At 42.3% G+C, this 144,179-nt stretch overlaps 6 protein-coding genes across 17 annotated transcripts in view; 5 read left to right on the forward strand and 1 right to left on the reverse strand.

The window, feature by feature from the left end:
* LOC115160098 (ubiquitin carboxyl-terminal hydrolase 31) overlaps window positions 1-8,191 on the forward strand; it is a 30,466-nt gene extending 22,275 nt beyond the window's left edge. For both annotated transcript variants that reach the window (XM_029710417.1, XM_029710424.1), the window contains 3 exons: window positions 176-334; window positions 4,427-4,579; window positions 4,904-8,191. In XM_029710417.1, coding sequence (XP_029566277.1) covers window positions 176-334; window positions 4,427-4,579; window positions 4,904-6,486 — 1,895 coding nt within the window. In that variant the 3' untranslated portion in view covers window positions 6,487-8,191. The remainder of the gene's footprint in view (window positions 1-175; window positions 335-4,426; window positions 4,580-4,903) is intronic.
* A 27,845-nt stretch (window positions 8,192-36,036) lies between these two features.
* On the reverse strand, window positions 36,037-78,643 carry LOC115160113 (heparan sulfate glucosamine 3-O-sulfotransferase 2-like). 7 transcript variants are annotated; one of them, XM_029710460.1, is made up of 4 exons: window positions 78,521-78,643; window positions 76,478-76,586; window positions 76,172-76,343; window positions 36,037-36,917 (listed from the first exon to the last, which is right to left on the reverse strand). In XM_029710460.1, exons 3-4 carry the CDS (start codon window positions 76,183-76,185, stop codon window positions 36,299-36,301), a joined length of 633 nt encoding a protein of 210 aa, XP_029566320.1. In that variant the 5' UTR covers window positions 76,186-76,343; window positions 76,478-76,586; window positions 78,521-78,643; the 3' UTR covers window positions 36,037-36,298. The 7 variants fall into 7 exon arrangements, 4 of the variants coding, with proteins under 4 accessions (XP_029566320.1, XP_029566329.1, XP_029566335.1 ...); XM_029710469.1 differs by lacking the exon at window positions 78,521-78,643 and adding an exon at window positions 76,713-76,983; XR_003869009.1 differs by lacking the exon at window positions 36,037-36,917 and adding an exon at window positions 62,833-63,327.
* Window positions 51,202-55,673, forward strand: LOC115160155 (uncharacterized). Of its 2 annotated transcripts, none has more exons than XM_029710535.1 (7): window positions 51,202-51,347; window positions 51,566-51,592; window positions 51,893-52,102; window positions 52,192-52,394; window positions 54,564-54,576; window positions 54,665-54,874; window positions 54,964-55,673. In XM_029710535.1, the coding sequence occupies exons 2-7, from the start codon at window positions 51,571-51,573 to the stop codon at window positions 55,170-55,172; spliced, it is 867 nt and encodes a 288-aa protein (XP_029566395.1). In that variant the 5' UTR covers window positions 51,202-51,347; window positions 51,566-51,570; the 3' UTR covers window positions 55,173-55,673. The 2 variants fall into 2 exon arrangements, with proteins under 2 accessions (XP_029566395.1, XP_029566389.1); XM_029710529.1 differs by having other exon boundaries at window positions 51,203-51,347; window positions 54,561-54,576.
* Window positions 77,036-85,683, forward strand: LOC115160140 (uncharacterized). Of its 3 annotated transcripts, none has more exons than XM_029710498.1 (7): window positions 77,036-77,090; window positions 82,000-82,026; window positions 82,246-82,455; window positions 82,609-82,808; window positions 83,053-83,257; window positions 83,435-83,503; window positions 85,012-85,683. In XM_029710498.1, exons 1-7 carry the CDS (start codon window positions 77,051-77,053, stop codon window positions 85,041-85,043), a joined length of 783 nt encoding a protein of 260 aa, XP_029566358.1. In that variant the 5' UTR covers window positions 77,036-77,050; the 3' UTR covers window positions 85,044-85,683. The 3 variants fall into 3 exon arrangements, with proteins under 3 accessions (XP_029566358.1, XP_029566367.1, XP_029566376.1); XM_029710507.1 differs by lacking the exon at window positions 77,036-77,090 and adding an exon at window positions 77,981-78,309; XM_029710516.1 differs by lacking the exons at window positions 77,036-77,090; window positions 82,000-82,026 and adding an exon at window positions 77,981-78,309.
* A 2,015-nt stretch (window positions 85,684-87,698) lies between these two features.
* Window positions 87,699-115,672, forward strand: lrrc4bb (leucine rich repeat containing 4Bb). Of its 2 annotated transcripts, none has more exons than XM_029710556.1 (3): window positions 87,699-87,833; window positions 109,595-110,198; window positions 110,327-115,672. In XM_029710556.1, the coding sequence occupies exons 2-3, from the start codon at window positions 109,956-109,958 to the stop codon at window positions 112,340-112,342; spliced, it is 2,259 nt and encodes a 752-aa protein (XP_029566416.1). In that variant the 5' UTR covers window positions 87,699-87,833; window positions 109,595-109,955; the 3' UTR covers window positions 112,343-115,672. The 2 variants fall into 2 exon arrangements, with proteins under 2 accessions (XP_029566416.1, XP_029566408.1); XM_029710548.1 differs by lacking the exon at window positions 87,699-87,833 and adding an exon at window positions 100,500-101,047.
* A 14,863-nt stretch (window positions 115,673-130,535) lies between these two features.
* Window positions 130,536-144,179, forward strand: part of LOC115160180 (testicular acid phosphatase homolog) — a 14,671-nt gene continuing 1,027 nt past the window's right edge. Inside the window, exons 1-9 of the mRNA XM_029710566.1 lie at window positions 130,536-130,577; window positions 130,889-131,044; window positions 132,038-132,124; window positions 133,007-133,162; window positions 136,839-136,937; window positions 141,243-141,341; window positions 143,004-143,136; window positions 143,428-143,510; window positions 143,731-143,837. Of these exons, the coding sequence (XP_029566426.1) occupies window positions 130,955-131,044; window positions 132,038-132,124; window positions 133,007-133,162; window positions 136,839-136,937; window positions 141,243-141,341; window positions 143,004-143,136; window positions 143,428-143,510; window positions 143,731-143,837 (854 nt within the window). The 5' untranslated portion in view covers window positions 130,536-130,577; window positions 130,889-130,954. The remainder of the gene's footprint in view (window positions 130,578-130,888; window positions 131,045-132,037; window positions 132,125-133,006; window positions 133,163-136,838; window positions 136,938-141,242; window positions 141,342-143,003; window positions 143,137-143,427; window positions 143,511-143,730; window positions 143,838-144,179) is intronic.

Here is a 144,179-nt window from a genome sequence, read left to right on the forward strand (position 1 = left end):
TTTAATGAGTAGGTGTGTCCAAACTTTTGACTGGTACTGTATGTCTATCAAAATGTGATTGGCATCCATATCCCTGCTCTTTTTTTAGAAACTCGAATAATTCAAATCCACTGAATTATCCAGGTAACATGATAATTGACTCTTTATCCCATCCTTATTATGTCCTCTTCTGCAGCTCACTGTAAAAACTCCATCGATGGCATGTGGTACTGCTTTGACGACAGCGATGTCCAAGCCATATCTGACGATGAAGTCTGCAAGCAGAACGCCTACATACTGTTTTATCAAAGACGGGCCACCATCCCATCATGGTCTGCTAACAGCTCCGTTGCAGGTAAGAATATATGCATTTGTTATGAAAAAAACGATTTAATTCATCATTCAAATAAAAGAAAGTTGTATTTGTCACGATTACAACAAGTGTAGACCTTACAGTGAAATTCTTACTTACAAGTACAGAGTCAACAATGCAGTTTAAAAATAAATTACCCCAAAAAATCACCTAAGAAAAAAAGATATAAAAGTAACATATAATTAAAGAGCAACAGTAAAATAACAATAGCGAGGCTATACACAGGGGGTACCGGTACAGAGTCAATGTGCGGGGGCACCATTCCATAATTCTATGGGATGCAACGTTTTTCAAACAACAACATGCAACAATGTCATAGATAGTCTGGAGCCCTGTACTAACTTTTTCACTAACTTTTTCACTTGTTGGCAATAACCTTTGATTTGGTCGCATGAAAAACAATTAATGGCGTCACGCAATAGAAAAATGAGTAATCATCATGTTCATTGATAGTGCTTTATTAAGAAGTGTATTAAACTACTGAATTTTTTTTTTACTCCCACAGCCAAGTCAAAGGGACGCTAAATGCGACTAAACGGCTGTAGTCTGGAGCCATGTAGTAGAATACCTGGGTCTTATTTGGTTTTTGCCTCACATCAAATCAAATTTATTTGTCACATACACATGGTTAGCAGGTGTTAATGCAAGTGTAGCGAAATGCTTGTGCTTCTAGTTCCGACCATGCAGTAATATCTAACAAGTAATCTACCAATTCCACAACTACCATGTACACACAAGTGTAAAGGAATGAATACGAATATGTACATAAAAATATATAAATGAGTGATGGCCGAACAGCAGAGGCAAGATGCAGTAGATGGTATAGAGTACAGTATATACATATGAGATGAGTATTGTAGGGTTATGAAAACATATAAAGCAGCATTGTTTAAGGTGGCTAGTGATACATTACATCAGGATGGCAAGATGCAGTAGATGGTATAGAGTACAGTATATACATATGAGATGAGTAATGTAGGTTATGAAAACATTATATAAAGTGGCATTGTTTAAAGTGGCTAGTGATACATCTAATTACATCAAGATGGCAAGATGCAGTACATGGTATGGCGTACAGTATATACATATGAGATGAATAATGTAGGTTATGTAAACATGATCTAATATAAATAATATAAAGTGGCAAGTGATAAATTGATTACATCAATGTTCCCATTATTAAAGTGGGTGGAGTTGAGTCAGTATGTTGGCAGCAGCCACTCAATGTTAGTGATGGCTGTTTAACAGTCTGATGGCCTTGAGATAGAAGCTGTTTTTCAGTCTCTCAGTCCCAGCTTTGATGCACCTGTACTGACCTCGCCTTCTGAATGATAGCGGGGTGAACAGGCAGTGGCTCGGGTGGTTGTTTTCCTTGATATCTTTTTGGCCTTCCTGTGACATCGGGTGGTGTAGGTGTCCTGGAGGACAGGTAGTTTGCACCCGGTGATGTGGTGTGCAGACCTCACTACCCTCTGGAGAGCCTTCCGGTTATGGGCGGAGCAACTGCCGTACCAGGCGGTTATACAGCCCGACAGGATGCTCTCGATTGTGCATCTGTAAAAGTTTGTGAGTGTTTTTGGTGACAAGCCAAATTTCTTCAGCCTCCTGAGGTTGAAGAGGCGCTGCTGCGCCTTCTTCACCACGCTGTCTGTGTGGGTGGACCATTTCAGTTTGTCCGTGATGTGTACGCCGAGGAACTTAAAACTCTCCACCCTCTCCACTACTGTCCCGTCAATGTAGATAGGGGGCTGCTCCCTCTGCTGTTTCCTGAAGTCCACAATCATCTCTTTTGCTTTGTTGACATTGAGTGAGAGGTTATTTTCCTGACACCACACTCCGAGGGCCCTCACCTCCTCCCTGTAGGCTGTCTCGTCATTGTTGGTAATCAAGCCTACCACTGTAGTGTCGTCTGCAAACTTGATGATTGAGTTGGAGGCGTGCATGGCCACGCAGTCGTGGGTGAACAGGGAGTACAGAAGAGGGCTGAGAACGCACCCTTGTGGGGACCCAGTGTTGAGGATCAGCGGGGTGGAGATGTTGTTACCTACCCTCACCACCTGGGGGCGGCCCGTCAGGAAGTCCAGGACCCAGTTGCACAGGGCGGGGTCGAGACCCAGGGTCTCGAGCTTAATGACGAGTTTGGAGGGTACTATGGTGTTAAATGCTGAGCTGTAGTCGATGAACAGCATTCTTACATAGCTATTCCTCTTGTCCAGATGGGTTAGGGCAGTGTGCAGTGTGACGGCGATTGCGTCGTCTGTGGACCTATTGGGTTGGTAAGCAAATTGGAGTAGATGTCATGTCCTCCCCGACTGAGACACGTGATTTAAAATCATGGACATATACATATGTGCACATATAAATGTTTCTATACTGTATGTCTAATATATACATTTATGATGTATATAGTATATATACAGTTGAAGTCGGAAGTTTACATACACTTAGGTTGGAGTCATTAAAACCTGTTTTTCAAACACTTCACAAATGTCTTGTTAACACACTATAGTCGGTTAGGACATCTACTTTGTGCATGACACAAGTAATTTTTACAACAGTTGTTTACAGACAGATTATTTCACTTATAATTCACTGTGTCACAATTCCAGTAGCTCAGAAGTTTACATACACTAAGTTGACTGTGCCTTTAAACAGCTTGGAAAATTCCTGAAAATTATGTCATGGCTTTAGAAGCTTCTGAAAGGCTAATTGACATTATTTGTGTCAATTGGAGGTGTACCTGTGGATGTATGTCAAGGTCTACCTTCAAACTCAGTGCCTCTTTGCTTGACATCATGGGAAAATCAAAAGAAATCAGCCAAGACCTCAGAAAAAAATTGTAGACCTCCAAAAGTCTGGTTCATCCTTGGGCGCAATTTCCAAATGCCTGAAGGTACCACGTTCATCTGTACAAACAATAGTACGCAAGTACTATGGGACCACGCAGCCGTCATACCACTCAGGAAGGAGACACGTTCTGTCTCCTAGAGAGATGAACGTACTTTGGTGCGAAAAGTGCAAATCAATCCCAGAACAACAGCAAAGGACCTTGTGAAGATGCTGGAGGAAACCAGTACAAAAGTATCTATATCCACAGTAAAACGAGTCCTATATTGACATAACCTGAAAGTCCGCTCAGCAAGGAAGAAGCCACTGCTCCAAAACCGCCATAAAAAAGACAGACTACGGTTTGCAACTGCACATGGGGACAAAGATTGTACTTTTTGGAGAAATGTCCTCTGGTCTGATGAAACAAAAGTAGAACTGTTTGGCCATAATGACCATCGTTATGTTTGGTGGAAAAAGGGGGACGCTTGCAAGCCGAAGAACACCATCCCATCCGTGAAGCACGGGGGTGGCAGCATCATGTTGTGGGAGTGCTTTGCTGCAGGAGGGACTGATGCGCTTCACAAAATAGATGGCGTCATGAAACAGGAGAATTATGTGGATATATTGAAGCAACATCTCAAGACATCAGTCAGGAAGTTAAAGCTTGGTCGCAAATGGGTCTTCCAAATGGACAATGACCCCAAGCATACTTCCAAAGTTGTGGCAAAATGGCTTAAGGACAACAAAGTCAAGCTATTGGAGTGGCTAGCACAAAGCCCAGACCTCAATCATATAGAAAATTTGTGGGCAGAACTGAAAAATCATGTGCGAGCAAGGAGGCCTACAAACCTGACTCAGTTACACCAGCTCTGTCAGGAGGAATGGGCCAACATTCACCCAACTTATTGTGGGAAGCTTGTGGAAGGCTACCCGAAACGTTTGACCCAAATGTAACAATTTAAAGGCAATGCTACCAAATACTAATTGAGTGTATGCCAACTTCTGACCCACTGGGAATGAAAGAAATAAAAGCTGAAATAAATCATTCTCTCTACTATTATTCTGACATTTCACCTTCTTAAAATAAAGTGGTGATCCTAACTGACCTAAGACAGGGAATTTTTACTAGGATTAAATGTCAGGAATTGTGAAAAACTAAGTTTAAATGTATTTGGCTAAGGTGTATGTAAACTTGTGACTTCAACTGTATACATACAGTATATGTTCTTTGTTTACTCGTCCCAGGTTCGACCAGCTCGTCTCTGTGTGAACACTGGATCAGCAGGTTGATAGGGAGTCGTCCTCCTAGCCAGGCCTCATCTGGCTCCTCCAGACGCACTTCGCTGGCCTCCCTCTCGGAGTCGGCCGAGTTCACTGGGGAACGCAGCGAAGACGATGGTGAGAAACAGTCTCTCATGCATATTTGTCAAGATGTTGTATTTCTTCTATATCAAATATGTTTGCACAATGATAGTACTTGGAACAAAAAATGATACAAAATATATTGTTACGATGACACTGCAGGCCTTATTTATACATTAGCCTACTTTCAGTTGTTTTTGCAAATCTGAACAATCTGTATCATTCTGTAATATAATTATATAATATCAGACTTTATTAGCTTGAAACCCACTGATAAAAGAGGTGATGAACATGCACTCAGTCTATTCCACTCCACACCAACGCTTTAGTTGTACATCTCTGTCCCCTTCTGTTGAGAAGGCTTCTCTACCCGCCCGGCGGTGCGGAGTATCCAGAGACAGACCTTCTCCTCGCGCTCCAACATGGCCAGCCCTCTGGCCCTCAGCGAGAACGGCTCGAAGCCCTCCTGGTCCCTCTCCACCAAGCTCCATCTGCGCTCCAACTCTCCCTCGCGCTTCTCCCTGGAGTCCCACTCCTCCTCGCCCACCCTTGAGAGGATAGGCGAGGCGGTTGATGACAAGGTCTCCACCTCCTGCTTTAGCGGCTCGGCGAAACCCGAGGTAAGGGCTGGAGGTAAGACACCCCTGGTGCTGGATGGTAATGCAGGGGCTAAAAGGCTCTTGGAGCAGGTGCACTCCAAGGCCGTTCCCCAGGCTGAGCTGAGGAGCTCCAGCCCGGCAGGGGGTAACAGTAACGTGGCCACGGTCATGGAGCCAGGCAGCCCGGGTCAAGGAGCAATCGCTAAGGAGCCTAAACAACGAGGAGCAGGGGGAGAGGAGGGTGCCGGGGCCAGGAGAAACTCGGCAAAGACTGTTGAGACCGAGAAGAGCCCCAAGAAGCGCCCGACCACCCCCTCCCCGTCCCCCTCCCACACCTCCTCTGTGACCCACGCATCGTCACCTTCTCGAACCCAAGCCAAGAGCGTGGCGGCCACAGTGTCCAACCCCAAAGAAAAAAGTGAGGGTGCAGTCAAAAAAAATAGCAAGACCTCCTTAGCCAAAACAGCCACCCCCACGAAAAAGGAGCCGTTGCAGACCCCAGAAACACTTCACCCTGAAACAGCAAAGCAAAGGAAGGGAGGCTCCCCCAGGTCCCAGAATTCCTCGGCACACCCACCGAGGAAGACGTCGCCCAGAGGTACGGTGGAGAGGAGCTCCGCATCAGCGAGAACCAGAGCAGCCGAGAGGAGCGCCAGTCGGGAGACGTCGCGGACCACCTCAGTGTCAGAGAGGGGGGTGAACCACGGTGGTCCCTCCTCCAGGGCCAGTGGTGTGTACCGGGGAGGAGAAGTGTGTGCCGCTGGCCGGGGCGAAGGTAGGGCGGGGCGAGGGGCGGAGAGCAGGGCTGGGGGGAGGAGCACCAGCAGCAGCTCCTCCATGACCAGCCTGCGATCGTCCAGTGTGAGCGTGGCAGCGGCCTCAGCAGCGTCACCCAGGGGACCTGGTAGGAATAGCAAGACGGAGGAAAAGGGACTCAACTTCTTCAAGAGTGCCCTGAGGCAGAAAGAGACACGCAGGTCCACGGACGGGGGAAAGCCAACCACGACGGCCAAAGCAGGGACAGGCGAGGCTAAAGGCAACTCAGAAGAGGGGGCTGGGGAGGAGACTGGAGAAGGGGCGGGAAATGGAGCAGCCAAGAGGGCCCAGCAGGGGAACCCAGAGGCCCAGATGAACACACCCTCGGCCAAAGACAAGGAATCCTCCAAGACATCCAACCCAGCCAAGCACTCTATACTGTCCTCCGCCAAGTCCAAGTCTTCCGGAGCAGAGACAGGTGGAGTGGAGAAAGCCTCTGCTAACGGGAAAAAACCTCCTGAAAAGAGGTTGCCGCCATCCCGAAAGATCCCCATCAATTCTTCACGAACCACCCAGAAGTCCAAGTGAAATATCTTTGGGGACCCAAAACAATCGTTGAAGTGAAGCTCTAAGGTGTCTCAAAGATTGAACTACATCTCCTCTTTGGGAGCGACTTTTGAAAAGCACCTCTAGCTTTTCATTGGCCCCAGATGATTGCAAGCTGCCATACATGACAGTCTGCCCCTGTCCACTTTATTATATAGTAATGGATTGTAACAAAGCACTTTGTATGGATTGCGTTGTTAATTCTTTTTTTGAAAAATGATTTTAATCAAATGGATTATTATATGAACTGCACATGTAATGACATTTTTACCTGGTTCTTTAGCATACTTTGACAAGGTTCGTCTTGGGCAGACGTCGAAAGGAACTTGTGTAGCGAGCAAGTACGTTTGTTAAGCAGTGTAAGGATGAGAATCCCTGTAAGTCACACAATAGATCACACGTGGAACACTACTCAGTCACCAGATGTCGTTAACGAGCTGTGTTTTACATCTCGGACTTCTTTGTACTTTTAAAACCTCTGGGTCCACTTTCAAATCGTTCCAAACATTCCACACCAGGCAGAGCATCTAAATATATGGAGCCATGAAACAAACACCAATACCTATCATTATCCCAGTTAATAGCTAATTAGATACAGTATAGGTCAGTGGTAATGCATGTCTAATCTCATATTAAGAACTATCAATGCAGGTGCATTTGTAATCCCAAATTCACTGGTATTAGTTGACCAGTACTGATAATCCCAGTTTGAGCAACTCCAATTCCAGATTTACGTAATGAATAATCCCAGTTTAACAACTCTTGGTTTTCATTTTACTTAAACTCCCAGTATGATAACATAATCCCAATTTAACATTAGTGATTGTGCAACAACATTTTGCTAGCCTATGTAGGACATTATATGTATCCAGGACTAGAGGTGTGTGTATACCTGCCAATAGCATTAAAGGGACCCATTAGAAATATACAAGGAAGGTGACATCGCTCAATGATTTTGGAAGGTTGGGACTGTGGTTCTTCACTCTCCCTCTGGTTGTACTGATTTTGGAATAGTAGTGACATCATAGTGTGACATAATAGCCCCCCAGAGTGCCCTAACAACTCCACTCACCTCTGCCCCCGACTGGTGACCACTGTCACTGCGGGTGGTTAAGGCCTTACAGGGGACCACATTCAGACTGCCAGACATCTCGAAACATTCCTTAAGACGAACACAGGGTCGATGTGAAAAAAAGATACACTCAAGGCCATCAAAGACATTGCTAAAGACAATACATGGGGACGTCTTTATAAGATCACCATATATGGTGCGTTTGGATCCGCCCTACCTTTTCTGTTATTCTCTGTCATCACAGCTTGTGCCTGTGCACATTTTTGGCTTATGCGCTACCAAGCAGATTTCCCCGCGTAGAATGCACTGACTTAGATTCAGAAAAGTGATCGCCATGATGAAATGTATGACAGCAATCTTTGCATGAAATTGCTTATGCATGCATTAAACTATGCAAGCAACACTTGCTAATGTCCACACAAGTAATACTGCTACTTTTGGATGTGTATATATTTCTAACTGTATATTTTTCCAAATGCCTGCATCAGAGAGCATGTTTAGGCATCATTCAATGCTTTATTTGCACATTTTCTTCAGAGTATAATACATTTTTTTTTAATGAATTGTAGGTATTGCTCCTTCACCTTAAAGTAAATCAACTCACTTGCGAATTAATGATTTCTGTATTGTATTCATTTGACTCATGTTTGATTCCAAACAATTTAAGGGACACGCTACCCCATAGACCTCTGCAACCAAACATCTCATAACTAAATGTAAGAAATACATTTGGAAACAACTGGTATGATTGTGAAATGTCACTTTGTCATGGTTTGAGAGTAGGTACTTTTCAGATGGTTTTAGTGACTGAATCCCCAACTAGTTTATATAATTCATTCATTCAAATAGCCTAAGACAATATACAAGATTATTTTCAGTGGAATACTTTATGAACCTGTTATCTAAATACTGGCTGTAGCTATAATTTCCCAGATGTTTTTCAAAGTGAGATGATACAGTAAAGGGTGATACGATACACGGGTGACCTTTATCAGCATTACCTCTGCAACCACACTGCCTTCTGTTGCCTTGTTCAAAATCGCCCAATCGCCCTTTTTCTACCATAAAATCGCCCTTAAAATATCACATATACACTGAGTGTACAAAACATTAGGAACACCTTCCTAATATTGAGTTGCACCTCCCTTTGCCCACAGAACAGCCTCAATTCGTCAGGGCGTGGACTACAAGGTGTCGAAAGCATTCCACAGGGATGCTGGCCCATGTTGACTTCAATGCTTCCCACGGTTGTGTCAAGTTGGCTGGATATCCTTTGGGCGGTGGACCATTCTTGATACACACAGGAAACTGTTGAGAGTGAAAACCCCAGCAACGTTGCAGTTCTTGACACACTCAAACTGTTGTGCCTGGCACCTACTACCATACCCCGTTCAAAGGCACTTAAATCTTTTGTCTTGCCCATTCACCCTCTGAATGGCACACATACACAATCCATGTCTCTATTGTCTCAACACTTAAAAATCCTTCTTTAACCTGTCGCCTCCCCTTCATCTACGCCGATTGAAGTGGATTTAACAGGTGACATCAATCAGGGATCACAGCTTTCACCTGATCAGTCTATATCACTGAAAGAGCAGGTGTTCCTAATGTTTTGATTTATTTGATAGATTGTATTCAATTGAATATCTGCAGATTTCAACTATTGCAAGACGTATATTTTTTCAACCTCTCAATTAGCTGTTGAAATGATGATATCTTCCCCTTCCCACCCTTGCACCAAGTTCAAATGAAGAGTAGAATGGTAATGGGGATTTTACGTAGGGAGGCTGCTCTGGAGCACTAGCCTTGGTGGTCTACATACAGTACAACATAAAACAACAGAAAAGCTTCAAATCATATCATGATTGTGTTCAAGTGGAATGGGACTTCAATAGAGTAAAAGGTAAAATGCAAGTCATTATTTATTTGGGGCAAGCGCATGAGTGTCAATAAAAATAAAACGTTTTTTAGTATGCACTTTTAATGACTTAATAATGGGAGAAAAAAATCTTATTTTTTAAGGATTCATTACTTCAAAGGGAGAACGCAATGTTTGTATATGCCATTGGTTTAGCAATGCAGCAACAAAAATATGTCATATAATAAAAATAATTGTTAATTTTATATTGCTTTGAATGGATTTAGTTTTTAGTTTTGTTTGTTTGTTTATCATTACAGTTCTGGTTTCATCCACTTGGTGGAGCAAACCTTTTCCATTACTCCAAATTCTACTGCATGCCAGTTCATGACTTGGAAATAAAGTAACCACAAAACCGAATTTGCCCTTAAAATCTAACTTTGAGTGAATCTCCCTTTATCAAGACATATCATTCTGTCCAATCTAATGTTGTCACTGAAGGGAATGACAGATGGTGTATTAAACTACAGAGGCATCATTTATTTATAGCTGATTGAATTATGGATATATTAGTTTTGCCCAAGGCTGGGGGGTTATTAAGAGTTAATACACCCTCTTTGTCTCTTTTCCCCTGTAATTTTCATCTATTTCAGGACTCTTTTTGTGCTCTCTGTTTCCACTTATTCCTCTCTCCGAGGGAGAAAAGTGATGAAATCCAACCTTCAGATGAAATTGCTTATTGGGGCTACAACTAGGTCTATTTTTTTCCCCCACAGTCTCGCTGCCTAGGAAACATCAAATATCATTATACTCTATCAATATCATTGCTGATCTACCAAATTGGAATAGCGAAACAAATAACTAAATAAGAAGAAGAAAAAAAAAAATAATATATATATATATATATATATATTATATATATATATGGGAAAAATATCCAAATAAATAAGATGAATAAATAAAAATGGATGAGTAGTATACATATAACAACGCCTCTGTTATCTCTCTACACAGATAATATTCTTTCATGGGGCGGTGACAGTAAAACCAGCAAGCTTAAAAAGCAAACCAGAGGTTTTCTTTGAAATCAGAAATATGAGCCACAGCAGCCAAGTTCTTCTCATGCCAAATCAGTAATCTGTTGCCAATTGTGTGAGATCTAAGGGAACCCTATTAGCGATACCTAAGAAGAAGAGTTGTCGACTTTTTATCTTGATGTAACACCTGAACAATGACAATATCTCGTTTGTCTTCTGAACATAATGCGTTTTGTGTGTTGATTAAGGTCTAGGAATGCTTTTCCTGGGTTATTGGCCCGCAAATTCTAGACAGGCAATCTCATTTTATTGATCAGTCTTCTCCGGGTGTCTCCTGGGGCCGACTTTAATCCTTGACACTGCTGTTGAGAGACTCCATTTTAAGACACTCTCGATGGATATAACTCCTGAAACGTTATTAGGGTGGGGAATAAAAACGGCTAGAGGTGGAACAGCCTCTTGATTAGCGCCTACGCACTTGTACCAAGATGCATTTCACTCTCTTGTGAGAAAGGCATGAGTTTGTAAGGAGGCTGCGTGGATGCTGGTGAATTTGTAAAAGGTTTATTTGGTCCTACATGTATGTATGTATGTGTGTGTGTGTGTATGTATGTATGCAGGAAGCCTTCTCTCTTTATATTTATCCTTATGCCTCTCTCTCTAGGTCATTGATCAAGCGTACATCTACTGGCAACAGGATATTGTGCATACCGTTGTAACAGTCGGCCTATATCAGGGATGGGCAACTCGGGTTCTCAACTTACTGTTGATGGTTAGAATAATAGAATACACAAGGTGCAATATCGAAATTTGATTGTGCATCAGCAGTCACTCAATTAGTCCATGTCAGCTAATTTGTTTTAGATTGGTCAATTAGTCTAGGGGCCAGCTATCTAAACTTGTACACGGAACAAAAATATAACCGCAACATGTAAAGTGTTGGACCCCTGTTTCATGAGCAGAAATAAAAGACCACAGACATTTTCCAGACGCACAAAAGCTTATTTCTCTTTAATTTTGTGCACACATTTGTTTACATCCCTAGTGAGCATTTCTCCTTTGCCAAGATAATCCATCCACCTGACAGGTGTGGCATATCAAGAAGATGATTAAACAGCATGATCGTTGTGCTGGGGACAATAAAAGGCCACTCTAAAATGTGCAGTTTTGTCACTCAACACAATGCCACAGATGTCTCAAGTTGAGGGAGCATGCAATTGGCATTCTGACTGCAGGAATGTCCACTAGAGCTGTTACCGGAAAATGTAATACCATAAGCCACCTCTTAAGTCATTTTAGAGAATTTGGTAGTGCGTCCAACTGGCCTCAATTCCGCAGACCACGTGTATGGCGTCATGGGGGCAAGCGGTTTTCTGACGTCAATGTTGTGAACAGAGTTCCCCATGGTGGCGGTGGGGTTATGGTATGGGCAGGCATAAGCTACGGACAACGAACACAATTGCATTTTATTGATGGCAATTTGAATGCACAAAAATATCGTGACGAGATCCTGAGGCCCATTGTGAGGCCCATTTTGTTTTTACGGCGGCCCCTCATGATGAGTTCTGTTTTTTTGTGGCCTCCACACCCATCAAAATTGCCCATCCCTAGCCTATATAATACAGCACACACACATACTATATTATCAAATGTGACACAACAGTGGTAGGCCTTATCACCGACAACGTCTAAACAGCCTATAGGGAGGAGATCAGAGACCTGACCGTGTGGTGCAAGGACAACAACCTCTCCCTCAACGTGATCAAGACAAAGGAGATGATTGTGGACAACAGGAAAAGGAGGACCGAGCACGCCCCCATTCTCATCGATGGAGCTGTAGGGGAGCAGGTTGAGAACTTCAAGTTCCTTGGCGTCCACATCACCAACAAACTAACATGGTCCAAGCACACCAAGTCAGTCGTGAAGAGGGCACGACAAAACCTATTCCCCCTCAGGAGACTAAAAAGATTTGGCATGGATCCTCAAAAGGTTCTACAGATGCACAATCGATAGCATCCTGACCGGTTGCATCACTGCCTGGTATGGCAACTGCCCGGCCTCCAACCACAAGGCACTACAGAGCGCGTACGGCCCAGTAAATCACCGGGGCCAAGCATCCTACCATCCAGGACCTCTATACCAGGCGGTGTCAGAGGAAGCCCCTAAAGATTGTCAAAGACTCCAGCCACCCTAGTCATAGACTGTTCTCTCTGCTACCGCACGGCAAGCAGTACCGGAGCGCCAAGTCTAGGTTCAAGAGGCTTCTAAACAGCTTCTACCCCCAAGCCATAAGACTCCTGAACTTCTAATCAAATGGCTACCCAGACTATTTGCATTGCCACCCCCGTCTTCTACGCTGCTGCTACTCTCTGTTATTATCTATGCATAGTTACTTTAATAACTTTACCTACATGTACATATTACCTCAATTACCTCGACTAACCAGTGCCCCCGCACATTGACTCTGTACCGGTACCCCCTGTATATAGCCTCGCTATTGTTATTTTACTGCTGCTCTTTAATTATTTGTTACTTTTATTTGTAACTTTTTTTTTGTATTTTCTTAAAACTGCGTTGTTGGTTCAGGGCTTGTAAGTAAGCATTTCACTGTAAGGTCTACACCTGTTGTATTCGGCGCATGTGACAAATACCATTTGATTTGATTTGAGAGAGGGAAACTCTAAAATCAATGTACTTTGTGCAATCATAACTACATGTTGTGTTCTGAAAAAATGAAAGTATTTTGGGTAACACTTCATTTTAAGGGGTCCTTATTACAGTGTAATTATACTGTAACAAGCATTGTAGTTAATTGTAATAATTTTAGAAAATGTATTTTTTTTTTAAACAACTGAAATATCACATTTGCATAAGTATTCAGACCTGTTACTCAGTACTTTGTTGAAGGGCCTTTGGCAGCAATTACAGCCTCGCGTCTTCTTGGGTATGACTTGGCACACCTGTATTTGGGGAGTTTCTCCAATTCTTCTCTGCAGATCCTCTCAAGCGCTGTCAGGTTGGATGGGGAGCGTCGCTGCACAGCTATTTTTAGGTCTCTTCAGAGATGTTTGATCGGGTTCATGTCCGGGCTCTGGCTGGGCCACTCAAGGATATTCAGAGACTTGTCCCAAAACCACTCCTGCGTTGTCTTGGCTGTGTGCTTAGGGCCGTTGTCCTGTTGGAAGGACCTTTGCCCCAGTCTGAGTTTCTGAGCGGGTTTCATCAAGGATCTCTCTGCACTTTGCTCCGTTCATCTTTCCCTCAATCCTGACTAGTCTCCCAGTCCCTGCCCCTGAAAAACATACCCACAGCATGATGCTGCCACCACCATGATTTACCGTAGGGATGGTGCCAGGTTTCCTCCAGATGTGATGCTTGGCATTCAGGCCAAAGAGTTCAATCTTGATTTCGTCAAACCAGAAAATCTTGTTTCTCTATTGTCTGACAGTCCTTTAGGTGCCTTTTGGCAAACTCCAAGCGGGCTGTCATGTGCCTTTTACTGAGGAGTGGTGGAGTGCTGCAGAGATGGTTGACCTTCTGGAAGGTTCTCCCATCTCCACAGAGGAACTCTGGAGCTCTGTTAGAGTGACCATTGGGTTCTTGGTCAACTCCCTGATCAAGGCCCTTCTCCCCAGATTGCTCAGTTTGGCCGGGCAGCCAGCTCTGGGAAGAGTCTTCGTGGTTCCAAACTTCTTCCATTTAACTATGATGGAGACCACTGTGTTCTTTGGGGACCTTCAATGCTGCAGACATTTTTTGGAACCCTTCCCCAGATCTGTGCCTCGACACAATCCTGTCTCGGAGTGTAACTTTAAGTGTATCTTTAAAGTTACATATGAGCAATTTCAATATAACTACTTACTACTCATTACCGTGAAAATACCTACAAACAAAAGATGAGCTTCTCCTTTCGTCAACTTTAAAAAGCAACATGTAAAAAGGATTTGTATTGTTAGATTAGTAATTTGATTAATTAGATTAAACAAATATATAGGCCTACTCAATAACTTAAAAATAACTATTCTAGTGGTTGTGAGTAGTAAGCTAGATAGCTAATTTAGAAAAATTGGATTTTCTTTTTTCTTCCTTTTTAACATTACAAGTAAAAATGGAAATCGACAACTCTGTTTCTGTCTTCATCGGTTTCTTTGTTGTAAGTAATTTCCAATCCTGGAGTCTGAGACCTTGTTGGAATCTGGGGTAGAGAAAAATAATGTACCTATGACAATTTACATTACCCTATACTAGTTATCATCATCATGATGACTTCTATAGTTTAGGCCTGCTACCTAGTTAGTTGTCGTGTTATCCAGCTAGCAATAATAGTGCTTGCTAACACTAATACATTTACCAGTGTTTAGCTACATTGAAAAGGAACTAATGTTACTCACAGTGTGTTGACACAGGTGGCTAGCATGCTGAGTGTGTCTTACGTAATATCCTTGGGGTACGGATACCCTGAGAACAAGGTTCAGGAAAGATAAGACCATTGAGCCCACCTAATGTTAGCTAGCTAGTGAACTAGCATGTAGCAACCATTGCATAGCTATTTGCCAGCTTTAGGTAGCTAGCTAATCAAGGTAAAAAAAACTAGCATGCTAGCTAATCCCCAAAAAATCTACAGATTGCATGGAAAGTCTATTCTGCAGATGGTAACTAACTAGTTGGTAGGCCTAACAAAACCGCAAGAGAAGCTAACGTTTGCGAGCTACAGTTAACTAGCTAACTAACTAAATAACCTATGCTAAATCATCCAGCAGAAATCATGTATACAAAAAAGCAAAACAAATTGCATGGAAAACTTGTGTTGTGTTGACATTTTTGTCTTGTCGACAACATTTTGTTATGTTTCACTATATTGGATCACTCCAATATATTGGTATCACTCTGGGCTCAGGGACGTCTAGCGTCTCTACATGCAGCGCACATACCTGACATCCTGAATGTGGCAGCCCACCATCTTGGGACTGGAGCCTACATCCCCAGATGGTGCAGCGCCTGTGGGACAAGTTCGGGAGGGTGCAGATGGACCTGTTTGCTTCCCTGGGCAATGCACACTGCCCCATGTGGTTCTCCATGTCGGAGCCACCAGGGCCTCTGGGCTTGGATGTTCTGGCTCACGGTTGGCTAGGGCTGGAGCTTACGCATTCCCCCCCTTTTCCCCTGATCCAGGCTGTGCTGGACAGGACCAGGATGGCGGAGCATCTTCTTCTGCTGGTGGCCCCATACTGGCCCAGACGACCCTGGTTCAGCCTTCTACTGTCCCTGCTGTCTTGGCAACTGCCCCTGAGACCCGACCGGCTGTTTCAGGCCGGGGGAACACTGTGGCATCCGAGACCGCACCGCCTCAGTCTGTGGGCTTGGCCGCTGAACGGCATCAATGGTCCATGTTAGGACTACAGGAGGGCGTAAGGAACACCATGCAGAGCGCAAGGTGACCGGCTACAATCGCAGCATACCAGTTGCGCTGGCGGTTGTCCTGCTCTTGGCGCACTGGTATTGAGGATGTGCCCGAGTCATGCGGGGTGCAGTATGTCCTCCAATACCTGCAGTCTCGCTTGGATGAGGGCTTAGCAGCCTCTACACTGAGCGGGTATTTGGCCGCTATATCTGCCTACCATGTAGGGTGGATGGACAGGCCAGTGGGGCGTCATCCCTTGGTCTCCAGGTTTATGAAGGGGGTTCGTTGCCTGCGTCCAGCTAGGACCCGCTCAATGGTGAACTGGGATCTGAATGTGGTCTTTGCAGCTTTGGCAAAGCCGCCTTTCGAACCGTTGGAGTCTGCCTCCCTGAAAAATCTCTCTATGAAGGTGGCTTTCTTGGTAGCGATTTCTTCCATGAAGAGGGTGGGTGAGCACCATGCTCTTTCAGTAAGTTCTGAGTGCTACTGGATGGAACCCGGTGGGAGGAGTATATCTCTCTGCCCCAACCCTTCATTCCTCCTGAAGGTTCTGTCAGACAGGCATGTGAACATCCCTTTTATCCTGTCTGCTTACGACCCCCCGGCAGTGGCGGGGGAGTCGGGGCTCCCCTCCGGCATGCTGTGCCCTGTGAGGGCGCTGCCTGCCTATGTGGAGCGGACACGTCAGTGAGAACAACAGACAAGGTCTTTGTCTGCTATGGTGAGAGAGTCCTGGGGAGTGGGCTATCAAAGCAGAGGCTCTCTCACCGGATCGTGGAGACAATTATGACAGCATACCGCCTGGCTGGCAGGCCAGTGCTGGGATCTGTGGTGGCACATTCAACACGAGGTGTGGCTACGTCCTGGGCTCTACTGAGAGGAGTGCCCCTGGGCTGGGCTTCCTCTTGCACCTTTGCTAGGTACTATCGGGTAAATGTGGCACCTCCCTCTGCGGTTGGTTCAGTGGTCCTGGGCGTCGTCCTCCGCGGACCCCCCTTCCACATTGACGGCCCCTGCGTCTCGGTCTCGCGCTGGGACTTCGCCGCTGGCTGGCCAGGTCCCTCTAGCACCGACTAAATCTGGTACGGATATACCAATATATTGGAGTGATCCAATATAGTGAAACATAACGACGGTTACATATGTAACCACCGTTATGTGAGCTATATGGATCACTCCAATCCTTTACGGTGATAGAGGCACCTCAAAAATGATGTAGAGAACGTGTGTCGCAGCCATGGGGTCTACATATAGGGGCGGACCCTAGCCGTGACACAGGTGTACACGGGAGTAAATCTGTAAATCCTCACCTCGGATGTATCCCTCTGCCGCGGAGTGATACCAATATATTGGAGTGATCCATACAGCTCACATGACCGTTGTTACATACTGTACGTAACCTTTGTTTCTTTCTCTGCAATCACTCATTCTGGATTTTGCACACTGACCTTTTTCTCGACCCGTTCTTTGTGTACGGCCACATGACATCAGGGTCAACAAATCTGGGCCGTTCAAGGTCGTCGTTATTTCGAGCATGTTGCGCAGATTGGTAGATGTTGACACGGTGCCCTAATTCCTGGGATAAAGAAATAATTGCACCAATGCATCCCATTCAAAAGTGAGAATTTTCCTCAACAGTTAAACCCTTGCAAGTTTGCATGATGAAATAAGTGCATTTATAAACCATTATTCAACAAAGCTTAATAGGCTTAGCACGAATGACTATTTCACAATTTTAACCATAACTGTTAATAAATGTGTAAAAAAAATTTTTATTGACGGTTAAAGTAATTGACCCATTGTCAAGTGCACCGTTAATTGATTTAATAATTTAAAGTTTTTGTCATTTGGGCCTGGACATCAGATTCCAGAGCCCTTTATTGCAGAATTGTGTCAATAAGGTGGTCCGTTTTAAATTGGCTAACACTTATCACATGGTTTGTGCAAGCTGAAATCTGCGGTCTGAAATATGGTGCTTTGGGATACTTTGGTTGGTATGCTATCGGAAAATGATATATTTATCTTTTCTTTATCCCTCTTCCCTTCATCCTCTTCCCTCCTTTGTTGGTGCTCATGATTTTACCAACATACTCATCTGCAGCTTCTCCAGAGATCAGATGAATTCCGTTGTGAGTGCATTTTTGCAGCGAATGGAAAAAAACACAGTCAATAATTCACTTAGATGAAGAGAGAGTACGTCAATTATTCCTCTTCTCTTGAGTCCAAAGATGCACTACTTTAATTCCTTTTTAATTGGAGATAAAAAATCTAGCAGGTCTGAGTGTAGCCCTGCTAGGAGTGGCTTTTTAGCTAATGCAATATGAATGATGTGATGCCAAATGGGACCACAGCTGAATTATATAACCTGAGGCCGTGAGCATTGCTCAGAAAACAACTTCAGCACTTGATGAAGCCGCAGCGGTGTATCAGGATAAGGACCATGGATAGCTCCTCCGCATCGTCTCCGTGTTCTTTTAACCATTTAGGCCTAAGTGACAACTGGCCTGGCATTGCCCATCTATTCAAATTTCTGACCAGTGGAATGTGGAAGTTATTACAATTTCTTACAGGCATCTTATTAGGGACAAATCAATATTTACTGGTGGGTGGGCTGGTCCAACTTGTGACATATATATATCTATATATTTTTTAATAATCGTTTTCACATGTACTGTAAAAACATTTGACATCCTCCCCCCTCATCAAATGTACAAATAAATGATGATTACCACCATAAATAACAATAACTGTAGCAACCCTGTGTACATGGATATCGACTTTACCACTTCAGCATGGTTTTGTGGCACAGTCGATGCCACACAGGACTAACGGGCTAGATGGTTGAGGGTTGGCCGACCACCAAAGACGAGCTCACTCTCCCTGCCCGTTTCATTACACTACGTTCAGAGCCGGCTGTAGACAATGATCAGCTAGGGGGAAAATCTGATTTTCAACAATTTGATGGTATATTTACAGTACCAGTCAAAAGTATGGACACACCTATTCAAAGGTTTTTCTTTATTTTTACTATTTTGTAGAATAATAGTGAAGACATCAAAACTATGAAATAACACATATGGAATCATGTGGTAACCAAAAAAAAGTGTTAAACAAATCAAAATATATTTTATATTTGAGATTCTTCAAAGTAGCCACCCTTTGCCTTGATGACAGCTTTGCACACTCTTGGCATTCTCTCAACCAGCTTCACCTGAAATGCTTTTCCAACAGTCTTGAAGGAGTTCTCACATATGCTGAGCACTGGTTGGCTGCTTTTCCTTCACTCTGCAGTCCAACTCATCCCAAACCATCTCAATTGGGTTGAGGTCAGGTGATTGTGGAGGCCAGGTCATCTGATGCAGCACTCCATCACTCTCCTTCTCGGTAAACTATCCCTTACACAGCCTGGAGGTGTGTTGGGTCATTGTCCTGTTGAAAACGAATGATAGTCTCACTAGGCGCAAACCAGATGGGATGTCGTATTGCTGCAGAATGCTGTGGTAGCCATGCTGGTTAAGTGTGCCTTTAATTCAAAATAAATCACAGACAGTGTCACCAACAAAGCACCATCACACCTCCTCCTCCATGCTTCACGGTGGAAACCACACATGTGGAGATTATCCATTCACCTACTCTGCGTCTCACAAAGACATGGCGGTTGGAACCAAAAATCTCAAATTTGGACTCATCAGACAAAAGATCAGATTTCCACCAGTCTAATGTCCATTGCTCATGTTTCTTGGCCCAAGCAAGTCTCTTATTATTATTGGTGTCCTTTAGTAGTGTTTCTTTGCAGCAATTTGACCATAAAGGTCCGATTCACGCAGTCTCCTCCGAACAGTTGATGTTGAGATGTGTCTGTTACTACAAATAAGAAAATAGTCAAAAATAAAGAACAACCCTTGAATGAGAAGGTGTGTCCAAACTTTTGACTGGTACCGTATAATTCTAGAAAATATATGCAACACATTTTCCACCAACAGGTTTCTGTGCCAATGCATCACATAACTTCATACTGATTACCGACTTTGTGCGCTTATCATCATGGTTTGCATTTTCAACACCACAGTCAAGTAGAGTATGTTAATCTCAATAAAAAGAAAATACATCCATCCCTACTCAGCATCAAAGGCTTGGTTTGACAATCTCCAAATGTCATTAAACGTTTGTGTTTTGTAACAGATGTCTCTTTCCATTAATCGAATGGCCTTTGCGCAGTTTGGATGCTGGAATTGTATTAGAGTGGAGTGGATGAACATATCAAATCAAACGAAGCTTTATTTATACAGCGCATTTCAGACATTGAATGCAACACAATGTGCTTCACAGGAAGAAAAAAAACTTAAAGCAAGGAAAATAAAACGGAAATATTTACTACAAAAACTAAATAATAACAATAACAACTGAATGACAAAAAGCACCCTAAGGAAAAGCAAAGCTAAACACGTGTGTTTTAAGATCTCTTTTAAAAATGGCCACAGTTTCAGTCCCCCCCCATGCCTCTTGCTCCTAGACTTTTGGATAGTTAAAAGGCCAGTGCCAGAGGACATGAAGGACGTACTGGGTACATAGCTTAAAGGCATGTCTGTCATGTATTTGGGTGCACAATTGTAGATTGATTTAAAAAACAATATTTCAAAAATTCACAGGCAGCCAGTGCAGAGACCTTAAAACCAGTGTAATGTGAGCCCTCTGTCTGGCTTGGTCATTACCCATGCTGCAGCATTCAGTATGTTTTGCAGTGGACCAATGGCTTTCTTGGGTAGACCAGACAGGAGAGCATTACAGTAGTCAATGGATGAGTCTCTCTGTATCAGCCTAAGTGTCACGCCCTGACCTTAGAGAGCCTTTTTTATTCTCTATTTGGTTAGGTCAGGGTGTGAATTGGGTATCTATGTTTCTATTTCTTTGTTGGCCTAGTATGGTTCCTAATCAGAGGCAGCTGTTTATCGTTGTCTCTGATTGGGGATCATACTTAGGCAGCCGTTTTCCCACCTGTGTTTGTGGGTTATTATTTTCTGTGAGTGTTTGTGTGCGCGCCACAGTTGCGTCACGTTTGATTTCTGTTTACCTGGTTTTTGTTTAAAGTTTCACTTCCATTAAATATGTGAAATTACATGCACGCTGCGCCTTGGCTCATTTATGACAGGGAGTTTGAAGACAGTGAACGTGACACTAAGAGAGAAACAGACCAACCTTGGCAATGTTCTTCAGGTGGTAAAAAGCTACAGTATTTTGGTCACATTCCAAATGTGTGATTTGAAATTGAGTTCAGAATCTAAAATAACACCTAGGTTTTTTACCTGTTGTTTTATCTTTATTTCCCGTGAATTCAAATGTGCGGCTCCAACAATAAGTACCTCGGTCTTGTCTTGATTTAGCTGGAGGAAGTTTTGAGCCACCCAAGTATTTAAATCGCTATTACAGTCTAATCATTTATCCGTGGAGCTAAAATCCTCTGGTGACACAGAAATGTAAAGTTGTGTATCGTCTGCGTAGCAGTGAAAATGAATGTGCTTTCTGATAACGTTGCCAAGTAACATATATTACATATAAACTGAACAGTACCGGACCAAAATTGAACCTTGTGATATGTATTTTCTCTGAGTTATTTTCATCACGCGTGACAAACTCTCAACTCGTTAAATAGATCCTAAACCAATTTAGAACTGAACCAGAGAGGCCAACCCACCTCTCCAGTCTGTCCAGATGGACATCATGGTCAAAAGTGTCGAATGCAGCACTTAAATCCAAGAGTACAAGGACAGAGAGCTGTTTGGCATCTATGTTGGCTCTAAGATCATTTACCACTTCAACTAAGGCTGTCTCTGTGCTGTGGTGGGCTGGAAAACCAGATTGGAATTTTTCAAAAATACAGTTGGCACTTAAGAAATAATTTAGCTGTTTGAAAACCAATTTCTCCAGAATCTTGCTTAAGAATGGAAGGTTGGAGATTGGCTGAAAATTGCTAAGAGCTGAAGAATCTAGATTACTTTTCTTCAGAAGGGGTTTCACCATAGCAGTTTTTAGTGCAGTGGGGAAAGTGCCTGTGAACAGGGAGAGATTAACAATAGCTTGCAATTCTTCAGATATGCAATTCACAACTGATTTGAAAAGGTGGTGGAGATAGGATCGAGAAGGCAGGTAGAAGGCTTAAATTGTTATATCACTTTCCTGAGCATGTCTGTGTCAATCAGGGAAAATAAATCCATAGTGCCTTTGCACATAGTGCCTAAGGCACATATCATCAAAACTCTCATCAGGTCTTGCTTGACTGATACCCAGCATAATGTTTGTTTTCTTATCTCTGACATATGCCACAAACTCATCACATTTAGATGTGGAGGAAAGTTCACATAGGTTTGCGGGGATAGGATTTATCAGGCCATCAGTGGTCAGGAAGAGCACTCTTGAATTATTCTGATTAATACTGATCAAGTTAGAAAAATGAGCCCGTCTGGCATTTCTAATTGCCAAGTTGCTCTCTCAGAATATCATAATGGACCTGCAACTTTGACTTCCTCCACTTCCGCTCTGCCTTTCTGCAATTTCTCTTTCATTTATTTGTTTCCTCACTCATCCAAGGGGCTCTCTGTTTGGATGTGTCCTTTTTCAACTCTACTGGAGCTGTGGCATCAATGGTTGCCCTTAATTTGCTGTTAAAGTGATCAAGTAAATCAACACAAGAGGAAGGCAGAATAGGTGGAGTATTGTTTATACACTCAATAAAATCTGTATCAACTTCAGAGGTAACACAGTGTTTCTTAATAATGTGTTCAGTAATACCCTGTGCTACGGGCAACAAGGTAGTAAAAAATATACAGTGGTGATCAGATAAAGCAACATCAACAATAGAGGGTATATCAATAGAGAGCCCCTTGGTAAAATCAGGTCCAGAGTCAGTCTCTTCATCAACATGAGTATTAAAATCACCCAACATAATGATTTTATCATAGTTCTCAAAGGACAATAGACAATAGTTAATAGAAATCAGATTCAAACATTGTGACTAGTTGTGTTTATGCCACACATAAAAGGTAATGCATTTTAAAGTTAAATTACAAATATTTAGGCTATATTGAAGTGTTAGGTTATAGGCAGTCTATCTATATACATTTTTTTATTGGCCTAATAGTAAAGACATCATAATTTTTTAAAATCTTTTAATGTGGCTTGAACACAACCAGGCATGATATTCTGATCTGATTGTCAAAAGTAGGATACCTGTGCATGTTCGTCCACTCCAAAATAATTCCAGCATCGAAACTACACGTATACTCACGCCATTTGATGAATGGAAATAGACGTCTGTTGCAAAACACCAAAAAGTGTACCTAATGACATTCAGCGATTGCCATTGATTAGGTCTACATTAATTGACGCGTCTTGCTGACAAATCAACCTTTTTTGTAGCCTGAAAAGTTGGGACACCTGAAATGGGGCTAAAACTGTCCCAGGAAAAGGGGGATGGTCACCCTAACACACATGGTCAATTTACAAGAATAGGATACAATGTGTATTACCATGAACTTCTAATAAGCCTTACCGGTAGCCAGTAATGTAGTGGTAAAAGAAATAGGTGGGTAAACTCTGATAGCTCCCTATACTTTCAATGCATTTTTCTGAAAAGGGTAGATAAACGGCGTTTACTTGCGTTTACCTTCGACTAGGCCTACACTATTGCCGGTAGTCTACCCTCTCAATCGATGCAATTTTGCACACATGAACACACACAGAACAGGTAGCTTACATTCAATATAATAGATGAGTTGAATCAAAACATGTTTTACACCCTAGTTCATGAGTTGGCCATAATTTATGCGTTAATGCTTGGAGTCTTCACAGATTGTGTGAAATAAAACACTACCTTTCGTTCCTTACATTAATGACATTTATGACAGTGTTATTTGTAATTACTAAGCATTTAACAAATATAATTAGAACATTGAACTTAAACCCTGTGCGAATCATGGATCTTGGAAATCTCGGGAAAATGCACTGTAAGTGTAACTATCCCTACTTAACATGTCATTATGTTTCGCCGTGAAAACAGTTCTCATTGGCGCACACATTCAAAATAATGTTGGTCTATGCCATTGCAAAATCGAATGCTTCTAACCGAACATTAATATTTGATCCTCTTCTAACTGATAGACTCACCTTATAGGCCTACTGTCAATAACGTATAGCCTACTTGTTGGATGGATTGGATGCTCATTGGTGTCTAGCTGTAGGCTAGTTGTTTAGTGATATTGTCGACCATCATCAGCTGATCCAGGAAAGAAAACATATATTGATTATTGATAGAAAACAATGCAGCTAAATAAAAGGTCTACTACTTCTGACCACAGACGGCACAGAGAACAATGACAGTTCTAAACAGCTGACTGACAAAAGCAAACAATGATACATCAACTGATGAATCTAATGCGTTGGAATAAAGGTATAGGCAATTTTTTTTATCAAGGACGCATGGCAAACAAATGGCAAAAATGAGGAAGTGCAAAGGAAATACTATGCATAAAGGAGCTCAGCTGAGGCTGAAATTCAGCACTACTGAGTGGACAGCGCCTCCGCATAGAAATACATGGTTTAAACCATGACAGAGAGGTTAATTTCATTTGAAAGCTTTTAAAAAAAAACACATTTACCACTATATTTTAAACAAATAGAAGAATGGTTCAATTAGCATTATTTAGAGACCCAAAACGAAGTTGAACTTTTGTTGCATTTAGGGGAGCTAAAGTCTCATTCAGGGGAGCTGAGCCCCCTCTAGCTCACTCATAATTTGCTCGTTGGTTATAGGTCGAGTAATAACCCCTCAGATCGGAAAGGAAGCAGAACCATGTTAAGTGTTCCTGAATAACTGGGCCTGCGGGGAGCACAGACCTATGTGGCCACCCTACAGTGCCTTCAGAAAGTATTCACACACCATTTTGTTATGTTACAGCCTGAATTTAAAATGGATCAAATTTAGATTTTTTGTCACTGGCCTACACACAATACCCCATAATGTCAAAGTGCAATTATGTTTTTAGAATTCGTAACAAATGAATAAAAAATGTAAAGCTGAAATATCTTGAGTCTTAACCGCTAGGGCCATGATAGACCGTTGACTGGTAGATTATAGGGACCTGTGGTATAGTAAGCATTCGGGAAAGAGTAGTGTCTAAAGGTGTCTGCATACTAGGTTCGGTTTGCTCCTAGCAGAACTCGGCTAGGCGAAGTGAACATATGTGCCTCCTCGTATACTCCCTTAAAAAATTGGGGAAAAAGCGTCAATAGTACTGTTTGTCCCTCTTGAGACGTCGTAGCCAGTTCCTCAAAATAGTCAGAATGAATCTAAGATAACTCAAGAAATGTGTAATTCATTTTGATGTTTTTGCCGAGGTCTTAGTCACGCAATTTTACATCCAACTTAGATGTTTGGTGCAGTATTTCTCAAGTGAAAACATTTGCATGAAAACAAGTCATCGCTCGTTGAATGACAAACACTTAATTGAAGAATCCCTACTGTTGACCAATCACCGACAAAGTTGCGTAGACTTTGAGTTGCGAGTCACGTCACCGATTGAAAAGCTACTTGCGCACACCGCTAACTAGCTACTGTAGCCATTTCACACCAGTTGCAAGAGGTCCTGGTGCATCAGGTCTGACACCAACGAGTTCCCGAACAGCTTCTATCTCCAAGCCTGCTAAATAGCTAACAGAATGGCTACACAGACTATCTGAGTTGAGCCTGATGCCTAGTCACCTTACCCCTATACATATTTACCTCTACCACTCCAGTATCCCCTCACATTGTAAATATGGTGTTGGAACTGACCCTGTATATGGCTTCTTACTTTCGTGTGTTCTTCTTATTTTTATTTATTGTGTGTTTTTATTCTCCCTTATGTTATTTTTAGTGCTACATTGATATTGATTACTGCATTGTTCGTTTTGGAACTTGCAAGAAAGGCATTTCACTGTACTTGTGCACGTGACATTAAAAACTTGAAACATCAGGAAAAATGTTGTGTGCACGAACAGCCGAAGATCAAAACAAACAAAATCGTCACTAAATGACCTCATAATATATGCAATAGCTGTTCAAAACTGTTGGGGAAGCATGGGGACGCCTTAAGTGAAGAACACCTTGATAGGGGAGGTACAAGCAAGAAGATGAGGACATTATATAGTAAAACCTGCAAAATGGTGAATGTATTACATTACATTACATTTATGTCATTTAGCAGACGCTCTTATCCAGAGCAACTTACAAATTGGTGCAGGACAAAAAAACACTATCCTCTCCTCTTCTCAATGAAAAAGCACACAACCCTCCTCAAAATACCAAAAAAAGTTAGACAACCCTCCCCTATTTTGGACCAGCCCCCCAACCCCAGTACATTTCGAATTGTTCCTTATGTTTGCTTGTACATATCTGGAACCATCTTGGATTCTTACCTGTGCCATGTAATTTAGGTCTTTAGAGAACTAGCCAGGTCAGTATTCATTGGCCATTTACTATACACCACGTGTTCATATCTCTAGAGCTTGAGTTCATTGATGTTGTGTACTGTGTCATCAGCTTGTTCGAACACTATCATATGGATTACTCTAATTATGTCTTCTTTCTTATTCTACTACAGCAGTACCCCCAGAATCCACCACAAAAGGTGGAGCATGTTGAAAGCCATGGACAACTGCTAAATACACAAGACGAGTAGCCACACTAAACCTCCTTATTTCATAAGACCTCGGCTACGTTGTGCAGTGTCCAAAGAATCCCAACCCACTCACTGAATGTCTGACATTGCCTTGTCAATAAGCAAGTCTGTGTGATGTGAGAAGGCAGTGAAGCGTTTCAGTCCAAGATACAGCCAACACGTGTCTATCCTACTCCCACTGACACTTCTAGTCTATAGGCTGTTTGAGAAGTGATTGACAGAGATGTTGATTATGCTTCTTCGAGCCAGGTGGCTGGCAAGCAAAGAAGCGCAGCGCACCAGATTGCTGCATCAGCCAAAGTGTAAGGCCGTCAGTTTCTGGCACTGGCGTGTCTTGACAAACATCACAGGAATATTAAAGAGATCTGGAGCTGTCAATCAAAGTGAATTGTTGTTGCTTGTTAATCCTCCACTGCCTTCCAAAAATGTGTATTTTTTTGTTCCAGTATTTTCTCATTATTTTTGTCTCACCCCTTTCTACACTGAGTGTACAAAACATTAGGAACACCTTCCTAATATTGAGTTGCACCGCCTTTTGCCCTCAGAACAGACTCAGTTCGTCTGGGCATGGACTGCAAGGTATCGAAAGTGTTCCACAGGGATGCTGGCCCATGTTGACTCCAATACTTCCCACAGTTGTGTCAAGTTGGCTGGATGTCCTTTGGGTGGTGGACCATTCTTGATACACACAGGAAACTGTTGAGCGTTAAAAACCCAGCGGCGTTGCAGTTCTTGACACTCAAACCGGTGCACCTGGCCCCTACTACCATACCCCTTACAAAGGCACTTCAATCTTTCTTTTGGCTTGACAATTCACCCTCTGAATAGCACACGTACTGTACACAATCAGGGTATGTAAGGGATCCCCTATGTAAGAAAAACGGTAACTGTAATCCGTTATGTTACCAACAAAAATATTGTAATCAGATTACAGATACTTTTGAAAAACTAGATGATTACTTCGAGGATTACTTTTAAATTCAGAAAGGAGGTTTGACACTTCTCTGTTTTCTCAATGACATTCAAATCAGCATTGAAAAAAGGTGCAAGTTTAAGTTTGTTCCACCTGAGCGAGTCTGACCACAAGTCAGAGACCACTGTGATGACACACCAACTGGGTTTGATTGATCGCGGGAAAAGAGCAGGTATAGGCTTTTGTAGGCTACAGTCCAAGCTATGTCTTCCAGTGGTACGACTGCTGACGGCTTCCAAAGATTTTCCAACTTGAATAAACGCTTGAAGGTAAGGATGACAGCAGGGTTGTAGTCTACGGAGATACGGACATCACTTATTATTGAAATCTACAAAGCGCATTGATGTAAATCACACTGCTGCTCTCTCATTTCGCTATTTGCGCCTTACGGATTGTGGTTGTTGTGGGTGGCTGTTCACAAATCTAAATGTGTATATGAACCCAATAATGGTTGAATTCAATAAGTTTAAGCTGCCTATATATATATATATATATATATATATATATATATATATATATATATATATATACATTGATTCTTGAAGAATATAACTTATAAATGCATCATGAGCTTCGTTCAACTTTCACATTTCATGAGAACCCAAAATTGTAAATGTAAACAAACACTGTATAGCCTCATTACATGGTTAAAACAATAATTTTGATATCATGGATGGTCAGTCCTTTCATCTATAGCTCAGTCTATTAATCTGAGAGTGGTTACATTTCTCCAGCCCCATCCCCCAGCTTTTTACCAAAACAGAGGCAGGGCGACCATTTTGTTATTGTTTCATCTGTGAATTTGCCCTTTAAACAGCTGCATTATCACGATATCAAAGTGTCACCAGCAAAAAGGTAAACAATAGGCCTATAGCAAATGCAGCATATGGCATACATTTTTACCATGTAAATAGCACTTTTCAGGAGTACTCAAAGTATGCCATTCCATGAGCACAGCATTTAATTTTCAACTCGAATCAATGAACCCAATCAGTCCTCCTTGACAACACAATCATAAACAACAGAGTAGGGCTGGCTAATAAGTCCTTAGTTTTGGGGTCATGCTCAGGTAAAACAATTTGGCTAATCTAAATATATTTCCAAGTCCTATTCTTGAAAGTCAAGGTGTATAAAATGTATTGGAATGACTGGAATTCTGATAGACTTTGGTTTTTAATGTAAAGATATAATTAATTCATATTATTATATGTAGGAGAAAGCAATGGATTAGAAGAAGCCTACGTAACCAACCCATAAAGTATAATGTAACATCCATATTTGGCCAGCTATGTAAATTTTAACATTGATTTATCTTGCAATAGACGTCGATCAATTGCTAACATACATTTTTGTCTTCTTCTAATGCCTTTTAAGGGGAAAGTAATCTAAAAGTAACTGAATGGAATCAGATTACGTTACTGAGTTTGGGTAATCCAAAAGTTACGTTGCTGATAACAATTTTGGACAGGTAACTAGTAACTAACGGATTACATTTAGAAAGTAACTTACCCAACCCTGTGCACAATCCATGTCTCAATTGTCTCAAGGCTTAAAACTCCTTCTTTAGCCTGTCTCCTCCCCTTCATCTACTCTGATTGAAGTGGAGTTAACAGGTGGCATCGATAAGGGAGCTTTCACCTGGATTCACCAGTTCAGTCTGTGTCATGGAAAGAACAGGTGTTCCTAATGTTTTGTACTCTCAGTGTGTATTGTATCATGTGTCTTCAGAGGTTATTTTTTCCTCTCAAGGTTGGTGATGCTTTTGATTTTGCTTTTAGGTACGATGCAGTAATACTGGGATGCAGGAAATGAGACGGATAAAAACCTTCCGTTGTTGGGGAAGTGTGGCCTAACTCTTTGATCTTGCAGTGTATCATGCAAGCATATATTTCATAAGCTATCTCTAGATATTTGCACTCACGCACGCACACACATGAATGCATGCACACACACACGAATGCACGCATGCCCACAGATGAGAATTTGTCTCATTTGTCTCATCAAGTGAAACATATATTGGTGTTGTGCAATATGCACACCACCGTTTCCGAGTGAAAGCTCCAGAACTGAAGGTCGGTGCATCTCTCTCCTGTTCAGTTTTTTTGAGGAAGATAAATTTGTGTTTGGAATGAACATAAAAGCTAATGTATTCATAAGAGCTATGATGAGAGCAGCTGTCTACAGCACCTGACATCCAATCTGAAAACAAGCCGCACGGGAGGTGGCGCACTCTCTATGGTGTGTGTGTGTGTGTGTGTGTGTGTGTGTGTGTGTGTGTGTGTGTGTGTGTGTGTGTGTGTGTGTGTGTGTGTGTGTGTGTGTGTGTGTGTGTGTGTGTGTGTGTGTGTGTGTGTGTGTGTGAGAAAGAGAGAGAGAGAGAGTTGTTTGTTTTCTGCTTATACAGTGAGCTCTATCTCAATATCTTTAAAAGTGCTAGAGCAATCCTAAGAAGTTGGCGTCCTGGCCAAGTCACACAGGATTTGCAGTAATTTCCCTACTGTCAAAGAATAATCACCATAAGAAGGCATGTTTTAACCCTCCGCCGTGGCTCAAACTGTGTTTTCTAATTGATTGTAGCTAGGATAGGATTCCTTGCATTCGGTGAAACCTGCAGTAGATCATTCTGTTCTGTTGTTGGCACCCACGTAAGTTGACGTGTCGCATGCCTCGTACTACAAAACTATCAGTAAGACATTTGTGTCGCTTTCACGTTGCTTACATCATTAAACTAACATTATAGCTAAGGACAACACATTTTATATCATTATTTGCTTGAATCAAATTATGTCAAATGGCATGTAATTTACAGCAACACTCATTGTGCGCTGAAGTTAAATGCATGACTCGTGTATAGTATACTGTGTTGCTATCTATTATTAGCTAACCACTACAGGTGCACGTATCCAGCCTGGGTTCTGTTTCTACATCAGGCGGATGCTTTGGTTTGCGTCAGACATAACAGCTAAGTTCATGGGGAGGAGGTCTCAGGATGGGGCCTCGTTTTGTTATTCTCCTCAGTAAGCCATCAACCATCCTGTGTATCCTGTGTAATTAGAACTCATCTCCCGGTGTGAGGACTGTCGAGGTCTGGCAGATTCACCGTTTTAATCAGTCCTTCAACTCACTTTATCTACTGCACAGAAACGCGGAGAGGACAGACTCTCAGAAATCTGACAAATTGATACAACAACAAGGCAATGGGATTGAACAACTGCTTCTAAATTTGAGGTTTTTTTTCTGAATTTCGGAGAGCTGTGTGACAATGGGGGACTTGCATTCTATCTCGTTTCATCTTCGTTTCTCCCTCTGTTGGAGTTGAAATAGGGGGATGTTGACCCGCTGGTTGATTTGTGGAGTAGATGTGATGATTGGAATGGACGAGGTGAAAGTGAATGGGTGTGTGTTTCATCGTCCTTCAGATGACCATCAGAAATAGAAGTGCATAACACAATATACACATTTTCAGCTTCTATTCTATTTTCAGCATTCCATGTCAGGAATTCACACATAGACAATAAAGGATTATATTGGAGGCTAGAGGCCTATAAGGACTTCAGTAAGTTTCTTTATATATCGAGTGACATACATTGAGGTGATCCTGTCTGAAAGCTGTGGTTCTCATTCACTGTATACAGTAGCTTCTTGGGCTGATTCCGGATCAGTTTGTACGAATGCTGATCCTCGGCTGCCTCACCTTTTTTTTTGATCCACTTATCTGACTGCGGTGTGCTCACACAGTCAGTGAACAGATTTCTCCAGGAGTTTTTCAGGTTTGGCTGATGTTGGAAGGCAGAAGTACAGGACATGTCTCTTGTATCATTAGCTGCTGGGGAGTGTGCTACAGTTGTCAGCACTTCATTTTAATTTGGCTCCAAAGCCACTAGCGGCTTTGACCACTGGGATTTCCTGTCCTCTGTGGCAGTTAAACTAAACTAAGTGTTTGGATGGAGGTAGACAGGGTACCATAGAGTGCAATGTCAGCTGGTATATGTCTCATCTTGATACCAAAGTACCTTATTCAATCTTGTCTGAACATCCTGAATCAAGATAACTTAGAAATTGGTCTAAAGTCCTTGTATGTAACAAAAGCACAGTACATGTCTCCTAGACCCACTTAAACTCCAAACATTTTGTTTTGTCCAGGGAAAAGACAACAATGCTTCTCAGGGTTGTCCTTGAAGTCTTATCTGAGTTTGTACACAGGACTGTTTCTGCAGTAATAACTGGTTAGAATTACTAGAGACTGTGAGATAAGAATGAAATACCATTGGGGGGGTTATTCAAGATATGATATGCACAAAGAGAACAGTGCACTGAAACGTCCTTTCGAGGTTAAAGTTATCGCCCTGGGTTTCATTATTGCAAATTAACCCAGATAATTATGGTTAAGCCTTCAAATGGCTTAGTAATTAACATGTTTAAAGGTTCAAAATATATCCAATAGAGATGGAGCTCGAAGTTATATTTGATAGTGCGGATATCATCAGGATATCCGGACCTTAGATAAGTTTCGTTTAAAACGGTAACAGTAAATTGTAGTTTCATACCTCATAACACCTTTCATTCATCCAGCCAGTACTGCAATGTGTTTTATACATCGGGAGCCTTGCACATACCGTTGCCGTCATATCAAAAACAAGAACAGTACATTTCAACATCCTACATGCACAGTTCCTACAGTTCCTATGAGTTTGCATAATTTGCATGGTTTCTTATCTAACAGGATCCATATCCACACATACTCTACCATAAAGCCAGAGAGAGAGAGAGAGATTGAGATCCTTAACCTCTAGGCAGTCTCCAGAGGGGCTTTTTACCATGAGAGTCTAATCAGAGTGTAGCTGACGTGTGTCCTGCGGATCGCTCCTCTCCAGTCCCCAGGCCTAATTAGGACCCATGTGTACTGTACATAGAGCTGCCTTTCACACTGCCTGTTGGAAAAAGCTCACCTGTGTGTGTTCAACAGGCCACAGAAATGAGCTGCTAGAGAACATGATGACAAGCAGGGGCAGCGGAGGTAGAGGAAGTCCCTCAAACCAGGAGGTCCTTTCGGTTTAATGAATGCCAGCAGAGCAAGCCAGACGGAGAGAACAATTGGAGAGGGAGCGAGAAAGGGAGACAGTTGGAAAGAGAGCGAGAAAGACAGAATGTGGCTTTGGCAACATTTAATCACTTCTGTCAAGACAGTACAGCTTGTTCGGATTTGGGAGAGCGAGAAAGAGAAAGAGAGAGAGAACAGGGGATATGTAAAGAACAAGTAGGCTTTCTTCAACCATTCTCCTCTGTGCTCTCCAGTCTAGCATTAACACATTTATGATGGTCCTTCTCTGTTTTTACTGAGTGGTTATTTACAACTCTTGAAATTCCCCATGGCACACTAGTATGTCTGGAAGAGAGAGAGAGTCATGGTTAATGAATGAAGGTAAATGAACATGATCCCTGGTTTGAAGCCCGGTAACTGTTAAATAACAGTAGAGCTACGAGGTAACTCGATGGCACGAGGGTGCTGGCCGTCCTACTTTCCTCTGGACAATGAACACGTGTTCTAAATTCCTCTCCGACAGTTCTTTGAGTAATGGTGAGCTAGTGTGGCTCTGTCACGCAAAGAAATGAGAACCGCTTCATTTGGTTAGAGCTCAGGCTTTCTCTTGATTCCATTTGTAGGGTCTAAGTTTCACTTTTAATGCACAAATGTCGGTAGGTAAGGCTTTCATTGCATACGGATATTGTATAATATCTGAACATAACATCAATCCGTAAGCCATTTCATTCTCTTTCATGAGTCATGACTCATGACCAACAGATACAGCAAAAGTATATGTACTGTACATACTGAATTTCCTCTAGTCTAGAATAAGCTATCATAATTGTAAAACATGTATTGCCCCATTTAGATAAGTGCTGTTAATGTTTCCTATTAAAAATACAGGCAACTCATTTCTTCACTGCAGAATTTTGACACTTGTTTTGTAAGCCTGAGGCACACGCCTAGGCAGCCTGGTTTCGGCATTCCAAGCATGCATCCAAAACCAAACTTCTTCAATACAATCATGTGACAAGTGGGATCCAAGTGGTCCCCAAATCAATTTGACAACCTGCCACAACTAGGCGCTCCCTCCTTTGTCTTTGAAAACCTATTGTAATTCCGTACCCAACAAGGATATTCCATCACTCCTAAACACAACTCAACAATTTGTGGAAATTCTATGATGGCAAAGAGTCATAAATAATAAGAAAGCTATTTATTCACGGAATTCACGAAAAAAGGACAATAAAAAATCGAACTTCTGTAGTCTGATGAGCTGAAATGATTTGTCCAAATGGACTGTGTAGCTGTGATGGTACGGCCACACACTTCACTTTTCAATTGTGACACCAACCTTTTAATTTAGAGGAGATTGATGTGAGTAAGATCGTAAAAGGCAAGAGAAAAAAAGTGGGTATGGGTTACCTTGGGAAAAGGGCGAAATGTCTAAATTCAAACAGAAGTGAGGCCACTGTATTAGAGGTGACCTTCACTGACAGAGAAGGGCTCATAAAGTAGTGATCTGATTTGATCTTGCGGGGATTGGGGGATTATATATATTATATTTCTTAAGTAATTTTTTTATTGAAACATGAAAAGGGACCTTGCATCATCAAAAGCAGAAGCTAAGTGTTACATGTTACATCATTCTTATCCATGAAATGAAACTGGTTAATTGCTCATTTAGTCCACAGCTAAAATCCTAAACAAATGATTGGGAAATATTATGCTTTTGTGCTATTGCAGTCACATTGTGAGCTTTGCTGTACACTGTAAAATCTTTCCTGTTGTTTTTACGGTAACTTACAGGTTACTTACCTACAGTATGTTACTATACTGTATGTCACGGTATCCAATACTGTTACTGTAATCTTTTACCATTGTTTTATGGTAACTTACAGACAACTGGCTGCCTGTAAGTTACTGTAAAACAACAGTACAGTGCATTACTGTAATGTTTTACGGTAATTGTAATGAATCAATTAATGAATAGATTAATTATTTAAATTCATTGAGGGGAGATGGGGTTTGTATTTTACAGTATTTTACCATAATTGCATGGGCTTGGTGCAAGCAGGTTGGCTGCTAGGTAATGTGTTTGCATATTACAGCATATCAATGAATGGTAGTTCGGAAATCTTTATTAAGGCCTCTAGAAGTGTAAGTGATATAAAATACACCATTTTTGTATTTTATATCACTTGCACTTTTAGAGTCCTTAATAACAAATGCTTACAAACGGTCAGTGACTACAGGGCAAAAGAGACCAAAGGACATGGTAAATACTCAACCATTAAAGGTTTGAGACTAGTTGCCATTCCAATAGGTCCCTTATACACATTTAATTGTTGTGGCACTACTATCAGTGAAATTGGTGCAGCACTCTCACTAACGGGTGGCCAAATGTAGCTTCTTACAAGGCACGCTTCAAAATATATCAATGAGCCAGAAAAAACAATACGACGCAACCACTAGTGGTCAAAAGGTTTTTGGTGCTCCAAAAGTACGGTACTGTATTTTCTGGGGTGGAATTACAGTACCACTCAAAATACAGCAATTCTTTCCCTGCCCAAAACATTTTCTCACAATGCACCATAATTTACAGTCTGCTGCAGTATAATGCTTCACAGTATTTTACTCTTGATTAACTTACATATTTACCACATGAATCAATTGTTTTCATTACAGTGTAATAGTAGGTGTACTTAATTTACTAAATCATATAAATTTAGTACACATCTTGTTTTATAGGTTCACTCCAGAACCTCAATGCTGTGTGCTTACAGTAATGTACTGTTAAAGCAAAGTTTCTTTGTAATTTACAGAATAATTTACTGTTTACGCCTAAAATCACCCAGAGTGCACTGCCATTCATGGCAATTTACTGTAAATAATGAATATGGTACTTTACTGTTCGTTTTATTGTATAATACTGTCAAAACAGCAAGAATGTTTTTCAGTGTATACATGAATCGACAGAGGCTTCCCAGCTCCTACTTCAGTTTGAGTTCAAGCCCAGAGTGCTATTTATCTTTTACAATAATATCCCTCTCTGAAGATGATGCTCACATTTTCCATGGTCTTGGGATTAGTGAGGGGAGTTACATCTATCCCATGACATTTGCTCATTTTATACATTAGTCGGCAACAGAGGAAAGCTAGTCAGCAGGAAAAGGCCAGGAGATTTTCAAAACTTTAGCGGACACTTATCTAAAGCGACTAACAGGGCAGTAAGTACAGTGCATTCGGAAAGTATTTACATCCCTTCACTTTTTCCACATTTTGTTACGTTACAGCCTTATTCTAAAATGGATTAAATGTTTTTTTCCCCTCATCAATCTACACACTGTACCCCATAATGACAAAGCAAAAACCGATTTTTTTTTTTACAATTTGGCTAATTTATAAAAACATTTAAATTGAAATATCACATTTAATTAAGTATTCAGATCCTTTACTCAGTACTTAGGGTCGTTGTCCTGTTGGAAGTGGTCTGAATACTTTCCAAATGCACTGTACATATTTTTTAAATATGTGTATGTGATCCCTTCGAGACTTGGATCCACGATTTTAGCTAGAGCCACACTCTTACCAACAGCCAAATAGGAGGTCCATATAACCACACCAAAAAAACATTTCAACTGTGCGTACATTCATGGATGACATCTTGTCTCTCCTTGTGCCACTTGTAAACTGCGGATCTCCCCACAAATCTCTATTCCCATCTAAAATCATGACCCACCATTTCGTAAAACTTGACATTGTATGGCCTGTAGAAGTCCCGTAGCTGCTCGATAGTGTCGTGATCTATCTGAATGTGGGTTCTACCTTTAGACTTGCCCAGGCAGCGGGGTGAGCTGCTGCTCTCTGGTTTCTTCAGGCAGGGGAAGCCTTTGGTCCTGTTGAAGTAGAAATGTTTGTCCGTGACGATGCGTTTCAGACCCAGGAAGTCCTGCACCCGCGCCAGTTCTCCAGCCGGGTCCGTGATGAGCCGCTCCCCGTTGACGAAGTGGATCTGGGACAGGGGGAAGTAGCGGAGCCAGTTTTCCAGGTGCAGAGCGTACATGCCAATGCGGATGGCGTTCCAAGACGTGTCAACCAATCCTAAACTCTGGTTCTGGAAGGCCAGATCCTGGAAGCTGGGAAGGTCAGGTGTCTTGGACAGGGTCTGTGTGTAGTCAGAGATGACCCGGGTGACAGGGTCGCGCACCACCACGATCAGCTTGGTGTCCCGGGACATGGCAGAGATCCGGCGAGGTGTCTCCCTCGTTACAAAGTAGCTGGGCGTCTTCTCCATGGTGATCTGGCTCTCCATAGTCCGTGGCATCAGGCATCTGAATGAGGAGGAAGAGACAGACAATTAATACATGATTAAGAAGAATGGGTCAGCAATGCCATAAAAATATATATTTATACACAGTGCAATCAGAAAGTAGTCGGACCCCTTGACTTTTTCCACATATTATTACGTTACAGCCTTATACTAAAATGGTAAATTGTTTATTTTTTCTCATCAATCTACACACAATACCCCGTAATGACAAAGCAAAATCAAGTTTTTACAAATTGTTGCTAATTTATAAAAAACTTTAAAAAAAAATGAAATATCACCTTTACATAAGTATTCAGAACCTATACTCAGCGCTTTGTTGAAGCACCTTTGGCAGCGATTACAGCAATGAGTCGTCTTCGGTATGATGCTACAAGCTTGGCACACCTGTATTTGGGTAGGTTCTCCCATTCTTCTCTGCAGATCCTCTCAAGCTCTGTCTGGTTGAATGGGGAATGTCACTGCACATCTATTTTCAGGTCTCTCCAGAGATGTTCGATTGGGTTCAAGTCTGGGCTCTGGCTGGGCCACTCGAGGCCATTCAGAGACTTGTCCCGAAGCCACTCCAGCATTGTCTTGGCTGTGTGCTTAGGGTCGTTATCCTGTTGGAAGTTGAACCTTCGCCCCAGTCTGAGGTCCTGAGCACTCTGGAGCAGGTTTTCATCAAGGATCTCTCTGTACTTTGCTCCGTTCATCTTCCCCTCAATCCTGACTAGTCTCTGCTGCTGAAAAACATCCCCACAGCATGATGCTGCTACCACCATGCTTCACTGTAGGGATGGTGCCAGGTTTCCTCCAGACGTGACACTTGGCATTCAGGCCAAAGAGTTCAATCTTGGTTTCATCGGACCAGAAAATCTTGTTTCTCATGGTCTGAGAGTCCTTTAGGTGCCTTTTGGCAAACTCCAAGCAAGCTGTCATGTGCCTTTTACTGTGGAGTGGCTTCTGTCTGGCAACTCTACACTAAAGGCCTGATTGGTGGAGTGCTGCAGAGATGGTTGTCCTTCTGGAAGGTTCTCCCATCTCCACAGAGGAACTCTGGAGCACTGTCAGTGACCAGGAAGAGTCTTGGTGGTTCCAAACTTCTTCCATTTAAGAATTATGGAGGCCACTGTGTTCTTGGGGACCTTCAATGCTGCAGAAATGTTTTGGTACCGTTCCCCAGATCTGTGCCTCGACACAATCGTGTCTCAGAGCTCTATGGACAATTCCTTAGACCTCAAGGCTTGGTTTTTGCTCTGACATGTTACTGTCAACTGTTGGTGCTTATATAGACAGGTGTGTGCCTTTCCAAATCATGTTCAATCAATTGAATTTACCACAGGTGGACTCCAATCAAGTTGTAGAAACATCTCAAGGATGATCAATTTAAAAAGGATGCACCTGAGCTCAACTTCGAGTCTCATAACAAATGGTCTGAATAGTTATGTAAATAAGGTATTTCTGTTTATGTTTTTCATAAATTTGCCTAGAAGGCCAGCATCCTGGAGTCGCCTTTTCACTGTTGACGTTGAGACTGGTGTTTTGCGGGTACTATTTAATGAAGCTGCCAGTTGAGGACTTATGAGGTGTCTGTTTCTCAAACTAGACACTCTAATGTATTAGTCCTCTTCCTCAGTTGTGCACTTGGGGCTTCCCACTCCTATTTCTATTCTGGTTAGAGCCAGTTTGCACTGTTCTGTGAAGGGAGTAGTACACAGCGTTTTGCGAGGTCTTCAGTTTCTTGGCAATTTATTGCATGAAATAGCCTTCATTTCTCAGAACAAGAATATACTGATGAGTTTCAGAAGAAAGTTCTTTGTTTCTGGCCATGTTGAGCCTGTAATCGAACCCAGAAATGCTGATGCTCCAAATACTCCAACTAGTCTAAAGAAGGCCAGTTTCATTGCTTCTTTAATCAGCACAACAGTTTTCAGCTGTGCTAACATAATTTCAAAAGGATTTTCTAATGATCAATTTGCCTTTTAAAATCCCTGTAGCTCAGTTGGTAGAGCATGGTGTTTGCAACACCAGGGTTGTGGGTTCGATTCCCATGGGGGGCCAGCACAGAAAAAAAAAATGTATGATATGTATGAAATTGTATGAAATGTATGCATTCACTACTGTAAGTCGCTCTGGATAAGAGTGTCTGCTAAATGACTAAAATGTAAAATGTAAATGTAAAATGATTAACTTGGATTAGCTAACACAACGTGCCATTGGAACACAGGAGTGATGGTTGCTGATAATGGGCCTCTGTACGCATATGTAGATGTTGCATTAAAAATCATCCGTTTCCAGCTACAGTAGCCATTTACAATATTAACAATGTCTACACTGTATTTATGATCAATTTGATGTTATTTTAATGTGTGCGTGTGTGTGTGTGTGTGTGTGTGTGTGTGTGTGTGTGTGTGTATGCAAAAAAGAAACATCCTCTCACTGTCAACTGCGTTTATTTGCAGCAAACTTAACACGTGTAATTATTTGTATGAACATATCAATATTCAACAACTGAGACATCAACTGAACAAGTTCCACAGACATGTGACTAACAGAAATGGAATAATGTGTCCCTGAACAAAGGGGGGGTCAAAATCAAAAGTAACAGTCAGTATCTGGTGTGGCCACCAGCTGCATTAAGTACTGCAGTGCATCTCCTCCTCATGGACTGCACCAGATTTGCCAGTTATTGCTGTGAGATGTTACCCCACTCTTCCACCAAGGCACCTGCAAGTTCCCGGACATTTCTGGGGGGAATGGCCCTAGCCCTCACCCTCCGATCCAACAGGTCCCAGACGTGCTCAATGGGATTGAGATCCGGGCTCTTCGCTGGCCATGGCAGAACACTGACATTCCTGTCTTGCAGGAAATCACGCACAGAACGAGCAGTATAGCTGGTGGCATTGTCATGCTGGAGGGTCATGTCAGGATGAGCCTGCTCCTGGGTACCACATGAGGGAGGAGGATGTCTTCCCTGTAATGCACAGCTTTGCGATTGCCTGCAATGACAACAAGCTCAGTCCGATGATGCTGTGACACACCGCCCCAGACCATGACGGACCCTCCACCTCCAAATCGATCCCGCTCCAGAGTACAGGCCTCGGTGTAACGCTCATTCCTTCGACGATAAACGCGAATCCGACCACCACCCCTGGTGAGACAAAACCGTGACTCGTCAGTGAAGAGCACTTTTTGCCAGTCCTGTCTGGTCCAGCAACGGTGGGTTTGTGCCCATAGGCGACGTTGTTGCCGGTGATGTCTGGTGAGGACCTGCCTTACAACAGGCCTACAAGCCCTCAATCCAGCCTCTCTCAGCCTATGGCGGACAGTCTGAGCACTGATGGAGGGATTGTGTGCTCAACACATGGTCCTGAAAAAGGGACGCTTCTTTTTTTGCTGAGTTATATATATATATATATTATTGTCACATCCATTGGATAGGTGCAGTGAAATGTGTTGTTGATCCTATACCTACAGTATATTTAGTAATTGTATACTAACTTAGTATGTAAAGAGTATCAGTACGTTATAGCCATAGACATCAAGGGAGGTCCAGTCTGGCTACGGGCCTGTTTCCAGTGAAACATAAAAACAATAAGGACACTTTACCAATGTCACAGAAGGTAGTTGCCACAAGAGACTTGTGTGGGAAAGATCTCTCTCTGTCTTTCTCACATACTGTAACTAGCTCAGTCCCAGGTTCAGCAGTAATAAATCACCTGTGAGATGTAATGTAGATTGGACAGAGGAAAATGACTCTCTGGGTCATAACTGGGTCAAACAAGTAGGCCACCGAAACTTTTGGTTGTTTTCTGTCAGGCACACCGATTTTATTTTTGGTCACTTCAAGTTCTAAAACTCACTCAAAACGCATGCATAGCTCTGTCTGATTTAATTTCATTAAATGGTATCCTATTCATTGATAAGAAGAAAACAGTTGCAGACAATGGCTAAAAATACAGTTGCAATAAATCAGCAGCTTTTAGTCTACTGTTGACAAATAGACACATCATGGATCAATCTTCTGAAGACACATTCTGAAAAAGAAAGCATCTTTATTTGGAAAGTAATGGCCACTGATGCTCAAGGTCGTTTTTTGATGGATGACAAAAACATCTGAGTTGATGTGGCACAAAATATCTTCCAATTACTGTCATCCTCCACTGACCACGGTCAACATGACTGTCAACATGACATGGAACTGTTGTTTGTACTTGTTTCTCTGACATTGCCTTTGAACAGATGGACAGGTCACTGGAGGCGATATTCTCTAGGCTACACACTAGTCATGTAATTCAATGATTCAACGCTCCTCTCCACTGATGATTGCATTGTCTCGTTCAACAGACAGACTAGTAGGCTACAATTAATTATTATGGGAAAAAAACTAAGCTAGAGGAAGGATGTAAACGTACGTTAAGATGTGAGGGAAAATTATTAGGTTAATGGGTTTCAGGAGAATGACAATAAATTACAGCGAGATTAATACACGTATTGAGCCTTCCACAAGGCTGCTTTTCACAAAATGTACATTTTTACAAAATGCCTCTTTACAAAAATCAGGACTAACAGCAAGAGCTAATTTATCGTAAAAATCCAACGCATGATGAATTCGCGGGCAACACATCCGTTGGCATGACGGTTGGCTTCCGTTAATGAGCTCCCTAGGTCGACACCTGTGCAGGTGTAAAATGAGTTATTGTCTTACCTGTACCAGTCTAGTCCACGGTCATAGTTCCTGTCGAAAAAATGCGTCTCTGTGCCGACCGCCCGTACGTCCGGATGGATTCTTATAAACTCCAAGACAGCTCGTGTGCCGCCCTTTTTAACACCGACAATGATGGCATTTGGCAACTTCTTATTCCCGAACTTCCCACTGCCCGTGTTGTTAGGGGTAGGACGGTCTGATGTGTTATTCCGAACTGTGTTGAGATTAACCGAGGCGTTGCTTTGGTTCGCTTCGTGGAGAGAGATGTCCCTTGTCCCTCTCGCGTTCAATGGCAAAGTGCAGTAAAGAGATTTTTGCTGAAGTTTTTTGCCTCCATCACTCCTGAGGCGCAGACAGTTCTGCGTTGGATCACTTGGTTTTTGCATGATAGCATCAGAAGAAAATAAGAGACAGTAGCATATATATGATAGTGATAGAGATAGGGAAAATATGCAGATGCATGTCCTGGTATGCCTATATGAAGACGGCGCAACTCGGCTATAGAGGAGAATGCATGCCATATCTCCATGGATATAGATGGTGCATGTTTTTTGTTTTTTTTATTATATACTTGTTATCTGCGTTGTCGTTAAAAGAGTGAAGACAAAACGTAGGCTATATCCACGGGCATATAAACCCATTACGCAGCTCTGACTAATATCTTCATTCCCCCAAAACTGCCCTGGGAACAGTTTAAGTGGTGTCTTAAAGCCCACATTACAAATAGCAATCAGGGTATTCCATTCAAGCTTGTTTCAGATATCCGAATTATTTCAATATTGCGTCACATTACTTCACTTCATCCTGGATCGAACCACCAAAATCACTCAGGTGTGTGCTTGCGTGAGGAAATAGTAGCCCACTGTTATGTTTTACTTCTTCACTCAGTTAAAAAAAACTCCTTCTTTCCGTTATGAAATCTTGAACACATCCTACTGTCAAATCCTTGTGTTTCTTATTTGCGCACTAGCTCGAAAAGCTGGGAGCGTGCGGCGCAGTTCTCTCCGTTCCGTCTACTTCACAAGACTGCCAGTACCAATACAAGAGAAAAAATATACATTATTAAAGGTACGCCTGACGTCAGTTATCATCGTTTCTTTTTTTGGAGAAAAAATCTGTAGGTTCCTCTAGCCTACCCAAATCTTGGTTTATCATAATATTTGAATTGCGCCAAAGGCTTTCATTGATTTATTGCTGCTTGTCCACTGTAATGTATTAGAATATGTCTTGTATTTGGTCATCAGACCTGCTGAACCAATGCTTATGCCAGCCATGGTGTCTAGAAGGGTTCATCTTTGACTATAGCATATCTATCATTATATAAATGTTATGACAACAATTACGAGCCTACATGTCATTCATATATTATATACTGTATATAAATACTGAGTGCACAAAACATTAGGAACATGTTTTTTAATGTTGAATTCGACCCCCCTTTGCCTTCAGAACATCCTCAATTTGTTGGGCTGTGGACTGCAAGGTGTCGAAAGCGTTCCACAGGGATACTGGCCCATGTTGGGCTCCCCAGTGGCGCAGCAGTCTAAGGCACTGCATCTGGTCCCGTGTGGCTCAGTTGGTAGAGCATGGTGTTTGCAACGCCAGGGTTGTGGGTTCGATTCCCACGGAGGACCAGTACGGAGAAAAAAATGTATGAAATGTATGCATTCACTACTGTAAGTCGCTCTGGATAAGAGCATCTGCTAAATGACTAAAATGTAGATCTCAGTGCTAAAGGTGTCACTACAGACCCTGGTTCGATTCCAGGCTGTATCACAACCGGCTGTGATTGTCAGTCCCATACAGCGGTGCACAGTTGTCCGGGTTAGGGTTTGGCCGGGGTAGGCCGTCATTGTAAATAAGAATTTGTTCTTAACTGACTTGCCTAGTTAAATAAAATGTTGAGTCCAATGCTTCCCACAATTGTTTCAAGTTGGCTGGATGTGCTTTGGGTGGTGGACCATTGTTGATACACACAGCAAACTGTTGAGAGTGAAAAATCCAGCAGAATTGCAGTTCTTGACACACTCAAACCGGTGTGCCTGGCACCTACTACCATACCCCCTTCAAAGGCACTTCAATCTTTTGTCTTGCCCATTCACCCCTTAAATGGCACACATACACAATCCATGTCTCAATTGTCTCAAGGCTTAAAAATCATTCTTTAACCTGTCTCCTCCCCTTCATCTACTCTGATTGAAGTGAATTTAACAGGTGACATCAATAATAATAATATATATATACACAAAAGTATGTGGACACCCCTTCAAATTCAGGTGTGGATATTTCAGCCATACAATATTGTAATCAACATCCAAGGCAGTTATTGGACGCCAATGTTGATATCCTCGCTCTGTGTTCATGTACACTACCTGGCCAAATGTATGTGGGCAACCATTCAAATTAGTGGATTCGGCTATTTCACATCCATTGCTGACAAGTGTATAAAATCGAACACACTGCTATGTAATCTCCATAGACAAACATTGGCAGTAGAATGGCCTTACTGAAGAGCTCAGTGACTTTCAACGTGGCACCATCATAGAATGCCACCTTTCCAACATGTCAGTTCATCAAATTTCTGCCCTGCAAGAGCTGCCCCGGTCAACTGTAAGTGCTGTTATTGTGAAGTGGAAACATCTAGGAGTGACAACGGCTCAGCCATAAAGTGGTAGGCCACACAAGCTCACAGAACTGGACCGCCGAGTACTGAAGCTCATAGCACGTAAAAATCATCTGTTCACTCACTACCGAGATCCAAACTGCCTCTGGAAGCAACATCAGCACAATAACTGTTCATCGGGAGTTTCATGAAATGGGTTTCCATGGCCGAGCAGCCGCACACAAGCCTAAGATCACCATGCGCAATGACAAGCGTCGGCTGGAGTGGTGTAAAGCTCGCTGCCATTGGACTCTGGAGCAGTGGAAACGCGTTCTCTGGAGTGATGAATCACGCTTCACCATCTGGCAGTCCGACGGAGGAATCTGGGATTGGCGGATGCCAGGAGAATTCCACCTGTCCCAATGCATAGTGTCAACTGTAAAGTTTGATGGAAGAGGAATAATGGTATGGGCCTGTTTTCATGGTTTGGGCTAGGTCCCTTAGTTCCAGTGAAGGGAAATCTTAATGCTATAGCATACAATGACATTCTAGACAATTCTGTGTTTCCAACTTTGTAGCAACAGTTTGGGGAAGGCCCTTTCCTATTTCAGCATGACAATACTCCCGTGCACAAAGCGAGGTCCATACAGAAATGGTTTCTCGAGATTGGTGTGGAAGCACTTGACTAGCCTGCACAGAGCTACACTGACCTCAACCCCATCGAACACCTTTGGGATGAATTGGAACGCCGAATGCAAGCCAGGCATAATCGCCAAACATCAGTGCCTGACCTCACTAATGCTCTTGTGGCTGAATAGAAGCAAGTCCCCGCAGCAATGTTCCAACATCTAGTGGAAAGCCTTCCCAGAAGAGTGGAGGCTGTTGTAGCGGCAAATGGGGGACGGACTCCATATTAATGACCATGATTTTGGAATGAGATGTTCGACGAGCTGGTGTCCACATACTCTTGGTCATGTAGTGTATATATTCAATGAACAAAAATATAAACAGAACGTGTAAATTGTTGGTCCATGCAATGTGTAAATTGTTGGTCTCTCAGACTTTGTTCACAAATTTGTTTACATCCCTGTTAGTGAGCACTTCTTATTTGCCAAGGTAATCCATCCACCTGACAGATGTGGCATATCAAGAAGCTGAATAACAAGCATGATCATTACATAGGTGCACCTTATGCAGGGGACAATAAAAGGCCACTCTAAAATGTGCAGTTTTGTCACACAACACAATGTCACAGAAAAATTGGGCAGTACGTCCAACAGGCCTCACAGACCACATGTATAGTGTCGTACAAGCGAGCGGTTTGCCGACGTCAACATTGTGTACAGAGTGCCCCATGGTGGCGGTGGGGTTATGGTATGGGCAGGCATAAGTTACGGACAACAAACACAATTACATTTTATCGATGGCAATTTGAATGCAAAGAGAGAGCTTGACGAGATCCTTAGGCCCATTGGCGTGCCATTCATCCGCCACCATCACTTCATGTTTCAGTATGGTAATGGGCGGCAACATGTACGCAATTCCTGGAAGCTGAAAATGTCACAGTTCTTCCATGGCCTGCATACTCACAAGACATGTCACCGATTGAGCATGTTTGGGATGCTCTGGATCGACGTGTACGACAGCCAATATCCAGCAACTTCACACAACCAGTAAAGACGATTGGGACATTCCACAGGCCACAATCAACAGCCTGATCAACTCTATGCGAAAGAGATGTGTCGCACTGCATGACGCAAATGGTGGTCACACCAGACACAGAATGGTTTCTGATTCTCGCCCCTACTTTTTTATAAAGGTATCTGTGACCAACAGATGCATATCTGTATTCCCAGTCATATGAAATCCATAGAGTAGGGCCTAATGAATTTACTTCAGTTGACTGATTTTCTTATATGAACTGTAACTCAGTAACATCTTTGCAATTGTTGTATGTTGCCTTTTATATTTTTGTTTAGTGTATACATAAACTCAGCAAAAAAAGAAACGTTCTCTTTTTCAGGACTCTGTCTTTCAAAGATAATTTGTAAAAATGTAAATAACTTCACAGATCTTCATTGTAAAGCTTTTAAACACTGTTTCCCATGCTTGTTCAATGAACCATAAACAATTAATGAACATGCTCCTGTGGAACGGTCGTTAAGACATTAACAGCTTACAGACGGTAGGTAATTAAGGTCACAGTTCTGAAAAATTAGGACACTAAAGAGGCCTTTCTACTGACTCTGAAAAACACTAAAAGAAAGATGCCCAGGGTCCCTGCTCATCTGCGTGAACGTGCCTTAGGCATGCTGCAAGGAAGCATGAGAACTGCAGATGTGGCCAGGGCAATAAATTGCAATGTCCATACTTTGAGACGCCTAAGACGGCGCTACAGGGAGACAGGACAGACAGCTGATCGTCCTCGCAGTGGCAGACCACGTGTAACAACACCTGCACAGGATCGGTACATCCGAACATCACACCTGCGTGACAGGTACAGGATGGCAACAACAACTGCCCGAGTTACACCAGGAGTGCACAATCCCAATATGCTGAGAGAGGCTGGATTGAGGGCTTGTAGGCCTGTTGTAAGGCAGGTTCCTACCAGACATCACCGGCAACAACGTCACCTATGGGCGCAAACCCACCGTCGCTGGACCAGACAGGACTGGCAAAAAGCTCTTCACTGACGAGTCGCGGTTTTGTCTCACCAGGGGTGATGGTCGGATTCCCATTTATCGTCGAAGGAATGAGCGTTACACCAAGGCCTGTACTCTGGAGCGGGATCGATTTGGAGGTGGAGGGTCCGTCATGGTCTGGGGCGGTGTGTCACAGCATCATCGGACTGAGCTTGTTGTCATTGCAGGCAATCTCAACGCTGTACGTTACAGGGAAGACATCTACCTCCCTCATGTGGTACCCTTCCTGCAGGCTCATCCGGACATGACCCTCCAGCATGACAATGCCACCAGCCATACTGTTCATTCTGTGCGTGATTTCCTGCAAGACAGGAATGTCAGTGTTCTGCCATGGCCAGCGAAGAGCCCGGATCTCAATCCCATTGAGCATGTCTGGGACCTGTTGGATCGGAGGGTGAGGTCTAGGGCCATTCCCCCCAGAAATGCCCGGGAACTTGCAGGTGCCTTGGTGGAAGAGTGGGGTAACATCTCACATCAAGATCTGGCAAATCTGGTGCAGTCCATGAGGAGGAGATGCACTGCAGTACTTAATGCAGCTGGTGGCCCCCCCTTTGTTCAGGGGCACATTATACCATTTCTGTTAGTCACATGTCTGTGGAACTTGTTCAGTTTATGTCTCAGTTGTTGAATATTGTTATGTTCATACAAATATTTACACATGTTAAGTTTGCTGAAAATAAACGCAGTTGACAGTGAGAGGACGTTTCTTTTTTGCTGAGTTTATATAGTGTGTGTGTGTGTGTGTGTGTGTGTATATGTATTACAAGTGTGTTTGTCCTTGTGATGGTATGGATCAGTGTGTCAGTCTGTGAAGTGACCTCACCCACACATTATTCCCAGACATCCCTCTGGAGGTTAGTGAGTGGGGGACACCAGATCCACATCATCCACATCCTGGTCAGTCTTACCCCAGATGACTGATACATACAGCCAGATAAGAAACCATAGGAGAAAAGGAAACGATCAGGGGAGAGCTGCTCCAGAGCAGGGAGGAGTTGAGGTGTCAACTGTGCTCCCGTAGGTGTCCACGCCGGCCCAATCTCAGTGCTCTTTGATTAAAGAATGATTTATTGGCCCGGTCGGAGAGGCTCGCTCAGCAATCCGTCTCCTGAATGAGTTTTTCTCCCAGGCAGAGGCGGGTAAATCATACCCTTGGCGCGAGAAGCCTGGCTGGACAGTGTCAGCATGGCGATTAAATGTTATAATCACCGCTGCTGAGCGTGCACTGTGTTGTGGCACAACTGCCCATTTATCAGACTAACAGTTAGCCTGGGGGGCAGCGTCTATCTGATTACCCCCTCTTAAATCTGATCAGACACTCAGCACTTATAAATACACTGACGCAATGTTTACATTATAGATATGATGAACTATGACTATTCTATCAATCTACTTTATCAATATATTTATATTTATAGTCGGAGGATTCATTTCATATCACCTCGCACGTTTGTCATACTAAGGTCAGCCTGGAGGCAGTATCTGATCACTCCACCAAATCTGATCAGACACTTAGCCCTTAAATACCCTGACAAAATATGATTGTATTGTAAAAATGTTGATTCTTTGAATTTGTATCTAAAGGGGTTTCGTATAATGAGTCAATGAAATGAACTATTGAAGTAAGTCTTTGAAGAGGAATAACTAAATTAAGTTAAATAGAAAACATACAATTTGACTTTACACATATTTCAATCTCAGGGGTGTAGAGCAGTTTGTCTAGTAGTGTCTGGCTGATCCTAGTTCAGACTGAATGGTTTTGTAATTGAATTTCTGCCTGTGATCCAAATGACAACGGTATCTGTTGATAATTGTCCCTATAGGCTGCTGCTTTATTTGTCATTGTAGAAGAGTCTACAGCTGCCACAGAACTATTTGCAAGTGGAATGAGGCCTACTCATAAGGCCTTGTGTGACAGGGTAAGATCCTTAGTTTCCCAGGGGACCCTAATTAGTGGTGAATATGTAAAAGGGATTAAAATAACCCTTTAGGCCTTTGTGAGAGCGTTGTCCTGAAGGGGTTATGGCTAGAAGGGATCCAGCTTTCGTCAAAGAAACATCAAAAGTTGAACGTTTTTACATTTTAGCTAACCCTTACCCTTTTCATAACCTTAACCTAACTCTCTTAACCTGCTATGTTAATTCTCCTAACCTGCTACATAAGTTCTCCTAACCTGCTACGTACAGTGCATTCGGAAGTATTCAGACTTCTTGACTTTTTCAAAAAGAAATGTTACAGCCTTAGTCTAAAATATATGAAATAAAATGTTTTCCTCATCAATCTACACAAAATACCCCATAATGACAAAATGAAAACAGGTTTTTAGAATCATTTGCAAATGTATTGATGTATTGTAACAGATACCTTATTTACATAAGTATTCAAACCCTTGGCAATGAGACTTGAAATTGAGCTCAGGTACATCCTGTTTCCATTGATCATCCTTGAGATGTTCCTACAACTTGATTGGAGTCCACCTGTGGTAAATTCCATTGTTTGGATATGATTTGGAAAGGCACACAACTGTCTATATAAGGTCCCACAGTTGACAGTGCATGTCAGAGCAAAAACCAAGTCATGAGGTCGAAGGAATTGTCCGTAGAGTTCCAAGACAGGATTGTGTCGAGGCACAGATCTGGGAAAGAGTACAAAAAAAATGTCTGCACCACTGATGGTCCTCAAGAACACAGTGGCCTCCATCATTCTTAAATGGAAGAAGTTTGGAAACACAAACTCTTCCTAGAGCTGGACGCCTGGCCAAACTGAGCAATCGGGGGAGCAGGCATTGGTCAGGGAGGAGATCAAGAACCCGATGGTCACTCTGACAGAGCTCCAGAGTTCCACTGTGGAGATGGTTGTCCTTCTGGAAGGTTCTCCCATCTCCGTAGCACTCAACCAATAAGGCCTTGGTCAGAGTGGTCAGACAGAAGCCATTCCTCAGTAAAAGGCACATGACAGCCTGCTTGGAGTTTGCCAAAATGCACCTAAAGGACGCTCCAACCATGAGAAACAAGATTCTCTGGTCTGATTAAACCAAGATTGAACTCTTTGGCTTGAATGCCAAGCGTCACGTCTGGAGGAAACCTGGCACCATCCCTACGGTGAAGCATGGTGGTGGCAGCATCATTATTGATGCCCGTTTTTGGCTGGATGTGTCAATGTGTAGTTCATACATCCATCCATCCATCCATCCATCCATCTATGAAAATAATTCCTGTTTTACCTCATGTCACGTCCTGACCATAGAAAGCTGTTCTTTTCTATGGTAGAGTAGGTTAGGGCGTGACGGGGGTTTTCTAGTTTAGTTTTTCTATGTTGTTATGTTCTAGTTTTGTATTTCTATGTTGGGTTTTGTTTGGGATGATCTCCAATTAGAGGCAGCTGGTCCTCGTTGTCTCTAATTGGAGATCATACTTAATTAAGTAGGTGTTTTTTCCACCTGGGTTTGTGGGAGATTGTCTTTGAGTTAGTGTATGTTTCACCTCTGCATCACGGTTTGTTGTTTTGTTATTCTGTTTATTTATATGTATTGCATAGTTTCACAGTGAAAATAAAATGTGGAACGACACACATGCTGCACTTTGGTCCACTCCTTCCTACGACAAATGTGACACCTCAATTAGCCACAAAATTCCTAGATTGAAAGGGACTATTTCTTGAAGCTGTGCTGCGCAATTTTCCCTACATTTCACAGCACGTGGGCCAGCCCCCAAGCAATTAGAGTTTCAGCCAATGAGCTTCAGCCCCTTGCCATATGAGTGATAGCTAGGAAGATGCACATGATTCACCCACAGTAGAGAGAGAGAGAGCAATGACATGGTGTACAAATCTGCACACATGTAACGTAGTACACAATTTTCGGGGACCTCAAATGGCTCGTGAGTGCAACTTTCAGAACTACTGGCTAAAAAGTAAACAAAAGAACCAGAGAATCTCTTTAAAGTTGCTGCTCCCTTGTCCTTGCCTATACACTAGAAGTTACAACACATGGTCTCTAACACTATCTCAGATGAGTGTGGCCTTTGGTATTTACAGTAAGTCACCATGTTTACTGTCAATGAGAGAAGCACCAAGAGACAAAAAAATGTGCTTTCTCTATTACTCTATAAAACCTTTAGTGTCATCAACTAAATTAACGTTAGTATTGCATTGAACGAAATCTCAATTGACATAAAAAATACAAACTCAGATATAGAGTCAAAATATGAGAAGACAAGACATAATCATTTTTGGGGAGTAGTCATGTACAGTCTAAGAGAGAAAGAAGGGGGGGAGTTAAGCCCTGAGTTCTTGTGAAATGAAAGTGAAAAATACATTTTCTGTATAGTCATATGGCAGATCTGGAGAGAAGTTTGTTTGTTTTTAATGACTATTTCGCATTTCTATTGATATTAATCTGATTAAAAACATTTTTTGTTGGTGGCAGTTGTGACCAGTAAGGTAAGGGGGTATATCTGATATTTTAACTTTCCAAAAATAAACATACATTTCTATCATAAAACAAAAAATGCTGAAGAGAGAGAAACACAGGATATACAATATGTGTTACACAGTATACACAGTATGTGTTTTTGCACTTGAGAGAAATAGAGAATAGGATAAATAGGAAAGTAGCTTAACGATGTGTATAGTTATGGTTTCCAACTTTTTTTCTGCAGGCAAAATGGCAGAGGCTGGTTTTCCTAGTAAGTCAACACATCACTTTCTCAGGAGTTATTGGTTGCTTTTCTTGTATTAATGTACTATATACAAACCACAGTTTAGTCAGTAGATCTATGTCATAGATTATACATTTGGAGCAGACGTGGGATTGTTGTTGAGTCTCAAACTGTTAAATAAACAGCGTTTCCTGTAAGCATTGTCACAAAAACGGAGCTCAACAGGACACACCTTCACATAAAGTCAACTCTGTCAGCAACAAAAAGCATGGTCATGAAGTAAAAAAATACTGTTTAATCTTTAATAAAACAGATATCCTCTTGCAGGTAAGCCAAGGATGGGAAAAGTATGCACCGGTGTTGTAGGTGATACTTTCAATTCTGATAAGGACTTGGTAAGACAGCTCACTGGCCGAGGAGACTGTACTGAAGTGTCACTAGAGGAGAGTGATGTCATCATAATGGTCTGTCCTATATTCAGTGACTTTGGAACTCTGGACCTTGATATACAACTGGAGGTGGTCTCAAAACACCTAGGTATGTATCAAGAGGCTAATTACCTGAATACATGGTTTATTTGTTAGAGTTCTTAAACTAACCTTGTTCCTCCCTCACTCTCTTGACAGCTGGTAAACCTGTTGTTCTGGTGGTGCTGCATCATGACACTTTCGACCCAGACTCCACTATACCTGACAGCAGCAGACTAGTGACCAGGGGCGAGGTAATACTCACAGTGGACTGTCTATTTAATCACAGAGAACTGCTGGACTGTCCTCGCAATAAAGAAGCAGTCGATATGATTCTGAAGAGGCTAAACGTACAACCAAAGGTATAGTTACAACTTATAGTCCACTTTAAGTTATTTAGCATCGCAGTCGCTCCTCGCCACTTAAGAATATGTGAAAATGAATGATAATTCCCTTTTAGTTTAAGAGCTGTTTGAAAAGACCGCCTGAAATGTCAGCCTGTTTTGGTGGGATGAAGTTTTAGTTTGACTGGTGACATCACCAGCTGGTAAATTAGTTAATACAGTGAGGGAAAAAAGTATTTGATCCCCTGCTGACTTTGTACGTTTGCTCACTGACAAAGAAATGATCAGTCTATAATTTTAATGGTAGGTTTATTTGAACAGTGAGAGACAGAATAACAACAAAAAAATCCAGAAAAACACATGTCAAAAATGTTATAAATTGATTTGCATTTTAATGAGGGAAATAAGTATTTGACCCCTCTGCAAAACATGACTTAGTACTTGGTGGCAAAACCCTTGTTGGCAATCACAGAGGTCAGACATTTCTTGTAGTTGGCCACCAGGTTTGCACACATCTCAGGAGGGATTTTGTCCCACTCCTCTTTGCAGATCTTCTCCAAGTCATTAAGGTTTCGAGGCTGGCGTTTGGCAACTCGAACCTTCAGCTCCCTCCACAGATTTTCTATGGGATTAAGGTCTGGAGACTGGCTAGGCCACTCCAGGACCTTAATGTGCTTCTTCTTGAGCCACTCCTTTGTTGCCTTGGCCGTGTGTTTTGGGTCATTGTCATGCTGGAATACCCATCCACGACCCATTTTCAATGCCCTGGCTGAGGGAAGGAGGTTCTCACCCAAGATTTGACGGTACATGGCCCCGTCCATTGTCCCTTTGATGCGGTGAAGTTGTCCTGTACCCTTAGCAGAAAAACACCCCCAAAGCATAATGTTTCCACCTCCATGTTTGACGGTGGGGATGGTGTTCTTGGGGTCATAGGCAGCATTCCTCCTCCTCCAAACACAGTGAGTTGAGTTGATGCCAAAGAGCTCCATTTTGATCTCATCTGACCACAACACTTTCACCCAGTTGTCCTCTGAGTCATTCAGATGTTCATTGGCAAACTTCAGACGGGCATGTATATGTGCTTTCTTGAGCAGGGGGACCTTGCGGGCGCTGCAGGATTTCAGTCCTTCACGGCGTAGTGTGTTACCAATTGTTTTCTTGGTGACTATTGTCCCAGCTGCCTTGAGATTATTGACAAGATCCTCCCATGTAGTTCTGGGCTGATTCCTCACCGTTTTCATGATCATTGCAACTCCACGAGGTGAGATCTTACATGGAGCCCCAGGCCGAGGGAGATTTACAGTTCTTTTGTGTTTCTTCCATTTGTGAATAATCGCACAAACTGTTGTCACCTTCTCACCAAGCTGCTTGGCGATGGTCTTGTAGCCCATTCCAGCCTTGTGTAGATCTACAATCTTGTCCCTGACATCCTTGGAGAGCTCTTTGGTCGGCCATAGTGGAGAGTTTGGAATCTGATTGATTGATTGCTTCTGTGGACAGGTGTCTTTTATACAGGTAACAAACTGAGATTAGGAGCACTCCCTTTAAGAGTGTGCTCCTAATCTCAGCTCGTTACCTGTATAAAAGACACCTGGGAGCCAGAAATCTTTCTGATTGAGAGGGGGTCAAATACTTACTTCCCTCATTAAAATGCAAATCAATTTATAACATTTTTGACATGCGTTTTTCTGGATTTTTTGGTTGTTATTCTGTCTCTCACTGTTCAAATAAACCTACCATTCAAATTATAGACTGATCATTTCTTTGTCAGTGAGTAAACGTACAAAATCAGCAGGGGATCAAATACTTTTTTCCCTCACTATAGATCAATAAGAATGAGAGTTCCAAACCTCTCTGCCAATAACAGTTAGTTTTCAGTTTTCCCCTCCCCACACAGACCACTCCCAGACAGTTCTAGTAAAATTCTTGCATGAAAAATTGCTCTTCGCTAAGAATCATTTTTTTGTTTCTTTTTGACCATTTGAATTGAAAACAATTACAGTACGGTACTTAATTGTTACCCAGAAATGATTTGATATTGAGATAAAAAATAAATTAAAAAACGCTGCATTGGACCTTTAACTGACTTGCCTAGTTAAATATCGGTTTAGAAATCTATGTTCAGCACAATGTAGAATTGAAAACTATACTAATGATTCATTTCTTAACTTCTCTCTGTTGCAGCAGGAATTCACAGAAGGTAAACACTGCTCTAAATAAAATGTAGATTATGAATTGCACAATAACAAAGGTTTCATTTTTAACAAAACAGAGATATCCTCTTGCAGGTAAGCCAAGGATGGGAAAAGTATGCACCTGTGTCGTAGGTCATACTTTCAATTCTGATAAGGACTTGGTAAGACAGCTCACTGGCCGAGGAGACTGTACTGAAGTGTCACTAGAGGAGAGTGATGTCATCATAATGGTCTGTCCTATATTCAGTGACTTTGGAACTCTGGACCTTGATATACAACTGGAGGTGGTCTCAATACACCTAGGTATGTATCAAGAGGTTAATTACCTGAATACATGCTTTATTTGTTAGAGTTCTTAAACTAACCTTGTTCCTCCCTCACTCTCTTGACAGCTGGTAAACCTGTTGTTCTGGTGGTGCTGCATCATGACACTTTCGACCCAGACTCCACTATACCTGACAGCAGCAGACTAGTGACCAGGGGTGAGGTAATACTCACAGTGGACTGTCTATTTAATCACAGAGGACTGCTGGACTGTCCTCGCAATAAAGAAGCAGTCGATATGATTCTGAAGAGGCTAAACGTACAACCAAAGGTATAGTTACAACTTATAGTCCACTTTAAGTTATTTAGCACCACATTTGCCCCTCGCCTGTTTGGGTGGGTTGAGTTTTGGCCAGTCTGGCGACATAAATTAGTTAAAAGACAATTAAGAAAGGGAGTTCCAAACTTCTCTGCCAATAACAGCTAGTTTTCAGTTTTCCCCTCCCCACTCAGACCACTCCCAGACAGTCCTAGGAAAATTATGTTTAGCTCAATGTATGATTGAATTGTATAAGGACTTCTTTCAATGAACATGGAAACCACCAAAATGACTATTGAAGGGATGAAATGAATTGTATATTGATATTGAATTGTGTTTAACTGACACAAGTTGAATATATTGTACATTAAATAACAACAAAAAACTATTGTAAAAGTAATTAAACAGTTTTCCCTATTGAATGTGCATTGATTGAAACCTGGAGTCATCTGAAATAAAATCTTCAAATGCTGATGACGTCTTGCAAATGCAATAAAAACAAAAACAGCTTTGATGAAATGTGAAGTATCTATTTGAATTTATTATTATTATTATTATTATCTACTATGGGTCAGAAAAGCTCAAGTATTTTGTTAAACAATCTAGGAGCTTCAAAACACTAAACTCTTGGGTCAGCCATATGGTCAATTATCTTAATTTGCAGTGTTAAACATTTTGTAAGATAAGGCAAAATGTCACATTACTGTGCCCTTATTACTGTGTAATTACTGCTGTAAGTACAGTGTAACAAGTATTGTAATGACTCATTGTTACACTGTACTTACACAGCGCTTACAGGAGTAAACCTAGCCCTAACACTGACCATAACCTTTACCCTAAGTGCAGGGTCAGTACAGTGTAACAATGAGTAAATACAATAGGCTACTTGTTACTGTATTTACACAGTAATAAGTGCACTGTAATGTAGATTATTTTCTGAAAAGGTATTAATAACGGATCTATTTTTAGATCCCTTCACCAACCCCATGGTAGAACCCTGGTAACAATCACATAAAAATGTTTCAAGGTAAGCAGGGTCAATTATGGTTAGCATCTTCAATGAGAAATCTTCAACAAGGTCACTGTAGATTGCTCAATTTACCAGTCTAACTTGTTCTTAAGATTGGTACTTGAAGAGAGCATCGGTTTCTAATGTACAAAATCAACGCATTTCCCCCGCTTTTTACATCTCGCCCAAAACCTTAAACCTCTTAGAAGCAGGGTACGTTGAACACTGCTGATACAAAGAAAAATGTAATTGATATTCAACATGAGGTACGTTGAAATTTGACTTTGACACAGTGTCCATTCAATGTGTTTTTGCTAGTTGGGTCAACATTCAACTCTCTTTAAATGTGTAAGCAGGCACCATGTCTATCTACATGTGTTATTAACACATCTGCCAAGGACTCATTAAAATCTAATATCCAACATCCTATATATCAAGCAGGATTTTCACTTTGAGATTGATCACGGGGAAACCACCCCACAGTGGTTATTGTGAAATAAGATGAGGGTTGATCAGATTCTTCTTTAGGTTCGGTTTCTGGGTGAGCTGATCTGACAGAGTTAGCAAGGCTAAAGAGTGTGACCCGCTCTTAGCTTTGCTACACTCACATTCTATGCACCTCTCTGATAGTCAAATTCACTACTGTGGCTAGTAATAATTGGGTTATCATGAGGATTTTTTGAGAAAACTCACTGTCCACGACTGCAGCACCAACTGTAGTCACAATGCTTACTGACAGTCGATGACAAAATCACCAATGGAACGTTGCCCTTTCTTTGCTACACAGTAAGAGCTTTAGTTCCATCAGGTGTATACATGCTTTTAAAGCATTAAGTGTAATCGCTTAAAACATACAGTATACATACAGTACAAAACAACTTCAGATTGGGCTAAAATATGAGGACTGATCATGAAAAAAAAGCACGTTCATTCTAGTCTACATGGTAACTTCTGCTTCCAACATAAAACGAGACAGAAGAGGAGGAGTTCAGGTCCGTGTGTTTATGGGTAATTCCTATTTCGTCTAATCTCGGGAATGCCAAACAAGAGGAAATGAATCGCTTTGATCATTTTTCTAATTGGAAACCAAAACGAAAATTGGATATTAACTTGTTCTCGTTTCTGGTTTCCAAATTGGGTATCGAGTAACAGATAATAAATAACGACAAAGTGTATCAAATTATGATTATATATATTTTGTTCATAACTGGACGTACACGCCACCTAATATAGCTAATATTAATGGTGCATAGCGGTTGTGTTTACAGACTGGGTTGAGCTGCAGTGTCGGCAGCACAGAGAAAGGATTTTACATTTGTGTGACAGGAAGATAAAAATAGCTAAAATGGCCAATTTATCATGAAGTTAGCATGCCAATAGAACGAACTCAACAACAACTGAACAAAGTTGGCTTGCACTACCTGGCTAGCTAGCATTAGCCGGCTAACGTGACTGCCAAATATCTTTATAACTAAACCGCATTGTTCTGTGTTACTGCTGACTAGCTAGCAGGCTGGCTAGCTACAGTAGATAGCCCTACCTGGCTATGGCTATAGTCATGCTAGCTAGTGGAAGTAAGTTAGTCCCTCATGCTAGCTAGTTGTAGCTAGGTAGTGGATGTAAATTAACATTAGTCCCTCAACCTGCTGCTAAAAGATGAAGCGGCCCGGGCAGAGCGAGGTAACGTTAGCTCCTGCAGAAAGGTAAGATTTGTACATTACTTTCTGTAGCTAATTTAGCTAGATCTTCTGTCTGGTTGGTGCTTATTGACCGAGTAGGACACAGAATGACATCTGAACATGTCATCATTTTAAGCTCCCGAATGGCGCAGCGGTCTAAGGCACTGCATCTCAGTGCTAGAGGCGTCACTACAGACGGTTCGATCCCAGACTGATTCACAACCGTCCGCGATCGGGAGGCCCATAGGGCAGCGCACAATTAGCCCAGCGTCGTCCTGGTTAGGGGAGGGTTTGACTGACTTGCCTAATTAAATAAAGGTTAAATAAAAAAATGATGAATGATACAGAGAAAGTCTGATATTACTTGATTACTGATTTCCCCCCACACTCTCTCACCCTCTCTGTCATTCACAGGACCATTCAGGGTCCACTCACTCAGCCCTATCCACAAGCTCTCAAGGTTTTATACTATTTCCTCCTACAACACCCTGATGAGAAGCCTGGTCCAATGACTGGCCCCACAGGCCTGGCACCCCTGGCCCCACAGGCCTGGCACCCCTGGCTTGTGGGAGATAGTTGGCACAGAACTCATCAGTGCCTAAAGTGCCCAGCAGAGGGTCCACCAGAAACCCAGCGGGTGGTCGGTCTGGGGGCAGCCCTGGCAGTGATGAAGGAACTCCTACCTTGACATTTTTCGAAACCATTTTTTCCAGTGTTTAAGGTTTCTGAAAGCTAAGCACACAATATGCTAAAGTTCTACAGCTACAGTAGAATTCTAAATTTGTTTGACAGTAGTCAACATGCTCCATTATAGGCCATAACAAGATGCATTGTCACAGCTCAGTGATATCACTTGCAGATGTTTGTAGATCAACCAGTGTCCTGTTTATTTTTTTCATTGAGTTTAGAAACAAAATTACATATGTCATTCAGTTGTGGCTTGTTAGCTCTGATAAAGACTTACTCATGTCCATGTTCATGTATGTGTCTAATAACCCCTTATTACATATCAAAGTGGACTCAGGTTAATAGAGAGTATACAAGCTTTGAAACAATGGCAGCGAAACCTAACCTAGACTAATTTACTGGCTAGTCTTTCACTCTCAGCTTTGTTTGACAGTTCAGTCTGTCACCACTATAGGCCATATCAAGATGTATTGTCATAGCATTGATATCACTCGTAGATAGGTGTAGAATGGTGCATTGCCATTATCTGTTATTATTAATAAATACAGTGCATTTGGAAAGTATTCGGACCCCTTGACTATTTCCAAATTTTGTTACATTATAGCCATATTCTCAAATGGATTAAATAAATAATGTTCCTCAATCTACGCACAATACCACATAATAACAAAGAAAAAACAGGTGAATAGAATTATTATTATAATACATTTTTTAAATACCTTATTTACATAAATATTCAGACCCTTTGCTATGAGACTCTAAATTGAGCTCAGGTGCATCTTGTTTCCATTGATCATCCTTGATATGTTTCTCCAACTTGATTGTGACTGTGGTAAATTCAATTGATTGGACATGATTTGGAAAGGCACACACCTGTCTATATAAAGGTCCCACAGTTGACAGTGCATGTTAGAAGCGTGGCATACGAAAGAGTGAGGAAGGACCGTGATATGGCGGAAGTAGAAGTGTCATTTGAAGTTGAAAGCTTGTCGAGTACAGTTAGCGAGAAAGATGAGTGGACAACAGTGAAGTTCAATAATGGAACAAAAAGGGTAAAAATTGTTGTGGAAAATGAGTCTGATGAATCGTTGCTTGTTGGAGTACGTTTTTTGGATAAGGATGTTTATTTGGGAAACCCTTTTGATGTCACAAGGATGGTGAAGAAGGCACAGGGAAAAGTCCATGCAATCAAAGTAACCAGGAGTAGTATGGTGTTGATATGGTGTGTATCTAAAGATGAAAAGGAGCGTGCATTGTGACTCGCAAAATTATCGACGCATGAAGTGAATAGCTTTGATTTTCGGAACAGGGCACCGGTAAAAGTTGTTATCTCTGGCGTCCCGTTGGACATTGATAAGCAATATCTTAGGCAAAAAATTTCAGGAGTCGTTAATGCACGTCGCTTGACCCGTTTGGGGAAAAGAAGCAAAGTTTCTGTATTATTGATGTTTGATGAGTATTTACCCCCCTATGTAAAGTTGGGATATAAGATACGCCGTAAAACCATTGTGCAAAACCCAATGCAATGCAAAGAAGTGTAAAAAGTTTGGCCATGTGTCAACTGTTTGCAGACGGAAGGAATATGTAAGTCTGTGAATGTAAAATGTTGCAACTGTGGTGGGAAATCATATTTCCGAATTCTATGAGTGCCCTGTTAGGGTGAAAGAGGTTGAGGTGTCATGGATCTGGGCTTTACAGCAAATCTCCTATTTGGAGGCGGTGAAGAGCGTTGAAGGGGCAAAAGGACACAGTTCTGAAGAAGATATGGTGGTAGATGCACCACAACCAGTTGCAAATGTTATACGTCAAGTGATCTGGATACACTTATTGTGAAGAAGGTGGATTTGGTAGCATTTATAGCCACAGTTATTAATTGTACAGCACAAGTGTCCAAAATGTCCAAGGTGCTGGACATCATATCTGCAGCCGAGACGTTTTTTGGGCCTACAAGACTTAACGACAGAAGCACTGCAGGGACTACTGTCGCCAGGAAATGTCCCGCCATCACAGGATCTTCTGAACCTGTGTAGGGAACTGATTAAAACAGAAAAGCAGGCTGATTTAATTAACATTTCGTTACTAATAGATTGTACAGAATACATTTTTTACCCCACAATTTTTTCATTATTGAATCCTTATTATCTACCTGTACAATAGGTGGCGGTATGCACATAATTGTTGCGAATGCCATTAGACCAAAGAAGTGCATGTCAGAGCAAAAACCAAGCCATGAGGTCCAAGGATTTGTCCGTAGAGCTCCGAGACAAGATTGTGTGGAGGCACAGATCTGGGGAAGGGTACCAAAAAATGTCTGCAGCACTGAAGGTCTCCAAGAACACAGTGGCCTCCATCATTCCTAAAAGGAAGAAGTTTGGAACCACCAAGACTCTTCCTATAGCTGGCCAAACTGAGCAATCGGGGGAGAAGGGTCTTGGTCGGGGAGGTGACCAAGAACCCGATGGTCACTCTGACAGAGCTGCAGAATTCCTCTGTGGAAATGGGAGAACCTTCCAGAAGGACAACCATCTCTGCAGCACTCCATAAATCAGGGCTTTATGGTAGAGTGGCCAGACGGAAGCCACTCCTCTCACAGTAAAAGGCACATGACAACCCACTTGAATTTAGCCAAAAGTCACCTAAAGGACTCTCAGACCATCAGAAACAAGATTTTCTGTTCTGATGAAACAAAGATTGAACTATTTGGCCTGAATGCCAAGTGTCACATCTGGATGAAACCTGGCACCATCTCTACGGTGAAGCATGGTGGTGGCAGCATCATGCTGTGGGGATGTTTTTCAGCGGAAGGGACTGCGGAGACTAGTCAGGATCAAGGCAAAGATGAACGGAGCAAAGTACAGAGAGATCCTTGATGAAAATCTGCTCCAGAGCGATCAGGACCTCAGACTGGGGCAAAGGTTCACCTTCCAACAGGACAACAACCCTAAGCACACAACCAAGACAATGCAGGAGTGGCTCTGGGTCAAGTCTCTGAGTGTCCTTGAGTGGCTCAGCCAGAGCCCGGACTTGAACCCAATCGAACATCTCTGGAGAGACCTGAAAATAGCTCTGCAGTGACGCTCCCCATCCAACCTGACAGAGCTTGAGAGGATATGCAGAGAAGAATGGGAGAAACTACCCAAATACACGTATACCCAAGAAGACTCGAGGCTATAATCGCTGCCAAAGGTGATTCAACCAAGTACCGAGTAAAGGGTCTGAATACTTATGTAAATGTGATATTTGCAGGTTTTTTTATTTATTAAATTGCTAACATTTCTAAAAACCTGTTTTTGCTTTGTCATTATGGGGTATTGTGTGTAGATGGAGGATTTTTAAAAATTATAATAATTTTTAGAATAAGGCTGTAACATAACAATGTGTAAAAAGTCAAGGGGTCTGAATACTTTCCGAATGTACTGTATGTCATAAGTGTTTCCAACGTAGGTTTAGAGCCCTGTCAATAGCCCTGTCATTTCCAATGCTACCAAGTTGCCAACACCGAGGAACGTAGGCCTGATCACCGACAACGATGAGACAGCCTATAGGGAGGAGGTCAGAGACCTGGCAGTGTGGTGCCAGGATTATAACCTCTCCATCAACATGATCAAGACAAAGGAGATGATTGTGGACTACAGGAAAAGGAGGATCAAGCACTCCCCCATTTTCATTGATGGGGCTGGATGCATCTGCTCGGCCTCCGACCGCAAGGCACTACAGAGGGTAGTGGGTATGGCCCAGTAAATCACTGGGGCCAAGCTTCCTGCCATCCAGGACTTCTGTACCAGGTGGTGTCAGGAAGGCCCTAAAAATTGCCAAAGACTCCAGCCACCCTAGTCATAGACAAGCAGTACCGGAGCGCCAAGTCTAGATCCAAAAGGCTTCTTAACAGCTTCTACACCAAGCCATAAGTCTCCTGAACAGCTAATCAAATGGCTACCCGGACTATTTGCATGTCCAACCGCCCCCCCCCCCCCCCTATTTTTACGCTGCTCTACTCTCTGTTTATTATCTATGCATAGTCACTTAACCTCTACCTACATGTACATATTACCTCGATTACCTTGACTAACCTGTGCCCCCACACATTGACTCTGTACTGCTACCCCCTGTATATAGTCTCACTACTGTTATTTTATTGTTGCTCTTTAATAAAACATGTTTAATTCAGTTTATTTTAGTAAATACTTTCTTTACACTTATTTTTCTTAACTGCATTGTTGGTTAAGGGCTTGTAAGTAAGCATTTCACTGTAAGGTCTACACCTGTTGTATTCAGCGCATGTGACAAATATAATTTGATTTGATTGGAAGGTGAGTGTTGAGCCAATATCTTCTCTGTATATATCTGCAGATCCAGAGGCATCAGGCAGTAGGTCGTCTGTTATTCTGGCCAAATTAATTGTGGTAGAAAATTCCAATGACATTCTGATTCATAATCTAGCTTTACTGGACTCCCGTCCTGAGCCTGCCGTTGGCTTGAGCTGGAGCGGCTGTTATTTAAGTCCCGCCGTGGGACTATGCTGGTGTTGCATACTTCAGTTGCATTGTGGTCACTTCTCGCTCTGTGCTGTTCTGCTCCTCCCAGGACCCAAACAACCGTGGCAATGGCTGGCGTGAATTCACGTAGACCTCTCTGCAAACTTCACTGCTGTCTGGGTTGTCAGGAGCACCTGGAATGGACCCATCCAGCGCTGTTGGTGCCAAGTCTATCTGCAGAGGTCCTTGATGACCACCCAATCTCCTGGCTGCATTTTGTGGAGCTGTCCTCCTCTTTGGTTCAGGCAAAGCTGCTTCAACTCCTGGAAAAATAGATTTCAGAGCCTTGTTAAGTGCAGCACCATGTTAGGTATGTGTAACTGGCTGTAAGGGAGTCAGGTGCAGGAGAGCAGAATTTGGGTAGCAAACAGAGCCTTTTATTTAGGCGAACAAAACACATGGCACAGAGAACACTAAACACAATACGGGTTGACATAACCCAGCGCAACCAGTCTAACATGCGCATACACAAAACAAACAATTTCACACACAGACATGGGGGGAACAGAGGGTTAAATACACGACAAGTAATGAGGGAAATGTAAACCAGGTGTGTGGGAAAACAAGACAAAACAAATGGAAAATGAAAGGTGGATCGGCGATGGCTAGAAGACAGGTGACGTCGACCGCCAAACGCCACCCGAACAAGGAGAAGAACCGACTTCGGCGGAAGTCGTGAACACAGAGCATAGTAACTTGCAATTCCAGCGGTGTACTTGACAGGTATTCGACCTGTCCTTAAGAAAAATGTGTTCAACAGTTCATCATTATGCAATCATTAATTTGCAATGTCATGACTGTCCTGATCAGGTCAGGTTACAGGAGACCATAATCCTACAGGGTATCTCTCAACCCCCAACAGAGGAGGAGAGATCTAGGGGTCTGAAGATGTGGGGGTTTTATGACCCCTCACGCCCATGATAGTCTTAGGCCACAGAGAAATTCCTTTGTCCTCACTATGGAGAACTGGCCTCAGAACATTAAACATGCAATAAAGGGACTTTGGAACAATGGTTTCCGTCAGCCACAATGGTGGTCATAACAATAGATGGAATATGAAAATGTATGTCATTTTTGTTTTATTATTAAAGGTTAACAGATGACATTATGATGAAAACATTGTACCTTTAAGAGTTTTCCCAGTATATGCCTGATGTTTATACATTGTACGTTGTGTGGAAAATATCCAAATCAAAGAGAATGTTTTGGTAAAGATGAGATGTGAAGTTAGTGTCTAAAATTGGATTTGAGTAAAATCTAGGCCTTGTCCCTTAACTTGGTACGCCCAGAGAATTGGTACGCCCAGAGAATTGCCCTAAAGGCATTTACGCCCACTTCTGACCAGAAGGTATAAGACATGGAACTGAAGAATTAACATATCAGACTACTGACCCCAGGCTGCAGCCACGGTCTGAATGGTCAACGAACCCCATAACGCAACACAAAGTTTGAAGACAAATAAATATTTTTCTACCCAAGCTACGGATGAGTAGCTGTGTCTAAGCGGGTGAATTCAAGCCGAACCACCTAGCCTCCACTCTTCATCGAATCGTGGTATCTACGCTGTCTCATTCCTACGCTGTGAGCTCTGAGCTACAGAGCTGTCTGTCCTCAGAAGCCCCCTTTCAAAGCAAGGACGAGGAATCAGACCACTAAGCCAAAAGGGACACTGACATCGTGAGGACAACCAGAGAGTTGCGTCGGAGCAGTGTGTCCTTGAGAAGCCTAAACGAGCCGAGCGGGACGCCCCTCTGAGACCTCCAACACGTAATTACATCATTATATTCTGACCCATAAGAGCGGCAGTTCGGAGCAAGGCTAGGGTTTAAATAAGCATAGCTGACAAATGAACCCAAATGTATATTTCTCTCGTGTACTTTCTTTGTTTCTCTCTCTTTTAAATCCCCATTTTGGGTAACACGCGCTATAGTGTGTTGGCCCTTTATACTAAGTCCTAATGAATAGCCTAGACTGTGTTTTGTGTATGTGTATCTTTTATCATCATTTTAGCTTGCTAGTAAATAAATAATAAGATTGGTGTGGTAAACTCATTGGTGTAGCCCGGGTTCGTGCAGATTCCCGGATTATGCGACGTTCAGAAATGAGACATTAGAGGAAATTGATTAATTTGGCGACTGTTGTAAAACCAATATTCTGATATTCTTTGAGTTAATTTGGGAAATAGAAACTCAATAAAACGAATTTTCCCATGGTGCCCCAGGTTAATGAGTTAATAATTGCTTGATTCATTGCTTGATTCATTTAATCACGCAATTATAAACAGTTAATCATTCGATGAGCAACAGTCGTCACATTAACTAATACAACGTCACGACAGCAATCATTCTGGTATTGTGTGCGTCCACACATTAATTCATGGGGTACCCCCTCATTTGTTTAGTTCTTTAACAGTATCTACATTTCTTAACAGCAGTCAACTCTTAGATCAACCAGTTAACTAATTCCAGGCCTATTTTAAATAAAATTTGGTTCACTTAAATTCAAATCCAAAGATCAGTCAACTCAATTCTGCTTACTTAAATTCAGCGCCCGAGAGTACAGGTATTTTTTCTACCATTACTTCTCCCTTTTGACACATTGGCTCACTTCCCCAGGCCATGCACCTGATTGCAGATCAGAAACATCCTGTAGCGAAAACAACATGTTTTTAACAGAGACATGAAGTTCAACAAAATAGCCTCCCAACAAGTTTTCAACCAATTTCGAATGTGAAATTGTCTTCCCAGATGAGGTGAAGAACCCATGTTGCCAAAGTCATGCACAACCCGAAATGCATACCTGCTGCCAGTATACATCATAACAGTATCCTTTAACAAAATGCATGCACAAGTTTGAGCAAACAATTCTGCAGCTTGGGATGACAGATGTGGCGGTATATTTAGCACTCTCTAGGGTAGTGGCAGCCGTAGTTCCTGTATAAGACACTAATGGTTCTCCTTCAGTCCCCCTGGAGTCCACTGTATCTTGTCATTCATCGCCATCATGTGGTCAGAAAGTGGCTGTACAACATCAACATTGTCAGGCAGCCAGGCTCAACAATAGCCTGCCATTCCTGTGTCAACACACAGTACCAGTCAAAAGTTTGGACACACCTACTCATTCCAGAGTTTTCTTTATTTTTACTATTTTCTACATTGTAGAATAATAGTGAAGACATCAAAACTATGAAATAACACATATGGAATCATGTAGTAACCAAAAATGTGTTAAACGAATCAAAATATATTTTATATTTGAGATTCTTCAAAGCAGCCACCCTTTGCCTTGACAGCTTTGCACACTCTTGGCATTCTCTCAACCAGCTTCAAGAGGAAGTCACCTGGAATGCATTTCAATTAACAGGTGTGCCTTGTTAAAAGTTTATTTGTTTTAATGTGTTTTAATGTGTTGTGACAAGGTAGGGGTGGTATACAGAAGATAGCCCTATTTGGTAAAAAGCCAAGTCCATATTATGGCAAGAACAGCTAAAATAAGCAAAGAGAAGAAACGACAGTCCATCAGTACTTTAAGACATGAAGGTCAGTCTATATGGAACATTAAGAACTTTGAAAGTTTCATCAAGTGCAGTCGCAAAAACCATCAAGCGCTATGATGAAACTGGCTCTCATGAGGAAAGGAAGGTTGTTGACATACTGTATTAACGTACACCCAGCAGGGGGTATGAAACCCTCTAAATTGTTCGCCAAAGCAGCAGAAAAAAACACTGCAGGTGATACCGTATAACTTTAGGGGCTTACCTTAGGGGCAAACGGTCCAAGTCCAACGCTTGTTTAAAAATGTAAGGGCTGACCAGAACTGTGATTCTGGAGCGACGGGAATGCTAAAGAAAGCATTAGCCAAATCAACAACTGGTGCTGGCACTGCAGATAGTACTGTAACGGGGTTTGGCACAACGAGCGCTTGCATGAACTGCATCGTTAACAGGTCTGAGATCTTGAACAAAACGCCAATCACCTGAAGCCTTTCGGGCAGGAAGAATGGGGGTGTTGCATGGAGAGTCTGGACAAGGCACCATTGCTCCCCTTTCTACCAATGAAGCATGAACAGGGGCAATCTCCCACACTGCCTCCTGACTCGGAGGATACTGGGCTTGGCCTGGTCTGTGTGGTCTCAGGTGTGACGTAAGCGGTTTCACCCCCCTCATTTGCCCAATGTCATACTTATCTTTATCCCACAGAGAGTCTGGGAGAACAGCCAACAAGGGTGACTCAGTCTCCATGGAAACCATCTGTTTATTTGGTTTTGCATTATCTAAACCATGCACGCCTCGCTGTACAGCAGCAACCCAACAGTAAGGCACACATAATGTGTGCTCGTGGAGAATTTAGACCCATCCGTTCTAACTTCCCAGTCAGTAACCTGCAAGACAGGTTTCAACCAGACACCAGTATCCTCCCAGGCAACGTCATCTGTCAAATCAAATCAAAGTTTATTTGTCACGTGCGCCGAATACAACAGGTGTAGACTTTACAGTGAAATGCTTACTTACAGGCTCTAACCAACAATGCAAAAAAGATATTAGGTGAATAACAGGTTAGTAAAGAAATAAAATAACAGTAGCGAGGCTATATACAGTAGCGAGGCTATAACAGTAGCCTTAGCTGCTGAAACATGTGGTACCCTGTCACTAAAAATATAAAATAAAGCCTGTTCTTTAGACATCTTCACACTAAGAGCGCAAAATTGGGGCCCACTATTCATGTCACTGCATAGTAAGTTCTCTTGGGGTGTGGTTCCTGTCAGCCAGTTCTGTTCATAATATAAATCTCTCGTCAGTGGTGCAATGTAAGTCAGTCTATGGCATAAAACTACCAGTTTGTTTCCAACAGCTGTTGATAAAATCTCTTCAATTGGGTCACAATGTGATCCGTCATTGTGCTATATGTCCCATGCATACCAATCACACGTTGGGCCAGTTAGACAGCGTCGTGAGATGGCATGTCCCCTGAGGCTGTATAACAGTGAGGCCCTTTTCTTTACAAAGAATGTTAATTCCCAACTTACAGAGAAGATCTCTTCCTGCTAAATTTACAGAAGAAATGAATTGATGTTTTATGCATGTCGTCAACCTTTAACAGGTCGGGGCATCGTGAACAACTCTTTCATAGTCACTCCTGAGGCTCCCACAGTGCTGACTGATTCATTTCACATGGGAGGTTTGGACATAGATTTTGAATTTATGACAGACATTGCAGCGCCAGTATCTACTAGAAAATTGATTGACTCATCACTGACGAAGAGACAAACCATTGACTCCTCACAGGGGCTTGAACAAATATTTAAATGCTGTCCAAGAGTGTCAACTGTCACTACCTCGCGTCAGCCATATGTGGGTTGTAAAAGGTCATTTTCGGCGGTGGTCCAGTTTTCCAGCCCCCCCCCCACCCCGTTTGGTAGGTTTGCTTCGACATGTTCTGGTGAAATGTCCCTCCGGCCACAGATATAGCAGGTCAAGCTATTATCTGTGGTGTCTGTTGTCAAGCCCATCCTTCAGCACTGTCTCCCCTTCTTTGTCTCCCTCTACCTCTTCCTCTCTGTCCATCATTTTGAGGTCCTCCCTGAGCCTGCTGCTGCTGGCCCTGTCCTTGATAGAAGGCCAGCTGTGCAGCTTGCAGTTTCACACCCTCCCATTTTCATTCTCTGTTTCGTCTTATCTTCTTGAGACAGTTGCTGCCTCTCAGCGTGTTTACAGTGTTCAATGACCGTCTGTAGCTGGTCTGATGCCACTGTGTTTGCGGAAAAAGTTATCCAATCAATGCCTGTAGTCTTCCAGTGACCCTTTAGCTTTCTGCGCGCAACTATTGATGGCTGTCTAATCAGTGATGGGCGGGTAATGTTATTTTATACAATCACACAGTCCAGACAGCTGGGTCTGATAAAGTCTGTCCTCCGTCCAGGGAAACAGTAGTCATTTTAGGCGTGTGTAGAATGGGTTCCTACTGTGCTGGGGCTGCCTCTGAGGGGTCTGTTGGTCCTGCAGTCGTATCAGGTCTTGTTAGGGGGTAGAGCTGCGGCGGCTGAGGTGGCTGAACGGGCTGCTGTTGGACAACCAGGGCGGGTGCTGGGCGGGTCCTTGGGTAGGCAGAGGGAGTCTGGAAGGGCATCAAGGAATCTTTGGGTTGTCTGAGAATTTATAGCACGACTTTAATGCTTCTTGGTTGGGGTCTGAGCAGATTATTTGTTGCGATTGCAAACGTAATAAAATGGTGGTCCGATAGTCCAGGATTATGAGGAAAAACATTAAGATCCACAACATTTATTCCATGGGACAAAACTAGGTCCAGAGTATGACTGTGGCAGTGAGTAGGTCCAGAGACATGTTGGACAAAACCCACTGAGCCGATGATGGCTCCGAAAGCCTTTTGGAGTGGGTCTGTGGACTTTTCCATGTGAATATTAAAGTCACCAAAAATGTGAATATTATCTGCGATGACTACAATGTCCGATAGGAATTCAGGGAACTCAGTGAGGAACGCTGCATATGGCCCAGGAGGCCTGTAAACAGTAGCTATAAAAAGTGATTGAGTAGGCTGCATAGATTTCATGACTAGAAGCTCAAAAGACGAAAACGTTTTTTTTTTTTTTGGTAAATTTAAATTTGCTATCATAAATGTTAGCAACACCTCCGCCTTTGCGGGATGCGCGGGGGGTATGGTCACTAGTGTAACCAGGGGGTGAGGCCTCATTTAACACAGTAAATTCATCAGGCTTAAGCCATGTTTCAGTCAGGCCTATCACATCAAGATTATGATCAGTGATTAGTTCATTGACTATAACTACCTTTGAAGTCAGGGATCTAACATTAAGTAGTCCTATTTTGAGATGTGAGGTATCACAATCTCTTAAAATAATGGCAGGGATGGAGGTCTTTATACTAGTGAGATTGCTAAAGCGAACACCGCCATCTTTAATTTTGCCCAACCTAGGTCGAGGCACAGACACGGTCTCAATGGGGATAGCTGAGCTGACTACACTGACTGTGCTAGTGGCAGACTCCACTAAGCTGGCAGGCTGGCTAACAGCCTGCTGCCTGGCCTGCACCCTATTTCATTGTGGAGCTAGAGGAGTTAGAGCCCTGTCTATGTTCGTAGATAAGATGAGAGCACCCCTCCAGCTAGGATGGAGTCCGTCACTCCTCAACAGGCCAGGCTTGGTCCTGTTTGTGGGTGAGTCCCAGAAAGAGGGCCAATTATCTACAAATTCTATCTTTTGGGAGGGGCAGAAAACAGTTTTCAACCAGCGATTGAGTTGTGAGACTGTTGCTGTAGAGCTCATCACTCCCCCTAACTGGGAGGGGGCCAGAGACAATTAATTGATGCCGACACATCTTTCTAGCTGATTTACACGCTGAAGCTATGTTGCGCTTGGTGACCTGTGACTGTTTCATCCTAACATTGTTGGTGCCGACGTTGGTGCCGACATGGATAACAATATACCCTCTACACTCGCCAGTTTTAGCTTTAGCCAGCACCGTCTTTAGATTAGCCTTAACGTCGGTAGCCCTGCCCCCTGGTAAACAGAGTATGATCGCTGGATGATTCGTTTTTAGTCTAATACTGCGGGTAATGGAGTCGCCAATGACTAGGGTTTTCAATTTGTCAGAACTAATGGTGGGAGGCTTCGGCGTCTCAGACCCCATAACGGGAGGAGCAGAGACCAGAGAAGTCTCGGCCTCCGACTCCAACTCGCTTAATGGGGAGAACCGGTTGAAAGTTTCTGTCGGCTGAATAAGCGACACCGGTTGAGCATTCCTACAGCGTTTCCCTCCAGAAGCCATGAGAAAGTTGTCCGGCTGCGGGGACCGTGCGAGGGGGTTTATACTTACGTTACTATCTGTACTTACTGGTGGCACAGACGCTGTTTCATCCTTTCCTACACTGAAATTACCCTTTCCTAACGATTGCATCTGAAGCTGGGCTTGCAGCACAGCTATCCTCGCCGTAATGCGATCGTTCTCCTGTATATTATAAGTACAACGACTGCAATTAGAAGGCATCGTGTTAATGTTACTTAGCTCCGGCTGTTTGAAGTCCTGACGAACCATGTCCAGATAAAACCTCCGGGGTGAAAAAGTTGAACGAAAAAAGTTGAGTGAGGGAAAAACTAAAAATATACGGTAATGAAAAAGTAAAAACCGTGAAGTTGTCAGGTAGCAAAGTAAGATCGGCAACAAAATGCACAGCAGCACGTAAACAAGTCTGCAAATTGTGACCGGAAACAGGAAGCCACAAACATGTTCCATTTGTTTTGTTTTCACACTCACCTGATTTCAATTCCCTAATTACATGTTGTATATTTTCCCTGTTTCCCCCATGTCCTTGTCGGGAATTGTTTATTGTAAGTACCTGTGCTATGTGTTACTGGTGCGCTACGGGTTTTGTACCCATGTGTTTGTTATTTTGTATGCCATTAGTTTTATATATTAAACTGCTCCGGCTATTCACCAAGTTCTGCTCTCCTGTGTTTGACTTCCCTGTCACCAGTTACGCACCCCTTACAGCCATGTGCTTCTTGTCAGTAACAACCACATCATCAAAATTAAGGGACACGGGCAGCTGTGAGGAGGAGGGTTTATTCTCCAGGACTTTAACCGTTTTCCAGAACTTCTTTGGGTTAAACCCACAGAGAGAGAACTGCTCCTTAAAAAGTAACTAACTTTGGCCTTCCGGAAAGCCTAAGTGCACTTATTTCTTATTTTCCTGAACGATAGCCAGTCAGCCTGAGTATCCGTGTGCCAAGCCTTTCGCCAAATGCAATTCTTGAGGTGAAGTAACTCTCCAAGATCACGGTTGAACCAGGGGCTGAACCTTTTTTTAATTCTCATTTTCTTTATTGGGGCATGTTTGTTAACAATACCACTGAAAATATCAAAAAAGGTCCAAGCGTCTTCGATAGAGGGGATCAAGCTGATTCTATACCATTTTACAGAGGCCAGTTCATGAAGGAAGGCTTGCTCATTAAAGTTTTTTAGCAAGCGTCTATGACAAATCAGGACAGGTCGTTTCACTGACCAGCCATTACGAACACAGGCTGTAAAACAGTGATCACTAAGGTCACTACAGAAAACACCAGACTGATACCTATCAGGATTATTTGTGAGGATAACATCGAGGAGAGTAGCCTTTTCTGGGTGTTTGGAGTCATACCTGTGGGATTGGTAATAATCTGAGAAAGATTTAGGGAGTCCCATTGCTTTAGGACTTGGTCAGGTGGTTTAACTTCATCGGGGTAGGGGGCAGTATTTTGACATCTGGATGAAGAAGGTGCCCAGAGTAAACTGCCTGCTACTCAGTCCCAGAAGCTAAGATATGCAAATTATTAGTAGATTTGGATAGAAAACACTCTGAAGTTTCAAAAACTGTTTGAATGATGTCTGTGAGTATAACAGAACTCATATGGCAGGCAAAAACCTGAGAAAAAATCCAACCAGGAAGTGTGGAAATCTGAGGTTGTAGTTTTTCATGTGATTCCCTATCCAATATACAGTGTCTGTGGGGTCATTTTGCACTTCCTAAGGCTTCCACTAGATGTCAACAGTCTTTAGAACGATGTTTCATGCTTCTACTGTGAATGGGGAGAGAATAAGAGCCATTGGAATCAGATGACTGAGAAAATGACATGAGCTCAGTGGTGCGCGCTCCTGTGAGAGTTAGCTGTGTTTCTTTTCTTTTTGAAGACAAAGGAATCGTCCGGTTGGAATATTATGGAAGATTTATGATAAAAACATCTTAAAGATTGATTCTATACATCGTTTGACATATTTCTACAAACTGTAATATAACTTTTTTGACTTTTTGTCTGAACTCACTGCAAGAGCACAGTGGATTTGGATTACTCGACTGAACGCGTGAACAAAATGGAGGTATTTGGACATAAAGGATGGACTTTATCGAAACAAATGAACATTTATTGTGGAACTGGGATCCCTGGGAGTGCATTCCGATGAAGATCATCAAAGGTAAGTGAATATTTATAATGCTATTTCTGAGTTTTGTTGACTCCACAAAATGGCGGGTTTGGTTTTGTGACTGAGCGCCGTACTCAGATTATTGCAAAGTGTGCTTTCGCTGTAAAGCTTTTTTGAAATCTGACACAGCGGTTGCATTAAGGAGAAGTGTATCTATAATTCTTTGAATAACAGTTGAATATTTTATCAATGTTTATGATGAGTATTTCTGTAAATTTATGTGCTCATTCACCGGAAGTTTTTGGAGTCAAAAATGTCTGAACATTACACGCCAATGTAAAATGGGGTTTTTGGATATAAATATGAACTTTATCGAGCAAAACATACATGTATTGTGTAACATGAAGTCCTATGAGTGCCATCTGATGAAGATCATCAAAGGTTAGTGATTAATTTTAGCTGTATTTCTGGTTTTTGTGACGCCTCTCCTTGCTTGGAAAATGGCTGTGTGGTTTTTCTTGTCTAGGCGCTGTCCTAACATAATCTAATGTTATGCTTTCGCCGTAAAACCTTTTTGAAATCGGACAATGTGGTTGGATTAACGAGAAGTGTATCTTTAAAATGGGATATAATAGTTGTATGTTTGAGAAATTTGAATTATGAGATTTTTGTTGTTTTGAATTTGGCGCCCTGCTATTTCACTGGCTGTTGAATAGTGTGTCCCGCAAGCGTCCCGCATACCCCAGAGAGGTTTTAAGCATGTCCCAGTTTAAGTCACCAGCAGGACAAATTCAGACTTAGTGTAAGGGGCCAGGAGAGAGCTTAGGGCAGGTAGGGTACAGGCCGCGGCTGATGGAGAACGGTAGCACCCAGCAACAGTCAACAAAGAGCTATTTGAAAGTTGAATGCTTAAAACCAGCAAATCAAATTGTTTGGGGACAGACTTGGTGGAGACAACCGAGCACTGAAGGTGATTCTTGGTAAAGATTACCACTCCCCCAACTTTGGAAGATCTGTCTTGCCGAAAAAAGTTATGACCAGAAAGGTTAATATCAGTATTCAAAACACTCTTCCTTAACCACGTCTCAGTAATGACCAACACATCTGGATTGGAGCTGTGAACCCACAATTTCAATTGATCCATTTTAGGTAATAAGCTTCTAGTGTTACCGTGCAGAAAACCCAGGCTTTTACGAGAGCAGAAATCAGTGAAGCAGATATCAGAGCACAAGTCAGAATTGGGGCCAGGGTGTACAGATATCAACATTACAATCAAGGCACGGCATAGGACAGGGAGAACTCTGCCGTGGTGATTTATGACATCTGAATGTGCATCAGATGGCAACAAGATCATATTGTACAGCAATTTCATCAGGTAACATGAATACAAAGCCGGCTTTGTATTCCATCCTTTGGCAGCAGCCAGAACATTTTGGATACTGAAGTTGAAAATAGGTCTAAAAATATGACTGAGTTTCCAGACCAGAGGCACAAATAAGCGAGATTTACTACAAATAATACCAGATATACCACATTGGTGCACATTGTAAAAATTAGGACTGGGATTGGTGTTTTACTGAACCAAAACCAACTGGAAAATTTTCTTTATGATTCAAGTTACCCTTTGAAATGTCAAACTCCACAAATGTGTCAACATTCAGTAAAAAAGCACACTTGAAGCGAATGTAAACATTTAATTAAACCAATCTAATCAAAGAGCAGTTGAACAAGAGGTAGCAAAAAGTTTAGGATGAGGGGGATAAATTCATTGATGTTGTCCGACAGCCTGGCAGTGTGGGATTGGTACCAACAGCAAAGCAACTTCCCCCTAATGTATCCTGGAGGGGGCAGTGGAGGGGGTCATTACAATTATTTGAAAGGGACACAACATAGCTCTGGCAGTAGGAAGCTCTCTCCTCCATTTATATGCAGATGATACAGTCTTATACTCAGCTGGCCCCTCTCCGGATTTTGTGTTAAACGCTCGACAACAAAGCTTTCTTAGTGTCCAACAAGCTTTCTCTGCCCTTAACCTTGTTTTGAACACCTCCAAAACAAAGGTCATGTGGTTTGGTAAGAAGAATGCCCCTCTCCCCACAGGTGTGATTACTACCTCTGAGGGTTTAGAGCTTGAGGTAGTCACCTCATACAAGTACTTGGGAGTATGGCTAGACGGTGCACTGCCCTTCTCTCAGCCCATATCAAAGCTGCAGGCCAAAGTTAGAGGAAACAAGTCTAGATTTATCGTAATCGCTCCTCTTTCACCCCAGCTGCCAAACTAACCCTGATTCAGATGACCATCCTACCCATGCTAGATTACGGAGACATAATTTATAAGTCGGCAGGTAAGGGTGCTCTCAAGAGGCTAGATGTTCTTTACCATTTTGCCACCAATGCTCCTTATAGGACATATCACTGCACTCTATACTCCTCTAAACTGGTCATCTCTGTATACCCCTCGTAAGACCCACTGGTTGATGCTTATTTATAAAACCCTCTTAGGCCTCACTCTCCCCTATCTGAGATATCTACTGCAGCCCTCATCCTCCACCACATTCCACACCCGTTCTGCCAGTCACATTCTGTTAAAGGTCCCCAATGCACACACATCACTGGGTCACTCCTCCTTTCAGTTCACTGCAGCTAGCGACTGGAACGAGCTGCAACAAACACTCAAACTGGACAGTTTTATCTCCATCTATTCATTCAAAAACACAATCATGGACACTCTTACTGACAGTTGTGGCTGCTTCATGTGATGTATTGTCGTCTATACCTTCTTGCCCTTTGTGCTGTTGTCTGTGCCCAACAATGTTTGTACCATGTTTTGTGCTGCTACCATATTGTGCTTCTGCCATGTTGTGTTTCTACCATGTTGTCCTGTTGCGCTGCTACCATGCTGTATTGTTGTCTTAGGTCTCTCTTTATCTAGTGTTGTGGTGTCTCTCTTGTCGTGATATGTGTTTGGTCCTATATTTTTTATTTTAGTTTAAATGTTTAATCTCAGCCCGTCCCAACAGGAGGCCTTTTGCCTTTTGGTAAGCCGTCATTGTATTTATTCTTAATTGACTTGCCTAGTTAAATAAAGGTACAAAATAAAAATAAAGTATTCTAACACATAGGTAACAAGTAAAGAGTAATCTATAGGTAATACCACACAACATGAGAAAGTGACATACCTTGAAAGCATCATTCCAAACAGGAAGTGTAAAGAAGGGGCTTTCCTTGAACGATAGGGAAGGAGAAGAGGGTTTCAGCTGAGGTCCAAGCATTCTGATATGTTCTGTCCAGTTGTCCCTCAAACAGGCCTGTAGGTGCCATCAATCAGCCTACATACCATCTGAGTGTGAACTGTGAGGATGGCAGAGAGAGAGAGATCAATAATCACTGTTGAGCATTCCACTTAAATTGTGTAATACTGTTCTAGAGTCAGATTGTCATAGCACAGTAGGGTACAGCAGGGTTAGAGAGATATGCAAACTTACAGTCATGGTGCCAGGCTTTTTGCTTCTCATCAGGGTGTTGTAGGAGGAAGTAATGAAGGACCTTGAGAGCTTCTAGACAGGGCTGAGTGACTGGACTGAGCGAATGGTCCTGTGAATGAGAGAAGTGTGGGGGGAAATCAGTAATTAAGTAATATCAGACTTTCTCTGTATCATTGATCATCAGCAGCCCTGAAAGGTATGCCAATTGTCGTAGCAATTCATTTAGTATCCTCACCAGTATGCCTTTACTAGATCTGCCTTTCAGTTAGCAGAAAAGGAGGTTTGTGAATTAAACCCACACCAATAAAAAGGCTGATTTTAAACTTAATATATTGGCTGATGTATGAAGTTCATGATGAAGTTCATGATGATCATCTCAGATACAGTACTGTGGCCCTTCTCCTGCGGGCACACACCAACTTTGTTAATTTGTTGTGGAGTTTGTTCTATTGGCATCATAAGTTAGGCATCTTAGCTAACATTACTAATTTTATCTTCCTGTCACACAAATGTCTAATCATTTATCTGTGCTGCTTACACTGCAGCACAACTCAGACTGTAAACACACCCGCTATGCACCGTGAATCTTATATTAGGGTGCGTGTACTTCCAGGTATGAAAAAATATATATATATTTTAATCAATTTTATCTTTATTTGTTATCTGTTACTAGATTTGGAAACCATAAACGAGAACGAGTTGATGCCCAACTTTCGTTTTGGTTTTCAACGAGAAATTCTAAAATCAGTCATTTCCTCTTGTTTGGCCTTGCCGAGATGAAATGAAATATGGTTTGTGTTACCAATTTGTAAGTCGCTCTGGATAAGAGCGTCTGCTAAATGACGTAAATGTTGTTCAAACTCATAAACGACACACCCTCGTCTTATGCCTGTCGCCATCTTGGCGGGCGGTTCAAATGATTAGCCAAGCAAGGGAAGTTTGCAACGTAAGCCCCTCAGCCCTCGTTTTTAGTCGAATTTGCGGGTGTACAATTATGTTCACTTCGGGGCCTGAAACTCCCCATAATTCAATTTGCGACGATTGTACATCCGCTAAGAAAAGTCAGCCAAATATGTAAACCTCAACGTCAATATGGAGTCAACGTATGTAAAGTAAAAACGAATGTAAATAAGTTAGACATTGTGCTACTAATGCACAGGACGGCACAAACATGTCTCGTAAAAGTAATTATGTTTTTGTTTGGTTATCTTTTGGAAATTGTAGAAATAAAAAATGTTCCTTCTTCAGAAGTTCCAGCTAGGCATTCTAACGTTATTTAGCTAATTCATTTACTAGCTATCATACAGTATGCGTATATTAATAATGATATATTTAATGTAAGTAGATATGCAATCATAATTGACTGTAGCGCATATAAAGCACCCACAAGCTACCGGTAGCAGCAAACAAAATCATTGCGGGATGAACGAGTTACGAATTTCCGGGTAAGGACGGTCCATTTAAAAATCATTCTTTCCTCGCCCCTTGCCCTGCAGTCATCAGAAGTGTCCACTTAATTTGAGGGCTGAGGGGATATGGTGTCTTTTAAGTGTTTGGACTGCACCCATGAACATTCCAGAAGCACCTGAGGAAAAGCGAAAGTAAAAGTGTTCACCTGAGGAAAAGCGAAAGTAAAAGTGTTTCGGTCAGACTTCTTGTCCTCGGATGATGGTGATTTAGATATTGTTTTATGAAGGGATAGTTGTTTTTTATGACTGTCATACATTGATGCAGATATAAATCAGCTATTTTTTACCAGCTACTGACTTTCCTGGTTAAATATAAATACAAATAAAAAATAAATACAAATCTGAAGTGGAAGACCATTAAAGGTAAGGGGCTCTATTTTAACAAACTTAACGCAATGGTAAATCTTAGCGCAGCTGCTCTTGTCATTGTCACGAAGCCTACCGTCCCACTCGCGTTAGTAGTTCTGAAAGAGTAAGTGTATATATAAATAATGACGCCCAAATTGAAAATCATTAACCGAAATATTGAGGATTTCGATCAGTCTAATTGGGGTGTACATTACATCTCACATACCTGAACCGAAAACCGGTGTTGTGCCGAAAATCCCCCACCCCCTTCGCGTGAACGCGCACCACACTCAAATCTTCATTGCTGCGACTTGCTTGCTAGTTGGAATTTCTGCTCTTCACTCCGTTGTCAGTTTAGCCTACAGTTTACTGATCTTAGTAGCAGAAAGCAGTGGCGGTTCTAGAACATTTCAACTGGGGGGGCCAAGCTGGGGCCAGTTGTACTGTTAGAGGGGCCAGTTACATTAGACGTTATTGTTGTCATATCGTTTTCTAGACTGCATTGCAGGCATTAGCAGGCAAAAGACCATGTTCATAATCATCATCGTTGCCACTGTCTAATAACCGATGTAAAAAAAGAACATAGCAAAAATTAGTTATGTAAAAATTATTTCATACTCCACATTTAGGGGGGCCACAAGGGGGTCCAAAATTGTTGTCACAGGGGCACTGGAATTTTTCTTTTCATGTGGAAAATGGAAAGAGGTCTGAATACTTTTTGAACGCACTGTACATATGAACTGGGTAAAGCAGTCTGTTAACATTATTAAAGTGACTAGTGATTCCATGTCTACAGTGGGGGAAAAAAGTATTTGATCCCCTGCTGATTTTGTACGTTTGCCCATTTACAAAGAAATGATCAGTCTATAATTTTAATAGTAGGTTTATTTGAACAGTGAGAGACAGAATAACAACAAAAAAATCGAATCTCGTATACCCAAATACTTCTCTGCATCAGCCACCATAACATCTATTCTCTGATTTACGTTCCATTTCTGCGGTACAGTTAATAGCCATTGCTATGAATGCTAAGAAGCCATCCTTACTGAAGCATTTCTCACTCGTTGCCCTATCCCTCTGTGCTGACACAAATATACTGCTCACTGGGGTCCTCTCAGGATCCATCACCATTGACCCATCCTCCTCCACTTTCTTCACTGCATCAGCATACGACACACTCAGCACTACTCTGACCACTTCAACCTGCCCATCTCACACCGGACACTTCGATCCCCAGCAGCATGAGCACCCCTACAGTTGACACAAACAACTTTATCCACTGAAACTACACAATCCTCTGTCCCATGCCCTCCCACATCTTGGAATCTCCCTCCCACACTGCTGAAACATGACCATAAACGTTGCACCTGAAACAGTGCAGTGGATTCTGCACAAAAGCAGGATAACTGATATATCCTAACATGACTAGGTCTGGTAGAGACTCTGACTCAAAAGGACTGACAATGACCCCATTGTTTTACCATGCTCCCCACCGGTTCTGCGTCGCACCAAACGACGGGCGTCACAAACACCAGGAATTTTCAACTTCAATTGCTCCACCTCCACATTTAACGCTACCCCAGAAATAATGTAATGGTGCCCTGTTCCTAAAAGCAAAGCAAGAAACAGATCTTGACCCAGGTTGCGTGACGCTGTGTGCCTGCCCCCTCTGGTCAGAAGAAACACAAACAAATATCACAAGTCCACCACAGGTTACCTTCACTGATTCAACTGCCCTCAACTCCTTTCTCACCCACCCTGAAACCACAAATGGATCCACCAAAAGGCAAGGGTCCACTTTCTCCACAGATGTCATTCCTATTTGTGCAGATTCTTCTTTATCATGTCTGACACTATTCTTCCTCAACACACATCTTCGCACTACATTCGGCGCTTCTCCTTCCTCGCTGTCTATAATCACATCTCAGTTCACCATGCTCTTGTTCATCCGCTGCATTGCTTGCAGAGCACGGACTGATGGCGTTTCTCCAAAACCCAACCTTCTGTTGCTTAGCGCAATTTACAAGTCTGGCTAACTCTGACCTCTCCATGTTTCCTTCACGACCATACCTGCTCAACCGAACACTTACGATCTTGCTCCAGCCACTGCAATCATGTTAGCAAAACCCTAGCTCACGATCCATGTCTCAAGGCTTAACAATCCTGATTTTAACCAGTCTCCTCCACTTAATCTACACTGACTGAAGTGGATTTAACAGGTGGGATCAATAAGGGATCATAGACTGATCAAGTGAATCCAGGAGAAACCTATGTTTTGTACACTCCTTTAAATGGAATATCAGCAATCTACATTAGATTTGTGGAATATATATCATGCAACCAGTCCTTTAACAACCCAGAAGATTCTATCATCAATAGGCGCTAAAGGTAGTTAGCATCTGAATGGGCTATATATAGCCTAGGCCTACCAATGATATGATGTTATAGGACGGAATAACTTTAATATATTTGGAGGAGTGTGTCTTTTGTAGCCGGACAAGAGGCGCTCTTTGGAAATGGGGATGGATACAATCCGAACAGAGTATCCTGCACTGAAGGACGAACTACAGTGTGTGAATTGTGAATAATACAAAAGCCTCACTAGTAGACCATTTTAGAAACCTTTTATGGATCGGCATCTTGACAAACGAAACGGAATACAAGCAACTGTTACAGGAAAATAACACAATTGTTTGTAAATATGAGTGTCACCAGGTCATCTCTTCTTCCATGATGAGCATATAGCCTACATGGAGGGGTTTTCACACATCCAAAATAATAACAGTAGCTGGCTAAAGTAATGTACAATACCCTCCTAGATAGATAAAAGGGGATGCTCCCAAACTTGATCTTCTAATAAAACTTTGGTGATGTAAGATTTATTTTAAAGCGGTCTGATGAGCCAAACCCTTTATGATAGTCGTGACTAGTTGGTGAATGCATTGGGCAGGACAAAATAAATAGCCTTCATTGAGAAGAGGGGAGGTTATGCTTGGTTTTTAATGAATGTTTTATTAAAAATAATTGTTTTTTAATGTTTCTGAATAAGAGGTTTACTGGTACAAAATGCACATCACTCTTGTTCCATGGGCAAATGGTCACTGTACGTCACAGCTGGATATGCTGCGCTTCCGCTGTCAAAATCCATGCCATAATAGACCAGGTTTTGGTTGGTCTTAAATATCCCCACCAACACTGCCTGAAATTGGCACTTTAGCGCGCATTTTTAATAACACATATTGCCACCACTCACACCTCAGCGCAAGCGAGTTCATATAAAACAGGTAAATGACCAATCCTGGCGCTAGGGTTTGAAAACAGAAGAGTGCCAGCTTTAACAGGTCGAAATTACAAATGAGCATGAGTAAAATAGAGCCCTATTAAAATTATTTACAAAAATAATTTTAATAGACCTTTTTTAATGGGAAGGAGAAAATATAACAAAAACCATACTACTAAGTAGGGGCGGCAGGTAGCCTAGTGGTTAGAGCGTTGGGCCAGTAACCGAAAGTTTGCTAGATTGAATCCCCGAGCTGACAAGGTAAAAATCTGTCGTTCTGCCCCTGAACAAGGCAGTTAATCCACTGTTCCTAGGCCATCACTGTAAATAAGAATTTGTTCTTAACTGACTTGCCTAGTTAAATAAAGGGGGTAAGTAACCTAATGATGTGCGTAGTAATGATTTCAACTTTTTTTTTTATGCAGACAAAATGGCTGAGTCCAGTGTTCATAGTAAGTCAACATGTTACTTTCTCAGATGGCGTTGGTTGTTTTTCTTGCTTAGATGTTCTGGTCTGACATTTCATCAAAATCCGTCAGTTCTAAAGTTGTAAGCTGTTATAAAAAAGTAGCCGAGCTGATACGCCACCTTTTTTTACATAATGCAGCTGCACTAATGGTTAAGGTCACGGAATTAACAATAAAGGTTCCCTCTTTAATATCCTCTTGCAGGTAATCCAAGGATGAGAACATTCTTCACTGTTGTCTGTGGCAATACCTTGGGTTCTCATAAGGACTTTTTGAAACAACTCACCATGCAACGAGACTTTACTGAAGTGTGGACCCCGGAGAAGAGTGATGTCATCATAACTTTCTGTCCTATCGTCAGTCGTGCTGGGACTGATATTGAAGCAGCACTGCAGGAGATCCCAAGTAACGAAGGAAAGTTATTGACATATACTATATATCTGAAATGTTTTATATCAAATCCATGTCAGTGTTGACCTATGTATCTAGCAAGATGCTAATTACCTGAATATTTTATTTGTTAGCTTTTTATTATGCTAAAACAATTTTTGGTCACTCTCTATACAGCTGGTAAACGTGTTGTTTTGGTGGTGCTGCATCATTCCTTCAACCCTGACTGCACAGTACCCGACAGTAGCAGACTGGTGACCAGAGATGATATGATAACAGTGGACTGTCTGTTTCATGAGAACCAGGGACTACTGGACTGTCCTCGCAATAAAGAAGCAGTCGGTACGATTTGGAGGGGTCTGAACATACAGCCAAAGGTAATTCACCCTACCAACAACCTACGTGTACTAGTAGTACATTTCTCTCATACTCCCCATGCATACTTTTGTAATGTTTTTTTATTGACCCATTGAAATGTGTCATATCACCTATATGGTATACAAATATGGAGAAACACAGATTTCACTTAAATGTTTTATTAATCAGGGTCTGATAGTCTTAGAATAATGATTGCTAGTTTAATGTTTGTTTTTAACTGTATTTGATGCCACAAAACAACAGAATAAGATCACCACAAAACATTGGTTCAAAGACACAAAAATGGATGACGGGAGCACTGCCAGTGAGCTGAAGAAGAGTAAGAAGCAAGTGGATGCACTGAAAAAAGAACTACAGGAAACAAAATGTGACCTAGAAGTCCTCAATCAGCAATGTGTATATAAGGACGAACTACTAAAGCAGATAGATGAACTAAACCAAAAACTTGGTGAGACAGACTTTCAATAATCACAAAGTTATTATTTAATCATAACCACTATTACAGAATAATTTTGATAGTTACATCTCCTCATACTGTACTATCATACATGTAGTATCACCACAGCTGCCTTGCATTTTTGCCTAATGTCCCAACACAGGATTTGCATGTCCTTTGTCATCTCAGAACTACAGGTACATGATCTGAAGATTGAAGTAGAGAGACTGACAAGCGAGCTCTCAGCCCAGATGACTGGTGAGTCTGATCTATACATCTCAGTGATTTGTTTCCAAACAAGTGCAGAGACCGTCATTTTGATGTCATATGAATTAAACATTTTAATTACTCTGTCATTTTTTTAAAGTCATGCCCCCCCGGTCCTTGGCTTTTCATAAATAAGTCTATTCAACACACCGTCTTTGTTAGAATCTTGATATCACAAACAGAGCTTGTGTAATAAGCAGTTTTAGGAGGGAGGGCATGTCATTTTTCATCCAACACAACAGTTTATTGCCATCTGAGAATGGCCAATCGAAACTACACCTGATCTATGTCAATACTAGTTTCACACATAGGCCTATAACAATAGATGAAGCCTGACCGATCAATGCTGTCTAGCTAGCTAAGTTCTTCTCCGTTGGACCTGCATTTACAATGCATCCATTTTCAGTTTGTGTAGTTCTTGGTTTAGCTTTCTGTAACTTTGTTGCAAGTACGGTCTGCATGCGTAGGCACATATTGCGTCATGATTGCAAATGTCCCAATAACTTTTCCAACTCTCCCGTTATCTGCTTTTAACGTCGATTTTTAGAATGCACTTCTGGACAATCAGAAATTACTATTCAATAATGCTGTGGTATAATGCATTTATAATTAGGATTAGTAAATCATTTATTCATAATGTATTAATCAATATGCCATTCATATGTTGAATATAGGTCCTTATCAACCATTTACTAATCCTTAGTTAAGTCTTTTTGCGTGGCCTCATCTAAAGTGTGGGCTATTTATACTTTAGAAATGTTTTGAGTGACCAGTGCAATTTCTCGCTAAAGGATGGACATGCCATTGGTAGACATTCCACCAGTACCTGCGCTCAAAATAGCCTAGAACATATCAATGGTTGAAGAATAAGCAGACCACACAGGATGTAAAAAAATTTAAAAAAAAAAAAAACTGCCGGAAGGACTTAACGAAGAGTTGTAATGTGAATGTTGTACTGACGTTGTCAACCTCGCGAATCCAAACGAATCATAAAAAGATGTAGCCTACACACAACAGCTAGCCAGACCTCCCAGCTTTCCTCTGGTAGATTTTTATTCCTTCATTGCAACTGATATGTAATTGATGTAGAAATGTTACACGTCTGATTTGCAGGTAGAAATGTCACATGTATAACCTTTAAACGCTTCGAGGGCTTCAGTCTTTCAACCGCAGACTATTTTCACACATGACTTTGGTCCCGTGCGGCTCAGTTGGTAGAGCATGGTGTTTGCAACGCCAGGGTTGTGGGTTCGATTCCCACGGGGGACCAGTACGGAGAAAAAATTTATGAAATGTATGCATTCACTACTGTAAGTCGCTCTGGATAAGAGCGTCTGCTAAATGACTAAAATGTAAAATGTAAAATGTTTGGCACCACCTTTAATGGGCCTTTTAAACGTTGTAACTCTTTCATTTAAACGTAATAGGATTGTTCAGCGAAATTATGACCTTAGATATCCTAAGCAGTCTATGGACTGATCTTAATCTCTCCTGGACAGATTCTGCGACTAAACCGGAGAATCGGCTGTGACGGGATGGAATGCACAGGATAACGAGCAGCAGTAGACCCATTGTTTTGGGTTTTCATCACTGATTATTTGGATGTACCAGGATTGGGCGAAGGTGGTGCTTAAACTTTGACTGCTCTGTGCATGTGGAGGGGCGGGGGGGATTTAACAAGTGACATCAATAAGGGATCATAGATTTCACCTGCATTCACCTGGTCAGTCTATTAATGTTTAGTTCACTGACCATTTTAACAGTCACATTGTCACGTCCTGACCGGTAGAGGGAGTATTTGTTATTGTAGTTTGGTCAGGACGTGGCAGAGGGTATTTGTTTTATGTGGTCCGGGGGTTGTGTGTATTGTAGAGGGGTGTTTTATTTATGTGTTCCAGGGTTTGGGGTGTATGTTCTGGTTATTGGTATTCTAGGGTTTTCTGGTTTGTGTATTTCTTTATTGTCTGTGTGGCTCTCGATCAGGAACAGCTGTACTTCGTTGTTCCTGATTGAGAGTCATATATAAGGAGCTTGTTTTCACCTGGGGTTTTGTGGGTAGTTGTTTTTTGCACTGCTAGTTGTCATAGCCTGTAAAACTGTCGTCTGCCGCTCTTTGTTTTGTTATTTTTTCCGTGTTGTCTTTATTATTATATACAAGATGAGCATCCACATTCCCGCTGCGTTTTGGTCATCAATACACAACGACACCCGTGTTACATTGTTGTGATGTGAAACTTCAGACACTTTATGCTGATCAAAATAATGTTTTAGTTTGAAAATGCTAACATAAGCGTTTCTTGGCAGTGACTTTTCTACCAAAACTAAAGTGTGGATTGTAGTCACTCCTTAGAGCAGTCTAATCTCAGTTAACCCAGAACCTAAATATTTCTAATTTGGTGAGCTGTGTGATTAAGGTCTGGGTCCACACCTGTTAGAAATTGGGAGTTTCGGTTTGCGAAGTCTCCACCCTCGCAAAAGGAATCTCTCAGCCCCCTCCCAAAAAATGATCTGCATAATTAATACACCCCTGGGCTCCATATCCAGCTCTCTGAAAGCCTCTTGCTTGGTGTCACACATTTTGTGGTGCATGTTTGTCTCTTAAGTATGAAAAATGAAGTAGGCCTATACTCTAACAAAACAATTGCACTTATATACAATATCAAATCAAACTTTTTGTCACATGTGCCGAACACAAGTGTAGACCTTACTGTGAAATGCTTACTTACAAGCCTTTAACCAACAGCGCAGTTCAAGAAGTGTTAAGAAAATTTACCAAATAAACTAAAGTAAAAAATTATAAAAAGTAACACAATAAAATAACAAGAACGAGGCATGGACTCACAAGTTGTCGAAAGCGTTCCACATGGATGCTGGTCCATGTTGACTCCAATGCTTCCCCACAGTTGTGTCAAGTTGGCTGGATGTCCTTTGGGTGGTGGACCATTCTTGATACAAACACTGTTGAGCATGAAAAACCCAGCAGCGTAGCAGTTCTTGACACACTCAAACTGGTGGGCCTGACACCTACTACCATGACCCGTTCAAAGGCACTTAAATCTTTTGTCTTGCCCATTCACCCTCTGAATGGCACACATACACAATCCATGTCTCAAGGCTTAAAAATCATTCTTTAACCTGTTTCCTCCCCTTCATCTACACTGATTGAAGTGGATTTATCAAGTGACATCAATAAGGGATCATAGCTTTCACTTGGATTTACCTGGTCAGTCTATGTCATGGAAAGAGCAGGTGTTCCTAATGTTTTGGACACTCAGTGTATATCAAACAGTATTTTGTGTGAATGGTCTGTATAGTCATCGTTTCTTTATAACTTTTACAGAAACATATCATTAGCCTAAGACTAACACAAGATTATCAGCAAAAAGTTATGAGAAGAATCCTGAGCACAGGTGTAAATTCAACGCTCATGAAGGGGCGGCAGGTAGCCTAGTGGTTAGAGCGTTGGGCCAGTAACTGAAAGTTTGCTAGATCGAATCCCCAAGCTGACAATGTACAAATCTGTCGTTCTGCCCCTGAACAAGGCAGTTCTTAGGCCGTCATTGTAATTAAGCATTTGTTCTTAACTGACTTGCCTAGTTAAATAAAGGTTAAATAATGTCATACTGTAAGTTCTCATGTATACCCATTTAATCATGTGTTACCCATACAGAATATATTCTACAGGTACATATATCACATTGTGAATATGGCCTTGTACCATTTTAAGATGTAAAAAATGATCTGTACATTTGTTTATTGTTGTTCAGTAAACTTTTGTTTTGATCAGAGTTGCACTAATGTGTCATACTCGCTAGATGTGTATGAGGAACGCACTTAAATCTAAAAAATGATGTTATCACGTGAGCCACGTGAGCCACGTCAGCCTTGTCTTTGGATAATAAAATGTATTATGAAATTAAATTGTCTTGAGGTCTCATTTTGTTTCTGACGCATGCAGGTCCAGCCGTGCAAAGGTGATTTAGTTAGTACTGTCACTGATGTGAACATGATGCATACTTTTCTTAAGAAGAACTTGTACTCAATTTATTAATAGATGCTGTGGAGTAAGTGAATGGGCTTTAGCTCATAACAGCTTTCATGTACCGTTGCGCTATTTCCAACATGCAGAGAAAAGGGAGAGGGAGGAGTTCATTGATATCACCTGACTAAAGGTAAAAGTGTAAGGGCTCTATTCAATCCACATTGCGGAAGTTCAGCTTTACAGCGTCATTGAAAGGGAATGTTCCCGCTTTAGAGGAAACTGCATTCACGGTAACCTTTTCATTTCTATCACGGAATCTGTAACTCTTCAACACGTACTGTAAGTAGTCAACACCCAGGAAGATTTATTACAGACACCATATGCAAAATGCTGTTTAAATGTATTACAAGCAGTGTGATTTTCATGGACACTTCAGTATTGTATAAATGTTATCTGAGTTGGAGTGAGGTAAGAGGGCATCTCTGTAAATGTAATTTCCCAAATAAGTGAGTTCCAAAAGTATTTCGGACAGTGACATTTTTTTGTTTGTTTTGGCTCTGTACTCCAGCACTTTGGATTTGAAATTATACAATGACTATGAGGTTAAAGTGCAGTGTCACGTCCTGACCAGTAAAAGGGTTTTGTTTGTTATTGTAGTTTGGTCAGGGCGTGGCAGGGGGTGTAATGTTTAGAGTGTTTCGGGGTTTGTTGCGCAATGTTCTATGTTAGTCTATTTCTATGTTTGTTCTAGTTGATCTATTTCTATGTAGTTTATTGGGTTGACCTTCAATTGGAGGCAGCTGTTCCTTGTTGCCTCTAATTGAAGGTCCTATTTAAGAGGGGTGTGTTTTCATTGGGATTGGTGGGTCGTTGTTCTGTGTGTAGCTGTGTGCCTCACAGGACTGTTGTCCGTCGTTGTTTTTTGTATTAAGTGTTTGTTTCGTTTCTTCGTCATTAAAGAAAATGAGCATACACATTCCCGCTGCATTTTGGTCCACTCCTTACGACGAACGTGACATGCAGACTGTCAACTTTAATTTGTAGTGTATTTCCATCCATTTTAGGGGACCAAAAGTATTGGGACAAATTCACTTACTGTATATGTGTATTAAAGTACTCAAAGTTAAGTATTCGATCCGCGTACGGTTTGTTGAATCATTATCCGTACTCGTTTTTCTTACGTCGTCCACAAGATTGAATTAATGAACAGAGACGGTGTGGGCGTAGAGGGGCGTAAAGGGTCTGCAACAGGATACTGTCACGTGTGCTCCCTCTCCAGCCTCTAGGTCACCAGGCTGATCGTTATGGCGCACACCTGTCACCAGCGTTACGCGCATAATGACACTCACCTGGACTCCATCACCTTGGGATGCATAGAAATAGTGCACATAGAACAGATCCACCGCTTCTTAGAGTGATTCATAGTCACGTGTACAGGGTTGCAGGTGTGATTTCAGGGTACAGTGAAATTCTTTAAGCTTCGAGCACCGACATGCAGGACTAAGTGAAATAAAATAATGAAAATGGTAATAAAAAAACGATATAAATAGCACTATATACATAATAGCAACTGTGGCAGTGATGAATAAATAAATGTCCATATGGGTGGAGGCAGAGTAAAGACTGTTGAGGGGGTGGGATGACCATAAGGGGAGGGGGGAGCAGTAGGAGAAAGAATGTCCATAGAGGGAGTAGCAGGGGGAGGGGGAGCAGATAGCTGGCTAGTGGTGGTTACTCAGCAGTCTGATGGTCTGAGGGTAGAAACTATTGGTCAGTTTTGTAGGTCAGGCAGTGTGCACCCAATGGTGCGCTCGGCTGCATGCATCACCCTCTGAAGAGCCTTGCGGTTCGCAGTGGTGGAGTTGCCTTACCAGGCTGTGATGCAGCCCAGCAGTATGCTCTCGATGGTACTCCTGTAGAACACTGTGAGGGCCCTCGGTGACAGGGCACATTTATTCAGCATCCTGAAGTTGAAGAGTCGCTGTCGTGCCTTCTTCACTACGGTGTCTGTGTGGTTAGACCATTTCAGCTTCTCTGAGATGTGTACACCAAGGAATTTGAAGTTATTGACCGTCTCCATGGCGGCCCCCGTTGATGAGGATGGGGGCATGTCCAGCCAGGTTCCTCCTGAAGTCCACAATCAGCTTCTTTGTTTTGCTGACGTTGAGGGAGAGGTTATTTACCTGGCACCACGCCGTCGGAGGGCCTACCTCCTCCCTGTAGGCCATCTTGTCATTGTTGATGATCAGGCCTACTACTGTCGTGTCGTCAGCAAACTTGATGATGGAGGCCACGCAGTCGTGGGTATATAAGGGAATACAGGAGGGGACTGAGGACACACCCTTGTGTATATTTTCCATGCTCTTTCTGTTAAGAACTTTATCCTTGAGTGTGATAATTTCAGTAACTGCTACTTTGCTTTTGCTCTGATGTGATCACCCCATTCATTCATTTACATTTACATTTAAGTCATTTAGCAGACGCTCTTATCCAGAGCGACTTACAAATTGGTGCATTCACCTTATGATATCCAGTGGAACAACCACTTTACAATAGTGCATCTAAATCTTTTAAGGGGGGGGGGGTTAGAAGGATTACTTTATCCTATCCCAGGTATTCCTTAAAGAGGTGGGGTTTCAGGTGTCTCCGGAAGGTGGTGATTGACTCCGCTGTCCTGGCGTCGTGAGGGAGCTTGTTCCACCATTGGGGTGCCAGAGCAGCGAACAGTTTGGACTGGGCTGAGCGGGAACCGTGCTTCCTCAGAGGTAGGGGGGCCAGCAGGCCAGAGGTGGATGAACGCAGTGCCCTTGTTTGGGTGTAGGGCCTGATCAGAGCCTGAAGGTATGGAGGTGCCGTTCCCCTCACAGCTCCGTAGGCAAGCAGCATGGTCTTGTAGCGGATGCGAGCTTCAACTGGAAGCCAGTGGAGAGAGCAGAGGAGCGGGGTGACGTGAGAGAACTTGGGAAGGTTGAACACCAGACGGGCTGCGGCGTTCTGGATGAGTTGTAGGGGTTTAATGGCACAGGCAGGGAGCCCAGCCAACAGCGAGTTGCAGTAATCCAGACGGGAGATGACAAGTGCCTGGATTAGGACCTGCGTCGCTTCCTGTGTGAGGCAGGGTCGTACTCTGCGAATGTTATTCATACATTTATTCTTACAAATGTAAGTAATGCTATATCTGTATGATCTGGTTTCTGAATGGAATACTGTGCTGAGCCTACTTTTAACTAGCCTTGACCAAATTAGTCAGGACAACATGGTGTTGATGTCCTTTAAACTTGAACCGCAATTCTGATTCAACCATAAAGGATTAAAGACCATTAGCCTGTATTCGGGGGGGAAGCTAAAAAAGTTGCCAAGGACCATCAGGCAAAACAAGGGATTGATGCTGCATTATGCTCGCTCCACAGAGAGCAAAGTACTGTACTCTCTATAGTTGTTGTCTCTAATGCTGATAAACCTGTGTGTAACACATGTCCTGTTGGATGAGGAAGGACTATCAGCTAAATTAAACGCAAATTACAAAAGATTACAGTGTGACCTATACACTGCTTTCAGTGTGGCATTCAGTGAGAAGGTCAGAGGTCGCTCACCTCTGCATACAGCGCAGGAAAACATGTCCTTCATAACCTGCTGCTGAAGGATTTGCTGCTGCATAGAGGCCACCACTGCAGGAAGAGAGTCAGCTGCAAGAACCACTTCCTCGATCTTGCTATAGACCTTGAAGGAAAAGGTGTCTTAAACTATTACGGACTACAAAGGGAAACCCAGACACGAGCTGCCCAGTGACACGAGCCTACCAGATGAGCTGAATGCCTTTTATGCTCGCTTTGAGGCAAGCAACACTGAAGCATGCATGAGACCACCAGCTGTTCTGGATGACTGTGTGATAACGCTCTCGGTAGCTGATGTGAGCAAGACCTTTTTAAACAGGTCAACATTCACACAGTCCAGATGGATTACCAGGACGTGTACTCACAGCATGTGCGGACCAACTGGCAAGTGTCTTCACTGACATTTTCAACCTTTCCCTGACTGAGTCTGTAATACCTACATGTTTCAAGCAGACCACCATAGTCCCTGTGCCCAAGGAAGCGAAGGTAACCTGCCTAAATGATTACAGCCCTGTAATACTCACGTTGGTAGCCATGAAGTGCTTTGAAAGGCTGGTCATGGCTCACATCAACAGCATCCTCTCGGATACCCTAGACCCACTCCAATTCGCATACCACCCCAACAGATCCACAGGGGACACAATCTCAATTGACACTCCACACTGCACTTTCCCACCTGTACAAAAGAAACACCTATGTATGTGAGAATGACTACAGCTAATCATTCAACACCATAGTGCCCACGAAGCTCATCACTAAGCTAAGGTCTTTGGGACTAAACACCTCCCTCTGCAACTGGATCCTGGACTTCCTGACGGGCCACCCCCAGGTGGTAAGGGTAGGCAACAACACGTCTGCCATGCTGATCCTCAACACTGGGGTCCCTCAGGGGTGTGTACTTGGTCCCCTCCTGTACTCCCTGTTCACCCACGACTGCGTGACCAAACACTACTCCAACACCCTCATTAAGTTTGCTGACGAAACAACAGTGGTAGGCTTGATCACCGACAACGATGAGACAGCCTGTAGGGAGGAGGTTAGAGAACTGGCAGTGTGGTGCCAGGACATCAACCTCTCCCTCAATGTGAGCAAGACAAAGGAGCTGATCGTGAACTACAGGAAAAGGCAGGCCGAACAGTCCCCCATAAACATCAACGGGGCTGTAGTGGAGCGGGTCGAGAATTTCAAGTTCCTTGGTGTCCACATCACCAACGATCTATCATGGTCAAACACACCAAGACAGTCGTGAAGAGGGCACGACAAAACCTTTTCCCCCTCAGGAGACTGAAAAGATCTGGCATGGGTCCCCAGATCCTCGAAAGGTTCTACAGCTGCACCATCAAGAGCATCCTGACCGGTTGCATCACCGCCTGGTATTGCAACTGCTCGGCATCCGACCGTAAGGCGCTACAAAGGGTAGTGCATATGGCCCAGTACATCACTGGGGCCAAGCTTCCTGCAATCCAGGGCATATATAATAGGCGGTGTCAAAGTTAAGCCCATCAAATTGTCAGAGACTCCAGTCACCCAAGTCATAGACTGTTTTCTCTGCTACTCCACGGCAAGCGGTACCGGAGCGTCAAGTCTAGGACAAAAAGGCTCCTTAACAGCTTCTACCCCCAAGCCATAAGACTGCTGAACAATTAATCAAATGGCCACCGGACTATTACATTGACCCCCCCTTCCATTTGTTTTGTACACTGCTGCAACTCGCTGTTTATTAACTATGCATAGTCACTTCACCCCTACCTACATGTACAAATTACCTCTAACCTGTACCCCCGCACACTGACTCGGTAACGGTACCCCCTGTATAAAGCCTCGTTATTATTATGTTATTGTGTTACTTTTTATTATTTTTTACTTTAGTTTATTTGGTAAATATTTTCTTAACTCTTCTTGAACTGCACTGCTGGTTAAGGGATTGCAAGTAAGCATTTCATAAGGTCTACACTTTTTGTATTCGGCGCATGTGACAAATAAAGTTTGATTTGATTTGTCTTCCTTCCTGCACCTTAAAAGAGATTAAAACAAAACAGGGCAACATCTCCTGATATCATGTCCTTATAAATAAAGAAAACAGTAATTTACTGCTACACATCAGCTTGGCAGCAAACTTGCACCTAAAACCAATTTCTCGCACAACCCACGCTTCTTACATCTAAGCTCCATTGCCTTATCCAGACCCCAATATATTTGTATTGATACAATCTAATCTAATCGCCGGAAGCTCTGGACTGGGAACTGTCGCCGGAAGCTCTGGACAGGAAATGCGCACTGGAGTCCTGAAGCGTGGGGCTGGCATAGGTGACGCCAGACTAGTAACACGCACCTCAGGGCGAGTGCGGGGAGCAGGAACAGGACACCCCGGACTGGGCAGGCGCACTGGAGGCCTGATGCGTGGGGCTGGCATAGGAGGTGCCAGACTAGTAACACACACCTCAGGGCAAGTGCGAGGAGCAGGCACAGGGCGTACCAGGCTGGATAGACTCACTGGAAGCCAGGTACATGGGGCAGGCACAGGATATACTGGGCCGTGGAGGCGCACTGGAGATCTCGAGCGTAGAGCTCACACAACCCGTTCTGGCTGGATGCTCAACCTAGCTTGACAAATGCGAGGCGCGGGCACAGATGGCACCGGCCTGTGAATGCGCACTGGCGACACAGTGCGCATCACCGCATAACACGGTGCTTGCTTTGTTACTCGCTCCCCACGGTAAGCACGGGGAGTTGGCTCAGGTCTCCACCCTGACTCTGCCAAACTCTCTGTGGGGCTGCCTCTCGCACTTGCCTCTTGGTGGATATAGCGCCTCATAATAACGCAGCTCTGCTTTTGCTGCCTCAATCTCCTCCCTCGGGCGGCAATACTCCCCAGCCTGACTCCCGGGTCCCTTCCCGTCCAGAATGTCTTCCCGGGTCCATTCCTGATCACGCTGCTTGGTCCTTTGGTGGTGTGTTATTCTGTCAGTGTCCGTGTATAGGAGATGAGAATTAGAGTCAATAGCAGAACACCGAACTGAGTAAAACATACGTCTTTACTCCAGAAAAAGCTCATCACACAAAATCCACGCAGGGATAAAACAATAACGATACAAACAACAAACACGACCAACAGTAAAACAAAAACTAGAACCTAAGAACATAGAAATAGAAAACATAAAAAAACACAAAACATCCCCTGTCATGCCCTGACCAACTCTACCATAGAAAAATAACATCATACTATGGTCAGGACGTGACAATGATTCCATATGTGTTATTTCATAGTTTTGATGTCTTCACTATTATTCTACAATGTAGAAAGTAGTCAAAATAAAGAAAAACCCTTGAATGAGTAGGTGTGTCCAAGCTTTTGACTGGTACTGTATTTGTATGTGATTAATAAAGTTAGATTTATTTTATTTTGATTGAAGTGGACTTAACAGGTGACATCAAAAAGTGATCATAGCTTTCACCTGGATTTACCTGGTCAGTCTATGTCATGGAAAGAGCAGGTGTTCCTAATGTTTTGTACAGTCATTGTATGAGTTTTTGGTAAATGTAAATCAAATTGTATCATAAGTTTTTTTTTATCAACTTTTGCATAAAATCAATTTAGATGGAACATCAGCAATCTAAATTAAATGTATGGAATATACACTCAACAAAAATATGAACGCAACATGCAACAATTTCAAAGATTTTACTAGGTCCATATAAGGAAATCAGTCCATTGAAATAAATGAATTAGGCTTTAATCCAGCGTTTCCCAAACTTGGTCCTCTGGAACCCAAGGGGTGCACGTTTAGGTTTTGGACCTAACACTACACAGCTAATTCAAATTAGAGGTGTTCCTAATGTTTTATACACTCAGTGTATATTCTTTTAATAAGATGATTGCATGCATATGAATTTAAGTGTATAAGTGAAACTCATTAACGTTGTAGTTTTCTCCTGTGTTCACTAGGTGACAGCAGAGCACACTGGTTGTTCAGGGGAGTACAGCAGCAGACATATTCTTGCTGTAAACCATCAACTATGTATACGTTAATCATTAGTAGTATTGTGAAATACATGTACTAAATCAGCACAAGGTACACTATAGATACAAAAGTATGTGGACCCCCCTTCAAATTGGTGGATTTGGCTATTTCAGCCACACCTGTTGCTGACAGGTGTATAAAATCGAGCACAGCGCAATGTAATCTCCATAGACAAACATTGGCAGTAGAATGGCTTTGCTGAAGAGCTCCGTGACTTTCAACATGGCACCGTCATAGGAGTTTTGAAACAAGTCAGTTTGCGAAATTTATGCCCTGCTAGAGCTGCCCCGGTCAACTGTAAGTGCTGTTATCGTGAAGTGGAAACATCTAGGAGCAACAACGGCTAGCCGCGAAGTGGTAGGCCACACAAGCTCACAGAACTGGACCGCAGAGTGCTGAAGCGTGCAGCACGTAAAAATTGTCTCTCCTCGGTTGCAACACTCCCTACCGAGTTCCAAACTGCCTCTGGCAATAACATCAGCACATTAACTCGGCTGGAGTGGTGTAAAGCTCGTCGCCATTGGACTCTGGAGCAGTTGAAACGCGTTCTCTGGCGTTATGAATCATGGTCTGGGGCTGTTGTTCATGGTTCGGGCCCCTTAGTTCCAGTGAAGGGAAAGCTTAACTCTACAGCATACAATGACATTCTAGATGGTTCTGTGCTTCCAACTTTGTGGCAACAGTTTGGGGAAGGCCAAACATGAATAAGCCATGTTAAATCATTCGCTAAATATTTATCAATTCTGTGCTTGCTAAATTATCATAATTACTTCTTAATGCTTCTAAATGTTTATACATTTTTAAAAGTAATTAAATACATATAAATTGTTAATGAAGGGGTGGCAGGTAGCATAGTGGTTAGAGCATTGGACTAGTAACCGAAAGGTAAAAAAAAAAAAATCTAATCCTGACAAGGTAAAAATCTGTCATTCTGTCATTGAAAATAAGTATTTGTTCTTTACTGACTTGCCTAGTTAAAAAAAGTTTAGTAATGCTTATTACAAATTAGCACATTTGTATTTTTTTGTTGATGGGAAAAATAAACTTTACAGAAAAATATGTTTATTGTTACCTTAAATAAAGTAAAAATAAATTATTTGTAAAATAAAGTTACGTTTTAATTCAGTAAAAAAATATATAAACTATTCATAATATTACTTTCAGGTTAGGCATTTTGGTTAACGTTTGTCTTAATATGTTGTTTTAACTAATACATACTTGTAAACTCTTTTCTGAAAGTCATTCTTGAATATACCCTATTATATTGGAATACATCCCCACCGCATCACTGCACATACTGCTAGCAATCATAACAGGCCCACATCTGCACATAAACATGAGTGCATGCACATAACGCACGCACGCACGCACGCACGCACGCACGCACACACACACACAAACACACTGTGTACAAACCAAAGCGATTTCTCACAGACGGGAAATGATGTCAGGTCTTGTCTCCAAGGAGATGGAGGCAGTTGCTAAGATACTGTGACACTAGAATCTCTCCTCTGGCTCTCTCTCTCCCTCACACAGCACACAGCGTTGTCACCATGAATAGCACTAAATTCACTCAGTATCTATCTCTTTCTGTATCACAAATGACATTGAACGGTTTTCTATCTTTTCAGTCACAGTTATAAATAGAACAGATCCAAAAGTCTAAAGTGGCAAAATATCAATTCGTTAGCAAGCTCAAATCAGATGCCTATCAAGCAGACTGCTATTCTGTTTACTAGAATCTCAAAGCATATTTTAATGACCCACATTGTCAAACAATGCGTGTAAATAAATGTTCACCACAATAGGAAGGGCACAACCAGCTTGGCTATCTGAAAAGACAGGGCATAGAGACAGCCATCCAACATCCTTGATCCAAAGTGTCATGGAATTGATGAATACGTAGCGACACCTTCCTGTGTGTCTCCACGGTCCTAGCTGCACCTCTCCAGAGCTATCAGCATGTTACATGTGTCGTGCGATGACATGCCACTGCCAAATCTCCATCCCCCTCTCTCTCTCTCTCTCTCTCTCTCTCTCTCTCCCCTGTGGATCATAACACCACGTTAAGAGTTTATGTGTTGGGATGTATTGGAGATGGTGTACATGCGCCCCTCTCTCAATGGCAGGATTAGTGCCATCCACTGTATTTCTGTCAGGTAGCCTCTCTGTACTGATGACACAAGCAATACAGCTATAAGTGTTTGTTCATTCGCCTACACACACACACACACACACACACACACACACGAACGTGCACACACACCAACACACACGTACTGCCACACATGCAATGACAGCGAGGACAGAGCGTTGGGAGGGTCGGGCAAGAGGTAAAGCAGGGGGTGGGGTGATCTTTGGTGATGTGTATGGAAACATTTGAAATGGTGCAGGGGTCGGAAGGGAAAGAGATGTACGGAGGAAGAAGAGCGAGAGAGAGAGAGAAGGGATTGAAAGAGAGCCAGAAAGGGAGAGTGGGATTGGGAGAGGACTAAGATTTCAGCAGGAGTGTGGGGGGAATGCAAGAGACCAGGGGAAGAGGGAGAAAGAAGGGAAAAGAGGAACATCCTCCGCACCACTGTGTGACTGGAAATTTAATAGAGAGAGAGAGAGAGAGAGAGAGGTGGAGGGGGAGAGAGAGTCAGAGGCAGAGGGAGGGGGAGGGAGAGGGAGAGAGAGGCAAAAGGCACAGAGACCTCATTGCTGTGCGGCTCTTAGCGAAAGCTATCGGTGGTGAGCAATGCTCATTACGGCATTCGAGGAGAGGAAGGGGAGGAGTCGAAAAAGCGAGGGAGTGGAGAGTATATCTGAGGGGTTCTTCTGGTGATACTCTTGTCTGTGCTCTACTCCACAGCCTGTACTGTGCAGATAGATGGGGTGAGGGGGAATGGGGGTGGAGGGAGGGAGGGATGCTATAAGCCACGCATTTGAACTTATCATGGGTTCATGCGGGTGCAGCTTGAAAATTGATTGAGAACAAATGCTGTCGATTGCTGAGAATAGCTATGGTCTTGTGTTTTTTTGAAATTGGTCACAACTCTCAGTGGAATGCATGGACACAGAGTGACAGGATCCAGTGCATTGTACAACAGGTTACTAGAGTTGGGTGGTGTGGAGGGCCATGCTAACGTTCAAGGTGGGTGGTATACACCAAGTGGAGCAGTGTCACTGTTTCTCCTAAACTCCATTGCTTTCAGTTTAGGGATCTATTTACGAGAAGGAAAGGACATGGAAGCGAGTAACAGGACCACATGCCACACACGGCATCCCCACACACACAATTGCTGTCCAAGGCTGTTATGTCCCGACAAAACCATTCGCTGTTATACCCATTGAGCAAAAATTCAGATCAGATAGTCAATGTTTTGTTGATTGCTTGGTTGTCCATATGTCATAATAAGCATTGTTTGGGAGGAGTGAATAATGCAGTTCAACTAGTCATTTAACAAAATGTTGCAGTAGCTTGGTGGTACACTATATACACAAAAGTATGTGGACACCCCTTCAAATTAGTGGATTGAGCACACCGCCGTGCAATCTCCATAGACAAACATTGGCAGTAGAATGGCCTTACTGAAAGGATCAGTGACTTTCAACGTGGCACCGTCATAAGATGCCACCTTTCCGACAAGTCAGTTTGACAAATGTCTGCCCTGCTAGAGCTGCCCCAGTCAACTGTAAGTGCTGTTATTGTGAAGTGGATCGTCGAGAAGCAACAACGGCTCAGCCGCGAAGTGGTAGGCCACACAAGCTCAAAGAACGGGACCACCGAGTGATGAAGTGCGCAGCGCGTAAAAATAATCTGTCCTCGATTGCAACACTCATTACTGAGTTCCAAACGGTCTCTGGAAGCAACATCAGCACAATAACTGTTCGTCAGGAGCTTCATGAAATTAGTTTCCATGACCGAGCAGCCGCACACAAGCCTAAGATCATGCACAATGACAAGCGTCAGCTGGAGTGGTGAAAAGCTTGCCGCCATTGGACTCTGGAGCAGTGGAAACGCGTTTTCTAGAGTGATGAATCACGCTTCACAATCTGGCAGTCCGACGGACGATTCTGGGTTTTGCGGATGCCCGGAGAACATTACCTGCCCCAATGCATAGTGCCAACTGTAAAGTTTATTGGAGGAGGAATAATGGTCTAGGGCTGATTCTCATACTTCGGGATAGGCCCCTTAGATCCAGTGAAGGGAAATCTTAACGCTACAGCATACAATGACATTCTAAACTATTCTGTGGTTCCAACTTTGTGGTAAGAATTTTGAGAAGGCCCTTTCCTGTTTCAGCATGACAATGCCCACGTGCACAAAGCGAGGTCCATATAGAAATGGTTTGTTGAGATTGGTGTGGAAGAACTTGACTGGCCTCCACAGAGGCCTGACCTCAACCCCATCGAACACCATTGGGATGAATTGTAATGCCGACTGCGAGCCAGGCTTTATCGCACAACATCCGTGCCCGACCTTGTGGCTGAATGGAAGCAAGTGCCCCGCAGCAATGTTCCAACATCTAGTGGAAAGCCTTCCCAGAAGAGTGGAGGCTGTTATAGTGGCAAAGAGGGCACCAACTCCATATTAACTTCCATTATTTTGGAATGAGATGTTCGACGAGCATGTGTCCACATACTTTTGGTCATGTAGTGTAGTTTAATTAAATTAAAACGTACGTAGTGTTTTTTTTTGCTATGTAGCTTGGTAAACTATATTTTTCAGAGTCGCTTCCCCAGCACTGCTAATAAGCTGTATGCCATGACGCTGCAACCTTAGATAAACTACAAAAATACAAAACCCTAATTGAAAAGCCATTGCCTCAATGTTTATTTTTTTCTTCTTCTAGGAAACCTTTGTACTCTGTTAAACCAATGTCGATTGGTCAGGTCAGGTCTGATATTTGTAGGCCGTCATTGTCTATAAGAATGTGTTCTTAACTGACTTGCCTAGTCAAATAAAGGTACAAAAAAATACACATTTAAATAAGGCAACATTTGTGCAACAATAGTACAACTGAAAATGCCCAGGGGGTAGTGAAATAGCTACTTTGCCCAAAGGGCCAGTGGCAATATGCTCACTCACTCTGAGATGCAATTGGGAAACAGCAATATCTTGATCTCAAAGCCACTAAGCACACTGCAGAGAAACCTCATGCAACTTTTCCTGAAATGTACCGAATCAATCAATTAATCGAGCAATAGAGTGCTGAGTCATATCAAACACTTAACACTCTGTGACCACTGTCAGTAGCCCACCATAGATCTATCTAGGTTCCCTCAAACCCACTGGACCTGATATCCCACTCACCCTACAAACATAGGTTATAGTAGGGACTGCACAACGATTAAAGACCATGAGGATATTGTAGTGCATTGGCGCCACATGTCTTGGAATACATGGCGAGTTCCTTGATCATGGCCCTCCATCATAAATGGTTGGTCTTCTGTGGTCCATGTTGAGAGCTTACGCTGCCTTCGTGGCATTCAGCTGCAGACCTACGGAATGTGCGTATACTGCCGCTTATGCTGGAGCGCAAAAATACTCTGCCCAACGGGCGCCGTCGCGTTTGCTGCCTGCGCGCGTCTCCAAGGATAAGAAGACGCTTGGATGCATCCAATCCGGATTTCGTTTTTATTTGAACTAAATACCGCTTTATAGTTTGTAACGTTAACGTTTCTTCACCCTTTTTTATGGTGCGTGTGTATTCTGCTTATATTGAACGTGCTATCGGTGTATGAAGTCCCTGTTGCGTTGCTGCTGCGGAAGACTAGAACAAGAGCCGAACTCACAGCCGTGGAAGCGAGCGAATCAATTTAGAGAAGAGAAAATGAGAAATAGATAGAGAGGTTGGGGGACTGACGAGAGGAGAGGGCTCGAAAGGAGAAGAAAACGTCGACCTCACGCCGCAGCAATTGAAACAGAAAGGTATGAGTCTATTGCACATAGCCTAATACTGGTAGAAACGTCTGAAAAGACAGTCGTAGTCAACCTATTTCTTATTTTGGGTTGTTTCTGCGGATATCTGGTGGCGACATTACGGTTTTATTAGCTAAAATAGCTAAGTATAAATGGATACACGGCATAACTAGTAGGTTCCAATTAACGTTAGACATTTTGAAAATCAAAGCTGATGTGTTGAAATGTATTCTTAAGATCATTTCAACCCTAAAAGCTGTTGAAATCATATTGTCACCATATGTAAACCCATTCTGTAGTAATATACCTTCATAACGTTAAATATCATTATTCTTGTTGCAATTGTGTAGTTGTCATTATTCCACATTCAAAGAGACAGTCGATGCAAGCCATTTTGTAATGCAGCATGTGCCGAATTAGGCCTATTCTAAGAATTTCAATTGCGTTCCATAGAAGGTGCGCCGTAGCGCGAGGCCAGCTGCATTAATGAAATTATATGTTCATTTATATCCACTAGGGTTTATTGTGCTTTGGCCATACATTGAGAATAGATGACACCCGTTTGTCATATAAATTCCTTGGAAATGATCTAATTCGATTTTTTATTCCAGTGTTTAGACTCTCCATTTTAGCGCTGTAAAATATCAGACCAATTAAGGAGAGGAAAAAAAATCTCTCCTGCAATTGAAGTGTTTGAAGCACCATTTTGACCTAACTAATTTCCCCAAAAGGCTAAAGCTCTGATTTCCACTATTTTGAATATAGCCTCCTCCCAACAGGAAGCCCACTTCCAACAACTCCGAATCAATTTAGTGTTGTCATAGTTACAGTAGGCCTAGACGTTAGCGCTGTTGCAGTTTTGTGTTTAATCTCAGACCAGCGGTAAATATCAGGCCTAATTTAGCGTGGTATTGGGTACTAGGGGGTAACTAGCCCCCTCTAAAGAACAATGTCTAATTGCTCACTCAAAAAAGCAACGGTTTGGGAAATAAATGGTATTTGGATGAATGCCGTGCGTAGGCGAATGAACTATAAAGGATAATAAATGGCTACAGTTTACATTTTTTTTCATGAAATGTTGTTTTTAGAAAAGGGCCGTTTTTGTTAAAGTACCGGTGGCCAGTTACCCCGGTAGAAGATTACGGAATAGGGTTTCACAAAAGTGTGTTAAAATCCATTTAATCAGTTGTATTTAGAAATTCTTTAGTACGTAATACTTAAAAGCTACGTCTAGTTGTCTAATTTTAATTATTTAAATAAAATATGGGGCGAAGGGTGTTGCACATGCCAACATTAATATCCGCACTATGAGGAGATTTGATGTAAAGCCCCTCTTTTTAACTCACCTGCACATACATTTTCTTTGTTCTTCATTTTCCATACAATCCATGATGTACAATTGAACTAAATATTATTTGAATAATGCAAGATTTGAAATCCCAGCAGTCTTTAAAATTACATTCAAGAGCAAAAGGTTTTCAATCTTTGTTTTTAATTCATAAAAATAAATATTCATTGGAATGGAATATAACTAATAACATTAAATAACATTGGAATATAACATTTAATAGCAACAACAATAACTTACCTAATTAACTCAGTGTAACATTGATATGGCAACTCTCTTATGCTCTATTATTGCACGATTCTAATTTGTACAAAGGTCACAAATAAAGATATCCCCAGTAAAATTGAAGCACAACTTATGAGCCATCCTCCTCCACTGCTCACACCGAATCCCCACCTGTGAGTGAAAACAAGTCTACTAAGTTTTGCTGTGCAAAATAGCTAAAAAGCTATAAACTAACATTAACTGCAAAGCAATCAGTCACTAGTGGAAACATTTACAACTGCAATTAAGTTACGTTATCTTTTTATGTATTTTACCTTTGATGATTTGGTAGTAAGGTTGCTAGCTAGCACTCCTAGCAGCTAATGCTAACTAGCTGGGGGGGGAAGTTGCCCCCAACACACTCATCCAACATATTACTACTTTACAAATAAATGATCTACATGTTTCTCTCTAAACACGTGGATAATTCATCTTAAGGCTTTCCTCCTTGTATATTTAAAAAACAACTATAAATCTAACTTCATTGGAATACATCTATAACTTTTTCAAATTTTTCCGAAAATTAGATACATTTACCAGAAAATTGTTGTTGAAATATCTCCAAAAGTTGTGATGACACAGAGGATTTTTTGTTTTTGAGCAAGACCAGTGGCAGCCAGGGAAAGAGTTGGGAACCCTACAGGATCTCTCTTTATGCTCAGGTAGCCTTTAGCCCGAGGATATTGAAAACAAAGCCACAATTGGTAACACTTTACTGTGACTTTACTAGACTGCTGTGCTTTATAACTTGTTATAAGCATATAAGCTATGAGCCTTTATAATGTCTTATAATAAGGCTTATAACAGACTTATGTTAGGCCTATGTCTCTATTATGTATCAACATTTCAACTTACTCAAATGGCTGTTATTTATTCAGGATCATTTTGGCACTATTATAATAGTCTACATTATACACTCGACAATGCATTATAACGGCATCATAATGGACATTATAGTTGCAGGCTATTGAAGTAAATTGAAATCGCTGGCTAGTTAAGTAAAGTGTTACCCTACTATTCACCTCAACAGATCCAAAGAATAAACCATTGGTAGACAGTGATTACACAATAATCATGTGTTGGTGTAACGTTTGGCCAGCATGTTGCAGATCATTTGTTTCTTCACGACTGAACGCTTTCTTCTCCCAGAACTGATTGTGTGTAGTCGATCAATATCTACATGGGTGCAACTGCAACCAGCTCTTGACATGAGACAAATGCATTGCATCGGTGTAAAGACTAATGTATGGGGGGAAAGAGTAAGAAGAGCCTATGTCACCTAGGAATAAAACCGGAGCCATTTTATATGGACATAATGTAATGTTCTGTATTTGCGACAGGAAATTAAAAGGCTACAGTCTACTCAACCTTGTCTTCCACTGAAGGTGGAATGTGTGGTGTAGGGTAACTCAGGTGTTCGCAGCGGGTTTTTTTCCCAGTGCTTTTTAGTGTAGCCCAAGATAGGCAAACGCCACCTCCCTGACAGAAGTTCACTGTAGTTGAAGGGAGTAAAGGGCTAGGGGGTTCAGTAAAATAGGTAAATCAAATAATACGGCACACATTTGTATAAGTTCGCTGGTCTTACTGTGATAGACACATTGAATTGAGAGAAAATGTTAGGATTTGACATGTCTTAGTAGACTATAGATGTTCACCTACAATAAGAGCATGTGCACTATAGAAGTGCATTGTTGCAGATGCCTGCCTCCACAGTGCACAGCCTGTACGAGAGAGTCGTCTGAAAATAAGAGATACTGTACATCCATGGACAACAATATGTGTTCTGTTTTGATGGCTTTGGAAGGAGTCTTAGTAAAGAGGAATCATTTCCCCATGCAGCCATGAGCTCATAAACTCGCTTTACAATGGTGTGTCTCTCTGTTGTTTTGTAAGACCCAACATACACTTCTTTTGTAATAAAAATGGACCTTTGCTGATCAAGATCGCCACAATAAAAGAGAACGTTTTCACAATGATGGATAAAGCCCAACACTGGTTGATTGAACGTTGTTTCCACATCATTTCAATGAAATTACATTGAACCAACGTGGAATAGACGTTGAACTGACTTCAGTACCCAGTGGGCATAATCTCAGAGATGTCATACTGGAGTGTAGGCCCCACATTTTTTAAATGTAATTTCAATTTAAATGTAACCTTTATTTAACTAGGCAAATCAGTTAAGAACAAATTCTTATTTACAACGATGGCCACATAGATCGTGAAGGGACACCCGGGGCAATTATTGAATATATTCCCCTCCCCCAATGCGACTGTCCATTGCAAAGACCGGTAAACTATCTAATGCACGGTGACACAACAATCATTTGTCTCAACGTTGAAATTATAGTGGAGAATCATGGATTTAAACTTTACTTTGGTGTGTGCAAGTGTTTGTGTGTGTGTGTGTGTGTGTGTGTGTGTGTGTGTGTGTGTGTGTGTGTGTGTGTGCACGTGTGAGGGCGGGTAAAGAACATTTCCACAGACCTATATTTAGGATATTCTCCATCATAAGCTTCTTAAAAGTCCAATGCAGCCTTTTTTCCCCAATATTAAATCATTTCTGGGTAACAATTAAGTACCTTACTGTGATTGTTAAAATGTTCAAAAATAGCTTCTTAGCGAAGAGCAATTTCTCAAGCAAGAATTTTGCCAGGACTGTCTGGGAGTGGTCTGAGTGGGGTGGGGAAAAGTGAAAATGTCCTGTTATTTGCAGAGATGTTTGGAATTGTCTTTCTTATTGGTCTATTAAGTAATTTACTGCATGGTGATGTCACCATGGAAGGCCCAAACTCCATCCCACCAAAACAGGCTGAAATTTCAGGTGTTCTTTTCAAACAGCTCTTACACTAAAAAGGCGTTATCATCATTTTCGCAATTTTACAGTATTATTCCAACCTCATAGTGTGGAAATATATATAAAACACAGGAAATCAAGTTTTTGACTACACTGGGCCCTTTAATGGCTGCTTTAAGACTTCAGCAATATTTGAACACCCATTGATGTGGATCTAATCTGCAGCCTATGCGCAGATTCGGATTCATGAAGAGTTTGTTTCCCAACTCTGTGATCGTGAGAGGCAGGGGTTGGCTTCAGTGTGTTCAATGTGTGCAACGTATACGTTTGAGGGATCATCTCTGGATCAGGTACTTTGACATTGTGGCACGGGAAGTTTGTGTATTTTTCCTTTATTTATGTTAAGTTTGGTCTAAAGATATCGTGGACTCACTTAGGCTACTCAATCACTTCAATAGGTAGACCTAGTTCTATTACTAGAGCTATAAACCACCAGCCAGATATTTCAGATTGGTTTAGAACATTTGTAAAGCATAACTTTTTAATGACCCCTTTGTCAGAGAAAGAAACATGCTATGTCTACTGAGCAAGTATGGGCTGTTGACATGCAGGCAGCCGACAGTGTAACAAAGCCTACGGAACCCTAAAAAGCTTTTGACTTACACTGAGAGGCCAGTTTATTAGGTACACAAATCTAGTACCGGGGCAGACCCCTCCAGAAAAGCCTGAATTCTTCGGGGCATGGAAACGTTGCTCAATTGGTATCAAGGGACCTAACGTGTGCCAGGAAAACATTCCCCACACCATTACACCACCAGCCTGTACCGTTGACACCAGGTAGGATGGGGCCATGGACTCATGCTGCTTACGCCAAATCCTGACTCTGCCATCAGCATGACGCAACAGAAACTGGATTTCGTTGGACCAGGCGATGTTTTTCATCTCCTCAATTGCCCAGTGTTGGTGATCGCGTGCCCACTGGAGCCACTTCTTCTTGTTTTTAGCTGATAGGAGTGGAACCCGGTGTGGCCGTCTGCTGAAAAAGCCCATCCGTGACAACGATCGACGAGTTGTGCGTTCTGAGATGCTGTTCTGCACACCACTGCAATGTTATTTTCCTGTTTGTGGCCCGCCTGTTAGCTTGCACGATTCTTGCCATTCTCCGTCAACCTCTCTCAACAACGAGCTGTTTTCGCCCACAGGACGGACGCTGACTGGATGTTTTGTGTTTGTCACACCATTCTCTGTAAACCGTAGACACTGTCACACGTGAAAACCTCAGGAGGCCGGCCATTTCTGAGATACTGGAACCGGTGCACCAGGCACCAACGATCATACCACTCTCAAAGTCAATTAGGTTTCTCGTTTTGCCCATTCTAACGTTCAATCGAACAGTAATCGAATGCCTCGATGCCAGTCTGCCTGCTTTATGAAGCAAGCCACGGTCACTGTCTGTAGGAGCAAACCATTTTTGTGAATGGGGTGGTTTACCTAATATACCGGCCACTGAATGTAGGTGTTAAATGAGTGAAAAGTGAGACACTGATTGGTTTAAAATGACGCGCATACAGTAAAGCTGCTACAGTAGGTATAACTACAGCGTGGGATATATTCATTTCATTTATTACGTTTATTTAGTCAGGGACAACGTACAGCAAAAACATACGTCTGAGAAGTGATGTGTTGCACCAGATTTAGCTAACAGCTACTTTACATCTGCAGTCCCCGGGCATAAACATGAAAACATTACATACAGAAGGACAACATACATACATCAGATTTCTTTAAAACAGAAGTTAGGACACACAGACACATTTCAATACGGAGGTCAAGACATTACACATAAAAGTCAATGCGCATATTGCTGTTGCACCTAGTAATATTCAAATCGAAATCAGGATAGGGCACTGGGCAGTGAAACACAAGATGGTGTGTGAGCCGGTTGCCACAGCAACCGGGTTTCTAGGACCGCATGCATTCATGGCACTGCGTAGGAAAGAGGATGCTTTGGGTTTACCATCTGACTATTTACCAGAGAGGTATGATATGAATGGATATACAAGAATTTGAGCACAGGTAGCTTCAGTTTGAACAACAGGGCCTTGGACCACATGTAGTATTGTATTGAGGTTCTGATAAGGGTCTCCATATTTCTCGGTCTTAAAGGGACAGTACGGGGTAGTTTGTGAGGATGAAGGGAAAGGAAAGGGGGATACCTAGTCAGTTGTCCAACTGAATGTGTTCAACTGAAATGCGTCTTCCGCATTTAACCCAACCTTCTGAATCAGAGATGAGAGCGGGATCCCATGTTTGTATACAGGCTAATTTGTGATTTTGAAAGCATAGTGTAAATTCACCTGATCGCTTCAGGTTTTTGATAGAAGAGGTATCATTTCATATTTTCAAATTTAACTATACAAATACTTTTTGAGATCAACTGACACTAACCAAAGAGTTGATCAAATCGAACAACTCCTGTTTCATTTCATATTTCAGAATGACAGTGTCTATGTTAGCTATTTTACTTCCCAATTTGTAGAAGCAGAAATTGGCAGAAATTACCATGTAAAAATTATATGGTAAACTGGTACCCAGCAATAACCTATAAATTACTTGTTTGTGTCTTCATAAGACAATTATTTTCAAATGTGGTATGTGTACATCATGAGTAGCCTGATGGTATCACACTAGAGGTGCAAGGGCTGAGTTGCTTAATGTAAAACACGTTCACTGTGAAATGGGCTACTGAAATGATACAGTCGCAAGGCTAGGGGGTACACGTTTAACCCGGGTTCTTTCACCCCAATCAAACCCTGAAGGGCTATTGAAGGATGCAGACCAGTTAGGAGTTACAGATGTAAGATCTTCATTTTTGCTGCTGAGAAATGCAAACATGGAATGTATTCAAGGTTTACAAAGGCTTCAAAAGTTTGTCATTTCAAACTTAAGATTTTCAGACAAGATTTGCTGATACCAAAAATGTATCAACCCCTACAAAAAAAATATCCATGAATTATAATCCACATAATAATTCAAATGTCCTGTTGCTGCAGGATTATTTTCCTGCTGTAGCAAACTGGCTCAAATTAAGATCCAGCATCTGTACACTTGGTTGTGGAAGCACCCCTCGACATCACAGAGCATACCCTCCAGTTCCTTGTAATCAAAATAACTGATTGTGACTCAATTAATATCTGTCTTGCAGATCATTAGGGCTAGGTCGCCATACATTTGATGTCGGGAAACTTTTTGCTGTTTCCCCCATGTAGCAGTAGTTATGTAGCAGTGATTCTAAAAAAGTAAGTTATACCTCATTAAATAGAATAGCAAACTAACAGTTTGCTCGTTATAGTCTTTTAGAGTGACGTTGGCATGTGTTCATGTTAATTTTTTACACAAATACTTTTTCTCCAGTCCAAATACATTACAGTGTGCATGATTATGCTCATAAATAACAAAGGTGTTTCGTTTTTTGTCTCTCGTCATCGAGTAATGAATCATACACTAAAGTTTATTTCATACTTTGCTCGAGGCCTGTGGTTTCTTTGAGTTGTGACACACCTGAGCTCTTGAGTTTTGAAAAATATTTTTTAAATTTGTGATCCACTTTTTGAGCAAACTCAAGCCTTGACTAAAATGTTTCCCCTCGGCCTATGAAGGATTACATTTACATGATTTATTTATATTGTCAATGGCATACAAGGTCCAACTGAAACTTGACTTCCACTTGTGGGGGGTTAACTGCCTTGCTCAAGAGCAGAATGACAGATTTTCCCCCTTGTCGGAGCTGGGATTCAAACTGGCAACCTTTCGGTTACTGGCCCACCGCTCTAACTGCTAGGCCACCTGCCGCCTTTAGTAAATAGTAGGTGACTCAACAGTAAGCTCTAGAGCCTAATTTATGAGAACCAACGCTTTAGTGTAAACCTGAAAGCTGACATGCTTTCCAAACATGTTATATATTGACCATCAATCTTGCAATTGCGTTAAAAGTCCAACATGACTCTATGTTTCAGTGCCCACAGAGATTTCACAATGCTTCTATAGTTACAGAACTCATGCTTTGTGAGGTTGTCTGATCCCTCTTTCTTTCTCTCTCTCTCTCTCTCTCACTCTCTCTCGCTCTCTCTCTTCCTCCCCTATACAGTGAGGAGCATCTACCATCCACAGAGATACGCCTATCAAGAGCAGATTCACCAAACATCTACTTTGTTGTTCTAATAATTGTCATGGGATCTACAAATACATAATTCCCTAAAAAGCTGTGCTGAAAATTAGACGGCATTTTATATTTACACTGACATTAACATAGTCAAGTGAGGAAATATAAATGATAAATCAAGAGAACATTTAATATCTAATAGTTCTTCACAGTTATTAAAAAAGACTTGAAAGAGAAGAATAGAATGGATTGGTAAAATGAACAACAAGAGAACCACTTAATTGTCTTGTATCAGAGGGGACTTATCAACATATTAGGACTAGGGGTGGGTCATGACCCATTTGCCATGCGTGTTGTCATGGTGACCAGCCCCTCTACCCCTTCCCCCCTCCTCTGGTTGGTCCAGCTTTTACTGTGGCTCCACCACCATGGACCTCAGGTAACAGAGGCCGCGCCCCCATGTCCAAACCCCTGTAGCTGCTCCAATCAGGCAAGCCGAGTCATCTGTACAAGGAAGAGTTTGGTGGAAGTACCGGATAGTATTTCTGTGAACACAAGATACCTTAACCTACAAGAGAACACGATTGAGGTAAATATGCCTTTCTCATTACGTTTACCTACAATCCATACATGTACGCATATGAAAAGAGTAGGCTTTACGGCAGAGCGGTTTCATATGGCTACAATGTACCAACGTGTATGTATTTCTCTTAACAGGTGATCAAGTCTGATACATTCAAGCACCTGCGGCATTTGGAAATCCTGCAGCTTTCCAAGAACCACATCCGACAAATCGAGGTGGGCGCGTTCAATGGCCTGCCCAACCTCAACACCCTGGAGCTCTTCGACAACCGCCTCACGCTGGTACCGTCGCAGGCCTTTGAGTACCTCAGCAAGCTGCGGGAGCTCTGGCTACGGAACAACCCCATCGAGACACTGCCGGCGTACGCTTTCCACCGCGTTCCCTCCCTGCGCCGTCTCGACCTGGGCGAACTACGGAAGTTGGACTACATCTCTGAGGCCGCCTTCGAGGGCCTGTTCAACTTGCGTTTCCTGAACCTGGGCATGTGCGGTCTGAAGGAAATCCCCAACCTCACACCCTTGGTCCGACTGGAGGAGCTAGAGCTGTCTGGGAACCAGCTGGGGAATGTTCGGCCCGGCTCGTTCCAAGGCCTGGTGTCGCTGCGCAAACTGTGGCTCATGCACTCCAAGGTGACGGTCATTGAGCGCAATGCCTTCGACGACCTGAAGAACCTGGAGGAACTCAACCTGTCCCACAACACCTTGCACTCGCTGCCCCATGATCTCTTCACCCCGCTGCACCAGTTGGAGCGGGTGCACCTCAACCACAACCCCTGGGTGTGCAACTGCGATGTCCTGTGGCTTAGCTGGTGGCTGAAGGAGACGGTGCCCAGTAACACCACATGCTGTGCCCGCTGCCACGCGCCCCCAGGCCTGAAGGGCCGGTACATTGGTGAGCTGGACCAGAGCCACTTCACATGCTACGCTCCCGTCATTGTAGAGCCGCCCACTGACCTCAATGTCACAGAGGGCATGGCTGCCGAGCTGAAGTGTCGCACTGGCACCTCCATGACGTCTGTCAACTGGCTCACCCCAAATGGCACCCTCATGACGCATGGGTCGTACCGCGTCAGGATCTCAGTCCTTCACGATGGAACCCTGAATTTCACCAATGTGACTGTGCAGGACACAGGCCAATACACCTGCATGGTGACCAACTCCGCCGGCAACACTACGGCAACCGCAGTGCTCAACGTGTCCACCTCTGACTCCAGCAACCCTTTCAGCTATTTCACCACCGTCACTGTGGAAACTGTGGAAACTAACAATGGGGAGGATTCCGCTGCAAGGCAGTACATCAACGAAACCTATGTACCGCCAGATTACCTGGGTCCCACTGTTTCAGGAGGGGTACTGGGTAAAGGCAGGGCTGGATTCACCATATCTCCATCTCGCTCATCTCTCTCCTCCCTGTCCCCGCAAGCCACCAGAGCTCCTGAAAAGGCAGTCACAGTGTCGATAATGGAGGTCACGAACATCCCTGGCCTGGACGACGTGATGAAGACCACCAAGATCATCATTGGCTGCTTCGTGGCCATCACCTTCATGGCGGCCGTGATGCTGGTGGTCTTCTACAAGCTGAGGAAGCAGCACCAGCTGCACAAGCACCATGGCCCCACCCGCGCCATCGAGATCATCAATGTGGAGGATGAGATCGGTGCCGGGGCCGGGAGCGGCATCTCAGGGGGATCGACCATGCAATCCGGGTGCGGAGGAGACGGAACCTTGAGGATGCATCACCCGGAAATAGTCAACCTTCCCAACATCGGGCGATCAGAGCATCTTAACCATTACTACAAGGCCAATCATTTCAACAACAACGTGATGGGTCTGAGCATTGGGACAGGGGCAGGCGTCAGTACTCTAAGCAACAAGAACAACCCGTCCCCACTGAACCAGCAAGGCCAGGATATCCCCATCTCCTGTACACAGGTTCCAATCTCCTCAGCCGCTTTCCAGACCATGTCCGGAAATGGCGCCAACACCAACCCTCTTTCTGTTTCCCCACCTCTGCCGATGTCCCTCCCCATGTCCCCTATGGGATTACACGGATCGATCAAGGGTTTCATGGGCCAGAACCAGAATCCACAAATGGAGCCTCTTTTGTTCAAGGGAAACTCAAAGGAAAACGTTCAAGAGACTCAAATCTGAAGAAAAAAAGAGTGAGGAGAGAGAGAGAGTGCAAGGGAAAGACAGAGAGGGGATTGATGGCCTCTTTACGTGCCGAACGATTAAACACTACAGTGCATTGACATTACACCAGGAGAGGGGATAGACTGACACGGCAATACACAAACACATAGACTGGTCAGCGACAGTGTACTGAGCCAAGGATTACCACAATGGGCTACTTGTGTTTGTAGTAACGATCACGGCAATGGAGTTCAAAAACGAACATCGCTACAATGTAAATCTGTGCCAAAGCAAATGTTCCTTGCAGTTTCTACGAGTTGTATTCACATAGAAGAAAACGCCTTTCCAAGTACTGTAGCTCAATCCCCCAAGACGTGGTGGGCCAGTAAGTCAAGACTTAAGTCACGCACAGCACTGACCACATTGAAGTTTGGAGACATTGCAGAAAAAATGCTAGAGACATTTCTCTTTCACATAAAATACTTGTGCAAGACACTCTCTCATATGAACTCAATAGTCTCCCCTTGAGGCTGTAGGTTGGCAGAAATGGAAGGACAAAAGGTACATACAGTACAGTACAGTACAGACTACTGTGAAAATCCCACAGATACATAAATATATTTTCATTTGAATATGTTACATTGCAGACTCTAACGCAGAGATATTTTGGAGGATGTATGAGCTGTAGTAGTTTGTTTTGTGAATAATCAGGGGCGGTGATTGTGAAGGTTGATTATATGATACATATGTTTTGAGTTTGGCTACTCCTCGAATACATAAGGGCTCAATTGCAACACTCATTGTGAATCTATGAATTTGGCTGCCATGATTACTGAAGAATGGTTGGAGAGTTCCCCTAGTTTTCTGTTTGGCGAGCTTTTTTTTCCCTGTGTTTCACTCCCTCAACCGTGACGATAACTGGACACTTCTGTTCTTGTTTGTTTTTGAGAATATATTCCACATGTTCCAGCAGGCTACTTGATTATTCAAATGAGCGCTCCAGATGCCAGCATATACGTGTACCATCAGCAAATTTAGGTGAAATAACAAAACACATCGACAGTGAGCTAATACCTTGCAAAGACTTGTATGGGCAATGGGAAATGTTGACAAAGTGTAACTCGATCAGTAGCAAGATATGTGCTATAAGTGGTGAATTTGATATGAACTCCTTTCTCATGGTGACCATTTTGATGCTACATAACGCTGTCATAAGGGTGATTAAATGCCTGTCTTTGCAATGGCATTCAGTGGGTGGATTCGGCCACATTCTTTGGTTTAGTGGAACAGAAATGTATGATAATAGTATTTGGTTGTGCGACAATTGTACGAACCATCTTTTTACGGTGTACCTTTCATGTGTTAATACCATTTAAAGCTTTGTGCATTTAAACTATGTCTTCAATTATTTTTGTTTAGTTTGATATAACGTGTACAGTTGTCTAGCCATGTATCATTCACATGAAATAAATAAATCATATATCGAGGTCTGGGCGGTCAATTGAAACCAACTGAAAACATGCAGTAGTTATAAAGAGTGATCAGTAGGCTACATATTTCAATCTAGGTTGAACCTATATTGTATACGACACACCCATTAGTCATCTTGGTAATCATATTATGATGTCTGTCCTTTTTATATCTCAAGACCGGCTTTTAGTCATTCTTATGAGGGAGTTACATTGGCATTAAAAGGCTGCTTAAAATGACACAGAATCCAGTTTGTCTCCTTAACCCCAAGAAAGTGATGTGAATCAACACGGAAAACTGATATAAAAATGGTTGTTGCAATTGAGAGCAAACTGAACACGCCAACTCCATTCAAGTGAAAGACAACTGAGATTAGACGTGTGTGATGGTAGCGCTACCCGCAGAAGTCTTTGTGTATATGGAGGGGATCTTGCACCAACATGCTGCTCTGTGTAATTTGCAAACCACTCAACAATCGCTATTGCTGCACCCCTCTCTCCTCGCGGTGCTGCATACATTTTCAGTGCTTGAGTGGGTGGGGAAGGCTGGTTCTTCTGATCTACTCGTTGTTATACTCCTGTAACGAGTGCACCGTTTATTTTTAGGAAATAATGATTCTGATAATGATCAAAACAACCATGATAATAATAACATTAATGATAATATGGTCAATTCTGATTGAATTTGTGATAATATCTCTCGTACATTTACATATGGATTTAAGTTAGTTCGATCAGTGTTAAGATATGAGAGGAACATACCGAACAACATACCAATAACAGGGCAGAATTACTTGTCGATGCCAATTTGTCAGCTCTCAATGTCACTCAGTTTATGTGTTGCCTGTAGTCTTCCTGAGATGAGACAGGCAAAACGGCCAACCAACCAAGGAACTATTAGGGAGTTGTAAAGCAAGGTTTCCCCTGATGTTTTACACACATTTCCAGTAATTATGGCACTCCTCCTCAAAAGGAGTGAAGTAGGATGATGATATAGTATTTTAGTAATGTGGCCCGGCAGAGAGTTCAACTGTTTCCCTACTGAGACACTACTAGAATATAAATGAAGACTAAAAACTCCAACATATGGCTGCACTGTTGATGACAGTTGATGTGCTACATTTGGTAACTGTGCTGTCAGATTTCAAAGAGCATATTAAGTACCTCCTGAATATGCTAGTAGGAGAAGAAAGTCCTTTCTTGGAATTATAGTATTTGGCCCTGTTTGATGATCAATATCAATATTGTAGCATCACTGTTGTTACAACTGTACCATTGGAGAAACAAATCTATTATTTAAGCCATATTACTATTAACATTATTATGTAATTATTGTTATTATTATTAGAATTATCATAATTATCAACCACCCTGTTACACCCTGAAGATAGTGGTGTGGTGAATTTGATGGAGGAATTACACAACAGGAAGTGTTATAAAGTTACTACTAAGTCATGCCCCGAGTAACAACATCAGAAGAGAACACATTAACTTTGTCTTCTTCACAGAAGAAGATGATGATGGCCTCTTGCAACAGATGTAATACTGAGTGTGTTGTTTGTCCCACCTCTTGGTACAGCTGGATGCTACAGCCCAGATGCCATTACTTTTGGTGTTTGGAGCAATAATTGGATAAATTACACAGAATGTGGATTACTATTACTTCAGCCACAAAATTGTGAGAAAATAATGGAATACTGTATTCTAAACCACAAACTGACCTTTTGGTACAAGATTCCATTTGATAAACAGAACAAGAAACTGAACTAGGTTGTTGTTTGGAAAGCTTTTTAATGATGTGAAATACATGAAGTGAAGCGATAGAAAACATATAGATTTCTTTAAATGCAAAATAATAAAAGTGTCATTTTTGTGTTCATTTGTTGACATTTTTTTCCGCAAGTGTTGGTTGTATCTAAAGTGTAATATTATTAATATGGTCATGATCAATGTACTGTCATCTGTATAAATCATAAACCCAGGGATACAAAATGGTGGAGTAGAAGGTTTGAAACACTATACTATTTTTCTATAACTTTGGCCAAATCAATACATATGGTATTTACACTTCTATGATTATCATACAATGACTGAGAGGTATTGTACGTTGCTGTCTATGCCAGTTTGGCTTAACTTTCTGCCAGCTGTAAATCATATTTCACACACAGAACTATTCAACACACATAGTTCCAATTCAGTTGTTGTTGTCTTGAGCACCGCGTACTACAGAAGTTTTAACATTTAAGCCGGGGTCACATGATGATACATTAAGTTATGGCGTGAATTCGATAAAACAAAAATGAAATGAATTCTGAAAAATATAAATTATTCTGTGTGTTCTGTCATTTTTCTTTTTTAAGAAGAAAAGGGAGTTAGTACTTCATTGACCACTAGCACGGTGCCCATATTAGGTCAGAGACACATCCATGGAAGTTGTGTCAGAGTTAGCAGGGGTTTATGTCAGAGTCACTTGGAGTTGATATCATTGTCGCTTGGAGTAAGTGTCCTAATATGGACACCGTAGACAGGTGTGAGTCACTGCTGTGGACTGAATCTTACACTGCAGTACGGCTTAATGAGATTGGGCTATGAAAGTACACTCTTAATCAATGCATGAGTGGAAGTCATTGCAAGTTTGTTTAACCACACATGAGTAGGTGCTCTTTGTTGTTGTGATGTTGCTAGCTTGCTAGCATGTAGAGGTGTACAGCAAGTACCAAGGTAATAATACTTGAGGTGGCCTGTCATACTGTCTTTATAATATTTACCTAGGAGTGACAAAAAGGCCTACCATCTGTCAGGGTGCACAATACACAGTAAAGATATTTATCTTTAAAGTATTTGACAAAAAATGACGTTAGATGGATTTTACCCTTGGTTCATATAGATCAGGTATCCCAAACTGGGGTGCGCGTATCCTCTGGGATACGCACAATGCCGTCGGGGGTACGCCAAATAAAAATGTTATTCAATTTTTTTTTTAAATTATAAGAATTTCTTCACATTTTCAAACAGTACATTTATATTTTCCAATGGTGCTATACATTTGGGTGAGGTTTTGTTTCTCGCCTGAGTAGCCTCGTTTCACTGCCAAAAATCTAATTAAACCATCTAGTGTTCAGCGAAATAACAACACAATGTCAAATACAGGTAGCCTAGTCAAATAATTAACATCCAATCACATTAACCGTTACTCTCTCGCAGGACACCTTCACTCTTACGCAGACATTTAGAAACGAAACATGACAATTTGAAAAATAATCCACAGGAGTTTTATGGTGAGCTACCGAGTGTCTAGGACAGGCAAGCCCCATACTATTGTGGAGGACTTAATTTATCCTGCTGCCGCGGATATGGCTGGGACAATGCTGGGGTAGAAGGCCCCCAAAACATATACAGACAATGGCTTCATCAAACAACACTGTTTCACGACGCATCAGTGACATGGCAGGAGATGTTTTGAAACAATTACTGCTTCGCATACAAGCCAGTGAATTATATGCGTTACAGCTGAATGAGTCAACAGCCGTGGCGGGCCTGGCACAGCTCCTGGTATATGTCCGTTACATTTATGAGGGTTCAATTAAGAAAGACATCCTCTTCTGCAAACCACTGGAAACCTGGGCAACAGGAGAGGACATTTTTAAAGAACTGGACAGCTTTGTGACATCAAATGGACTTTGGTGGTCAAGATGTGTTGGTATCTGTACTGATGGCGCAAAGCAATGACAGGGAGACATAGTGGAGTGGTAACGCGCGTGCAAGCAGTTGCTCCCGATGCCACTTGGGTACACTGCAGCATCCCCCGAGAGGCTCTTGCTGCCATGGGAATGCCTGACAGCTTGAAATATGTTTTGGGCACTATAGTGAAAATGGTTAACTTTGTTAAAGCAAGGCCCCTGAGCTCTCGTGTATTTTCTGCATTATGCAATGATTTGGGTAGAGACCATGTAACGCTTTTACAACATACAGAAGCGCGCTGGTTATCAAGAGGCAAAGTATTGAAACGTTTTTTTTAAATTGAGAGACGAGCTTAAAGTTTTGTTTACTGACCATAATTTTCACTTGTCTGACCGCTTGCATGATGACGAGTTTCTCACATGACTGGCCTATCTGGGTGATGTTTTTATCGCCTGAATGATCTGAATCAAGGATTACAGGGACTCTCTGCAACTACATTCAATGTGCGGGACAAAATTGAGGCTATGATTAAGAAGTTGGAGCTCGTCTCTGTCTGCATTAACAAGGACAACACACAGGTCTTTCCATCATTGTATGATTTTTTGTGTGCAAATGAACTCAAGCTTACGGACAATGTTAAATGTGATATAGCGAAGCACCTGAGTGAGCTGGGTGCGCAATTACGCAGGTACTTTCCCGAAACGGACAACACAAACATCTGGATTTGTTATCCCTTTCATGCCCTGCCTCCAGTCCTCTTATGGATATCTGAACAAGAGAGCCTCATCTAAATTGCATCAAGCGGTTCTGTGAAAATTTGATTTAATCAGAAGCCACTGCCAGATTTCTGGATAGGGCTGCGCTCAGAGTTCCTTGCCTTGGCAAATCGCGCTGTTAAGACACTGATGCGCTTTGCAACCACGTACTGTACCTATGTGAGAGTGGACTCTCAGCCCTCACTAGCATGAAAACTAAATACAGGCACAGAGTGTGTGTGGAAACTGATGCATCCTTTCAAACACACCCTTCTCATTAACCTGTGGTGAGTTATTCACCATTTTTTATGAACAAATAAGGTGTTATTTGTAAGATGGCTAAATAAAGAGCAAAATTATTGATTTTTATTATATTATTATTATTTGTGCCCTGGTCCTATAAGAGCTCTTTGTCACTTCCCACTAGCCGGGTAAACTCATTTTATGTTTAATAAATGTAAATAAATAGTGTGTGTGTGGCAGGCTTACAATGATGGCAAAAAAACAACATTTGAGAGTGCGCTGACCCTGGTGCTAGAGGGGGTACGCAGCTGGAGTTTGAATGTTGGAAGGGGTACGGGACTGTAAAAAGCTTGGGAACCACCGATAGATTAACTCCTTGATTTCACACACTGTTAGAACACAGGACGTGTTTTATTTTGTGGTCAGGGTAGAGTAACTGTCTGTGTTTTGCACCCAATTGGTCGCAGAGTAATGGTTGAGGACAGTTACCTACATCTGGTTCGTCATAGAAAGGTAAACGTAACTTCTCATAACCGTGGGTATAAGCCTTCAGTACTGGAATCATAGTATGTTCCACTTATTTGTCCCAGTTTCATAAGGTTTATTGCTTATTGATTACAACCAATATAAAGAAATGTGGATTGACAAGTACGAAACTGATGATCCGTTTTGCGTTTCGAATTTGCAACATTTGTCTGATTTGCGATGCTTATGTGCCATGTTTAACTAACACTACTGTAACATTTGGGACACTATTCAATTCTCTGGGGCATGTTCTTCGGGGCATGTTTATATGTGGTTGTCCTCCTGCAGCCCCTGGAGATCCCCCATCGGTCCCTGGAGACTGTCTGTACATCTGTTTAAAAAACTTCCTGTTGGAACAAGCATCACACTGCAGTACAGACGTTGATTGGACCTAAAGAGATGGGTTGGTAGCAATTGGGGAATTGTAACAGAAAAACGGAGTTACATTTGTAGCTGCCAGTAAGGATGGGGTTCATTAATAAGTTGAAGGAGATAACCTCGAGCTGTGATGAGGCTTGAAAGCAGTTGCACCCAAAACACCTTGAGGTGAAAATTTGAGTAGATAAATCGTAAACCGTGTTGCTAAACACACAGAATGAGCTGAAAGGAAATAAATGTGGGTTAACGAAAGAAGAAAAAACATCTACATAACATCTATCACTCGTGCCTTAAGTAGGCTTTTATGTCGACAGAACAGGCAGATTTAGGTAACGCATCAATCGTAAATATTCTAAGAGGCCTTGAAGAGAGAAGCGGAATGCATCGTATGCTGCGGCGGAAAACAAATTGAACACGCATCCACACTAAAAGACCGAAGATAAAATTCTGGGAATGCAAATGTGATTAGAGGAGCGTGTGATCTTAACGCGGACATATGTGGCAGCGCAAGGTGATCTTGTGAAAGTACCCTTTCTCATCGCTCACAGCAAAGCACAACCATTTGTACTGGGGGCACGTTTTTCTTACATTACGTTTTTGGCTCTTCTAACTGTGACCTGACTAATTGAAATGAAAGGGATACAAATTGTTTTTGTTGATGGATGCGACCTTCCTCCCCATCGCTGTCCCCTTTATCTGGATCCCCCCAAAAATGTATCTATCCTCTCCCTGAGCCTCCCTGAGCCTGCTCTCTTGCCCTCTTTTTCTTTTTCCGTGCTATTGTTCCCTTCAAATTCAATAGCCTCCCAGCAGTGATTCTCAAGGGGATTCCCTTTTCACTCCCCTGGCCAACAAACAGACTGCACATATACTACAGTGTCTGTTGGGAGACTAACACTACATGAACTCCACTATGGTGCTATGGAGCAGAGGTGTCACAGTGCGTAGGCAGCTACAGTAGCGCCTTTGCTCTAGAACCATGGACATTTTGGTTGTTTTTTTTTTGCTGTAGGGAGGTAGCGTACTTCTGAGCATGCCTACAGTACATGCATACAAGAGCAGTTTATGGTAGCTATATTCAAGTGTGGATGTAGCATCAATGGCTAGATACTGGCTGTGGATTATGTGATCTGTTAGGGAATTGAGTGGATATGCTCTGCCTTTTAATGCCACTCAAAGCCTGGGACTGGGCAACATTTCCCAGCTACATCTACATGTGAGAGAAAGCCTAAGGAACAGAATACATTCAACTGAATAGGAGTTAGTGTGTATTACGGATGTATTGTACTAAATACAATTATTTTTGAGATAGTGATCTTTATATGTAAATAGAGACAAATTACTACTTCAGCTTAATATTATTTTGCATTTGCATTTTATTCCGGATCCCCGTTAGATGAGAACCGAATGCTCTCGAATGTCTCAGTGTCTAACACAATGTATGGTATGTGGAAATATACAGATGTAAATAATATATTTTTCAGGAAAATGCGATTTTTATCTCGATTAGTATTCTGGACAGTGTATACCAGCTCAAAGAGCTATGGAAGATGCTATCCGTGTTCTATTTTAGTCATACTCTTAACCCATATCTCCACTTTCACTTTCCTAACACACTCCTCCCCCAGGGCAGTTTCATTACCACATTTGATGTCTCTCAGGGGGAGACAGCGCTCAACCCAGCAAGCTATGTCACCTGAAATAACTGCATATTTGTAATTCTACTCTGATGATTTTTTCCTATCGTTTAATGCAAAAAGGTGGAAGTGAGTGGGAGATGGGGGAGTAGGTTGATAGAGTTTATCTGGAGCCTGTGCCAACTTTTTTATGATGATCCAATTGGTTCATGTGCCCACCTGAAACAAATTTTGTGGAATAAAATATGGACATTGTTGTTGTTAAGAAATGCATGTGTTTGATTCCAAATGGAAACCTTTGCCCGTATTGTTACTGGGAGGAATTGTGTGCATTTTCCTTTGACACTGAGACTGAAGAAGAGATACACTTTTTCAATCATGTACGCATGGTATAAATACTGTATCTTGTTTCCTTGTGTAATGGATATTATAGGATTAAAGGTTTGACTAAATGATTTCCCCCTGAAAATGTGTAACTGAGTGATTATAAGACTAATTCTATAAATGTGTGTGCATAGGACAAGCTAAGACTTTACTATTTAGCAATGTAAGTGAGACATTCAAGGAAAAGGGGAACTGTTAACAGACAGCAGACAACTTGTGACCACTGTGAAACTAATAACAGGAAAGAGGTCTCCCCACCCAGGGAGGGGAGAAACCTTTAGTCTTGCAGTAGATTATGTAACATGGGGCAGGATATGATAAGCAATGTATGTGATGGAGAAGACTTGTAAATAAGCATTGACAGTGTTAAAGAAGAGGAGGGGGCATTTGTAAGGGGTATGACATATGGTATGACCAAAGGTTAGGTATAAAAGGCTGTGTACATTGTATGATATTCAGAGCTCTCGTGAATAAACATTGTTGACTATTGTAAGCTGGGCCTCCGTCTGTGTCATTTAACCAGAATCTTACAAACTCTGGGGTGCTGACTGAGTAGTCTAATTGAAGTTCAGTTTATGAACACTGGGAACAGAATTCTCATAACACCATGACAAGCTTCCTGAACAGCTTGTCCGTGTCTTTAAGGACATACGCAAGGCTATCACAGTTATATTCTAAAGCTGTAAAACCAGTGCTTGATTTGGGCAGCAGCTCACCGGAACTGAGTACTGGCACCTATTTCAGTCCAAGTCAAGCATTGTGTAAACTTAAATGCTTATGTCTCCAGTCTCCACTTAGAATGTTCTTTTACTCTCAGCGAAAACATGTTACCTTAACAGAAAATGTCAGCAAAATATCTTCATTTTTTTGTTGATGATTGTCTTGTGTTCCATTTCCAGCAATGCAGCAATGGGTCAATTACCAAAATATATTTTCCTTGTGGTGCAGCATCAACACACACTGAAATAGCTCACACATTCAGAATGCATTAGTGCGTTAGAATCTCCTTCATAATGTATTCTAACCGTGTTAGATGTTACAAATACAGAACCTCTAACAAGCACAGGACTTCCATAAAGATCTCACCAGCCACTGTAAAAAGAGTTTTGAGGTTAGAAAGGGATTCCTTGCTTTTTAGCTACTTCTCTATCGTCTCCGATATCCCAGTCTTGCAGATGAACGGGGGGAGAAGTCATGTATGTTGGTATGCTGAGGGAAGTTTATGCACTATGTTGACGTGTGTGGATACATCTTGGAATAGACTACAGTATGCATCACTACTGCGTATGGTACATTACAGTAGGCCTCTGGTTGCCGGATGATACGGTGAAGCTCCTTTGCTCCTTAGAGACACCGTAGGATGATGGCAAGGAAGTGGATGAGGATTAAGGGGAAATGATAAAGGATTGTAAAATGTAAAGAGAGAAATAATGAGAAATATGAGAAGAGGGTGAAAGGTCCATGTTTGGAACATGTCACTACTCATTGAGTGGAGTGTTCAGTTTCAAGCCTGGTAACATGAGCTATATATATTTAATTTGAATGCGTTTGCAAGTAACTGTCAGTTTCACGACTATCTCGGAACGGTAGAAGTGACAAATCTGTGTCTGCGAACTCAACACTTGAGAATACGGGGCAGTCGTAAGGCACTTGATCGTCTCTGTGTCTGCTGCCTCTCTGTTGTGTCTAGGTTAATATATTGATTCCATTTTATTACTGTTCCAATATGTATTCTTATTTTGGGGGGCAGGTCCTCTTTCTCTCTGAAAATTCATTTTTGACAACACAAAGAAGGAGAAGATTGTTTTAAGAAGCAAAGGACTGGAAGGAAAAAATTAAGAAAGAAAGATAAAAGGAAAGACGTAACAATTCTTGCTGTCGGATATATTATTTATAACATGATGAGAGAGGAAGGCAGAACAAGTTTCTCTACCTCTCCACCTCTATCTATCTATCTATCTATCTATCTATCTATCTATCTATCTATCTATCTATCTATCTATCTATCTATCTATCTATCTATGTATCTATGTATCTATCTATCTATCTATCTATCTATCTATCTATCTATCTATCTATCTATCTATCTATCTATCTATCTATCTATCTATCTATCTATCTATCTATCTCTCTCTCTCTCTCTCTCTCTCTCTCTCTCTCCCATCTTATACTCCATTTCTCCTAAGGAAATAAATTTTTGTCCCATGGGGTACAACAGTATTGACGTCAAGAGATGAGTTATTGATTGACAAGAGAGGCCAGAGAGACAGTTGACATGCAGAAGGTATACGAGACGCCAACAACAAAAGTCCCCCTATTAGGCCTATGCGGTATGCATGGGACACACATTGATGGCCATAGTGATACATAGCCTACGTGTATCTACTGGACTTGTGCATGTATGTGTCTACCAGGTGTACACTGAGTGTACAAAACATTAGGAACCCCTTCCTAATATTGAGTTCCACCCCTTTTTGCCCTCAGAACAGCCTCAATGTGTCAGGGCATGGACTCAAGGTGTCTAAAGCGTTTCGCAGGGATGCTGGCCCATGTTTTCTTACTTCAATGCTTCCCAGGGTTGTGTCAAGTTGGCTGGATATCCTTCGGGTGCTGGGCCATTCTTGATATACATGGGAAACTGTTGAGCGTAAAAAACAAACAGCAGCGTTGCAGTTCTTGACACACTCAAACCGGTGCGCTTGGCACCTATTACCATACCCCTGTTCAAAGGCACTTAAATCTTTTGTCTTGCCCATTCAACCTCTGAATGGCGCGCCTACCCAATACGTCTTAATCGTCGCAAGGCTTAAAAATCCTTCCTTTACCTGTCTCCTCCACTTCATCTACACTGATTGAAGTGAATTTAACAAAGCACATCAATAAGGGATCATAGCTTTCACCTGGATTCACCTGGTCAGTCTATGTCATGGAAAGAGCAGGTGTTTTGTACACTCAGTGTACATTGGCAACACGGACACTCAGATTATTTCCACTTTATATTCCTCATGGCCTTCCATGGCACATACTGTATGTCCTCGGTTGTGTTAATGTGTTGATGTGACAAACATTTTTGATATTACATATAGCCTACCTACATATACATACACTGTACATGTACATATTAGAGATTGAGTGTCATCGTTATTACCCAGTTAGCACCAGGGCTCGGGCCGAACCCGGTTGAGTGAAGGCATGTATACATTCACGGAGGGGTATTATATCAGTATGTGTATAACAGTACGTATGTAACTTCATACCATATTTATCCGTTTATTTATCATGTTTAAAAAAAATCCACCTTCTTGTCAGATGGGCCCTTTGGTTTGCATTGTTTAAGTCCTCACCCAATAACCACACACTGCATTATCCCCCTGTCATTCTCAGTCTCCCTGGGTAAAGTAATGATGTGTGGGATCTTATCACTGTACTTCCTGTCATTCTGAACGACGCTCACGAGGTAAATAAATTCAACACAATTATGACAATTGAGCAACTCAATGTCAAATGAATGAGCAGACGGCTATAGGCCTCCACTGTGTTCTGTAGAGAGTGAGAGAGAGATATCGACTCGAAGCAAGATAAGATATCCAGCAAGAATTATGTTAATGACAGTGACAGTCTGGGCTCTCGGCGGCTCTACAAGCGGAGATTCGCCATCGCCCCGGTCGGGTGCGGCTATCATTAGCATTAGCATTGTTCACACATCCCCTCATCTTAGGCCCCACTTCTCTCTACCCCTTCCCCCTACTCCTCCTCCCGCCTGTGTCCTCTCTTTTTTTTTCTCCTCTCGCCGCAGTGTTGCTATAGCAACCCGAGAACTGTGGGAATACCTCTGTCCTTCAGAGAGACGGAGAGAGAAAGGGAGGGAGAAAGGGAGAGAGAAAGGGAGAGAGGGCAGAGAGAAAGGGAGAAAGATAGAGAGGGAAAGAGAGAAAAAGAGGGGGAAGGAAGCGGCCAAAGGGACTGGTTAATTAAAAGACAGACTGAGTGGCTGGCTCACTATTGACTGAATGGACATTACTTAGCCCCTGACTCCCAGCGTTTGTCCCCTCTTACTAAAGCACCCCATTCATATTCACTCTGGCTGAAAGAGACTGTGTTTTCATGAGGATTAACCCGACCAAGATGGAGAGTAGTCACACATGCCGTGGCATTTGCATGCGCTTGTACGCACGCCATTTGTTTGTCGATCCATGTGTTCTAGTTGTCTCCATTTGTAGTAGCGAGGCTGCTGTTTCCATGACAACCCGCGGCCTAAAATAGCTCGCTCTTTCCCTCTCCGTCCTTTTTGCTCTGGCTCTTTCTCTCTTTCGCTCTTTCTCTTGTGCTCTTTCTCACAACCGTTCATTCCCATTGGAGCCTTATTGTATTGAAATGCCCTGCACTGTTTAGTAACGTTCACTCGTTTGATGGATTTCTGTATCCCTCCACCTCTCATCTCCCATTTTCAATCTCTCAGTCTCCCTGCACAGATTCGGTCAAAATGCATCAACTGCTGGGTTTCCATGACAACAATTGTGAATTGTGGCATAACAGTGCATTCGGAAAGTATTCAGACCCTTTTCATTTTTCCAGATTTTGTTAGGTTACAGCTTTATTCAACAATAAAATACAATATTTTTTCCCTCATCAATCTACACACAATAGCCCATAATGACTAAGCAAAAACAGGTTTTTAGACATTTTTTCAAATGTATTACAAATACAAAACAGAAATACCTTATTTACTTAAGTATTCAGACCCTTTGCTATGAGACTCGACATTGAGATCAGGTGCATCCTGTTTCCATTGGTCATCCTTGAGATGTTTCTACAACTTGATTGGAGTCCACCTGTGGGAAGTTAAATTGATTGGACGTTGTTTGGAAAGGCACACATCTGTCTATATAAGGTCCCACAGTTGACAGTGCACGTCAGAGCAAAAACCAAGCTTGTAGCGTCAAACCCAAGAAGACTCTAGGCTGTAATCGCTGCCAAAGGTGCTTCAACAAAGTACTGAGTAAAGGTTCCGAATACTTATGTAAATGTGCTAGTTACATTTTTTTAAATCTAAAAACCTGTTTTTGCTTTGTCATTATAGGGTATTGTGTGTAGATTGATGAGGGGGGAAAAAACTATTTTATCAATGTTAGAATAAGGCGGTAACGTCATTTTTTTGGGGAAAAGTCAACGGATCTGAATATTTTCCGAATGCACTGCATTTCAACAGAGACAAAAACAGTATTGCTGCAGTAAAATATATATATCTTACCATCCCTTTAATGCAGTTCAGATGTCGTAGTCAGTGTATTGCAGTGTCAACAGTATATACTGTATGTGTGTGTGTGTGTGTGTGTGTGTGTGCGTGAAGGGGTCGTGTTTAACTATACTTGTGGGGACAAGAAGTCCCCAGAAGAATAGCAAACAAAAACAGTTGATCAACTGGGGGCATTTTGTTATTCCCCACAAGGTCAAATGCTATTTGGGGGGGGTTTAGAGTTAAGGTTAGAATGAATGTCAGGGTTAGAATTAGTTTTAGGGTTAGGGTTAGGGTTAGGAGCTAGGGTTCGTTTGAGGGTTAGGGTTAGGAGCTAGGGTTAGGTTTTGGGGTTAAGGTTAGGATTTTGAATGGGACTGAATTGTGTCCCCCCACAAGGTTAGTTATACAAGACTGTGTGTGTGTGTGTGTGTGTGTGTGTGTGTGTGTGTGTGTGTGTATGTGTGTGTGTGTGTGTGTGTGTGTGTGTGTGTGTGTGTGTGTGTGTGTGTGTGTGTATGTGTGTGTGTGTGTGTGTGTGTGTGTGTGTGTCAGGTGGATTCGGACCTTCCCTTGGTCGTATTCTCGCAGGGCGGAAACCTCAGAGATCAACTGGTAAACTCTGATTTACCACCCCAAGATATCCCTGCACAACGTGTATTTGCGCCCCTACTGGATGGAAACTACAAGTGTAATGGCTGTGCTCTATGCAATGGCACTTATACATGTAGACCCTTCAAACACCCCCAAACAGGGAAACAGATCCCAATCAAAGGTGTTATCACGTGCTCCACTAAGGCAGTTATTTATCTTTTAACTTGTCCCTGTGGTAAATATTACGTGGGTTTAACAAAGCGTGAATTAAAAGTACGTATCTCAGAGCATCGTAGCACCGTTAGGTGCAAAAACTCGACTTACCCAGTTGCGGCCCACTTTTTGGAAGAAAAGAACAAAACCACTGGATTTCGTCTCTACGTTATATTGGCATCGAACATGTCACCCTCCCTAGGAGAGGGGGTGACCTCGACAATTTATTGTTAAAACGAGAGGCTGCTTTTTTAAAGACCCTAATTTAAAGACCATTTGAGAGTCTACGTTGAGAGTCTACGTTGAGAGTAGACTCTCAATGTAGACTCTCAAATTCTCAACGTAGACGTAGCTCTACCCGTAGATTTTGCGGTGACGTAGCGTCCCCATGAGTGACAGAACACTGAGCCACGGCGCAACTAGAGAAAATTACAAACCCCATATTTTCCGCTGGCTGCCTCACCACCACAGAAAGCACTGAGCTAGGCTGAAACACCTGCATTTTGGAGCTGCCTTACTCTAGAAAGCAAAAGAGACCACGTTTGCGTGCTGCTTTATTAACTCAAATATTTTTTATTTTTTTACATTGTTTGCAAACTGATATGTGACACGTATGAATGACAAAATAACATGCAAAACAGGCACAACATTTTTTATAAACAGGTGGGGCTCAGCCCCTGAAGCTCTGTCAAGTTGGTTATTGATCACTGCCAGACAGACATTTTCAAGTCTTGCGGTAGATTTTCATTCAATATCATCTTGGTAAGCAACTCAAGTGTATATTTGGCCTTGTGTTATAGGTTATTGTCCTGCTGAAAGGTGAATGTGTCTCCCAGTGTCTGTTGGAAAGTAGACTGAACCAGGATTTATTCTAGGATTTTGCCTGTCCTTAGCTCTATTCGGTTTCTTTTTATCATAAAAAAATGATGACAAGCATACCCGTAGCATGACACAGCCACCAATATGCTTGAAAATATGAAGAGTGGTACTCGGTGATGTGTTGTGTTGGATTTGCCCCAAACATAAGGCTTTGTATTCAGGACATGAAGTTCATTTCTTTGCCAATTGTTTTGCAGTTTATTCTGTACAGGTTTCCTTCTTTTCACTCTGTCAATTAGGTTAATATTGTGGAGTAACTACAATGTTGTTGATCCATCCTCAGTTTTCTCCTATCACAGCCATTAAACTCTGTAACTGTTTTATAGTCACCAATGTTTTCATGGTGAAATCCCTGAGTTAAGAAGGATGCTGGTATCTTTGGAGTGACTGGGTCTATTGATACACCATCCAAAGTGTAATACATGTTTTACCCATCTACCAATAGGAGCCCTTCTTTGCGAGGCATTGGAAAACCTCCCTGGTCCTTGTGGTTGAATCTGTGTTTGAAATTCACTCCTTACAGATAATTGTATGTGTGGGGTGCAGTGATGAGGTAGTCATTCAAAAATAATTTTAAACACTATTACCACACACACACACAGAGTCCATACAACTTATTATTTGACTTGTTACGCACATTTTTACTCCTGAACTTATTTAGACTTGCCATAACAAAGGGGTTGAATACTTATTGACTCAAGACATTTCAGCTTTTCATTATTTATGAATTTGGGGTATTGTGTGTAGGCCAGTGATAACAAATCTCAATGTAATCAATTTTAAATTCAGGCTGTAACACAACAACATGTGGAAAAAGTCAAGAGGTCTGAATACTTTCTGAAGGCACTGTGTGTGTGTGTGGGCATACTATTTATGGCTTATGGCTGTATACTCAAATGTGTCATTTAGCTTGTACTGCTAAACCATATTCTTCCTACTATGTATACATACCTACAATTGTCACGTCCTGACCAGTGAAAAGGGTCATTTGCCATAGTAGTATGGTCAGGGCGGGGCAGGGGGGTTTGTTTTGTGTGTTTTGGGGGTTTTGGTTCTAGGGGATTTTGGTTCTAGTTTTCTATTTCTATGTTTCATATTCCATGTTTGGCCGAGTATGGTTTCCAATCCGAGGCAGGTGTTTTTCATTGTCTCTGATTGGAAGCCATACTTAGGCAGCCTGTTTTTCTTTGGGTTTTGTGGGTGGTTGTTTTCCGTATAGTCTGTGAACCTTACGGAACTGTTTGCTGTTGTTCGTTTTTTCTTTGTTTAAGTGTTCTCTTAAAATAAATAAGTAAGAATGAGCACTCTACACGCTGCGCCTTGGTCTCATCAATACGACGCTTGTGACAACAATCTTACAAAAAGTGTTCCAAGAGGGTTCTTTGGCTGTCCCCACATTCTAAGAATGTACAGGGTTACAAAATAATGAACTGATGAATAACTGAGCACTAGAAGTCAGCTTACTTGTTCCAATCATGATGGGTCATAAATTATAAGCCTATAGTACATCATATTACCCTTTTTTACTGAACCATAAGGCGAATTTGATACTAACAGAACCCTACAAGTTTGCTAAGTCAGGGAAAACACTGCAGGCCCTGTAATTTTGGGGCAAAATCCATGGTGGATGACATGGCACGATATAATGAGTGTTTGTGCGTGTGTGTGTGTGTGTGTGTGTGTGTGTGTGTGTGTGTGTGTGTGTGTGTGTGTGTGTGTGTGTGTGTGTGTGTGTGTGTGTGTGTGGGGGGGGGGGGGGGGGGGGGGTGAGTTAAGTGAGGCACCAAGTGAGTAAGGCTATCGTTAGAGCCTTGTTAAAGGACGATTCTCATGTTTAGGGCTTGGTTCACCATAGGCACTGTATGGCTGCGACATAAGGAGAGCTGTCCTGTCTGAGGTGGACAGATATGTCTACAGATCAAATGCCAAACTGAAGAGAACTGCCAGGGTGTATTGGTCCATTGGTACGTCAAGGGAGAGAGAGTGAGATTGACAGATACAGTGATTTGGATTTTGAGCGGCCAGTGCGAACTGGGAGCAGGCATCACAAGGGAGAGAGGAAGAGAAGAGGAAGAGGGGGTCAGCTAGGTGGGTTATGAAAGCAGTGCATCCTTTAGTGAAACATGCACTAAATGTCAATTCATATCTGTGTATAGCTTCACGGATGAGATTTACTGCAGTGGGCCTTTTTCTCATAGATTTCTTAAAATACAAACCAGCTATAAGGAACTACTCTGAGTCTGTTACATACAAACTAAGGTACGTGAACATTTGCAGTAATTATGTTTTATAATTAATCAAATTTGTTACATGACAGGTCATCATTTACATTTAATGACATAAGGGTTCAGAAGAAATTAACTAACTATTATTAAACAAACAAACTATTATTAGTTAATGAACAACTATTAAACTTGTGGAATTAGAATCACCATTGCATTTCTATAAAATAATGACCTTATTAATGGACTTGCCAAATAATGTGTTTCTGCTAAAAGTTTCCAAGTAATATTGAGTGAGCAAATTGACTGAATTTGGCAGAACATTTTCATTGTCTTTATCGATATTAGCTTTTTTTCAGTTAGCCTCTAAAAGGCGACCCCGCTGTAACAGAAGTGAAAGAAACTACAGAAGAGATGGTGGGGTGCCTGAAAACTTTGGGATACCTTTTACTTCTCTCTTGTGTCTCATCGACTGAATCCCGCATTCTGAAATTTGTTGTTGCCGTAAGTCTTTTCAGTTCTGCTTTACTCTTCTGGGATTTGTTTTAAAATGTTTCAGGAAATCCTGATAGATTCAACACTTGGTTTATGCTTGAAGGGAAAATATGTAAATAAGATGATCAATAATCATATTGTATTTTATGTCTGATGTAGGAGCCATTAAACCAATCAATCAAGCTTAATTTAACCCAATTTTAGCCCCGTTTATACCTGGTTCTAACATGTGTCCTTTGTCCCAATCTTGTCCACATTCTGATTGTGCCCACATTTTAAGACAGGTGTAGGTGATTAAAATATGTATTATTTGCTGATTGTGATCCGATCTTCCTGACCACCTCCGGAGGGACTAGGATATCTGGTCACAACGGGGACACAGTAATCGGATAAGAGACACATTTTAATACCACGTGTGGATGCGACGACTAATATGTGGGCACAATCGGAAACTGGATAAGATTAGGACATAGGACACGTTAGCACCAGGTATAAAAGATACTTCTGCATATCACATAAGAATATAACACACATGACTTGTGTAAGGTACTGTAGCTCTGTACATATGACATAAAACATATGACTGGCGTAAGGTATTTCGTCATGGCGATCGATCCCCCATTGAGTCGTTTCCCACGGACCCTCACGGTGAGGAAGTGTGGGCACAAGGCTTCGGGCAGCTAACTGAGGTACAGAAATTTGAGTATGCAATGACAATTATATTTCCAAAAACATATCCCTTTGCCTATATTTTCACTCTGAATGTGCCTGTAACTTCTTCTACAACTATAAGCTTAAGCAAGCACACACATTTTCTTTAGAAAAAGTTGAAGGAGTCTGTCATGAAATGTTAGATAATCCTGTACCGTAGCAAAAACAAGCAATATTATCACACTTCACGGTAATATCTCCTAAATCTTCTCCGTAGAAGTTCTTACTTGACCTAGGCTGTTGTGTGAGGTATAAGCTTTCTCTCGTCTTTTTTTGGCTCACTTGGCTCAGTTGGGGATGAGACAGCAGTTTGACTTTGGCAGGTTTCTAAAGAGACGCTATGGACACTTCCTCAGTGAAGACTACAACAGCAAAGAGGTGCGTTACTGGAGCCCAAACATGTACATATTACACAGGAGAGAAATTGCATTGTTTACCATATGTGCTATTTGTGCATTTGAGTCTTGGCAAATCTATTTTGGGCTATACGTCTGGGTTCTTTGGAGCATATGACCACACAATATCCATGTGTGGTACTTAGTGCCTGTAATGTCTGTTATGGTGTAGGCTAATGAGAATGACTCATGTTGATGACATCATCACCCCGGCCTCATAACATGATGTAACATGTGGGCTAATCTCGCCTGATCTCGTCACTGTGCATTAGACTGCATGCATGTTGTTTGGCTCTGTTTGCCCCGAGGCAGTTCGCATCGTACTGGCATTACAACAACGATCTGATTTCCCTCTTCCAGTCGCTCTCTTTCTCTTCCTGTCGTTTTCTCCCTTTTTCTCTTTACTCCATTCTATCTCTTTATCTTTTTCTCTCTCGTCCCCGTCTCTCTCTCCCTTTTTCCCTCCCTCCGTCCATAAAGTAGCAATTACCACCAAAATAACAACTTTCCTAATTCGCTGTCGCTAACGATTTGTTGTCACACTCAAGTTTCAGCTCGTGCTGTACCTTTCCTGTCCCCTGTCATGTCACATCCGAATTCAAGCAAGCTTTATCGGCATCACAGGAAAAGCCAATGTTGTCAAAATGATTTACAGTGTGCAATCACTTCACATAGGATGACAGAAAAGGGAAAAGCACATTTTAAGTAGAACATATTAATTGTTAATACAGTAAAGCTTTGTTCCATTATGCACACCGGCAAACCACTTACTGTACAGTGGAGTAGTTTTTGGGACATGCATTCTCTAAGTGGTATGCTGGTATAGACATAGGAACCTAAGCTTTACTTCTTCCCCTCCACACAGGTGTACGTGCGGAGCACAGACTATGACCGCACTCTAATGAGTGCCCAGGCTAACCTGGCTGGGCTGTTCCCCCCAAACAGACGCCCCCCTCCCCTCACGCCCCAGTTACCATGGCGGCCCATTCCAGTGCACACTGTCACCAGAGCACAGGATAAGGTAGGCGGGCGCAGGGCTCTAAACTTGCGACCAAATATTGTCCTGTGCGACTAGGAGTTTTATTTTGGGAGCACTGAGCGACTATGAAAACATCTGTAATGATAAGGCTTCACTGTACCATTTGTTTCTCTGAGCCCTAGAGAAACAAGTGAGAGCAGATTCATTCGGGTCATGGTTTCACCATTACTACAGCGAAAACGGCGCGCTTCTAACCCAACCAGGGTCAAAAGATCTGCTCAATATTATCGGCGCAACATTTTCATCTTCCTACGGCAGATCCATCGCAAGCTGGCCTCTAGATGGAAGAACCATAACAGAGCAAAAAAGACAGGTCGAGGAATGGTAACGTATGGCGGATGGTTGGAAATGGCGGCGAGTAATGTGGACGAAGTAGAGGAAATTGAGACAAGGTTGGAGAAGCAACAGCTGTGCTGGAATGCGATCAATATGGGGGACCGTTCTGATAATATGGAGTGGGAGGATGAGGGTCAAGGATCTGAATGGTCTGTAGAGGAAAGACATAGGAAGAAGAGAGATCATGATACTGAAAGCAGCGGAGCGTCTAGTCTGCAAAGCATAAAGAGGGCCAAGTAGGAAGCAAGAGTAATAATGTGTTGGAGTGGAAAGTTGTGATGGTGTTTGATGAGACCACAGGGCCTCATTTACACCCTATCCGATTAACCAATGCCATAGAGATAGGTGAAGTCAAACCAGCCTGGTTCATTGGAAATGGTAGAGTGATAATATTTTGTGGTAGCCAGGCTCAGCAAGGCAAGATTCTGTAATGGAAAGCTTAATGGGAAGAAGATTAAAAGCCATGTCCCTGATGCTTATGCTAGGTCGAGGGGAGTCATCACTGGGGTCCCAATATCTATGTCCATAGATGATATTAAAGAAAATGTGAAGGGAGGCAGAGTGATTGAGGCCAAAAGGTAGATCAGTAGGAAAGAGGGTCAAAGAAATGAAAGCTTATCAGTGATGCTGAGGGTTGAGAAGGTCTTGACTGGAAAAGTACAGATAGTATTCCTTAGTTTCAATGTCAGAGAATTTGTCTCATCCCCAATGCAGTGTTTTAAATGCCAAAGAATGGGACATGTAGTTGTTCCGTGTAAAGGAAAGAAAATATGTGCCAAGTGTTACATTCGTTGTATGAAGGAGCGGACCAAAGCGCAGCGTGTGTGTCGTTCCACATCTTTATTTATCTGTGAAACTATGCAAGACATACAATAAACTAATAAACAAAAACAACAAACCGTGACGAAGAGTTGCAACATACACTAACTCAAAATGGTCTCCCACAAACACTAGTGGGAAAACAACAACTTAAATATGCTCCCCAATTAGAGACAACGATGACCAGCTGCCTCTAATTGGGAATCATTCAAAAATCCCAACATAGAAAAAAGAAACTAGAACCAACATAGAAATAAATAAGCTAGACAAAACCCCCCAGTCACGCCCTGACCTACTCTACCATAGAAAAATACAAGCTCTCTATGGTCAGGATGTGACAGTACCCCCCCCCAAAGGTGCGGACTCCGGCCGCAAAACCTGAAACCAAAAGGGAGAGTTAGGGGGGGTGTCTAATGTTGGTGGTGGCTTTGGTGCAGGACGAGGAACCTTCTCATCCCGCGGGTCCTCCCGCATTGGAGGCGGTTCTAGTGCAGGACGAAGAACCCTCTCATCCTGCGAACCCGCCAGCATCGGTGGAGGCTCTGGACCGCAGACCGTCGCTGGAGACTCTGGACCACAGACCGTCGCTGGAGACTCTGGACCACAGACCGTCATTAGAGACTCTGGACAGGAGGCTCTGGGCTGAGGACCGTCTCAGGAGGCTCCAGGCTGTGGACTGTCTCAGGAGGCTCCGAGCTGTGGACCGTCTCAGGAGGCTCCGGGCTGTAGGCCATCTCAGGATGTTCCGGACTGTAGGCCGTCTCACGAGGTTCCGGACTGTAGGCCGTCTCAGGAGGTTCTGGACTGTGAACTGACGCTGGAAGCTCTGGACTGGGAACTGTCGCCGGAAGCTCTGGACTGGGAACTGTCGCCGGAAGCTCTGGACTGGGAACTGTTGCTGGAAGCTCTGGAACAGGAAGGCGCACTGGAGGCCTGATGCGTGGGGCTGGCACAGGTGGCGCCAGACTGGTAACACGCACCTCAGGGCGAGTGCAGAGAGCAGGCACAGGACACACTGGACTGGGCAGGTGCACTGGAGGCCTAGTGTGTGGAGCCGGGACAGGTGGCACCAGACTGGTGACACGCACTTCAGGGTGAGTGCGAGGAGCAGACACAGGACGCACTGGACTGAGGACACGCTCGATTGCGGCTGCAATCACACACTACTAACAGAGATACTTTTGAGGAGATTGGAAACTCCATTGAAATCGTATTAATGCGATTGTGTACATTGCCATGCGTCGTCAATGAGCCGCGAGGTGCATTCTGGGCTATTCTACGACAAGAAAAGATCTTCTTCAAGGAGTGAATGGGGGTCAATTGGGCGCTAGTTTAAAAACCCAACATTAGCATGAATTCCGTGAACAAGAAGTACAACATTACAAGTCTTTTCCGAGATGTAAGATAACTTGTTTTCTGTAACATCGTATAGCTTTGGAATCATGACATTATGTACTTTCGATAAAAATAGTCAGGTTTCTTGACTCATACCCTGACTTTGAGAAGGGATTGCGTGACGATTATTTTAGCAACTACGTGAAGCAGCATGACAACGTGAACGCGATTGTTCGACAATCTACTGGGTGGGGCATTATACGGTCCTCCATTTATCGCCCAATGGGATTCCTAGCTCCTCCTTTCACTAATAGCGCTGCTCTTAATCGCAAACCTGACATTTTTAAAGAGAAAGTGAATAATTTTCAATGTAATGCATCGCAATATGAAAATAGTGCTTTTACACAATGTAGAAACCAAATATTCCACAATTTTCTTTGTAATTTTAATGACAGGTATTTATATCAACATTTTAGCTTTTATAATAAACAAATGTATTTCCTGTGTTACATATTTTTAGGGCACAAAAGTATCTTGAATTAATATAGGCCGCATACAGTATATCTTAATCAATTAAAAAAAAAAAAAATTCTGGTGCTCCTAAATTTCATGTGGTGTTCCTAACTTTTTAAAGTTGGGAGCACCAGTGCTATCAATGAATTTGTTTCATTTAGAGCCCTGGGCTGGCGGCTGGCTGGCATAGACAAACATGCCCACACACTCACACATCATCCATTAAATCAGCTGTATGAATCTATCCAGTAGACCTGGGCTCAAAATAGTGTTTGTTTTCTTTCAAAAACTTTAGCTGTGCTCGATTGAGCTTGCCTGGTTACATTGAAACCAATGAAATAGTCCCAGAAGTGTAAACCCATCCCATCTGAAGTATTTGGAAAAAAATAAAGACTAGTTTGAATCAAGATATATTGGTTTTGTTGGAGCCTGATGTGGAACTCAATATCACTACGCCCATTTGAGATGTGAGCATGGACCTTCATGTCCATTTCCCTGACCAATAGGCCATTTGGCAGTGAGATGGCGTTAAAAACAAAAGAAAGGGCCACTAATAAAGCAAAGCTGTAAACCGAGTTTACATGGGTTTTAGGAGAAGAGGAAGAGGAATTTGACAGAGGAATAAAAGTTGTTGTTTTGTCTTGGATTTCACAAGCTGTTGAAGTCCCCAAGCAAACACTGCCCCAGGTTTAGAGAGCTGATGGGGGAGACGTTTGACAGCCAACACTACCGGAGAGTTCTCAAGTCTCACCAGGTAAGTCTCAGAAGAGTTGTCAAGGTAACACATCAAATCATAAAGCCTATGACGCTTCATACATCTTAATTGGACCAGTTTTGTCACAGGAGTAAAATAATCCTGCTGCAGGAGGATTTTATTTTTGTATTTTTTCACTGATAATTTATGACGGAAATTAGCTTTGATAGGCTACAGTAGGCTATTTCGGATACACTATGTTGTAGTAGAGACCATTATATATTTGTGTTATTCAAGCAATAAGGCCCGAGGGGGTGTGGTATACAGCCTGTTCTTACGCACGACGCAACGCAGAGTGCCTGGATACAGACCTTAGACGTGGTATATTGGCCATATACCACAAACCCCTAAGTTTCCTTATTGCTATTATAAACTGGTTACCAACGTAATTAGAGCAGTAAAAATAAATGTTTTGTCATACGCGTGGTATACGGTCTGATATACCACGTCTGTCAGCCAATCAGCATTCAGGGCTTGAACCACCCAGTTTATAATAAGCTATATACAATGACAGTTGTTGATGTGTATGGCTGCATTTCAGATACATTGTTGTACATTTTAATGTGGCAGTAGTAGGACCTACAGCAGTAGGACATTTATTCTGTCTGGTGATTTAGTGTTTGAGCGAGCAAGAGAGAAAGAAAACTACAGGTTTTCAGAGAATGTACAGTCGTGGCCAAAAGTTTTGAGAATGACACAAATATTAATTTTCACAAAGTCTGCTGCCTCAGTTTGTATGATGGCAATTTGCATATACTCCAGAATGTTATGGAGAGTGATCAGATGAATTGCAATTAATTGCAAAGTCCCTCTTTGCCATGTAAATGAACTGAATCCCCAAAAAACATTTCCACTGCATTTCAGCCCTGCCACAAAAGGACCCACTGACATCATGTCAGTGATTCTCTCGTTAACACAGGTGTGAGTGTTGATGAGGACAAGGCTGGAGATTACTCTGTCATGCTGATTGAGTTCGAATAACAGGCTGGAAACTTCAAAAGGTGCTTGGAATCATTGTTCTTCCTCTGTCAACCATGGTTACCTGCAAGGAAACACATGCCGTCATCATTGCTTTGCACAAAAAGGGCTTCACAGGCAAGGATATTGCTGCCAGTAAGATTGCACCTAAATCAACCATTTATTGGATCATCAATAACTTCAAGGAGAGCGGTTCAATTGTTGTGAAGAAGGCTTCAGGGCGCCCAAGAAAGTCCAGCAAGTGCCAGGACCGTCTCCTAAAGTTGATTCAGCTGCGGGATTGGTGCACCACCAGTACAGAGCTTTCTCAGGAATGGTAGCAGGCAGGTGTGAGTGCATCTGCACGCACAGTGAGGCGAAGACTTTTGGAGGATGGCCTGGTGTCAAGAAGGGGAGCAAAGAAGCCACTTCTCTCCAGGAAAAACATCAGGGACAGACTGATATTCTGCAAAAGGTACAGGGATTGGACTGCTGAGGACTGGGGTAAAGTCATTTTCCCTTTCCGATTGTTTGGGGCATCCGGAAAAAAGCTTGTCCGGAGAAGACAAGGTGAGCGCTACCATCAGTCCTGTGCCATGCCAACAATAAAGCATCCTGAGACCATTCATGTGTGGGGTTGCTTCTCAGCCAAAGGAGTGGGCTCACTCACAAGTTTGCCTAAGAACATGCCAGCCGTGAATAAAGAATGGTACCAACACATCCTCCGAGAGCAACTTCTCCCAACCATCCAGGAACAGGTTTGTGACGAACAATGCCTTTTCCAGCATGATGGAGCACCTTGCCATAAGGCAAAAGTGATAACTAAGTGGCTCGGGGAACAAAACATCGATATTTTGGGTCCATAGCAAGGAAACTCCCCAGACCTTAATCCCATTGAGAACTTGTGGTCAATCCTCAAGAGGCGGGTGGACAAACAAAAACCCACAAATTCTGACAAACTCCAAGCATTGATTATGCAAGAATGGGCTGCCATCAGTCAGGATGTGGCCCAGAAGTTAATTGACAGCATGCCAGGGCAGATTGCAGAGGTCTTGAAAAAGAAGGGTCAACACTGCAAATATTGACTCTTTGCATCAACTTCATGCAATTGTCAATAAGAGCCTTTGACACTTATGAAATGCTTGCAATTATACTTCAGTAGTCCATAGTAACATCTGACAAAAATATCTAGAGACACTGAAGCAGCAAACTTAGTGGAAATTAATATTTGTGTCATTCTCAAAACCTTTGGCCACGACTGTATGTAAATAATGAGGAAAATTCTCAGTGGCAACAGAGTGATCAATATATATATATATATATATATATATATATATATATATATATATATATATATATATATATTTATCTTTATTTAACAAGGCAAGTCAGTTAAGAACAAATTATTATTTACAATGACGGCCTACCCCGGCAAAAGCCGGACGATGCTGGGCCAGTTGTGCACCACCCTATGGGACTCCCAATGACGGCCGGATGTGATACAGCCTGGATTCAAACCAGGGACTGCTGCGCCACTTGGAAGTTTTAAAAATTAAGATACTACACCTGTAGTAGACATGACATAACATGTTCAGACCTGTGTCAAATGCATAGTAGTATGTCAAATACTTTCAAATACTCTGCACTTGATTGAGTTTGTCCAAATAGAATAGCCCCAAAGGGAAAAACTCCAAGGTTATCGAACACACCTCAATCGCTTTCACTAGTTTTTTTATGTTGTTATTGTTAATGTTTCTTTTTGTTGTTCTGTCTAGTCATTTCAAGTCCTATCCTGTCATAGATGGGCCTTGAGCAATATGTCGCAGCAATGAAACCCTTTTCCTCACAACCCTGTCCCTATTCATCTTGTCTTGTGAATTCATTTTGACTCACTTGCTACATGTGTTTGTTATTCAAAGACTGAATTATTGTTTCATTCCAGTAGGTTATTAGTTGTCACAAAGGCCTTGTTAGTTATTTCGGTGTGACATCAGGTCCTCAGTGATTTCCTCGCTCACAGTTTTCTCCTTCATCTTCCAAAAAGCTGCTTGGTGCAATTTCTCTCACATTCTCAGAGCTGTTAATTAATGACAGGATTGAATTATATTGAGAATTAAAATGAAAAGGCTTTAATTAACTGAATCCCATCCTGATTCCTATTATGGAGATGTCTGGCTTTTGATGGAGGCGTCCTTGGTACTCTTTACCACCCTCTGGTGAGAAGATGGAGTATCTGAACATTTTTGTCACCCTGGGTTCATCTTAATAGTCACAAGTGGCTTCCTCTTGTCTCGTTTTATGTTTATCTGAAAAGCAGGTGAAAGGTTAATGGGCATAAAGACATAATATGTAGAAATCGCTCCCCATTAGCTGGTTGCTAAAATTCTGTCATGTTCGCCTAATTTCAGTTGATGTGACAAAACAAGTGTAGAGAATCATTAAACAATCTAAACTGCTGTGAAATATATTTTCTAAAATAAAAAATACCGTATTTTGAGATGATTCAAGCTGGTGTACAAAACGAAAAGTAAAAAGATGCAAAACCGAAACTTAAACATACGTTATAAAGGTTTTGTATAATTTCAGCCAGTAGTTGAAAAGTAGCGCTCATGAGCCAAAACGTATGATGTGTTATGAATTCCAATTCATACAACATGTAAGTCCAAAAGATCCCGTTCAATCTCATTAAGGACGGGAAGCATAGAAATAGCTCACATATTGCCTTCAATGAGAATGACAGATCTACAACTCACATTTCTATCTGAATTTGGTTGGGTCACCCACAAAGCTACATACTGGACCTAGAATGATGACCTATCACTACGTACTGACAGTAATCAAGACTTGTATTCATGTATTTTGCATCAGTGTAGATGAAGGGAAGGAAACAAGGAGAGGATGTCGCTTTAGACTATTGAGAACCTTCCCCTGAGTCATTTTCTCTCAACTAAGCACTGGTTATAAAAAAAACCTTGGTACAGTGCCCTTATTTGACTAGATTTACGGTTTTAATAATCAACTGTTTATGGAAGCAAAAAACTAATGTGTGACGGGGAGGCAGGGTAGTCTAGTGGTTAGAGTGTTGGGCTAGTAACCGAAACGTTGCAAGTTTGAATCCCCGAGCTGACAAGGTACAAATCTGTCGTTCTGCCCCTGAACAAGGCAGTTAAACTGTTCCTATGCCGTCATTGAAAATAATACTTTTTTCTTAACTGACTTGCATAGTTAAATAAAGGTAAAACAAATATGTGACCAAGTGATTTCTTTTAGGAATCCATCAGGCGCAATAATAAAATTGACTGACTGGAATTTTAAAAAAAATCGTATAAGATGAACATCTTCCCACAGCGATTTATACAGGAGCTCTCCAACCACACTGGGTACCCTGTGTCTAGGCTGCTGGGCAGGAATTCCATCTGGAGGGTCTACGACACTCTCTCCTGTCAGGTACTGGACTATTGGATGTAGCTCTCTGCATACACACTCTGACTCTGAAATAAATACTACGCCACATGTAGGGTTTCCCCTCTAGGGTTAGTTGCAGGTCCCCTTCGAAGGGATCTACGTCCCAAATGGCACCCTCTTCCCTTTATAGGCCACTTGCTTTGTGAAGGGCCCGTAGGGCTCTGGTCAAAAGTAGTGCACTGTAGGGAATAGTGTGCCATTTGGGATGCATACATAGACTTGCTTGAAATCCAATAAACTCACGTTTCCTTCATGTTGTCCGTGCCACTGTGTAACTTTCAGTCATTGCACTAATGCTGGTTAGCATTGGCTTACGAAACTACCTCTAACTTCCTACTGTTCAGTCGTGTGGTCAGGTGCCACAAAAAGGAAAATTGCTTCCATTGGTTCAGAACAGGGCGGCACGGCTGGCCTTTGGATGTACACAGAGAGCTAATATTAGTAATATGCATGTCAATCTCTCCTGGCTCAAAGTGGAGGAGAGATTGACTTCATCACTACTTGTATTTATGAGAGGTATTGACAGGTTGAATGCACCGAGCTGTCTGTTTGAACTACTGGCACACAGCTCAGACATCCATGCATACACCACAAGACATGCCACCAGAGGTTTCTTCACAGTCCCCAAATCCAGAACAGACTATGGGAGGTGCACAGTACTAAACTCTATTTCACACCAAGTCATTCATGCAAGCATTTAAAATAGATTTAAAAAAACAGATTAAAAAACACTTTATGGAACAGCGGGGACTGTGAAGCAACACAAACATAGGCACAGACGCATGCATACAAACATACATACACACACGATAACATACGCACTATGCACACACGTACACATGGATTTTGTACTGTATATATGTGGTAGTGGTGGAGTAGGGGCCTGAGGGCACACAGTCTGTGAATGTATTGTAATGTTTTTAAAAATGTATAAACTGCCTTCATTTTACTAGACCCTAGGAAGAGTAGCTGCTGCCTTGGGGATCCATAATAAATACAAAAATACAAATACAAATACTGCACAGAGACATAAAAATTGCATCCATGAGTTCATATGACTCTGCATCCTGCCTCACTCATTATATAGGCAGGACGCTTCCCCACCCTTCCCCTGCCTACCTCTCTTGCAAGTTGCCCTGTGTCAAATAGTTTGGCTTCTATTGGTTTCAATTGACAACTTTGATGCCAGAAAGCCTGGATGTTACTCTTTGGGCTTTTGTGCCCCGCCTGGGAACAAACAGTATAGGGGAAACACTGCCAAGTGATCATCTCGGCAGTTGGGCTTGATGAATCACTCAATAGCTCATTGAAATGAATAATATGGTCATATTTATAGTAATACACATTCGCACCAGTGAAAAGTGTACATCCATCATCTGTTATTTTCAGAGATGGATATAAATAGAAAGACTTATACAAACCGTGAAATACAGGTTGCATGCAAAATGGGACCCTATTCCCAATATTGTGTACTAATTTTGACAAGAGTCCTATGTGCCCTAGTGCACTTTAAAGGGAATAGGGTGCCATTTGGGATGCAGACACAATAATTACACGGGTACAGGCTTGGTCGTGACTCATGTGTTGGAGAAGATTGCGCTTCAAACAGAACGATGCTAACGGTTGTCTTTGTACCCTGGTTAGAGGAATCACAACCTGTCCACCCCTGGCTGGGCCACACAGGAAGTCCTCAACACTCTACAGGAAATATCCTCCTTTGAGGTCATGTTCAGCGTCGTCACTCACAAGAGAAAGGAAAAGGCCAGGCTCTCAGGAGGTGAGAGGTTAGAGTTCAGAAGGTGTCAGAGGTCATGTGGGTTGTAGAAGAGTTGAAGTAATGTTGCTTTGATGTTGTGGGTTGAGAGTTGAAAATAAGTTGAAGTGACGTTGAGTTAATGTTGTGACTGTGGACTGAGAGGTTGCTCATGCTGAGTGGATGAAATATCCCTTGGATTGTGAGTTGGTCTGAATGTTATGTTAATGAGTTGGATTATGCCAACAGTTTGTTTGTTTGTGTGTATGTCACTCTGATTGTTTTTATAATGTTGATGGTTTGTTTATTGTTTAGGGGTTCTGTTGAATGCCATCCTGAGGAATTTCTCCAAGGCAATGGAGCAAGGGAGCACGCTCAAGTTCATCATGTATTCAGCAGTTAGTGAACACCGCTGGCACACACATACACACCCACATGCATACATGTACACTCACACTTCATATTATGCAATCTGACATCTAGCATGTCTCCGTATTCATATTTACACATTCACAAGCACATCCACGCGTGACCAAACACAATGTTAATGCTTTGTGATTATGCAATTTATGCGACACAATTCATTCTGTGTTCTAACGTGCACATCTCTCTCTCTAGCATGACTCCACCCTCATCACTCTCCAGGCTGCCCTAGACATTTACAATGGTCTTCTTCCTCCTTATGCTGCCTGTCAGCTCTTTGAGTTCTACCAAGAGGATGATGGGTAATGTAGTTTTAGTTGTGATACCTCCAGAAATGATCATATGTACAAGGCTAATGTGTTAGAGCATTAAACTGTACAAGTTATTTGGTTTAAAGCTGCAATATGTAACTTATTGGGTGACCTGAAAAAATTCACATAGTCATTCACATTAAAAGCAAGTCCAAGAAGCGCTATATCTGTTCTATGTGCGCTATTTTTATGCTTCCTGTGCTTAAGTTTCATATTTGCATCTCTTAATTTCGGTTTTGTACACCAGCTTCAAACAGCTGAAAATACAATATTTTTGCTTATTGAAAAGATATTGCACAGTGGTTTAGAAGGTACAATGATTTTTTTTACACT

The sequence above is a fragment of the Salmo trutta genome, chromosome 2, assembly GCF_901001165.1.
Source record: "Salmo trutta chromosome 2, fSalTru1.1, whole genome shotgun sequence".
NCBI lineage: Eukaryota > Metazoa > Chordata > Actinopteri > Salmoniformes > Salmonidae > Salmo > Salmo trutta.

Coding starts and splice junctions, on each gene's coding strand:
- LOC115160113 (XM_029710452.1), bottom strand. CDS start 42,124: ATGGCATGCATTCTCCTCTATAGCCGAGTTGCGCCGTCTTCATATAGG. Junction 36,918..41,603: donor CGTGGACTAGACTGGTACAG/GTAAGACAATAA, acceptor CTCCTCATTCAG/ATGCCTGATGCCACGGACTA.
- LOC115160155 (XM_029710529.1), top strand. CDS start 51,571: ATGGCAGAGGCTGGTTTTCCTA. Junction 51,593..51,892: donor GGCAGAGGCTGGTTTTCCTA/GTAAGTCAACAC, acceptor ATCCTCTTGCAG/GTAAGCCAAGGATGGGAAAA. Junction 54,875..54,963: donor GGTGGTCTCAATACACCTAG/GTATGTATCAAG, acceptor CTCTCTTGACAG/CTGGTAAACCTGTTGTTCTG.
- LOC115160140 (XM_029710498.1), top strand. CDS start 77,051: ATGCACCGTGAATCTTATATTAGGGTGCGTGTACTTCCAG. Junction 77,091..81,999: donor TAGGGTGCGTGTACTTCCAG/GTATGAAAAAAT, acceptor TTTTTTATGCAG/ACAAAATGGCTGAGTCCAGT. Junction 82,456..82,608: donor GGAGATCCCAAGTAACGAAG/GAAAGTTATTGA, acceptor CTCTCTATACAG/CTGGTAAACGTGTTGTTTTG.
- lrrc4bb (XM_029710556.1), top strand. CDS start 109,956: ATGCGTGTTGTCATGGTGACCAGCCCCTCTACCCCTTCCCCCCTCCTC. Junction 110,199..110,326: donor TACAAGAGAACACGATTGAG/GTAAATATGCCT, acceptor TTCTCTTAACAG/GTGATCAAGTCTGATACATT.